General features: G+C 32.9%; 5 protein-coding genes across 6 annotated transcripts; 3 read left to right on the top strand and 2 right to left on the bottom strand.

Annotated features, from left to right (window-relative positions):
- Positions 1-3,295: 3,295 nt before the first annotated feature.
- On the bottom strand, positions 3,296-16,104 carry LOC132730166 (tetratricopeptide repeat protein 28-like; the record flags this gene model as incomplete). The annotated part of the gene is given in 2 exon segments (XM_060716021.1): positions 3,296-3,598; positions 15,662-16,104. Coding segments are annotated over 2 exon segments (345 nt in total), but the record flags the coding sequence as incomplete, so codon positions are not given.
- A 4,663-nt stretch (positions 16,105-20,767) lies between these two features.
- On the bottom strand, positions 20,768-63,186 carry LOC132730162 (dynein beta chain, ciliary-like). The gene is made up of 48 exons (XM_060716018.1): positions 62,727-63,186; positions 61,495-61,682; positions 59,733-59,922; positions 59,145-59,244; positions 58,662-58,873; positions 53,964-54,197; positions 53,639-53,806; positions 52,339-52,455; positions 51,661-51,926; positions 50,447-50,515; positions 49,780-50,162; positions 49,087-49,331; positions 48,812-48,979; positions 48,215-48,367; positions 47,664-47,809; positions 47,182-47,302; positions 46,861-47,030; positions 45,455-45,677; positions 44,915-45,118; positions 44,025-44,426; positions 43,403-43,648; positions 42,934-43,158; positions 42,013-42,231; positions 41,624-41,776; positions 40,930-41,163; positions 40,476-40,768; positions 40,146-40,302; positions 39,560-39,822; positions 38,945-39,176; positions 38,250-38,444; positions 37,002-37,489; positions 36,256-36,538; positions 35,814-35,987; positions 34,919-35,392; positions 33,988-34,227; positions 33,154-33,315; positions 32,130-32,753; positions 31,659-31,820; positions 31,122-31,355; positions 30,079-30,339; positions 28,637-28,783; positions 25,960-28,185; positions 25,302-25,529; positions 24,446-24,637; positions 24,085-24,204; positions 23,162-23,404; positions 22,561-22,749; positions 20,768-21,922 (listed from the first exon to the last, which is right to left on the bottom strand). Exons 1-48 carry the CDS (start codon positions 63,084-63,086, stop codon positions 21,305-21,307), a joined length of 13,401 nt encoding a protein of 4,466 aa, XP_060572001.1. The 5' UTR covers positions 63,087-63,186; the 3' UTR covers positions 20,768-21,304.
- A 5,284-nt stretch (positions 63,187-68,470) lies between these two features.
- Positions 68,471-109,255, top strand: LOC132730169 (dynein beta chain, ciliary-like). 2 transcript variants are annotated; one of them, XM_060716024.1, is made up of 49 exons: positions 68,471-69,055; positions 69,404-69,591; positions 69,853-70,042; positions 70,356-70,455; positions 70,690-70,901; positions 72,268-72,501; positions 72,721-72,888; positions 73,636-73,752; positions 74,192-74,457; positions 75,318-75,443; positions 77,320-77,388; positions 77,821-78,203; positions 78,577-78,821; positions 81,871-82,038; positions 82,416-82,568; positions 83,731-83,876; positions 84,233-84,353; positions 84,666-84,835; positions 86,374-86,596; positions 86,990-87,193; positions 87,442-87,843; positions 88,527-88,772; positions 89,007-89,231; positions 89,518-89,736; positions 89,982-90,134; positions 90,560-90,793; positions 90,961-91,253; positions 91,419-91,575; positions 91,867-92,129; positions 92,425-92,656; positions 94,581-94,775; positions 95,063-95,550; positions 96,990-97,272; positions 97,427-97,600; positions 97,874-98,347; positions 98,606-98,845; positions 99,813-99,974; positions 100,176-100,799; positions 101,009-101,170; positions 101,428-101,661; positions 102,176-102,436; positions 102,584-102,730; positions 102,917-105,142; positions 105,524-105,751; positions 105,981-106,172; positions 106,393-106,512; positions 106,871-107,113; positions 107,548-107,736; positions 108,050-109,255. In XM_060716024.1, the coding sequence occupies exons 1-49, from the start codon at positions 68,693-68,695 to the stop codon at positions 108,665-108,667; spliced, it is 13,530 nt and encodes a 4,509-aa protein (XP_060572007.1). In that variant the 5' UTR covers positions 68,471-68,692; the 3' UTR covers positions 108,668-109,255. The 2 variants fall into 2 exon arrangements, with proteins under 2 accessions (XP_060572007.1, XP_060572008.1); XM_060716025.1 differs by lacking the exon at positions 75,318-75,443.
- Positions 109,256-126,911: 17,656 nt separating this feature from the next.
- LOC132730167 (acanthoscurrin-2-like) lies at positions 126,912-129,719 on the top strand. The gene is made up of 7 exons (XM_060716022.1): positions 126,912-126,981; positions 127,433-127,504; positions 127,862-127,912; positions 128,131-128,187; positions 128,293-128,466; positions 128,635-129,021; positions 129,325-129,719. The coding sequence occupies exons 2-7, from the start codon at positions 127,444-127,446 to the stop codon at positions 129,336-129,338; spliced, it is 744 nt and encodes a 247-aa protein (XP_060572005.1). The 5' UTR covers positions 126,912-126,981; positions 127,433-127,443; the 3' UTR covers positions 129,339-129,719.
- A 4,728-nt stretch (positions 129,720-134,447) lies between these two features.
- Positions 134,448-135,504, top strand: LOC132730161 (procyclic form-specific polypeptide A-beta-like). Its single transcript, XM_060716017.1, has 4 exons — positions 134,448-134,508; positions 134,853-134,903; positions 135,125-135,187; positions 135,293-135,504. The coding sequence occupies exons 1-4, from the start codon at positions 134,448-134,450 to the stop codon at positions 135,502-135,504; spliced, it is 387 nt and encodes a 128-aa protein (XP_060572000.1).
- The last annotated feature ends 8,675 nt before the right edge of the window (positions 135,505-144,179 follow it).

Here is a 144,179-nt window from a genome sequence, read left to right on the forward strand (position 1 = left end):
CCTGAGAATTGAGACAGAACACAGAAAAAAGTTTTATAACCAGGGTCTAGCCCCTTTAGATTAATATAGCAAATCTTTCATGAAATGAGCTTTACTCACAAAATGACAATTAACTTTCAATTCTCAGCACCCAAGTGTTAGTATATAATTCTGACACATGGACACGACCTCAAAAGTTTTCGTTGTCGTAGAGGAATCAAGAGGTTGTTAAATAATTAGATTATGCCAAGGCAGCAATATATTTTGAAAATGACCAACAAAGCATGATAAAATTAGAAAAGTTTATAGAGCAGAAAATTTGAAGTTTTTTTTTGTCAAAGAATACAAAATATTGTGCAATTATTTTCTGTGGAGCATGATTAGTGCAATTTTAGTAAGTCATTACTATTTCAAACAGAACTGAAATTACAACTGTTCTACATTGATCAATACCTTAAAATATTTATAACGTCTTAAATATTTGCGTAATTTTATCTAATTACTGACAATCACAGGCAGATAATTACCAGTTCAGCTATAATTATGAATCAAATTTTGAAGACGACTATTTTTTTTTTTTCAAAACTGAGCCAAATAAACACAATAGGTTGTGCTGTTTCACTTCTTAAATTTGAGACATTTTCAAAAAAACACAAAAACCATATTGCTGATAACGATCAAAAGATGGTCGCATTTCGGCTGATTGTTGAGTTAGATAACGAGGTATCGACTGTGTGTTTAAGTGCCGGGCCTTTATAATCAATGAGATAAGGTATACATGAAACAATTACACAAATCTTTGCCAATATGTATCGTGTTTCAAACAAAATAACAAATGGTTATAAATTCTTAAAACACGCTAGTCCGGTCCGATACATTGTGTTACAGTAGTTATTCTAAACACATATTTGTTCGATCGACACATTTGTTTGACCGACACATTTGAAAACTGCCAAGTATACATTGTATAGAAATAAGTATAATTCACAATCTGATATTTAATTATGACATACTTCTATCAGTCTTTATTATAAGATGAGCATTGTTTTTTTTCCTATTATCTCAAGAAATATGACTATTTCTTTTTTTCCATAGACTACTTTTACAGCAATTCCAAGTCTCTTTGCAACAACTGTTAAAGATTCAAAAACAAATTTTCTTAAAAACAGGTTTCAATCAAATTTGACTTTGAAAGTTTTTTCTTAACATTTTACATTTATCAAATAAATTGATAAACAGGTTAACTGCTATCAAATTATAAAAGGAGTTAAAGCATAACTGCACTAAAGTGATGTATAATTTAGCCATCTTTACTTCAAGAGTCATTATGACAAATTTTCCTTTATTTTAACAGAAATTGTCCAGCACTTAGAATCATACATGGGTTACATTTTGTCCCATAAAAATTATTTTAAATCTCAACAGAGTTCCAATCTTCTGTGAGCTTGCTGGGTATATAGCTTCCCAACTGGCAACACAAGCATAAAACCAGCCAAATCGGTGACCCTTTAATAATCAGAGTATGAAAACAAAATGCGCGATCATTAAAAAAATATGATTTTTAATCACATTTTGTATTGGGAATTACCAAGCTGAAGTAATTATCCAGTATATCGGAATACAAATAATCACCACAGCAAGGTCTTTCCCATTTATTATAAAGTTTTTACCATCGTAAATCAAATTTATTGAACACTTAGTGATTGTATATACAGATGGGAAAATTATTGTAGATTCTATAATTTAGAGGTTAAATTCAACTTAAAAACAGTTGATAAAAACAATTAACCTCCACTTCTCATAGGAAGAACTTGAGTCTCTGGAATATTATAAAATTAAATGTTTTGAATCAAATATTAGTTGACCTTTGATCTAGCAGCCCCAATTGTTGTAAATTTATTTGAAGTATTTTTTTTTTTTTTCGGATGGATTTATTTCAGAAAGCATTATAATGAAAAAATTATATGGCAATGATGGCATTAAACAATTACTTTGCATATTATAAGCTGTCTCACTTTAAAGAAAATTAAGGGCATACCAAAGCAGAGGAACCACAGGCCACATGAAGCACAACACAAATAATTATGATTCCAACTTCCCTAGCAAAATTCTAACCAACAGAGAATCAAAGTACTCAACTGCAGATTTCTATAGTATACCCAGCATTAATTTCCTTTGAGATTGGTTTGGTTTTTTATGTGACAATATCAATGTAATGACATTTAATGTTTTATATAATTCGAGGCCAGTGACACATAATTCAGGGCCAGTATGTGACCATTATTTTATGTGTCCAAGTGAGTATATTTTCCACAAATAAATGATTTTTTGTTATAATTATGTTTGAAACATTTATATTTGTTTACAATTTCAACCAAGTTGTTATGCCGTTTTTTATAAATAAGTCGTAAAGTTAAATCGTCAGTCACATTTCATACATGCATTATTCATCTAAACATTTCCGAAACTTACAAGCCGTGACACATAAAAAACACATTTACACGCTTTCAAGACAACACACACAGTATGAAAAAACTATGCATATTAAATAACGCATATAAAATATTTCCACATCAAAACATAACTGAACAAAATTAAGTACAAGAACAATTATATCAAATAATGCTTTCTTTGATATTTCTTCGTAAGTAATGTTAATTACATATAATTCAGATGTTTCACGGAGGTCTTTGCTATAATAAGTCTCTATACATTTAAGATTTATGTAAGATTTATGAAAAAGTAAATGAAAAAAGATTGATTTTATTTTTGTGAGTAAGATTTGAAGTTATTCCAAATGACAGCGGTTTGCTTTAGTCTAAAATTTTAATCATGTTAACTGATTGATCTTTTATCATCAGCCATTTTTGTACGAGCAAGAAACAGGTTTTAGGCAACATTCACATTGCAATGAGGAGTCAAAATTTTTATTTTGAAGAATTTAAGTGCCAATGTCACAAGCATGTTATTTTCTTTAATGAGTTTAAGACCTTATACATGTATGTCTTAAATTGGGGTCTTCTACAATTCAAATTTATTTCTTGTAACTTTTAACGGACAGTATGCAATCACACTGACTGATCTGAACCAACATTTATGACATATTAAGTTCAAATCAGATCATACAAATATATTGATATATCAACTATTATAAATTATACAGTTTATTAATATTACATGCAATCTTATAAAATGATAAGGGGTGCGATATTTCATTTCATATTGCACTCACAAGTCTTCTGTTTGCAGCTTAAGTTGACTGAAACATACATTATGGGATTATATCCCATAACCTGTAAGAAGTAGAAAACCCTACCTTTGCCCATTTTGGGTTCAATTCTCGAGACTTTCTTGCATCGAGAAGACTTTTCTGAAACTGCTGTGTCTTGGCGAAGGCAGCGGCCCTGTTTGTGTATAAAATATGATTTGACGGATCAAGAGAAATAGCCTCTGTGTACGCTTGTATAGCTCCGCGGTAATCTCCACGGTTCACTGCCTCGCTACTCTCTCGTACCTTCTGTAGGAAAAGAGCCTGGCTGTGAGCAGAAACGCCAGAATGAACCTGAACCTGGTTATGACTCGCAGTCGATCCGGACGATGACTGACGAGAATAGTCCGGCTGCAATATAAAGCATGTTATAACATTACATCGTATTCAACAATCATTCATTACTAACAAATTGAATTTATGTACGGAATAAAACAGTGAACTTTCCGGCTCTCGATCACAATGTTTCTCAGAGTCTAATCAACGATCATTCTTGATGTTAGATAATAATATATAATGTGATAAAAATCATGATACTGACCGGTACAGATGAAGAAAAAGCAAAGATGGATAAAATGCAGTGTTAAGTGCGGAGCTATTAATTAAGATAATGAAAAATAGGAAAAATAGGGGGGAGGGGATGAAGTGTCTCAATCTGATTTCAGAAAAAGAAGGGCGAAGTGGCTAAGGGGTACCTGCAAAAAATGGCTTAGAAAGAAGTGTCAGACGGGTGAACTGACTGTAAATTGGTAGAAGACCCTCATCAAAAAATAATGATAATGATCTGCGTAATTAACACTTATCTTTATATGTCAACACTTTGACCTGTTTCATACAATAAATATTCATTGCTGCTTCATCACGGTTTCGCATTAACAGTTTGAAATTCGGAAATAGAAAAAATTGTTATCCTCCTAACTATCTCGGTTTTTTTTCTGCTTCAATACTTCATGACTACTTATATCGGCCATAAAAGTCATCGATAATAGTGTTTTATATCTATATTGTCCTTTTACAGGGCGCTTTTGGCTATAGTAATAAAAGCTTATTTTCATAAACAATCGGTTCATGACAAAAACACATCAATATCCTCATAAGAGTAATAACGAAAAAAATTTGGCGGTTGTTGATCCCGAGATATTTCAAAAACGTTTTTTAACGTTTTACGTCATTAGTTAAAATTTGTTAGCTGAAGTTTGAGGTATATACAATGTAAAGTGATCAAGGCTCAGCATACTTCATATTTATAACATCGGTTGAGAAGTTGATTTATAAAAAAAATCTGATTCAATCATATTTTAGACAAAAGTTTGATAGTGTCATAAATTATAGCCTACTCTGAACAATTGTTCCAAAATTGATATGCCTGTTTGACACCAACAATAACAACAACCTTTAAGGGTTTTGAATTTTCAAGTGAGGAAGTTTTCCTGTACCTTCTGAAATTACATAGGTTACTCAGTTACCCGCTTGGGCGGCTTGACAGTCTGAAACAATGCGCTGCGAGTGTCAGTGAAAGGGGCACCTGACGTCTTCCTCAACCAGTTAAGTTGGCAAGTCGCTACATCAATGACATCAATAGCTTCAGACTAGTGTGATTAAAAACATAACAACAACAAAAAACAAGTAACTATTAACATTGTGTAAGTCAAAAGCAATGATTCGATCTGCTCCAATTCAAGGGCAATAACTCTTGTATCATAAGTCTAATTTCATATATAATTTAATTAAAGCCTTAGAAATAAAGGTTTACTGTGAATAGCTTTTCCTAACAAACATTTTGTGTAAGGTTTTGTAACTTATTTTTTTCCATTTAACTTACGATGCAGCGTTTTATGTTATTAGTACAATAAGTAACATGATGCCTATTTTTTCGCTATATAAGTCAAGGGCCCTAACTCTGATAAAACAATTGTCTATTGAAGAGACTAAAAGCAGCCAAAACTGTTAACATCTAATGATCTATAAGGTTTATCCTGAAGAAAAACTATAGTAAAATTCTGTCATTAAACCACTTGAATACAGAGCAGTGTAACTTGCTGCAAAAAAGATTAAAATGGACAAAAAATATAAAACACTTTTCTGACTTTAATTTGTATTCCGATAGTGTAACTTTACCGGATTTTACCAGGTTGACATACGAGCTACCCAAAACTGTAAATCTCCATTCATTATCATGATGATATTATATCATATTCAGTGTTCTGTTAACACACTATAACAATTAAATTTTCTTAATAGATATAAAAGCATATGTCACAAAGTGTTATTTATGAATTATTTCCAGCTATATATTATAATAAGCTGGAAAATGACACTTTGAGAGAATCTGATCGGCACATGAGGTGTTAAAATACGGTACTGAATAGTTTCACACTCTGGTTTGTTTTCATTTCTTTTTGTTTGTAGTTTATATTATAAGAGTTTTTTATCATATTTTTATCCCTCGTCAGTCTGCCTAAATACAGTACCTGTTGGGCAGAATTATAATAATATATAACTTGTCAGACTGACAGAATACTTGTCAGGCTGACGGAATTCTTGTTTGGCAGAATACTTGTCAGGCAGAATATTTGTTGGGAAGAATACTTGTCTGGAATAATACTTGTTGTGAAGAGTACTTGTCAGGCAAGATTACTTTTTGGTCAAAATACTTGTCAGGCAGAATACTTGTCGGAAAGATACATGTCGTCAAGAATACTTGTTGGGAAGAATACTTGTCAGGCAGAATACTTGTCAGGCAGAATGCTTGTCAGGCTGCGGCAGAATACTTGTCAGGCTGCGGCAGAATACTTGTCAGACAGAATACTTGTCAGGAAGATACATGTTGTGATGAATACATATGTCAGGAAGAAAATTTAGAACTTTAGAAAATCATAGGTGCAATTTATGAATGTTGCAGTTGTCAATATCTTATGTAAATACCATAAGCAAGTTATTAAAATGTCATTTTAAGAATTTCATGATTTATTTTCAACTTGTATTTTGCTATCATGGATCATACTCGGCACTTCCCATCAGATTCCCGCCTAAATATAATCCACTCAAATCAAAATAAAAATCTTATAGATCAGCAATACCAATATTATTTTAAAAACTTCAATAAATCTTGTCATCTATCCTTAAGGCTATTTTTAGAAATTGTCAAGTCAGTTTGTTTCCTACAATCTGACAGTTTCAAAACTTATTTTCTATCAAGTGTCCGTAAAAGCTGTCAAAATTACAAAATATGACGATCAAAAACGAATGAACGTGCAAATACATGGCTAAATTCACTCTCTTCGTATATTATTATACAGATATATCGCTATTATGCTTTGCAAAGATATATCTTCGAACACTTCACGGAAAAAAAAAACGCGTGGAAATTAAACAAACATTCATATAGAAACAATTAAAATACTTCGCTTATCTTCAACACATTATACATTCTATGCAATCATTTATTTTTTTACCAAACGACAGTGAAACGACGATCAACTTGTGCAAGATTGTTCAAATATTGACAAAATTCCAACGTTTCCGTTGAACGTGAGCATAAATTATATTGCATTGTTGAATCACAACTTTAAATAAAGACACTGTATGAATAGAGGAAATATTCGCAACACCTTTTTTAATCATAATTTTTCGAAACTTTAAGAATAGAAAATTGAGATTTTGGGATTGATAAAACTTTGTTTTTACCTTAAGATTTTGAAACTTATTTATTTACCAACGTAGTTTTCTCATGATTTTATATATATATGATTAGTTGTGACAAAAATAAATGTTTAATGCCTGCTTGGGTTGAAATAATATACTGCTAAATGAAAATAAGTTTAGTTAGGTTGGGTTGGGTTGGTTGATTGTCTTCAAATCCCTCCCGAGGTCCAGTGCACGATGCGCCGAAAAGGTACTCGGCAGGTCATGACTAACTCGTGAGGGTGGGGCTAACAAAGACTATGAGCTGTTTTATGTTTGCTGCCGTCACAGAACAAGGTGCCTTGCCAGTATTAGCTTTCTTCCAACGAACAAAGAACAGGTTAAGGAAGATCAGCATGAAAAAAACGTCCCCAATGTGACTTCTAGAGTGGACCTGCAATTGGACGCTGAGATCTCGGAGCCGAGCTAAAATACAACTAAAATCATCATCATTGGTTGATTGGTTGGTAGGTTTGTTGTTTGGGTTGGTTGATTGGTTGGTAGGTGTGTTGGATGGTTAGTAGGTTTGTTGGATGGTTGATTGGTTAGCTGGTTGGTTTGACGTTTGGTTGGTCGGTTGGTTGGCTGGTAGGTAGGTAGGTCAGTTTGGTTGGTAAGTTGATTGATTGGTTATATCTAGTGTAATACACATATCTATGCATATATTTAATATTTTTGTTTGAGTGAAAGGAAAATATTAAGAAAATGTTAGAAACTTAAAACGAAAGGAATAAAATAAAAGATAAAAAATAAAAACGTTATATCGTATTAACTTTTACCATATGTTCAATTTCTATATCTATTTTGTTAAACATTATATAGATGATTAAAAATAATGTTTAAAATCTTGAGTTATTTGCACAATTTTGATGGTTGGGGTTTAAGAACATTTTTAGAAATTTAAGTTGCTTTTAAGCGTTTTATTACAAAATGCGAAACATTTCACTTGACATATGAATTCTATGAATAATTCATGAGCACCTAATTATAATATTATGCTAATCCATATCATTATAACTTCAGTAATTTACTGTTCAGCTTTATTTGGTATAAATAAAAAATTACTTCTTCACAATGAAATGATATAATATATTAAATTTCTAACATGTAAACAAACGAGCTCGCTACTGTTGGAATTTCATTTTTTTTTCGGTTCACACGCTTTATTTTCAACCTGGCGAATTTTCAAATATTTTTCGTTATAATCTACTTATGCGATCCCATATAGGATGGGACAAAGAGATTACAAACAAAAGGAAATTGTTTCAACTGTCAGAGAGTAAGTATAAAGTCAGAAGTAAGTTACAGCCAGGTTAGATAATAACACAAGTTTATACTTATACCTTAATAGGATTACTTTCACTTTTGAACAAAGACTTTAGATCAACAAAATAACTTGCAAATCATTTTGGAAAATCGCTTTGTTAAAAAATTTGGAAAGCATGCATTGTATATTATTGATATAAGCTAAAGAAATAAATGAAAAATATATGTAAAATTAAGGTATGTTTTAGAGTATTATAAGTATGAGAGTGCATATTGTTAAACACATGTTACATCAGCAAGATGGACAAATCCTCTAGACCTATAAATTCGGATTCCCTTCCCCCATCAATACAAAGCACCATTATTTTGGTACTGTAAAATGATCAATAAACTAAATGATACAATCATAATTCTTGAAATCAATTTTGATCAAGTATAAATACATTTTGATCAAGAATGATGAAGAATAAATACATTTTATAAACTATTCTCAGCAGCAAATTATACAACTGATTCTTTGTCATACTTACATTGGATTTTACAGTGGATATTATTTATTTAATTTTTTATTATAGTCTCATCTATATATGTCAACATGTCAAATCTCCAGCTTTACTGATGGAGGAAGGCAAATGACTGTAAAGTAAGTGCCCCTCTGTGCATTATTTTGCCTGTGTTTAAAAACCACCAACCTTCTATATTATATTAACCAACTAACACATTTGTAACATGCGGCAAGATTTGAACCCACATCTATGAAAGGCAAGTATTTAATAGCCAGCAACCTGTATACAATTTACACAAGAAAAGCATTGATGCAAAGCATCAAAGGGCGTCCAAGCAAGAAATGCAGCAAGTGAAGATGAACTAGTACACATATGATGACAAGATATTCTTATAGACTACCAGAAATGTATACCACTTATGAATGAGCGGACGAAAGACATTGTTCATTATGAACTTTGATTGGCATGCTAGAGATTAGAATATTACTTGTTATTTCTTTATGATCGTGGTTATTAATAGCAACGGATATGCAATCATTTAAAATCCATATGTGTAACGCATGATCAACACGTACCACACATTTGTCCCTTATTATGTACATGTTATCGCTATTAGCGAAGACCCCCTTAAGGTATCTGTTCACACTTTAAGTTAGTAAAAATATGACACTGGTTATATTACCATGTTGATCATGTTGAGCATAATTGTTTATTATACAATAATTGTAATATCTATTAATTTTAATTTAAAAAAAATACAAATTTTATGAATATTGTTTTCTTTTATTCTTTTTTGTGTTTATGTGCTATTTTAATACTGAGTTTTTACTACTCTTTTTTATTAAAATTGTAAAATAAATTTTAAAAATTCAATTGTCATATTGACCGACGATTATAAGTCAAAGCTTAACTGGAAAAAGTCAGTAAATTATGGTTTATCTTTCAATATATAATATTGTTTATTCTTAAACCATGTACATGTACATTGTATTTTTTCTTTATCATTTTTTAAATTATCGATCAATTGAATAATTCATAAAATCTAATTTGTAACTTTGAATAATTCCTCGGCATCTTTACTAAACACGAATAACAAATTGAATAATTAAATAAAATGTTTCAAAGTTGATAATGTCATTTTAATACCATAAAAAATGTACCTTTTTCTCAATTATTGTACATATCACGGATTTATATTACATATAAATCCGTGTACATATTTATTGTTTTTATCTCATATAGATAAAATGAAACATGCTATTGTTGTTTTTTTCTAATTGTAACGATATCAAACATCTACTCCAAAACCGGGAGAGACCGGACAATATAACGTGTGGTACTATTCGCCGGTCACTAGTAAATTCTGGTCAAAATAGACCGGGAGAGACCGGCATTTACCGATATGAGTGATAAAAAGATATATCTATAAATAGGTTTTTGGAATATTTAGGTCATCAACTGATCATTCTAGGATACATGTACAACAATAACATACCATGACATGATAACAGACTGTGTACTACAAAATGATAAATAAAAAACCCCGAAGAGCGCGATTTATTGACGGAAAAGGTTATTTCATTTGTAAATGTTTGCATTGCGAAAATTCATTGTAACATATCGCGACATTTATTTCTTATTTAATAATCAAGCACCCTCATACCGATCGGAATTTTCGGCTTTTATTATGACCGACTAAAAGGCTCGAGAAGTTGCTGTCGCCCTTTCACAAAATCTGATCTCATTCCATAAGAGCGCCGCGCTTCGGCGCGGACGCCAATAAAAATGCTGTTGGTCTTGTGTGGGTTGGTGTTTGTTGGGAACTAATACTGGGGTTGTGTTTGGCGAGTGTAGCTCTGACCTTTCATATTTTATATAACAGCTGATACAGTCACAGAGAATTCAAAGGACAAATTCATTACGAAAAAATTCAGCATGTTATTAGGGTTAAAACTGAAAGATTGAAAAATGCACTTAAGATTTCTAAAGATCCAAGATCAGATTATCCCATATGCAGATAACGCTTGTATACACCAACCAAAAAAAAAAAATCAAAAGAAAAGTTGAAACATACAGAAAAGAGAAATGCATATTCGTTTATCTTTATGGCAGATCAATAGGTGTTTTTTAAAGGGCTATCACTCAAATCAGTTACATTTATAACTTTGTTTCAATGACATTATGCGAAACAATAAATGTGTTTCATATTATGTAAAAACGTGCAATTGTGAGATGTAGACCTTAGTATACTTCAACTCATCGGCCTGTAGCCCACAAATGAAAATTTGCCCTTGCACATTTAGATGTATTTATTTCAAATTACTTTTTGTATGAGAAAATGAAAAATATTTTATTTCAAATTACTTTTGTATGAGAAAACGAAAATTCACTGCATACAACTTTATGACAAACATTGATAAATTATGTGACATTTAAGGCGTATTTCAGTCAAAATGACTTCATTTACAGACTTTTATTTCATGAAATTCATGGACAATAATTTCACCTAACCAGAATGACTGGTATTATTATACCACTGAGTACTAACTTAAGTGACTGTCTGTCATGACCAAACTTACCAAAATCAAGTGCTCCCTCTTCATTACAGTACAAAATAATAGGTTTAGCTTTTATCACTGTTGCTTTTTAGTTTTTACTCAAATCAAGCAGGAGCAAGTGATTTTGAATTCAGCGACCTTAACCATTCGGCCACAAGGAAAAGCGTTTTGAATAATAATAAATCTTTCCATAGGCACTTCTAAAACTACATCGTCACCTTAGTGTAGTAAAGGGTTTAGTCCTTCTAAATTTAATAGGAGTTAACCTGCAGTAATTGCACTAAGGTCACAATATTGTATGTTCCAAAAAAAAACAGTTTCTCTTACAGAAACAAACTTTAAAAATCTGTCTCATGGCATTTAAAATAAAATGTATATCCCACTTAAAGGAAAATTATGATCAATTCAAACAAAATAGTTGAAGATTTAAATCTAAGCCAGTGAAGAAATATTCAAATGCTTATCTAATTCCCAACCAACATTTATTGCTGTGTAATAAAAAGTATTTAAATCACTTCAGAGTGCCTGATTCGAAACTAGTCCTTATGTATGATTTAAATTGTAATTTGAAAATGTAAATTATCAGTTTCTAAAATGTTCTTACAATGTATTACATAATAATTTATTTGAATTATCAACACAGATCTTGGTGTCTTAATTTGAAATTGATGACCATGCAGTATTCATGTTAAATTTCAAAGCTTAAACGAACACCAGAAATTCTGCTGCCTAGCTCTTGTAACGGTTTATTGATTGGTAAATGCCATTGATCTAAAACTACTCATGAGTCCGTTGAACAGGGTTCAAATCCCATTGGAGATCTGATATCATTTTATGACAGGGAGCCTCCGTGCCGTGTACCACTGGTTATGGTCCAATCACGAAGGCACTTGATCTACAACAAATTGATTTAATCTTGTCGGAGACAATTATTGAATATTAAGTCCATGTGTGTAAGTTTTTAAGTTGATAAGATTTAAGGATAAAAACTAAAAAAATAATTTCTATTATGTTACAAGGCTTTTTATTTTTGTTTTTTTTAAGCAAATAAAAAAGGAATTTTTTCAGCTGATCTGAAGGTCTGATCATTTACTAGTATATACATGTATATATCTGATTAAAACCTCATTTCCCTTACATCATTTAAATCAATTATCTCATATAGTTAACGATAATTTTAAAGAGAAAAAAAATATATGAATAAATTAACTATCGTTACAATTAACTGTTATGCGATTTCGAGTTTGCCTGTGACCCTAGTTATATATAGTCATCTATTTTATGACTTAAATGATGGCAAAACACTTCATACCTTGTGATTTATGCATGCATGAATAAAATTCATCTCTCTCTCGAAATTCTTGCCGCAGCAATGTTTACCTGTATCTACTTGAAAGGCAATAAGAAGTGGTCTTACAGATAAGGTAATTTAGTAAATACACCGAAGTACGAGACTTTACCCTAAAATGGAGTGGGTAAGTAGAGCTATCGTAGATTTTATCTGCGTTCCTTGTTTGTCCGTAATAATTTGAGAGCGATGTATACACACTGGACTGATAGTCAACAATTAAAAGGATAAAACATGATTTGAGGAATTAACACCTTCTAAAACCTATTGCCGCCATAAAAGTTCAATAGGCTTTCCACATGCAAAAGATAACAGTGTTAAAATACTGGACCTCTTGTTTTTCAAATAAACTTTCGTTCTTGTGGACTTTAAAACTAATTTTAATGTCGATAATAAATATGTGAATTTCAGAATTAAGTTAATGAATATACATTTGATTATTATCCTCATTTTAGTATTAACATGTAAATTACTCTTTAGTACGACTGAAGCAAAAGAGCTTTCATCTGTCTTGTTTAATACAATAAAAATCATTTTTGTATTATATTATAATTATTTATATTTTAGTTGCCATATTACACATTGCTGGATCCAGTCCAGTGGCCATTTAACTGTACATGCAGGTGATAATTTTGACTGCCAAATTTTATGCCATCCATGCACATTATATAACAATATGGCTCTTGCATAATACTGGATTATTTACATTATGTAATATATAATTATATTAATTCTGCAATGCACTTAACATAATTTACATTTATATCATAAAATACCAACAATTGTAAAAATCATAAATTAATTTCAAATGCACTGTATTATAAAGGCCAGTGAAAAGGTGACATACCTTCAGGCAAAGAAAATTCAATATGTTATCATAATGGTACAAAACAACAAAATTATCACCGGTTAATTGAAATATATTATAACATTGCTTAAAGCAATAGCATAATGTTATAAAACAGAAGGAATATAGCGGGCATAATCTGTCTATTCAGCCTAGAAGTTACGTATATACATATAATAATAATTTCTACACTTATACAGACAGACAGACAGACAGACAGGCTCTGAGGCCAGCCACTTATCTCTTCATATTACTTCATATTCATAAAATAGATAAGATAAAGAGTATATTCCTTTATATTTAAAATTGCATGCAATGACAAGCTTTCAAAAAATAAGACAAAAGTACCGAAGACATCCTTAAGCGTGACCTGTTTTACCCATCTTTTACTGACTGGTTTCTTTTTTACTTACAGTCATATTGTTACTTCTAAAAAAAGACATTGTATATCAAATATTTTCTCAATGTTTGTCTTCAAAGTTAGACTTACAGTCAAATTCTACTAAATTACAGCAAGTGTTCCAAACGATACTGATTATGCACACCGGTTGCTGTACACACATTAAAGACAACAATTTTAATATGCTCGGTCTATAATATAAATTCACATTACAAGAGAGAGGAAAAAAAAACATCATACTTTTAGCATGTAAGAAACATGCGCCAAGTCTATCTTGAAATCAATAGCTGCGTCTTAAATGATTGATTTTTCTTGCGTTTTGTCAATAATATAGTTTTAATACCTACAATTACAGGTGTGCCAATAAAAAACAATGTTATACCTGGTTACAGTTCATTAAACAATCGGATGACAAATGTGATATAAACAATGATTAAAACTTGTGACTAATAGCAAAAAAATACATCTTATACATAGATTATCAACAAATTTTAACCCTTTTTGGTAGGATCAAATCTAGGAAGTTTTTTTCTCAAAGAAAAATTTGGAAGAAATAAAGATTTGATGGGTTTGTGGCCAGCATGGATCAAGATCAGCCTGCGCATCTGCGCAGTCTGATCAGGATCCATGCTGTTCGCTTAAAAACCCTATTACAAGTAGTGAAACTGATAGCGAACAGCATGGATCCTGATCTGACTGCGCGGAGGCGCAGACTGGTCTGGATCCATGCTGGTCGCAAACCCATTATGTTGGTTTTGTCATGATGCGGCTCATATATATTTTGTTCTGGGAAGATATTGTCCCAACATGAAATACATTGTAGCTCAATATCTCACCTGTAACAGTACAATAAGTTGGACAAGCCCAGGGCCATGTCAGGAAGGGGTAGCAAGGCAAAAATAGCAGGTTTTTGGTAAGTCCTGTACTGCCAGATCAATGCAGTGGTTTAGTTGACACCAAAATATTGAGCAGTTTCAAACCCCCTGTGCTGGGGAATTTAACAATAATATTATGACATGACTGTCCCCAGCATGATAGGAAAGTAAACAACTTAGTACCAGTTTACCGCAGGTGGGGGTTTATAATCAGAAAGTATAAGTTCCTGCTTATCCCAAAAGATGGGTGCCAGGAGTACTTTAATTGATGAATCTTTAAGAAACTGTGTGACTTGAACAAGACTTCAATTTGCATTTTTAGACACTCACTGTTGGCTAGACTTTAGAATCTGTTCGCACCTAATTTTAAAGGGACTCCAATGAAGTTTTTTGATATGGAACTGAAAAAAAAATTCCATATAAATGTACCATTTGATGTAGGTTTAGACCTCTAATCTTTGTGCAAAATTTCAGATCATTCGCGCACTTCGCTTTTCCAGAATAATTTATTAATTATTCACATTGTAAATCAATGACCCAAAATGAAAAGCATTTAAACGCTTTTCACTCAAACCTGACTAAGAAAAATATAAATACGATTTTCAATTATTTCAAAGTATATTTCTTAACTATCTTTGCATATATTTCTGTCTAAAGTGCCCCAGCTCATTTATGTAAGAAATTCAAATGTTATGTTTTAGGCTTTTAAACCTCAGTGGAGTCCCTTTAACATGTACCCATCATATTTCTTCAATATTTATATCTCTACAAAATTACTACTCAGATTACTTCTAGGGTTAAGTAAGGCTTCTAGGGGGGGAAGGGTTAGATGGATTTTGCTGCAGACATATTCTAAAAATGCTCCTCTGACTGTTAAGTAATATATTATGATTATTGTTAAAATCATACTAAACTCACGACTGCTCTTACCCTTTCAGAATGACGTTTTTTATTTGATACTTCTGTAGACATTTTCAGGAACTAGATCCGATAGCATCATTTTGACATAATCCAAAATATATACGAATGAAAACGACACGATATTCCATTTACTTCTGACAGTGAATTATGAGTCTAATCCGTTTAGAAAGTGTCGCCATTTTACAACGATTCTTATTTGACAAATTTATTTATTTTGAAACACTCGAGAATAGAGGCACAGAATAAATCGATACTTTTGAATTACACTAAAAAACTTCTTATTTCTATTTTTTCCGAAATATTATTTTGACGAAACAATGAAAATTCAAACCACTTTTAATTCCATTTCACCACTTGATTTCGTTAATCCTGCTGTGCTTTGATAAACATCGTCGCATCGTGTATACATTTGTGATTTACCTGTGTTTACAACGGCACAATTGTATGGTGACACCGCTTACCTGAGAACGCCATCACGGTCAATCAAAGGGAAGGAAATCTTATAGATTTATCACACGATCGGGTGTCGATTACATTAAAGAGTAATTGAATGGTCCGATTAATTGCCAATAGGTTGTAAAAACGCAACAAAACAGACATTGATGATTACACAATGCATGCGACGACATTTGCAGAGTGACACATATCGAGAAAAACATTATGCCGGGCTGTGTTTTGTAAAAGCCATTTTCTCGTGCTATGCTTTTGTTTAGGCGCCAAAATAGCGAAGTTCAGCGGGGGATAACAGGAATCTGATCTTACTCCGTACGATCATGGATCTTTATATCAAGTAAAACAAGTCTCTGGCTCCCCTATTGATATTTTTTAAACAGTGTCCCGAGACTATTTTGTGAAGCGGACATTTTCTCATAAAATGCTAATGAACTGCTGCCATTTTACCTTAAATTTTAATTCAAAGTGACCAATATTTTTAATGGTGTATGAGCCATCCGGTCAATCAGCCATAAAATATTGGGCCTAACAACTTTGTAATTTCTAATTGGGTTACTGATATCTTAACGAATGTCCAAAATTCCCACATGTATTTCACCGTTTTACATTCGGAAACGTTGTAAATACATGACCTGATTTTAGTGAAAATGACTTTTACAAAAGCAATAATTTCAATATATTACCATCAGATAAATAACTTACGACCTATCAATGGAAGATCAACTGACTGCATATTTCAAGAAAAATGTAAACGTTCTTTGCAATTCTTTACACGATATCATAACATTGTATCATAGTTTGGGGACCTTTCTGTTGAAAATGTTACAGAGTTAAATCGTTACGTATACATATACATGCACAGTGCGTTAACTGGAGTGCATGTATTAGTTACCCGCACTTCAGAGCATGCCAATTGATTGGCTCATTTTTGCTGGGGTTCACTTATTGTGACGGTAGAGAAAGGGCAAGCGACAGAGATGCTCGTTCATTGGTTTTTTTCCGGGGTTTCATATTGTGACAACAGGAAACGTGTTTTTGTGTTTGACTATGATACAAATGAGAAAGAACATCAAAACACTCGGCAATCTGATTAATACTCGGGGGCTACACCCCTCGTACAAATCAGTATAGCCTCGTGTTTCGATGCCCTTTCAATCACTAAATTTTATGTTTGGTTGTGCAGTTCAAACAAGAATTTATATTTGTTTCTGAGTAGAGATAGTACATAAACCACCATTAGCGGGCTTAATGTCAGACAAATTGCTCTACTGAACATTAAGGCCTCGGAGAATTTGGAGACGTCTGCAACGGAAGTTACTCGTTATAGTCCCTTAGTTCTAATTACCTCCCTTGAACTGCAACCGTGATTAGAGACCAAATTCAAGTTGTTAATAAAATTGGGTGTTTATTAAATCAATAAATTACTGAATTCATGCTCCTAATGATATTCTTGTTAAATTCATGCTATATTCATGTCCATTTTGAAAAAAGAAAAATGTACTGAAAGATATACTATGCTCATCTTTTAGTGAAAAAATTTAATCACAGAAATTTGTTGAAATCTATGAAATTCTAACTGAATATGTCTAACTTGAATAAAAGAATGAATTAACTTTGTATGGGAAGCTGCATTCCCTGTTACGCGTCAAGTACAGTTGTTCTTTTCTTTAAAAAAAACTGCCAGTTTTTTTTTTAATGACACTATATATATTCATGTTGCGACCACCATAGTTTGTAGAATTTTAAACATAATATATCTACTTTGTATGGAGTCAAAACCTTTTCATTTTATGTTTACAAAGAGACTGTTTAGCAATTATCAATATTTTCGAATATCAAAGTTGAGCATAGTATATCTTTAAATTGATACCCCTTTTTACGAAATTCATGCTCATAACTATTAAATTCACATTCTAAGGCATTGCTGAATGAATTCTTGCTGATACGAGTATTTTTGCATTCATGTTCAGATTATTAAATTCTTGCTCATAGATCAGAATATAAATTCAAGCTCAAATAATACCTTAATTATTGCTCATATATTACATGTATATTCATGTTTAACTTATTAAACTCATGCTCATAGCATATTAAAAAAATCAAACTGCCAATGTTACAGTATAGCCACTTATTAAATTTGTGCTGTTATTTATAAAAATAAATGCTCATATTATTGAATTCACTCATTAAATAAATCAAGGGAAAAGCAGCTTCTATATATGTGAATTATCACTCATGACTATAAAAAAGTGAAAAATTAGGCATTTTGTATGCATGTACATTTGATCCTTTTATATTATACACCATTTGAAAGTTAAATCTTTTATCTATTGGTAACTTTTCATGCCTTTCACTTAGAAAAACATAGCAGAACATACCCACTGAGCCACATATGAATAGTTCTGTAAGAAAAATTAATAAGTAGTTATCTTTAAAAATTGATGTATCATTTATTTAAATGGGAACTGTAAATGCTTTTACCTGCAGCCATAGACAAACAAGAGGGCCATGATGGCCCTGAGGTCGCTCACCTGTATATAGGCCCCACACCCCCGGGCCAATTTTTACCCAAGGGCATTTATTTGTTTATTTGAACAGACTTGGTAGACACCCAAGAAGATGTTTCATGCTAAACATCTAAGTTCTAGCTCATTGGCTTTTTTAAAAGAAGATTTTTAAAGTTTTTACTATACACATATAGTTAAAAACAATGACACCCCTGGGGCAGGGCCAGTTTTGACCCCCGGGCGTTTATTTTAACAAACTTTATAGATATTTACTTAAAGATGTTTCATGCTTAATATCTAAACTCTAGCTATTTGGGTTTTTCCAAAGAAGATTTTTAAGTTTTTGCTATACACATATAAGGAAAATCAATGACCCCCACCCCCCGGGCGGGGCCAGTTTTGACCCCAGGGCTTTTATTTGAACATACTTGGTAGACACCCATTAGAACATGTTTCATGCTAAATATCTTAGCTCTAGCTCTTTGAGTTCTTTAAAAGAAGATTTTTTAAGTTTTTACTATATGCATATAGGGAAAATCAATGACCCCCTGAGGCGGGGCCAATTTTGACCCCAGGGCTTTTATTTGAACAAACTTGGTAGACACTCATTAGAAGATGTTTCATGCTAAATATCTTAGCTCTAGCTCTTTGGGTTCTTTAAAAGAAGATTTTTTAAGTTTTTACTATATGCATATAGGGAAAATCTGTGACCCCCTGGGGCGGGGTCAATTTTGACCCCAGGGCTTTTATTTGAACAAACTTGGTAGAAATTCACTAGAAGATGTTTCATGCCAAATATCTAAGCTCTAGCTCTTATGGTTCTTTAAAAGAAGATTTTTTAAGTTTTTACAATACGCATATAGGGAAAATCAATGACCCCCGGGGCGGGGCCAATTTTGACCCCAGGGCTTTTATTTGAACAAACTTGGTAGAAATTCACTAGAAGATGTTTCATGCCAAATATCTAAGCTCTAGCTCTTACGGTTCTTTAAAAGAAGATTTTTTAAGTTTTTACTATATGCATATAGGGAAAATCAATGACCCCCAGGGGCGGGGCCAATTTTGACCCCAGGGCTTTTATTTGAACAAACTTGGTAGACACCCATTAGAACATGTTTCATGCTAAATATCTTAGCTCTAGCTCTTATGGTTTTTTAAAAGAAGATATTTAAAGTTTTTTCTTTTGGTTGCCATGGCAACCAGAGTTCTGCATGGAATTAAATTCTTTGAACAATTTTTAAAGGTGACCACCAAAGGAACATTCCTGTGAAGTTTGGATGAAATTGGCTCAGTGGTTTATGAGGAGATGTCATTTAAAGCAAAAGTTTACGGACGGACGGACGGACGGACGGACGACAGACGGACGACGGACGGACGGACGCCGGACGAAAAGCGATCACAAAAGCTCACCCTGTCACTTTGTGACAGGTGAGCTAAAAATGTAGTATTTTACTGATTTTGTTATCTGGTTAATAAGTTTTACTTGCTACAAGTTTTAAGTTTAGCAAGCATGTGTGATATCTTTACTGGCTAGGAAGTTGCCCATCTCCGTTATGCATGTCTATGAATAAATTCATCTGCATGCATGTAATCCTCCAAATTCATGATTAAATTCATACTCAAATAACCAAGTAATGTGTCAGAAATAATTGTTTGACTGAATATACTATAAATATCACACTGAAGTGAGAAGATTGCAATATTTTGCCACTTTGATGTGACAATGTAATACATAGAGCAAGTATTAGCAAAAAGCAAGCAAGTTTTCATTTAATTTCTAATATATAAAGAAAACCGCAATTTTCGACTATTTCTATTGAATAAAGTGATCAAGACGCACATAAAGCAGACGACACCTAATGGCTACCAGAATGCTGCGGCTAACAAAGATTGTGAATGATATACTGTAAGTGATGTGGATTTTATTTCACTGATAAAGTCCAGTACTTCACAGGTTAAGCATATACATGTAATATAAAATGCATTACACGTATTTGTATTAAGCGCCAGTTCAAGATGAACAATAAATACAACAACAGTATACGTTTTATTTACTTTTATTCAACCAACAAACGTCAAACTTGTTTAATAAATTAAACTTGTATAATAAATCAAGTGTAACATGTATATAAATAACATTTTAAATATAATAAATTTAGTTCTAAATAAATGATGAAAAAGTTATAAATTACCCTCTGGACGGAATGAATGTAAATAAATATATTTAAATAAATAAATAAATAAGTTACATTTATCATTAAATAACATCAATCGATATCTCATATTTTATTAGCACATAATACATGTGTTTTATCGTTAAAGATCAATTATCGATATTTCATTTTTTATCAAACAATAAACATTATATTTCCAAATTTCTACAAGTTAAAAAACTGTTTTCATCTTTTGAATAAATTATTGATATGACAAGATTGCACACGACATTGCACATATAATGTTTTTGAACATTAAATATACAGTTGTGTGCTGTTTCAAGATCGAAGGCCACAGATTCTGTTTATAAATGTTACCAAATGTCCATTTTCAAAATTTAAAAAAAACACAAACAATTCAAGTCTTTTGTAAACACTGTATGTATGAACAATATGCAGCCAAATTTCAAAAACGAATTTGTGAATAAAGTGTTTCTTCAAATAATTTAAAGAGTTCGTTAAAGTACTAAATAAGTACTTTAGACTTGAAGAAGGAGAGCAACACCTCCCAGAATCCATTTACTTGGTTTCTCCTTTGTCTTCAGGTTGAAAGTCCATACGTAAGTTGGACCTCTGGTCTTTGTCTTGTAAACAGGGCACTCATATACATTCCTCATATCTAGTCTATCTACTGGAATAGCCTTCAGGAAGATTACAGGCATCGCAGGGGCAAGTTCCTTCAGTCGAGCCTCATTAATCATACCTGTCTGCATGTCCCATCGTGCGCCTTCCATAAATAAACCATGTACGTAAGCGCCTTCACGCGGAGGTCCCGCCATGTCTTCACGCGCCTTCTTTGTGACGTCACACTGCAGACACATACGGTCGAGTGGCCATTCATTCTTTCTTGCCATCTGCTGCATAATAGCTGTAAGGAAGGACTGGGGATTAAAGAATCCACCGAGCCAGACAGCAGCTGGAAGTTGGAAGTCAGAGGTCCAAGTTTCCAATTCTTTGATACGCTGTAACAGGTCCGGATACCATGGTCCAAGGTTGTGCAATGACGGGTATGCTTTCTTTGTCCAAGATCCTGGTACATTATCCAAGAAAAGAGCGTTTCCAAGTTCTTCCATATCGGCTGTGATAGTCAACTCACCCTGTAATAAAATATGATCTCCTGTTAAAAATGTTCACAATCTTAAAAAAACTTTTTATCTGAATATCATAGTTTCCTAGTTCTGAAGAATATTTCTCTAAATTAAAACGCATAAACAATTAATCATCACATAACTCTTTACACTATTTGCAGATCTTTCCAATATGATGTTTTTATTATCAAAAAGACACTCTATCAACTTTCAAACATAAGACACTCAAAGAAATATATGTATTTTGTAAAACTATATTATCATGAAGATGTAGTTTTACTTCATAAAAGACATTTAGAATAAAAAATATAGCTAAAACAGTCAAGACATATTTCTTTACTCGCAAAAAAAAAATTGCATAAAAAATCTGTGGTATGATACATGAATATTCCTTTCGACTTAAAATGATTGATATAATATATTTCATTGCCAAAGATCAAAGACTTTTGTTATTCTGAAAATATGAATTATTGACAATAATAGGTAACAACAAACAAAGCAATAAACTTGGCAATCATTCAGTGTGTATCTTAGCCTACTGTCATTGTTGCATTATGGGTGGTAGAATAGCAAGGCATCAGGTAAATCAGATTTTTCCCATAATACTTTTTCCATCAGGAATTACTCTGTATTTTAAATAGACATACCTTAAGACCAAGATCCAGTTCCTTTAGAGATCTTCTTATTTCAGATGTTAATCCATTCATTCTTTCACATTCTTGGAAGGCTACCACAACGTACGGTGTCCTTTCCTCTGGCGGAACTTTACCCATGATCTCAAACATGTTGAACTCTTCAGGCAGTTTCTCAACAATTTCATCTAATATTGTCTTGATCTGAAAGAAACATTTCAATATTAAAGTAAAAACTGACTGGTAAAAAAATGGATGATGTGCCACTTACAGAGTACATGTGTAAACACACTAAAATCATAGTTAATGCATGGTATTTGTTGGTTGGGTTTCAAGTTGCACCAACATAGTATATGTTCTACAGAGATTTTCCAGCTTTAGACACATTAAAATACTCATGACACCCATATTTTCTTCAGATTTGTGAATGGTACGATAAGCAAAGAATAAATAAATGAAGGTAACATATTTGAATTACCAAAGTGAAATACAAAATGTACATGTATTTTTCCTCATTCAAGATTATAATTAAAGGTCATAATATTATTTAGGTGCTTGATCTTCAGAAATTACATCTTGGTCATTGAATGCTTAATAGTATCTTAATTAAACTTACCTTTTCTTCTCGACTGACCCCACCAGCAGCGCCGGCACCTGAATCACGCGGCTGCATTTCAAAGACAATACGGAACAAGTTTTCTGAAGTATTTGTCAAGAACTCAATTTCAGCATTTGGATGCAAGCCATACAGGTATGGTGTCTCTGGTGGTAGGACTTCGTCAATGTATGTGTGGTAGCCCTTGTAATCAGAGTTTGGTGGGACGGGGAAACCTGGTGCTAGGTATAGCTCGCCCTCTAACTGTAATAACAAGTATCAATACAGGTTACCTAATCTTCAAAACAAAATTTTGTTACCAATAAAAGTATAGTCATTAATAAAACATTCCTTTTAGAAATCACACATTTATTTAGCATTCATAAATTTATCTTATAAAGAGTTCAGCCATTTTTTTTTTTTTACAAGAGCTTGCATATAACAGTTACTGAAAGTTGACTGTTTTGACTACTTAATTTTATTCAAAAATATATTTGTTCATTACAATACCTTTATAGTAATTTACTGTGTGTGTTCTAATTAAAACAGAATAAACTTACATAATCCAATGCCATCAAGACTCAAAATCAAACATAACACAGAAAAATACCATACTGACATAAACATAACCATCTATCACAGAACATTTTATTTTATTTTTTTTTTTTTGGTTGGGTCTTGGGTCGCACCAACAGTATAAACTATATGGCAACTTTCAGCTTTACTGGTTGAGGAAGACCTCGGGTATTCTTCTGTGCATTATTTCAGGCACGAATGGGCACCTGGGTGTCCTTACATGAAAGAATCCACAGTTCCTTTCAGGATTTGAACCCACAGCAGTGAGGGGCAAGTGGTTTTAAGTCAATAACCTTAACCAATCAGCCACAGACGCTGCCTTACTTTAGGTTTCAGTAAAATAAAGATCAAATAAGATGACAACCTACCATATCTGGGTACATGTATACTTGAAGATAGGTTCGGCAGAGATTTCTGTCCCAGTCATCAGTAATATGACCACCGTACATAATCTCTCCAAACAGGTAACGCAAATCTTCCCAAGGTACCTGAAATCACGATAAAAATAGAATAAGATCCTTTTATACATATTAGAAATTACATTATGTAGGAAAAGTCAATGTGTTTAAACTATATAATTATCTGCTATTTGCTGTTTTGGTAACTTAACACAATGGTGATTGTGTGTGAATTGTCATTCTCGACAAACTTCTTTAAATTAAAAATTAATCAGGAATATCACCATGTATCCCAAAACATCTAGATATTTATAGAATCAAGAATGTTTACCTTTGGATTAGCCTCTAAGTAGTTGTAGAGTACATTGACAGAGATAGTCAGATCTCCTGTGTTGAATGGGTACACTCTGTTCCAACCTTGGGCACCAAACTTCCTTCTTTCACAAACAACGGCATGGAAGTAACAGAGTGAAAATAAGATAGCCTTAAACTCTGTCTCTCTTGCACACATCTCCAGAGTTTCCTGTAACATAGCATTATGTATATGGAAATTGTTACTATTAGATTTCACAAAAAAATTACTAATTTCATGCACATATGGGCAGTCTGCTTAAAGGGACTCCTGAGGTCCAAAAGCCTAAAACCATAACATTTGAATTTCTTACATAAATCAGTTGGGACAGATTAAACAGAAATATATGCAAAAATAATTATACCCCAAAACAAATTGATTATCAAATCTCTATGTATTCTTAGTCTGATTTGAGTGAACAGTGCAATTTTAGTCATTTTTTCACAGTAAGAATGATATATCTGGAAAAAACAGAGTGAGCAAATGATCTGAAATTTTGCACACAAACTATTGGTCTAGACATACAACAAATGGAACATTTATCTCATGTCAAAAATCCTCAGTGGAGTCCCTTTAAACCAGTTAATATGCCAGAAAGCTTCTTGATATGGTGAAATAATACTCAGGTTGAGTGAAAGAAGAAATTGGAGTTTAACACCCTAATTCATATAGGGACCAATATTACAAAATAATCTTAAACATACAAAACAGAAAATGAAAAAATGTTCTTTGCATATGTGTATGCATTCAATGTTCTCCTCTCAGTAAAAGAATGTTGATAATGTTAAAAATTTAAATAACATGCAGAAAGTGTCATTACAACGAAAGAGCTTACCTGGGTGAAGTTATCAAGAGCTTTGTGCAAGTTGGCCTGCATACCGGATGGCGGCTCATTGGTGATTTTAATGGAAGCCTGTAGAATACCTTGCGGCATTATATGTGACTCTGGCGTGCCAGACGGCTCAGCACTGATGTATAATCTGTATGCTTCATGACTGCCCGTTGAGTACTCCTCAACTTTCTTCTCTAGCTTGGCTAGCCACTTTGCTACCAGATGGACATTCTGAAAATAAGAGAGGAGGACAATGACTTTAAGAAAATCATAATACTGTGAATTCACTTAATTTTGTGAGCATCAAATTTCATGGTTTTGTCATAAAGGACATTTTCAAAGGCTTTTAAATTTATGAATCGTCTTTTTTTGCAAAAGAGCTACATACAATTAATGTAATGCAAAATAATCTTACATCTGACAAAATGAAATTTCAATGTACCGGTATCTTAAATTCATAGACTGACCTATCTATGAAAACCACAAAACTTATTTTGCAATATGTACAGATTAATTTCAAAATCTACTTTGCATATTTTTAAGGTGCATGATTCTCTACAATAAACTAAAAATTTGGTTTTTATTGAATCATCTCCACCTTATTATTTTGGGAAGTCTATAAGTTTTGTCAAAATCACCTTGAAAAAGCGTAATTGTTTACCTGCAGAACAACCCAATGACCTTCTTTTGAGCCGAGTTCCATCTTTTGTTCAGCAACAATTTCCTGACCTTGACCAAGCGAGACATTGTGGAAATTTCCGTTGTCCATTGTGAATCCAAGCTTTTGTCCAAGTTTCTCTACGTCCTTTAATGGATCTACACCAGGAGAGAGAATAAAGAAGATTGGTGTTCCAATACCAGACTCTTCGTAAGATTTCGCAAATTCAACAGCACGACCTTCTACATACTTTGTGCCCATCTTTTCTTCAATAAATAATTGTAGTGCATATGTCATTCTGTCAGGACGTAGCGCACGCATCATGCATAGTTTCTGAAGGGAAGTTTTGTTCTTCCATTCCTGAGGGAACTTTTCTTTCTCCGGACATTCACTCTCAACAAACTTCTTCCATCTCTTTGCTGAACCTTCAATGTCACGATCAAGATTCCTGAAATCATCCATGTTGGCAAGTGTCTTTATGCCTCCCCAACCATTATTACTGAGAAAATCTACCGGTGTTGTTACATTCTGGGTAGCTGGGAAACGAAGAAGGAAATCTAACTCAACAGGATTGAGCTCTTTAGCCAACAGAAGAATTTGGAAGCACATCTGAGTTGTAAAGATTAGTTTGTCTTTCTCAAACAGACCTCTTGCTGTGTATGTGTACACAGAAAATGTGATGCAGTCAATGAGATTGATAACACGATATTTAACTTCTTCAGCTGGTTCAGCTTTGTCAATAGCTTTCTCAAATACAACACTGAATGCTTTAAGAGAGAACTGGTACATAGGATTGATCTTGTTCAAATCGTTTAAGATGAAATATAGAAGTGATGCACGAGCTGCAGCTGGTCTGTAATGTTCACGGGCTGTATTGATTTCAACTTCAGTTTTCTTTGCCTCTTCAGCCTTAACTTCAATTTCAGCAGCTGTTCTCTTTGTGGTTTCAAGGTTTTCCACTAGGGCATAGTCTCCGAGGAAATTACCCTCAGCAGCGGATAGACGTGCAAGCAAGTTATCTTCAAGTTCCTTCAAGGTAATGGTGAACTGATTCTGTTGTTGTGTCAGATCTGATTTCAGCTTTTCAAGATCAGGTCTTTCCTTGCTGACAACAGCAGCCAATAGCTGGTCTTCAAGACCGTCTCTTGTAACTGTAAAATTGATAAGAGTTGTCTGTGCTTGCATCTCAGGCTTGTAATGTGGGTTAGCCAATTTAGTGTGAAGAATAAGACGGAAATCAGGGTGGTACTCTACTTCTTTATCTCCCATCTTTATAGCTCGTCCCTTTTTGATTGTGTTTCTTCCAACAAGAGCATCTAATACAGGGTCGATTGATTCACCCATATTTTCAATCAAGACTACATCACCATTGGAAACAGCCCGTTCAATAGAATCAAGATATCCTTTCTGTCCAAGCTGGATTATTTTTAAGTCCTCACCGTAGCGTGTTTTAATCCATTTGGCTCCCTGAAGCTGTGGATCAATCATCAAAGGCCATCGTTCACAACTTGTGAGAATAGTAGCATTTTCTGTTGACATTCTATCACTTGGCAAACCTTCGTTGTTCCAGGATGCAATTTGGGCATTGTCTGTAAGCAAGGTTAGGGGATCAAGACCTTCTGATATAGGAATAGGGCTTTTAAGTGTCTTCAAGAAAGGCAGCCAACATTCTTCTTGCAGATCCATTCTGTACTGTTTGGTGAAACAACCCACATACGACACAAAGGCTGTGATAAGCAAAACATCACCAGGAAGTGTTTTATCTTGTTCTTTATAGTTCTTAACAGACTCCGCCCATCTGACATTTTCTGAAGCCAATCCTCCAACAAGACGGTTAGCCAATTCAATTGTCTTTGCAGTTGTCTCAGCTTCTTGTTGACAACGTAGCTTCTCATTTGTAGCTTTCTCAAATTCAGCTGTCAATGTTGCCAAATCTGATTCAAGCTGTTGAATCTTGTTTGTAATGACTCGCAATTTGTCTCTGGCAGCTGACAATTCGGCGTTGGCCTGATTAAGAGCAATTCTTTTGGGCTCAACTTCACAGAATACAGTGTAATACATCATAATGTTGATAACCCATGAGCATAGACCGGAAGCAGCTAACGATTTTGCACGAATGAATTCAGGGTCAAATTCAGGATCGTTCAAGTATGGTTGAACAGCTTTCTGACAGTTCTCATGAATGTTGTCTTTATCGTAGTTAATCAAATTATCCAAGAAAACGTCAATCTGTTGGTAAAGAAATAGACATGTTTATCATTAAAAAAATGAATATTTTGACAATATTTATAACAATTTTTTTACATACAGTCTAACTTGCCCATGCGACCACATGTGTTAAGCAACTTGTCATTAGGGACCACTTTTAATTGAAATGAACTTGTAAAACTCCCCTAAAGCAAAGGAAAGATATCATGAATAGATTTTGACTTTTTCTCATGCATTTCCTGAAGAGACTATTGTATTAAGGGACCATTTTTAGTGTTTCCCTTGTGTTGTTGCTTAAAACAAGTTTGTCTAGTTGTTTAAATGCTTTAATGAACATGTCAAATTGAAATATACAACTTTCTATAACATAATATTTCTTATTCACTATTTTTTTAAAAGAAAACCAGAATGAGATCATATATTTTAATAAAACTCAATGTTTACAACATGAAATTAACAGTAAGAAACCTACCTTTGACATAATGGAGCTCTTGGCAGCTTTCCAGCTCTTGTCCTTGGGAATTTTACCTCCAGGAGCCAACAGACACATGACAGCTGCTGCTACGTTTATTACAGCTGGTGGTGGGGAACCGAAAGACTTCAATTCTGTCAAGTTATTCTGAAGTAAGCAAAACATAGAGAAACATAAATGTAAGCTATGGAAGCTTATTACATTGTTGTAGAGGTGCAACGATACCTTTCGATGCATCGAAAACCGGTTTTATGAGCGCCGATTCGATTCCCGATACCAACTGTAACATTTTCGATTCGATTCCCCACCCACAAATAAACATGGAAAAAAGTGAGAGTTTTAGTCTTTCCCTTCGCGCTTCATCACGTTACATACGATTGGCCAGTTAAAACTCGGTCATCCAATCAGTGGGAGCGTAATGTTTTATTTTCGGCAAACAAGTCAAAATGGCTACCAACATCAATGTTGATAAAATAAAATTAAAAAATCCTCCAAAAAATTAAAATCAAAAGTTTGGGAACATTTTGGGTTTCGGGAAGGCCAGGACACGGATAAAGCTACTTGCAAAATATGTTTTACGGACGTGTCATATCCAAAGTCCTGCAGTACGTCATATGAAACGAAAACACGATCATGGATGTGGACTTGTTTTGTAAGCTCAATACGTGTCCTGGCCTTCCCGAAATAAGTTTGATTTGTACTACAGTAAGTAGGCATATTTGGAATTGATGATTATTTCTTTAGTCAAGTGTGAAAAAAGTAATAATTTCATGAATTTCATTTTTTCTGTATTGTTTACTAGACTAAGAAGTATTGTGTGACAACACTGGCATTAGGATTGATTATTCATTTTACATATTATGGGAATTAATTTATAGACAGAATATCTGAATATTCATTTTACATATTATGGGAATTATAAACAGAATATCTCAATATCAGTTCTGACAACCTTGTGAAACTTTGTTCATTATTATTTACTTTACAATTTACATACTTTGTTAAATTTCCAGTCAGTAGTCAGCAGAAGGTATCTGTGATAGTCATGTTACTGAGATTAATGATTATTTGCCTGATTAAAATTATTTTCCAAATAGACAAAAGCTTTTTATTCTCATAAACACAATTATTAAGTCAAATAAGTTTATATAATAGTTATATTACAACAGAAAAGCAAAGCACTAGGTTGAAGGCCACTCACTTTTGGAACAGACAAGCAGAATTATATACCAAAGATAAATTAGTAATCAAAAAAGTATCGAATCGAAAAAAATCGAATCGAAGTGTCTAAAATCGAAATCGAATCGAATCGAACATTTGGTGTATCGTTGCAGCCCTACATTGTTGGTTATATTGTTCCAGTCATTTGTCTCTTCTTAAAACTTTTACATGACAATTTCGTATAATGCGTGTATTGATGAATCATAAACCAAAATATTAACCTTGTTCAATGTGTTCAGAGCTTCTTTAGCAGCAAGCAGAGCAGGTTCTGCTTTAGCCAAGTCATCACTACAATCTTTTGCCTTTTTAGATACTTCTTCATTAATCTTTGACACCTTCTTCTCTTCTTCATCAGCAATAGCTTTCTCTTTTGATACTTTTTCAGTTTCTGCACCGACTACTGTAATAAGTTTGTTGGCATCTTCGTTCTTTTGGGCAAGTTCCACCTCTTGGGACGCAAGCTTGGCTTTCAAATCATCTACCTATTGTAAGAGATAATGCGAGCATGCTTAATTTTTCAACTTCAACAATACAATAAAGCTTACCTTTGAATATTTAGACAATGATGTCTTGTAGTGCTACCATAGACCAGTTCATCACTGAATGACAAAATCATTTAAGGAACCAAAAAATAAAAAGGGCCCTATTCTTTACATTTTATCTTTTTGAGTGGCCTTCATCATTGAGCTACTGTTTTATGTAATGTAAAGGACACACTTTCTCACGATGGTGAATATTTCTATTAAGTTCAAATTTTAAAATCACAAGTTTTGATAAAATTTCTGACCACTGTCATCCAAGAACTTTACCTTGGAGCTTCAAAGTAGGATTTTGTAGATATACATATAATAAGTATCAAACTTACTTGAATTATGTTAATTTATACTTGCCTCAATGAAGTTTTTCATAAAATATTTTGCGGAAATGACTTATTTACAGACAAAAAAAAAATCATCATAGTATTACCATAATGTGTGAAAGAGTCACTTAAGACCTAAAGTACCCTTCTTTCAGGCATAAACGGGCACCTGAGTAGAACCATCGATGTTCCATAAGCTAGCTGGATAGCTTCCTCTCATGAAAGAATCCAAAGTCCCTGTAGGGATTCGAACTCACAGAGGTGAGATGCAAGTGGTTTGAAGTCAACAATACTTTGACTACATATCAATTCAAATTGTGAACATTGCTGAAGATTCATAACTAAAATAAGTACAACAGTACTGTAGCGTATCTAGAGAAGAATGTATAAGCACGACTATCATACCTGTTGAGCAGTGCTCTTTAACTTTTCTAGACCATTCTCAAGACGGACAATCTTTGCCTGTAATTCGGTGTTCTTTTTGCCCAACAGATTCTGATACAGGGTAATTTGTTCTAGGAAACTTTTAGGTGTGGTATAGTTGTAACGTTTTTCATTAGTGAAGTACTGCTGACTCTTCTCATTGACAGACTTGTGCACGTATGCCATAAATTGTGCAATAGAACCGCATAACTCAGGCTGCAAAATATCAACAACAATTAAAATAAACAATAAGAAATTAATACCAACCTGAATATTTTTATTTTCATCTTTTCTCTTTATATTAGATAAAATAGAATACAGTTCTTTTCTTAAATAATTCCATCAGTAAAGCAAATAAATTTGTGTAATCCTCGGTCAAGGCCTTATGTGCTTCCAACTAAGTAAGTAAATTCATGTAAATTTGTCACAATTCTTATATTCCTATATGGACCATTGCTTAATTAATGATCTTCTGATTAAAGAAAAAAAATTGATTACTGTCATGTTAATAACACTTACTTGTAAGTCTGTTCCCTCAGACAAGAATCTACCAGATACAGACATCAACGCCTCCTCAGGCCATTCGTGGAACCAGTCAATACTAGTACAGTTTGTTAAAGCTGGGAATTTACGGCTACGTACACGCAATGTGGCACCAACAGGTGAGAAACAAAGTACAACCTGGAATTGGTAAAATTTAACTTTTTTTACTTTTCTTCATTGCTGTGTATATTTTCACATATTTCATGATCGAGTTTCAACTTGTATTGAAATAATATTTAGCATTTAGGATACATCATGACAAAAATAAAAAATATCATAGAAGTTTACTCACTGTAAATTGTGTTGGCATGTGTTGGCATATTACAATTAGTAAGGTTAGCATTGAACTTAATTAATCAGGTTATAAAATATTGGACAGGAAATTTCTATTTGAAAAATTATACTCATTTTTAAAATGGTTGTTACTTATTAATGCATAACACTAACCTTTAGAGTTCTTCGGACTTTTTCAATGAAGAAAGTCCAGCAATTTTCTCGGCTATCTTCAATTCCCATTCCTTTGACCTCATTTCTAACACCACCAATAATCTGCTCATATTCATCATCAGCAAAGAGGTCAGGGATTTCACCAGAAGCCAACAAATCATTGATCAACACCAAGAATTTCTCGTCAGCCACTTGCGCGTCAGTCATCAGGAAAACAATTCCCATGTTCTTCAGACCTGCTTTCATGTAAAGTGTTGCAAGCTCTGTTTTTAAGTCACCAACAGAATAACCTTTCCTCAATGTAATTTGGTATACATCCAAGCTGCTTATAAAAGCTGAAAGTCTTGACAAGCTCTGTTTACCACTGCCACCGACTCCGATAAGCAGTGCGTTACCACGAGGGGATTCCAGAATACGATTGATTCTGCAAATATGTGACATAGCATCTTCAAACAGCACAAGATTCATTGCAGCATTCAGTTCATTGTAATTGTCCAGAGCTTCTACGAGAATCTTATTCAGCTCCGTCCACCCTTCCACCGGAAGATATTTGGGATCTCCAATACCTGAAGCGAAGTGGCAGAATATCACTGGTTGTTTGTATAGCACCGCTTCATCAATGTCCTAAAATGAAATAAAGAGGTAAATCACCAACCTGAAAACTTAAAGACTTCATTTGTAAAGATTTTACTTAGTTATGAAAGTCTTAGCTTTCAACTGTATTTAGAAAATAATTATCTGTATGTCATAAACCTTTTCATCACATTTTATCTATCCATTTTTCAACAAAAAAAAATCAAGATTTTAAGGGAAATTTTCAAAATATGTATTGACTTAATAGCATTCAAGGCAAACCATGAACAGATAGATATGCCAGCTGATCTTGGTGTGCAATGGTTGTAAGGGTTGCAAGCAAGCCAAGGTTAAATTAGATAAAATTGGGCTGAGACAGCTTCCATTAAAGCATATAATCAATCCCAGACAGAAAGAAAATCAATTAAATGCTGATTTTCAATTTACAAACCTCAAATGATTTCTTGATGATGTCCTGTTTGACTTTGTCAAATAATTCCAAATCAGCAATATCTATGAGTTTGTCACGGTAGACACGATCACACTCATGCATCCACAATCTAACTAGATCCACTGGAGTCTTAGCGCAATCAGACAATGCAAAAAGTACACCCTGTCAAAAACAATGACACATATTAATTTAACAAAATATCAAAAGCATTTCACCAGTTTCCTGTCAATTATTTAAAGGAAGTAAAAACATAGATTCATATCACAGACAAAAACTTTGTTCTTCACAATGTTCTAAAAATTGTTTAAGAATTATACTTGTACCAGTTTTTGCACTTTTGATGGAACAATAATTGATTTTATTTCTTCAATTGCTGATTTACCAACATTTTCAACATAATTATGTACTTTTCTTCATAGAGTAAAGCTGATCCTTAAAGGGGTATAAAGCTATTTCGAGATTGTGTGTTTTATCAGCAGAATAATACATGTAGTCCGCATAGTGATCATAATCATACCAAAGAATTTAATTGAAAGATTTATGTCAAAATGTAGTATATGTGGTACATGCCTGGAACCATAATGCTAACTCTCATATAAACAGTTAAGGAATCTTTTGTTACAGTAACATTTTATTCTATAAAATCATAATATTCAGGTGTGTCAAATACAAGACACAATCTTTTTTTAAACTTTTTTTGGGAAAATGACCATAAGGACAGGACAACAATGTGGTAGCCAATTTTTTTTCTAGGTATATATTGACAGTGAGAACTGAAAAACAACCAACTGGGGGATAATTCTATAGACCTGTAATAAATAGAATAAGCATTACCTGGAAAATGTTAGACAAATCTCTCAAGTTGAAGACGTAGTGAAATTTGATGGCTGTTGGAAGGAAAGTGGATGTTACTTTGTTGTGTAAAGCCAATGCACCATTGATTAGTGTTGTAGAATATTTCTGTACATTTCCAGCAAAGCTGTTGATAGCAAGATGCTGTGATAAGATGCTACTGTAGATAGTCTGCAAGGCCTCCTGATTCGGGAAGTTCACGGAGAATACACAGAAATGTCTCTGAAAAATAAAATCATCAGTTCTGTTGAAAAACAAGCAATGAACATATAAAACCAAAAATTTGAACAAACTTTTAAGATCCAATCAAATGCTATTTAAAAATCATATTTGTGACACTTTATATGGTAAGACAGGGTAAGAAATGTTCATAATTTTATTGTTAAGATGCTTAAGAAATTTTTCACAAATTTATATATGCTATGATCTAGAATCAAATCTATCAATATACAATGAACAGTGGCCTAGTCATACAACCATATATGAGCCATGTCATGACAAAACCAACATAATGCCTTTGCGACCAGCATGGATCCAACCCGCTTACCAACCCTATAACAAGTAGAGAAACTGATAGCAAACAGCATGGATCCTGATCAGACTGCGCGGATGCGCAGGCTGGTCTGGATCCATGCTGGTCGCAAACGCATTATGTTGGTTTTGTCATGACGCGGCTCATATTATAACAGTACTGCTTTTTTCCTAAGGATGCAAACTTGAAACAGACCAGCCTGCATTTACATGTGATTTCAGCAGACCATGTACTGTTGACCTCTCACTTTCAGTATTTGAAACAAACGTAAAATCCAAATGAATTAACAATGGACAATTTCATGTTTTAGTTCCGACAAGAATATTTCATGGTGTGTTAAATGTGTAAATGTTAATCTACACAAAATATGATAATAATTACCTGAAGACGTGAGTCAATGGTGAAACTACCAGCTGTTGGGTTCATGCAAGCAACATACTGAGTGTTGTGAATATCCTTCAGGGTAAGCTTGGCGCGGTCATACCAATGGGAGTGGTCAACATGTTGTCTCATCATCGTGTGTGGCTGTACTGTGAAATAAGCATCAACCTCTGGCATGTTCAAATCATCAACAAAGTAGATAAGACGACGTGTACCAGGTGGACCGAAATTACGTCCAGCTTTCTTTTCTAGTGGTTTTTCAAGAACGCTTTGTAACATAAATGATGTTGTGTAGAAATTGAATGGTACATTCGCAACCATGTAATCGTCACCAAGTGAACGCAGTTTGTCATTCATAAGTACAGTTTTACCTGTTCCTGCGTTGCCTACCAACATCACTGGACGTCGTTTTTCAATCAGCATGTCTAAGAACCATTTAACCCTTGTTGTTTCAGAGGTGTGTACCATTGCTGCCTGCAATGTAAGCAACCAATTTTATTCAATATTAAAAAACACAAATAACATGGTCATTACCAGTCAAAAGCTATTTCTTCATTTCTAGTTATCATCTGAAAATCAATAATGTACAATTGAAAACTGGCTACTGATATTTTAAATCACATCTGTTGACAAATTGAAAGTAATATGAATTGTGGATCCATTCAGATTATCATTTAAACAGAATCTGATATGACTGTAAAAACACAAAGTTGATGCTAACATATTAAGTATACTAGTTTCTTAAAGGCACCTAATTTTACTGACTTCCTTAAGAATTCCAATACACAGAAAACTAGAGGAGAAATTTTCCAAATGAGACTAGCCAATATTATAGGCAGCAACTATCTAATGCAGTTTTGAAGATATGATAATTCTCATAACTTATGATACTTACTTGAAGGGGTTGATCTGGATCCAGTTCAAACTTGGGCACCATCTTTGTCCAAGGCTCAAACTTGTGTGTTTCATTGTCAATGTAGTAATCAAACACTGTACCTTGAGCTGGGAACTTAATTGTCTTGAACTCAGTGGTCCACCATTTTGTGAACTCCACACGGTAATCTACCAACTAATGAATAAATAAATATGTAAATGAGTATTTAAAGATGAATTTTAATGGCAACATTAAAGATAAATCAGATTCACTGAAGAAGGAAGACCTCTTTTATGCCCTAGTTCAAGCATAAATATCTTCAATAAACATAATGCTTGATGGTTCACCTCCTCATGCAAAATTTATTGTACAATGATTGAAAGCTAGCATGAAGTTAAACATTTAATCACAATCAGAAATTCCTGGAAACAATAAAGGAAAATAAAGTAAATGTCATACTAACCTGATCTTGGAATGTGCAGCCACCAAAAGCCCAGACAGATGCAAACACAAAGTAGAGCTCATACAATTCTTTTTGACAATCTGGCGGCGTGTTTTCTGGTATCAGAAGACACTCAAGAAGATGACACAGCATCTGAACGTGACTGATCTCGGCAATTGGGGTGATTTTCTTGAACCGATGTTTCATGGTCTCCAGTAAGACTGGTACGTATTTCTCAAACAAGATCAGCAAGTTAGCTCTCTCAGACTGTACTTCACGTGTATCTATCCAACTCTGTACATACCTAAATACAAGCAAGTTACAATGATTTTAAATTTGACATAAGAATCATTGAAATATGTCTTGGAAAAGAAGGTGAGCCAGTAGGTTTTCCAAGGCTTCATTCTTACAGTATATGCACTTGCAGAAGTTTCATAAACTTTTTTGGCATAAGATTTGATCCTAAACATAAATGCCCTTTATAAGAATAAAAATGTTATGACTGAAGTTAAAGCTGTCCACAGAATTAAAATTGAGACAGAAAAACTCCAACAATATATACCCTGGATGTATGAATCAATATAAGAGGCCTTTTAATAAAACCAAAATGTAGATATGTTATATTATTATATTATAAAGTTTATTTTGTCAAATTTTACTAAAATCAAAGTCTAGATGCCTTTTATGATATCAACTTTGTCAATCTTTGCTTTGCTTAATAATAAATAAATAAATAATAATTAGTAAAATGGTTATTGCACACTTACGGGTTCCAGCCAAGATCTGTAGTGTTGATAAAAAGAATACCAGCCCTGGATACAGTAGCTGGGGTAGCTGTCTTCAAATGACTGATTTCAAACAACAGTCTCATAGAAGGTGTCAGTGGAATTCTCTCATTACTAGCCAATGTAAGGACCTTGTTGTCATCCATGACAGTGTTAAGAGATTCAATCCACATAGGATCTATGTCACCATCAAGGACAATCCACTTGGGACCGTCAGTTGTCAGATTGGCCAAATCTCTCATAATCACAGAAAACAGACCATCTTTCCATTCACGAGTTGCTGGGTTGATGATACCAAACAGTTCGTTGTTTGTGACAGCTTTGGGATCAAGATCAATGGCCTGAGGTTTGCGTCCCTGGTTTCTGTAGGTACGGATCAAAGTATTCCATACCTTACTCTTGCCAGCGCCAGCCCCTCCAAGTAAGAACACAGAGTGACGTACTTCAAACAACTCTTGCAACTGTACAACCTACAACATAAGCGTTAAAAACTATAACACATACTCAGAATATGATCTTTTGTTAAGGTGACTTATAGGTCCTATGGGCCGGATGTTCATCTTTGTGAATTTATGTGTATGTATATACGTATAACACATGTCACTATAATAAAGAATTTACTTACTTACATACTTACTTAAGCAAGGAAAAACATTATCTTGTTGTTTTTCCTCTATATTCAATATTCAGTTTTCTTTTAACTATTGATGATAAGACCAGATAACTCTCATACATAAAATCATAAATGTTTAGAAATGAATATGTATTGATGTTTCATGATCATTTTTCCTACAGAACTATTTTAAACAATTAGGTTTGCGATACTGATAATTGTTTGCTGAAAATATAGTGCAGATGCAATATAATAGCAAAAGTAAAAATCCGTATTTCACATTAGAACAGCACAGTAAGAAAGATTTGAATAGTTTATCTAACTATAGTCAATTTAAATGTGTAAATATAATATATTTTTGTATAAAAATTTTTTTTGTTGTCTTATACTCATTAATGATTTCTGAAGATGTGACCATGAAAATCTAGATCATTTAACTAAGGCCATATTTCTGTATGTCAAAATGAACCTTTGCTAAAGGCATACTGTGTATGATATAAAAGAATATCTTATATTATAAAAGTAAATATAAAATCATAACTAAATTCTCGAAAAATTTTGTATATACTAGTATAGATGTTGCAATTCAATCAATTAAATATGAACTTATATTTTACCTTGAGAATAAAGTTATCTTCAGGTTGGAGTTTCTGATCAAGTGTTGCCTGTCTGATCAGCTTCTCAAAGTCCATGTCACGCTTTCTTGGTACATCTAGAGCCGGGAACAAATCACCAATGAGACCCATAATAATTGGTACATCATCAGTAACGATCTTGGGCAGATTGAAATCTCTCAACGCTCTCATAAGTACCTGGTAAAATCATACAGAAAAAAAAAATACGATTACATTCCTTAGAAGATTTCAGTGAGTTTGCATATATCACATAAATCTTTTATCAACTAGAGAACATAAATTAACATAAATATTACATAGAGATGGAGCCTTTGTAGCAAATATGTCATTCCATAACCTTCAATAAAGAGCCATATATTCCAACACATTCATTCAATCTTGTGATATAGCTAATGTTGGCTATTCAATTAATCCATTTTGCTACTGTTGGCTATTTAATCAAGTCATTTTGCTACCATTTGCTATTCAATCAAGTCATTTTGCTAATGTTGGCTATTCAATCAAGTCATTTTGCTACTGTTGGCTATCTAATCAAAGTCATTTTGCTACCATTTGCTATTCAATCAAGTCATTTTGCTACTGTTGGCTATTCAATCAAATCATTTTGATCCCGATACCTTTCATACAACTCAAACTTTAAAATATGATAATGCATTAACCAAGTCCGGTCAATTTACCTGATCTTCAGGCCTGTCTGGGTCACTTCTCTTCAGGGAACCAGCCACCACCAGCACTGACTTGATAGCACGTAGACCCCAATCATAATGGTCCTGTTTGGATAGCAATTCTTTGCACAAGCTGTACAAGGTCAAGAACTTTCTGGCTAGCAGTCTGGCTTCCAAGAAACCTTCAGCCACCAACATGATTTCAGCAATCAGCTCAAAATCTGGTACAACCATAGCACATGGTCTGTGTTAAACATAAAATTTTCACATGATAAAAAAACAATAGCACAGAGTCTATTTAAAATATAAGATCGCATGTAAATGCCATTATTATATCTAACATATGGTCCATCTAAGAATCAAGATTTGTACATGTAGCAGCACTTTTTCAATTTAACCTTTTGCCCATAACATTGTATCTTTTAAAGAGCAAGAATCATAGCACATAAATTTGCTTAAATTAAAGCTGCTTTTGTGTAGTATTAAGTATCTTTATTGTAACTGTACAGCCTGCATTTTGTTGTAATTTATATTTTCTTTAAAATAGTTTTCTTTAAAATAGATGGCTAATTTCTATAGCGTAAAAAGCAACACCTTTTGAAAGTCATAGACTGTTAACATACAAACCTGAAAAGGGCTTTCAGATTTTCTGGCAGTTCTGTACGTCCAGCATATCCTGGGTTCATGGTAATGAAAAGACCTACAGTTGGTGTAAGTGCAATATTTTCTCCAAGGAAGTCAAATCGTTGTTTCTTGTATTTGATGGCGTCCTGGATACACTTCACCTGTACGGCCACCACAGACAACACTTCAACAGCAATACGGTTGAACTCGTCAAAACATCCCCAGGCTCCAGACTGGGCTAGACCTTTGTAGATATTACCAATGGACTGAAAATAAAGTTGAATCATAATATTAAAACAGAGTTTAATACTGATATTAACTTAATAAATAATTCACATCCAAATAAATTGTACCTTACAAATCAAATTTTTCAACCAGAAGCGTAAAAATTGCTAGAATGTAGAGTAATAGTTGTTTTAATATGTTGAAGCATGTAAAAATATACACTTAACATTTTTTTTTCAATAAACGTTTTTAACTTTGATTAATTTTTCTCCTATTTAAATGATATATAGAATGAACTCAATGTATGTTATAAGACTACTCATCGACAATAATGCTTTCTATAACACAGGGTAAGTTTTCACACCTTGTAGTCCATCTGTTCAGAACAGTTGAACACGTATACCATGATACCAAGGGCACGACCCAGATCCTTGGTGGTCTCTGTCTTTCCTGTACCGGCAGGCCCGGCTGGGGCTCCACTCATGATCAAATGGAGGGACTGTGTCAAGGTGATGTAGCATCTACAATAATAACAGAAATAATGTTAAATAATATGCAAAACTTACTTCTCATCACCTAATCAACTAATTTCAAGAATAAATTACAATCAAGTTTGTTTGGTAAAAAAAATGCTACTCTGATTTATCAAGATAACATGTTTTTCCCACCAGACAAATTTGTATTAAACGGTTACCTGTCAGTCAATGGGGTGATGACAAGACGTGGCGTATTTCCCAGGTACTCATGGGAATATCTGAACTGAGCATCACAAATGTTAGCGAAACAATCACGTTCATTATCATCCCATCTGTGTCGAAGCTGTGACAACCAAGCGAAGGCCTGGGAACTGTCAACCTTTGAGGTAATCAGTTTTGCAATGACGTCACGAGCGTGTACATCAATGGTACACACGGTCATGATCTTTTGACGATCTCCAGAGGACAACTTGCCGATCAACATGGTAATCAAAGCATTCAATTGAGTGATCTGTAAATAAAACATTGTGATGCATTACAATTATTCATCTTTATGTATATCAAATTTTACTTTAAGGAAATATTACAGTACATGAAGCACAAGAACAGAGTATCATATACTGATTCATATTGTCATTTTGAAAATAAAAAAATCTCCAGATATAATTTTACCTGTTTCTTGTTGTAATCTTTGAGAGCATTTTCGTAACCTTCCTCAAGACGGCTGAAGGCAATGTTGACTTCTGTGGTCCACCAAATCTGTGTACCACACAAGGCAACCTGAGCGGGGAAATCAAAAAGCCACTGGTCACGTGGTTTCTCTTCATATGAAGATACAGCTTCTGTCATCTCATAGCGAACTGTTGCACAATGGCGCTCCAACAGTCTCATTAACCATACTTCAACCTACAAATGTTAATAAAACAAGAAAATGGAAAATTATTCAAATTTAAAGCAACTGTAAGCTTAAAGCATTCTAACTTTTACATAAATTTACTATATCTAGGTTGCCTGAAAAAGTCATGCATTACACACTGAGCTTTACTATTTGCAGCACTTGACATCAAAATGAGAGCCATGCAGAAATTTAAAATGTTAAAAAAATCAAAAACAAAAAATGGAAAAAACATTCAACCCATACATATTGGTCCTGTTCACTGACCAACAATAAGCACTTATAGCAATATCCATACTGTTATGAAAGCAAAGTGACATTCACTGGCTTTCTACCATCCCTGTCAAAAAATGGAAGTTGCTTGCCAGATTCCTCTCTATTAATATTTAATTTTTTTATGCAAAATTTGTCACTATGGTAGAGTTATTAACGATACAACTACATGTATGCTGATACTTCAATGTGACATACCTGCCCACCAAGGTCACACTCTGCATCAAAGGTCACATATTCCCCATCCTTACTGTACATTCCTTGTGAGATCTTTGTATCATTACCCTTGTCATCTTGTTTAAACTTCAGTTTAGCCATACTGTCAAACAACTTGGTCAAGTGACGAGCAACCTATAAATAAATACAATATGTATATCTAAACATCACTGACATTTCTTTCACAATTTTACATTTAATTGTAGAATTTGGAACTACATGGAATTTGTAAGTTTTTCTAATTACAGAATCTAATTGCTGTGCTTATATATTTTTTTTTTCCAATTATCTTGAAATGTGAATAAGATAAGATCATAACATGTACCATTATTTAGGTAAATTAAAAACAAACATCTGAGTTTAACACTTACCACACTTGGATTGTTGCCGTTAGACAGAATGTCCAGCAAATCAGCAGATGAAACAAAGTAGAAACGTGGGAACGCCAATCTCTTAGTCTCAAGGTATTCGGCAAGAGCCTTCTCACAAAGGACAAGGTTATCTTGGATTTTCTCTAGTTTTTCATACAAGTGTGGAATGTTTGTTGCATCAACACAATTCTTAGTCTTCTCAACGTCTTTCACCAATTCCTACAAATAACAATATCCTAAAATATGAACTTCTTTTCATCATGATTAAAGCTATGTTTCAACAACTTTTAATCAATTCCTTTTTTGTTGGGAATTAAGAAATATATCAACCCTATAAAGGCCTCATGACAACTTTTCAGCTTTACTGGTTGAAAAAGACCTCTGTGGAATACTTCCACAGACATAAGTGGGCGCACACCAATAGCCTAAATAATAATAATTAAGCAACTTTAAAATCTCGGCTATTTCAGGAGGCATCTTTGAATTGTTCTCTTAAATTTCATTTTCAATTAACAGGTATGGTCAAGTAAAGATTTTCCAGCATTGTTTTTTAACAGCAGGCTCTTTGTATTATTTTCTTGCACAATTTACACTATAGTGTATGATGTTCTACCTGACAAAAATAGAAGCCCTGGGTTTGGTATTTAAACAAAAATGTAAGGGGCAAGTGAAAAAAAAGCCCAAAATCTAGTCCTACAGCTGATTCTATAACTTTATTTAAAGAGGCAACATATTTAGGCAAGCCCAGTCTTTCCTGAGCCTCATGCTCATATGCATTACTATCGTAAATCCAGTTTTACAGTATTTTGGTATATGATCTAAAAAACTGAGGCCAATTATTTGCAAATTTTAGTTTACAAATGTCATTTTCAAGAATTATACAGCATAATTCATACATATTTCATAAAAGTAAAACTGAACCTTGAAGTCTGTGTCAATGCCATCAAATCGTTTAGAATCTTCTGGCAGTTGGTTTCTGATATCTTCAGAGCCAATAAAGATACTCTCAAGATGGGACCATGTTCTCTGTACTTCCATCCAGATTCCGATAACCTGGTCAGCTGTCGACAACTTCTTCTGCCAAGCAGACACTTCTTGCAGGAAGTGGGCAATGTACTTGGAGGTAAGCATGTTTTGAAGTTGTACCTGGTTTGAGAAAATTTATCTTGTAAGAATATAGGTTTTTAATATGTCCACTGAAAATGCTCTGTGTTCAGTGAACAAATATTTCATAAAGCTTTGTCAATGAAGTTTTTTTTTAGCTGATCCTTTGTAAATGCTTAATAATAAAGAAATGAAAATTATAAGAAAAAACTTTACATTGATAGAAGACCATGACAAATGTCACTTAGAAATGCATAGATGTTTTATACTTGTGAAAAAAAGGTACCTGGTTGTCTTCAAGAGTTTCAATAAGCTCCTCACTTGTCTTCAACATTGTAATCTTTGTACGTGGATGAGGTTCATGCTCAAACTCCATCTGTGCCCATGTGACATCAAGTTCCTTCAATACCTTCTCCATGCTCATTTCTTTCACGGCCTTGTCTACAATGTTTCTCACATCATCCTCAAAGTTATGAAGGTTGAGGGACAACAAATCTGCCAATGTTGTGCTCTCGTCCATGACAAAGCGTACCTACAAAAATACAATTTGTATTATTATCAAACAGATTTGTCAGGAAATCAGAAAAATTATTTATAAATTTAACGGTTAAAAGGTCTATATTGACATTCTAAACAAAATGTGAGTGGTCGTTCCGCCTTTTTATATGGCCTTGCAATAAGAGATTTTTCATAAAAACTGTTTGAATTTCTCAAGTTGTCTTTATTGAAAAGAAATTTTTGGCAAATTCGATAGTCATAATGCTGTTTACGGGTAAGTCCAACCTTAAAAACTTAATCTTTAACTTCATTTATGATTCTTTTCATGTAAGTGAACATATTTGCGCATAAAATAAAATGTTTTTCAAATATGTGTATAGAAATGAAAATAATGTCATTTAAATACGAACCTTTGTGGCCTGCATAAGTTGCTGCCAATGTCTCTCTCTGATAGCTGGATTCTGCAGCTCACTAACAGCACGGAGTGATGTCAACATGTTCTTCACTACATTCTCTACACCACTGTAAGTGTCCCATGCCCTCATTTCCTTGTCCAGTGAACGGATGTCTTTAGAGAACTTCTTACAATCCATGTCCATCTGTTCTACATTGATTTCCTTCCATGGTGTTGTCTTCCAGTCATCAATACTGCTCCTCACCATTATCACATAATCCCAAAGTGTCTTCAACATCTTAATCTCCTTGCGACATTGCTTCAGTTGCTTGAAGTCTGGCACATTCACTTCAAACAGGCCAGCTGAGTCTAGAAGACCTTTCATCTCCTTCTCCATTCCAGCAATTTCTTCATGGTACTGTAATAAATTGATTGTATAGTTTGTAAGTTTTAAAAACCTGAGCATCTGTACCACCAATGGATGCATCATGATTATGCACAACTTGGCCTTAATACTGTTAGCAAATAGGAAAGTTTATTTTTAGCATCAGTGACCTTGACCGAATCAACATTAAACTCACCCGAAGGTTTGAAGATCATGGAAGATATTGACACAGCAAATATTTAAGAAATCAGTCAATCATCAGGAGTTTTATGCAACAAAAGGAGTAACAAATTCACATTCTAAAAACAGTTAACCTTATAATAAAAATTAAGGCTATTTCTTATCATAAATGTTTACACTACCTTTAATTTCATTGACAAAAGAACAAAGTATAGTTGGTAGAATTTTTTCCCCTTTTTTTCAGTAGATTTTCAAATTTCATTCCAATATTCAGCAGATTTCATTCAATTATTTGTATGTATCTTGAATAGTTGAACAGTTTTAATAATATGTCTATGTACCTTGTCAAGTGACTGATATGGTCTGTCACAGTCATATTTGAATGCTGGAATCTGTCGGAACTTTTCTCTGAATTTGTGCTGGTTAACATCAAATGTTGCACTCTTTCTTCTGATATTGGCCACCTCTGTTGCCTGTAGTGGCGCCACCTGTTGTTTACTGGTGATAGCAATCTTCTTGGTGTTGTTCCATTGTTCGGGCAATTCCTAAATGAATAGCAGATAAACAATATGAGTGTAATGTACTATAGATGGAAAAAGAGTCAAGGGCTATCCCAAGTATTTGATCTATTCTTTTAAATGAATGCAATATTAGAACAGTATGTTCAAACTTCATTTCACTCATTTTAATTTGTTAAATTTGAAAATGAAAAAAAATCTGAGCTTGTTCAAATGACAGAAGCGTTCCTGAATTAGTTGTTACCAATTGAAATGTGGTTATGTAAGAATTGCTTGTGTAGCACTAAGACTTCTTCAGAGCATAACAGAAGCTCTGTCATGGAAGGTAAACCACAGAAAGTCAAAGGCTTCAAATGCAAATACCTGTAGCTGCAGATGAACCTCCTCTGGCATCTCCTGGTCATAGGTTTTCAGCAACTCTATTGTCTGTTTCAGAGGATCAAACATGTCATCAGTGGTTGCCTGGCGGTCTTTAACAGCAAACAAGTGACCCATGCACTCAACTAGTTCCTCGTACTGTCCCTCCTCCACTGGTTTTGTCAATCCCTTATCTGTCACCTTGATGAACTCACCAAGCTCCTTCAAGCTGGAATAATCAGAAGTCAGAATGTTTAATCTTCTGTTCTCAATTTTGTTCAAATTTTGCCAGACCTACAACACTAAATCTAAAATTTGATATGTTCCACATTCAGACATTACAGTAAAAACCCACTTTACGACCACCCCGTTTTCGAGACCAACCCGCTAATACGAACGATTTTTTAAAGTCCCGAATTTTTTATTCTTTATTTTAATGGTCGCTAACCCCGATTTTGAGACCACCCCGTTATTCCGTAATGCGACCAGTAAATTCAGTCCTATTCAGTAAATTCTGTACGTTTGGAAACCCATAAATACGACCGCGGGCACTTTCTCACCTTGATATTGACATGCGTGTAAATTGCTGAAATCTTTTTGACACGTGATGTAAACAACAGTTGTCCTAGTTTTACGACATATTACGACATCCAGTTTACGGCAGAGGTCAAGGTTACTTGGTATCAAACCCGGAAATGATCAATAATATTGCCGATAATTTCTTAATTTCACACCTTTAATGTCAAATCTGGGGGATTAAAACAACAAAGTATTGAATAGAAAACTTTCAATAAGTTTTTTAGAGGTGTTGCTGCTATCATTATCTCTTTCGTTCCATAATTTTAAACAAAAACGATTAGGTTTTTGAAGTTATCGGCGATGAAAACTGTGAAAATAATTAAAGGTTAATTGTTCGGTGTGCTTTGTAGTAAAATGGTGATTTAATAGAGTAAGTCGTGTCATTCTTTTAACAATAATGTAAAAATATGTTTGTGTTTAAAGACATTCATAATACGTATTGTACCTCTAAAGAAGTTTAAAAATTTTATAATGTTAAAAAGTAAAAGAAAATAAATGAAAATAAAAAAATAATAGTGTATGCTTTATATCTTCTCATTTGAAATAGGTTAGCCCAGAATTAAACATGTGTACAGTACATGATATCCCTTAATATATTGCCTAGTTTTCTGTTTGGCCAAACTCATTAATGAGACCAACCCGCTATTAAGACCAGATTTGTAAAGTCCCGTCATTGGTCTCATTAGTGAGTTTTTACTGTATATTCATTTCAGCAATTTCTGCAAAACAGACTCTAAATAATAGCTCCTTTTACCAAAACTGTCAAAGAATACAGTAGAGAAATTGAATTTGTGAACAGAGCAGGGTCTATATGGTAAAACTTTATATCATACCTGTTGGTCACATGATCAATGAGATGTTGCTTGAACATGAAGCTCCATCTTTTGATGATGTTTAGGAGAGCCTGTTTGAAAGGTTTCCCGTCAATCCTGAACCAACTGTCAAACACTTTCACCGGATTGATCTGCTCACATTCCTCATAGATCTTCTCATATGTGTCAATCTTAAAACAAAGAAAAAATTGTTTGATAAAGAAAAATTAAAAAAACAGACAAATTAAAAAAAAAAAAATTATTTCTCAAATAAAAGTAATGAAAAAGATTTTTATAACAAAGAAGCACCTTCTATTAATTTAACACCAGTATCACACTTACCTGTTCCTTGAACTGTTTCAGGGTTGGTGGATTCTCAGGCACACCCTCTTCAGCATGAGCTTCAATCTCCTCAGTGGTGAGCACATGACCATACAGTAAGAACTGACGCATAAACTCATTCCTGAAATAAAGATTTAACACTTCATATACCAACACACAACTTTTGTTTTTCAAGATCTTTTTTTAAAGATAATTAGAAGCTTTCAGATAAAACCTTTACCTGCTGAATTTCTTAAATAACCTTGTCAAGCTTTCATTTTTAGAACTATTACAAATTTTTGGGATACCAAGATGAAAATTTGAAGTTGGTCAGCCCACAGTATAGAGCCTATTCCAACTACATAGATGTGCAGGCTGGCCTGACTCTATACTGGTGACAATAGCTAATCATGTTTGGTTCCAGGAGGTTCAAAGATGAAAATCAAAACAAAATCATCCTCTTTTTAAAGATGGTAAAAATAAAGTAATTTAAGACAATATACCTGTCATCAACCCAGAGGTAGGCGTAGTTGTCGAAGGAGTTACGGTACTCCATGCTCTTGTTCATGATGTTCTGTATACGATCCATCAGTTCTTGTCTCATGTCAGATAACTCTTCCATGTCTTCAAGATCAGGCTGGTAGTGCTCCTAAATCAACAAACAATTCTCAGTTCATTATCTTAACAAGAAACAAATTTCTGTTATTTTTTAATGACAAAGTTTGATTAAACAGCACCATAGCACCATATAAATGTAATATCAATATAACTTTTAAAAACAAGTTAATGTTTAAGACTAAGAAACTGATTCTGAACCTTATTTAGGACATGCAATTTAATGATTCAAGTGGACCTTACTTGGGACATGCAGTTTAATGATTCCTTGACTACTTTTATGGTAAATGTATTGTTTGTACTGTTGGGTGTTATGATGATGTTTCTTCATGAATAAAGAGGGACCAACAATTAAGTGACTCAATCAAAATGTCTGTCTGTAACTCTTAAGTTCACCCAAATCAAAGTGAGAAATTAAAACCATGTAATTATTTCTAACCTGGCCGCTGTGAGCAGCAAGACGCCCAACGAGGGACGACTGTTTGTAGATGTCTCCTACCAGTCCATCAACCAGATCATAGAATCCATCCGGTACACCAAACTCAAGGGATGGTACAAACACCATCTCTGGGGCCTGAAGCTCAAGGATTGCCTGTAAGATAGGAAACTTATAAAATAACTTGGAAAATGATTGATAACAAAAGTATATTCTCTAGTGAACTTTTCTTTTTAATTTAAAATGCAAAGTGCTATCTAAGTTTTAACAATTATGACAATTCATTTAAAGAACCAAATCATTATGCAATTGAATTCTATATTAAAATAAAATATTGCTAGTAATTTTATTATACAAAAGAACTCTCTTTCATTTCCAAGTCTATGATTGTAAATATATAATACATTTTCAGACACTTATCTGAAAGATTCAACATTATACCATTTTTTATCTCAAAAGATACCATTTTTTATCTCAAAAGACTGACACATGTTTTGTCTAATAAAAGAAATCATCACAACAGTAAACTTCCTTAAAAAGCCATGAAATTCTTGAAAACCCTCAGTTCATGCATTTACTTCTCTACAAATTACTTCTTACCTTGAACAAGTCATCGGGATTGTTCTTCGTGTCAGTGTTATCCAGGAGGAACTTCAAGCTGCAGTGAATTGTGTTGAAGAAACCGTCAACAACCATCTCGTCAAGATAGTCAACGTATGCCTTCCAGATGTCAGATGTCTTGTCTCCCTTGAACAACTCCAGATTTTTCTGAGAGAAAAAAAGCAAATTATTTAAAATATAAACAAAATTATTTAGCCTTGATTAACTTACTATTAATATGCAACAAAATTTTTAGATAAAGTAAAATAACTAACCTGAACAAGACCATGAATTTGTTCCCCAATGTTCTTGATCTCTTCATACCGTTTCCTGAGACGGTCCTCACGATCGGTCAAGTTGAGCAGACAGTCGTTCTTCTCTTCCTTCCTTGTGAAGAGCGGGTTCTTGCTCCATGTGCCCATCAGTTTCTGTACCTCCTCCACATTGTTCTTCGTGTGTTGTACACGTGACTGAAGATCCTGCACCTGATCACGGGTACTCTGGATGTACTCCCAGATACCTTGTAGAAAATACAGAATACAGAAAAACTTAAAACTAATAACATGTTCAGATTTCATCAATATAATCCGCAAAGAAAAAGGAGTTCAAATGTATATTAAAAAAATGATTTTTTTTGTCAAATGGTTGTCACATTGATCATGCAACATATATCCTATTATGATACAAGCTTAATATAAAGATTGTTGACAGGTTATATGGCCAAAGGAGATGCAAGCTTCTTTGTCTAAAGCCATAACACCATGGACATTAGCAAAACTGTGAAGTCTTTGAGACAAGTTATTAATACAGCACATGGTTTCTTTGATCAAAATATAAAAATGAATCATAAATTTCAAGAAGCTGTATATATGAATGATATAACACAACAACTGTCCGATCAAAATCAATGTTTCTAACTTGCAGTATTACATATCCCTCATTTTTTTCTTATCATTAAATGTAAATACCGTCAGTGTTCCAATTCAGGGAAGTCTCAGCTTGCTGGAGTTTCTGGTCAATCTCGGCAACCTGGCCCTCGATGAGCGGGAACTCAACCTCTAGGACTTCAGTTCGAACCTTGTTGTACAGGCTCACAGTGAGGTCAAGGTTGGTCACATACTTCCAGAGGGTGTCGTAACGAGTGTAGATGGCAGACGCACTCTCTGGAACCTGTTCCTCGGCACGAACCTCTAGGTACTTCACTTCACGCAGTACAGCAACAAGTTGTGGGTCAAAGTTGACCGTGATCAACTTGGTCTCCTCATTGCGGGTGATCAAAGGTTGGTTCAGGTTGAACGAGCAAGCCTCATCAACACCGGCGATCCATTCCTTGTAGATCTCCTGGTCCCATCTACAGATAAAAAACAAGCACTCAGATAACATGGAAGAATGTTCATAAGAAAACATGACCAAATTTACCTGCCTTTGTACAATACAAATATTCAAATCTACCAAACTTAAAGTAACTTTCTATTAGAGAAGATTTTCATAGGTAAATTTATTTAACATTTACTGTTAAAACTGTACTAATAGTTATTATTTCAATGTCTAAAAGCATATCACTACATGTCAATGTTTGGAAATAATAACATTTTTTAATTTTTAAAGTTGAGTTGTTTAAAACACAGTACTTACTTGCTAAGAAGTTGTAACATCTCCTCATACTTGGTGAACACCAATTTTGCCTCTTCACTCTCAATCACTCTGTTATGATAAACAAACAAAATTGACTATGATTAAGTTAACATATTCTTAAGAAATTATTTTTTAATGTAGAAAATGTTTGTAACAATTCATTTGTTTTTATTTATTATTCAGGTGAATGGCAAGACTTTAAAGATTATATTTAGTGTAATCTCCGCTATACAGAAATAGGAACCATTTTTTTCCACATGTTTTTGTCAAAAGTTATACAAATTGGAAATTTAAGCCTATTCATAGGCAGTTATCGCAAAAATACCTGCTAGTTAGAAAACCCTAAATATCATTAATTAATTAATTCAATATTGAAGCATCCTAAATACAACATTTAAACATTGCAAAATTATAGTTATGTATATATAACATCAATAATATCTAAAGAACATACAAGAACATAGAACTGACAAATATACATGTAAACACACTGTGAGTTAAACACAAACATCAGCCTATCAATTCAGTATTAAAATAAAACCATACATGCCAAATGTTTTGATATCATACATATGATTTTGGAGTTAATAAATCAACAAATCATGAAAATGAATGAAATCTACAATGAATTTTAACCCTTCTTTCTACTGAATTTCTAAAAATGAACTAATTCATATTCCATTTTTGGAACAATTCATTATATCAAGAAAACATTAAAACTTTGTAAGCCAACAGTATAGAGCCTAATCAGACTGCACACAAGTGCATGGTGGCCTGGCTCTTTACTGGTTCCAGCAGGTTAAAGGTTTAAGTTCTGTAAAAATCTATGAAAACAAAATGAGAACATGTTCCAGAAAACATCAAAGGCAAAATAACAGAAACTCTTAACTATTATACTCACATACTGTACACATCAAAGTAAAAAAAAAAAGAATTGAAAAATACATTTGAATTTTACTTATTACAACATTTTACAACATTTTACAATACAAAATATGAGGTTTGAACATAATTTTCAAAGGGTTTAAAATTTGTTTCATTCTGAAGATCTTGCCAAAGAAAAAAGATATTTCAATTGTAGAAATGACATGACAAATCAAAGTCAACTTTCATAGTTTGGCATTTTCTTTCTTTAATCATTCACATCAATTTTGACATAAAATATAACATCAACAACAGCTCCCTAAACCAAAACTTTAATATAGAATACATACGGGTGTTCAAGATGCTTGAAGTTGGCCATCGGGATGCTGATTCTCTCCCTTAGTTCCTGAGCCCACTTGAGCCCCCCAGTGACAGTCGGCATGTTCTTGTGGATCGGGATCTTGCCATTGTCTTGTTTGACACTCATCTGTTGGTCGTAGATCTCCTTGGCAATGTCCATATCTCTGTTCATCATCTCCACAAGTATTGGATACTTCTCCTCAAAGTCCTTCTTGATCAATGGTCGTTCCAATAGATTACCCAAAATGTCCAAAAGCTATTCAAATAGATATCAATCAACTCCATGACTTGACTGCTAACATGTGGCAAGTACAACATTTGATATGTCATTCAAAAGGAAAACTATGTCCTCCTCTTAGGCCTTCTCTCAAAAAAACTTTTGAGCCAACTTGTCACAAATTCTAACTGTATAGTGTTATACTCTGATTTAGGTATTGAACAGCATATTTTATTAGATTTGACAGTACATAGTAAGTGCTGAAAAAAAAAGTAATCTTAAGGTCACAGGTTCGATACCCAGAAAGGTTTAGCGATCATGAGACTTTATGTAGCACTATCAAAACTAAATAAGGACCATACATAGACTTTATGTAATATAAACAGTTTATTTTCTACTTACATATTATCTAATTTCTAATAGAATGACACATAATGTTCATTAAACAAACCTTGTAAGCATTCTCAAGTCCACATGCATCATCAAAGGCCTGGCATATGATGGTAGCCAGTCTGCGGTCAAAATCTTCCATGACCTGCTCAAACTGTTTGTATTGATTTATAAAACTCTGAAATGAGAAAGAGTAACACATTCCATAAAGGGAATATCACTATACATTCAAATCTCAAAAATTTCTTTTATGTCTTAACTCATCTCCATAAGTTAAGGAGATCCACAATCAACAGATCTTTACTGATAGGTATCATATATACAATGATACATTTCAGACCATCAACATAAGGATAAAAAGACCCCTTTTGTTCCGGGTAATTAAGAAACTTTCAGCTTAACTTATATAATATCCACCTATACTGTATTCTTCTGAGCACCATTTCAAGGACAAATTGGCTACCAAGAAGAATTTCCTTAACTTACTTATCAATAATATGTTTCATAAAATAAAAATAAACAAGAGCTGTCCGTAAGACAGCGCGCTCGACTTTTTTATTGCTTGCCAATAAAAAAAGTTTTTGCAGTAAAAGGCAATACAAGAATCTCTGTATTTTTAAAGTGAACAATGGCCATGAGCATTAAGATATTTAGTGAAGAATTATTTTACTGAATTAATATCTCAAACAGTTCAGTCAAAAAGTGGACTGGTACTAAAAACTTAACCAAGATTCTAAGTCGATAAAAGGCCTTAATTTTTAAAACAAATCCTTGACAGAGTTACCTTCTCTTGCGTACAGATGGGGGTAATGATGTGAAATAGCATTAAAAGTTTCAAAGCAATATCTCAAAGGGTTAAGGCAATAAGTGGATTTTACCCATATTCAATGTATTTTCTAAGTCAAAAAGGGGCATAATTCTGTCAAAAACCTTGACAGAGTTATGTCCTCTTGTCTGTTGATGAAGGTCGTGATGGTAAACAAGTATGGTCAGTTTCAAAGCAATACCTCCAATGGTTTTGAAATAAAGTGAGGTGGTACAAAAAACTTAACCAAGCTCAATACACTTTCTAAGTCAAAAAAGGGCCATAATTCTGTCAAAAACCTTGACAGAGTTATGTACTCTTGTCTGTAGATGGAGGTTATGATGGTGAACAAGTATGGTAAGTTTCAAAGCCATACTTGTAATACTTCTGAAATAAAGTGGGGTGGTACGAAAAACTTAACCAAGGTGTGACGCCAACGCCGACGCCGGGGCGAGTAGGATAGCTCCCCTTTTCATAGAAAAGTCGAGCTAAAAATGGCATGTGACTTTATCCATTCAGCCCTAAGAGAAATACATTTTTCAGATGATAAACTTACGGGATCATTGGGATCCAGGCAGTTGTAGGTTGCATCAGTGAAGACCTTGTATTGAACCTGGAACTCCTCAAAGATGTTGACCACTTGTTGACTGAGAACTTTACCCTTGATACCTCCAATCTCAATCTTCTCAAGTTTCATAAACTCAAGGGCTGTCTCCATCAGAGTCTAAAAGTGAAAGGATAATGTATTTAGTTGATACAAAATAGGAGAAAAAAAGAGGAAATACATGCTAAACAATCAATAAATCAATTTTACCAAATGCTGTTGGACAATCCAAAATCATCTTATTCTTTATTTTATGTAATTACTCTTGAAATCTCACCTTAACAGTCTCTACACGTTCACAGAACTTGTCGTAACGGGCAAACACAAGTTTTGGAGCAAATTCCCATTCTCTTGGTTCTTTACCATCCTTGAAGTACGTAGAGAGTTTCTGACGATGAATCTCGTACTCTTCCTTGAAGCCCTTGAGGACGTCACAGGCCTTGCGGACTTTGTCAATGGTCTCTTCAACCTCACCCTTGAACAGCTCATGTGGCTCCAAGAATGTACTGGCCTGAAATTTTTGAATGAGTCACATTTAAAACAACATATGAATTTTTTTGCAATTGAATAACCAGCAAATAATATAATATTTTGGTAATATTTATCTTGCTATAAAAACTGCACATATGTATAATGTTATATCTATTTGATGTTTGACAATGTGTCTTTATGCAAAATATAGTGAAATATATGGTGCTGGTACTTAATTTCTTCCAAAATAAAAGTACTGGTACTGCAGTACTGAACCAAAATCTAGTACTGGTACTGAAGTAATATATAGTAGTAAGCAGTATGCAAGTACTGGTACTTAAGTACTAAAGACATGTCCTGTTAATCAAGTAACTTCTTTCTAAATTTTACAGCTCAATAAATAAGTACTACATGTATATACCTTGAAAGTAAATAAGGCCAAATATCTGCAAATATTAACTGTAAATGGAATGTTAGATGTGCCGGAAACATCAATAATTCAGTTTGACTTTGGTTCTACTTTTTAGAAGTTTACTCTAGATATATGCTTATTTAACAACTCGAAGCTGTTAGGTATTTAGTTCAAATAAACTTATTGTATTCTCTGATAATTGATGGAAATTTAATCTTTTGCCTAGAGATGTCATTCTAAGTGGAAATCATAATGTGGATTTCAAGATCAAACATCCGGATAAATCCTAATGTTTAGATTGTTGATTTTTTTGTTAGTCTTAACCATTTTTCAGGACGACTTCATTATTTGTCAATTTTTTTTGTACAAAAGAACATCACAACTGGTCTTGAACTGAATTTGAATTTATATTTGTTTGATGTTCAACACAGATATAATAACTTAGAAATCTAAGTTGCCCCCTCACAGTTTTTATAATTCTTCCAATAAATAATTATTAAAGAATTCTTTTACAATTTATGTTCATGTACTTGTACATTATAATCATTAAGAATTATACATCATACAATAAAACTGACATATGTTTATAAGTTTGTAACAACTGAACAAACTGATACTACTAACTTATACAATTAATTTCAATAAACTAAAGAATTTTGTGTCATCATAACATGTCTCAACACATGACGTACTTGTCAATGTAAATTAAATTAAATAAACGTGTTTCAGCTCAATATTTTAATGTTTTAATGATAACATAAATATACCAATTTGAAAATTTTATCCAACAAAACTAAAATATAGAGAGTAAATTTGAGGGGGATTTGCCTTTATTTCCCAAATATATAAGGTAAAATACAAATTACATGGTTACAAAATGCAGATTCAGCAAATGATATAGAACAGATCATTGTAGTTTGTTTTGCCTTTTTATTGAAGGAATAGATTCAGTCAAGGGGGGCCTGAATCCCTTCTATATCATTCTTCACATATAACTTGAGATTGGCTCATATAAGACTATATTTGTTAAGTTTGGGGCCAAGTAATGTCCATATTCTGTACAATATGGCTCATATGGGATTGTGAATAAAAGACTTTATTTATTTCTTATTGGCCTTAATTTGTCCAACTTTTTGTGAAGTTGGCTCATATGGGCCAGGTCATTAGTTATTTTGGCTTGTAGGCATACTTAAGGGCCTTAATGTGTCCAACCTCATGTTATCTGTTAGCCTCCTCTTTCTTAATTTAACTGTTAAAGTTCTATTACATAAAAACAAAAAAAACTTAAGAGTTAAACACACTACAATTCTTTCTATACATGTATGTATATTTAATGATATAAGATTTGAATTGTCTCCCTTTAATCTAAAATATCAATGACATTGACTATGTCATAATGTGTATAGATAAATTCAGGCTTCGCGAAAGTTGCCGGACCGTCGGACATGTCCGACAAAAATCAGGCCGGTCCGATATTTTTTTCCGAGTTCCGGACCTTATGTCCGGTATGAATACCGGGATATATTCAAGACCGATCAAGACCGAGTTTTCTCCCTTGAATAAAAAAATGTAAAACGAGTTTTGATTCGCCGTTTCATTTTTAGTATCCAATCAATCTAAAAAAAAAAACATACAACTTTCGATGATCTGTGTACTCAGAAGTAAATGTCGGTGTTACTGCATTATTAAATTATTACGTTGGCGCTACGCCAGGCGTAAAAAAAAAAAAAAAAAAAAAAAAAAAAAAAAAAAAAAAAAAAAAAAAAAAAAAAAAAAAAAAAAAAACGTAAAATTATCTACTGAAGAAAAAAAAAGCGAAACAAAAGAAATACGAGTCCAGGCGCCTGCCGAGAAAAATTTGTGGGTAAATGGAAAAAATGGCCGCTTGTGGTTGGTTTTTAACGAGGAAGAAAATGAGATGAAATGTACATTGTGTCATAAAATTTTATAAGATCATATGATGGATGATTTTGATCATGAATGTTTAAATTTCCAGACAGAGTCCATCAATCTGTAAACTGATGTTTTATTTAAGAGAATAAAATTGTGTTGCAAATCTTTAAAAGTTCCTATGTCTTTAAAAAAACACAAAGGTATTACCATATACATATATTTGGGAAAAAAATTCGGTCAGACAAAAGTTCTTTCGGTCAGACAAGAATTGAAAGTTTGTCTGACCGAATGTCAGGCAAATGTTTCAGCAGTTTCGCAAAGCCTGATAAATTAGGCTCAAAATTACAAAATAACATTTTTACTGTAAGAATTATTTCAAATATCAAACTATATTAACAATTTGCTTCAAGGCATTTAAGAGGGTGTTAAAAGTAGTATCTAAAAGTGAATTAGTAAATTTATATGTCAAATTTTTGTGAACTTAAATTAAAAAAAAAATGTTTATCTGTCTAAATTCATGCATTTTGGTGCAGAAATTTGGCACTATTCTATTAAATAAAAAAATCCTCCTCCTGAAGTCCTTCCAAACAGAGAGAGAGATAATAAACTAGTTACTGCATAACCACCACAGCAATTAAAGTTCATACTAGATCCAATAACCCATAAAATGTCTACATGTAAAAAGCCAATTGATTTATATAAACTTATAATCATGCAGCCAGCTGGTCTAAAATCATTTTTATTACACGTACGTAATCATGATTTGAACAAAAATCAGCTGACATTTTTTTTTGTTAACTTGGGGTTATATAGATCTATCATGACAGATATACATGTCATTATATAGAGCACTAGGCTACTGGGTTTTCTTTTGTATAGTTTTTATATAACAAGTTCATTTGTATATTTCTATGAAAATATGGATTAGATAGTATCATTCAAATATGGTGACATGGTGACACACATTCTCTCACTATGGGCTGTTACAGGCATGATATTCTGCATTTTTTTTTATTTTGCATTGATCAGCAATCTTTATGCCTGGTTGCCAAGACATATAAACTGCATGATATAACACAGACGTCACAGATATAAATCCCAACCTTGTCTGACCTCAGGATATAACTAAAACATTTTTCTTATTTTCTTATCTAAAAAATCTTGATCCTTTATGAAAGACTAAATTTTTATTACAATAATTGGATTATAAAATTCAATCTCGTATGAACATGTAGACCCCACAACTTAAACCGCTCCCTTAAATCAATCATTCTTATATCCAAAGCATGAGAATTAAGTTTGTATGCACCTAATACATTTCTTTTCAGGACGCTTTTTTAAATTCTATAATCAGTATTAATTATTTTATAGATTGCACAATATATTACAAAAGACTTGCAGACTTGGCTAAACAGATTTATCTGCTGTATAGCTAGTGACATACCTTAATCCAGATTAAAAGAATTTTTTTTTAAATGTTTCTTTTGAATCAAAGTAGCTTAAAGGGATTAAGGATTTTCATATCCAATTATGATGTAAATGTAAAGTCTTACTTGATTTATACACGATTTTACATATTTAATAAAATATTCTTTCAGGGAAATTAAAATACTTTATCTGAATCATTCCAAGTAACACATATTGTTACCATTCAAATAAAAAAAGTCTTTATTTGAGGGTTTTATAACCTACCATTATAAGCAATGTAATACACAAAATACAAAAAATATGAAAAAAGAAAATCACATTAATAAAGCTCTTTAAGCATATAGATAAAGTATCTTAAAAGTTAAAAACCCAATGATTTTTATTTTCCACATACTCAAAAAGTTGATTGAGTCAGATGGCTAGATAAAAATTACATATATATCATAAAAATTTTATCAAATAATAAATTAGTTAAAAAAAACAACAACAAAGCATCACCTAGACAAGGTATTTAAACAACTTTCAGAGAGACTTCTGCGGCTCAAATACCCAAATGCCTTTTTTTCCTTCTATAGCAAGAACTGTGAAAAGGCATCTCACATCTAGAATAATTCTTTAAAAACATGCTGTTTTTCCCTTAAAATTCAATTTACATCAAGTTTTCAATGGCCCCTTCCACTTCTTGAGGGGGAAAAAACAGGCTTTAAACTACCCATAAATTTGCTTATGCTGTATACTTGAACTTATATTGGTTGTAAAAAAAGTACAAACCGTTTGCATGATCATGTTACACATTTCTTGTAGAAGTACAATGATTCTAGCAGGCGTGTTGTAGTACTCAGAGTGGGACCACACTAGACAGAGGGCGTTCATCATTGGTCCAAACAGTTTCTTGCTTTCATCAAACTCGGCCTGTTCGTAATCTTCAAAATGATGTCTCATTGGTTTTAGGTACATGTTAATGTCCTGAGCTTCAGTCAATGCTGAAATATAGATTTCGATTTCATATTATCATATTTCATATATCTAATTACATTTTATTGTTAAGGTAAACAAGCACTGTTGAGAACATATAATAATTTGATATTCATATTTATTACATAACATTAGTATTCCATGGAAAATTTCAAGAACCTAACCAGCAGAACTATTATAATACTTACACTATACTATAAGCAGATAATTTACACTTGTGTGAATAACATTTCTAAGTTTCTTTTACCAAGAAAGTTTGAAAAAGATGAATTAACTTACATGCTACACAGTCCCTGAAGATTTCTTTGAAGGAGAGAAAGTAACTGCTCCCCATCTTCTCAAGTAATTCGGCCATCTTGCGTACCTTTGCATCCCTCAACTATAACAAAAGATAATTCTCTAGTTAGAATATACTCATTATAATAAATGTCTGTGTCAAGTAACACAATGTGCAATTGTATGGTTTTTGGTTGTTTAATTTTTAATTTTTTTTTTTTTTTGGTGGGGGGTTATATAATTATTTTAATACTCATAATATTGGTATATTTCAAAATATTGGTCATTACTTGTATAAAACTAAAGAAACATGATCAATTGATATGTGATAAAGGTGATGTCAGACAAGGTTAAACTGCTAAGAAGTGAATCCCTGATGTGATGAATGAATTGAATACATTAAAGAATACTTGGTTAAAAAAAATCATATTTACTAAAATTCCTTGACCAAAGGGGTAAAAAAGATAAAAATATAAAATATAAATGCAAGAGTTAAAACTTATCACATATATGATGTGGTAGAGGTTGAGAAACAAGGGGAGAAAAACTACATTGTATATATGATATAACTTCTAACAAATTTGTACATACCTGGTCATAGATACATTCAAGGTTGGCAGCCTTGTTCTTCCAAAACTCAAGCTCTACAAAGGGTGTTGGGTTCAAACCTTCTAGAAGAGGCTGAGCAGAGTCTCTCTTCAACACATCCTGTATCTGATGAGTCCATTCTATCACCATGGACTCAATGGTGTGAACCAAAGCACGGTCAAATGAATCAGCTCTGTAAAATAGTATAAGATATAAATAATTTGTCCCCTTAATTATGTGTTGTAATATCATAATACTTAAGTGAACAAATTTGCTTTAGGAGCACATGTTATAAATCTAAAACAACCCCCCATCCCTCCTCCCCCAATTTTAAGTTTATTTTTTTGAAAAAGATCAGGACAATGAATCCTGCTTACATTATAACCAAACAAAGGACAGTAATCATTGTTTTATTCACAAACAAATTTCAATACTGTACATTGTCCCTTGAAAAGTAAAACTTTTTGAAAGCACAACTCTTGAAAAACAAAATAGGATGTGGGCATGCATGCATAACTGGTGCAGTTTTTGTGAAAAATTTTTTCCTCATTTAATTGATTGCCTTCTTTGCTAGCAAAAATGATTTCATTTAGGTTGAGACTAAAACAGGTGCATAATAATGCTGGACCATAATTGATAGTATCCATAATTATGTGGTGAGTTACCGGTGCTGAATTAGGTCCCCTTACAGGTCCAGGGCAGAGCCTTGCTTTGGGGTCAAGGGTATTAAAGCCTGATTTTCACATTCATGCATTCTTAAATTATGTGTTTTCACATTAACATTATAAGGTCACATATTTAATTTCTATCAATGACTGGGGAGGTTTTGCAACTCTTATTAAAGTTATTATTTAATCAAACTTGAAGAATACAAATTGTTCATTAATGTATCCTAGATATCAACAGGCTTTTTTTGAAAGCATAATTTTCAAATAATATAATACATGTAGATCCATTATAGATATGCTATTCCTCAGTATCATTATTCAGTATTAAGCAAATTTCTATAATTGATGACAAACATATTACAATACTTCCCTCTGAGGTAAAACTGTTTAAACAGCTTTGTATTCTTATTGATTTTTAATTTGAGTTATTCTAAATTATTAAACATTTGTACAATTCCATGTCAATAGCCTTTGATAGTCTACCTGAAAAACCATGTTTTTACAGTTGGTAGGGGTGTTTTTTTTAGAATAAACACAATTTAATTATGAAAGGGATGTGATCAATATATTTCACAAACTATTATTTCCTTTTCAAAAGCTGTTTAAAATTAATCTATCTGCAACTTTTGATAAAGGTAACGAAACACCTGTAAAGATCTATTCAATCATGGTGCTAAATAAAAATATAAAAAGTTATGTACACTTTCTTTCTTTGTATTATTTTATTATACAACAGAAAGAAAGGTGTCAGTTAGCTGATCTTACATAATTAATCAATAGAATGTTTAGAAAATCATGAATGAACTTGAATACATAATTTATGTAATACAAATTATAAATGCATACATGTTCTCTTTTAAAATTTAACTATCTATATTGTGCAATGTGCAATGGACTTGTCCAGATTTGAATTTGGTACTGCCATGAGACCCTGATCAATTGCATATTTCCGTTTCATATTAAAATCAAAATGCTAGCCTAAAATTAAGTAAAATCTTCATGAATATGAAATTGGCCAGGATCTACACTTAGGGCATAGAGAACTTAGTAAGGAAGCCTTAAATGTGTTTTGAGATTTAATAATCATATAAATTTACCCATCAAGTTCAATCTCATGAACTCGCTCAGCTCCAACTGGTAATGGCAATAAAGTTTTTCCTTTAGCTTGACCTGACACTACGAAAACATTTCCTTTCAAGTTATGAACATGTTTTGTGACATCCTTGGACACTACATTTGGCCAATGATCATGGTTCCTTTCATTAGATAGCAGAGGCACCAAAATCTGAAAAAGACAAAATGAATCAAAATTATGTTATCTAAATGAAAAAAAAACAAAAAAAACTCAAATAATATAAAAGTACTGGGGAAAATAAGCACAGAAAAAAATGCTAGATATACCTTTTTGAGGTATGAATGAGTGCTCATAGATTGATTTGAGATTCATAATATCATTCTTAGCATTTTTAAGACATAAAGTCCAATTTCAAAAAAGTTCCTCTTTTTTCATGTTGTTACTACCTTTTTTATTTTTCTAAAATGAAATGTCAAAGTCGAAATATAAATACTTAGGATAATACAATACTTCAGGGTAATTCATGTCGTAGTGTTGAAATCAAGATAGATTAATTCTATAACAAACTTAAGTACAGTTATATATTATACATACATGTATAAAAATCAATTTTTATATTTTTTGAATAGCTTGTTAATATTTTTCCCAAATCTATTTTTTTTATCAATATGAAAATGTGGTGTTGGTAGTTTACCCTCTGGATCATGGCAGTAAGCCACTTTGAATTCACCAGAGCACAATAGCTTCTGCATGGTTCCCGTCAAGATACCTTCACTTTCCTAAGGAACCGATATTCCTTCTGTACATGCCAGAGCAGAGGTACAGTGCATTTGACCATAGAAATGATTTCATGATCAATCAGAACAGAAGTGACCTAAACAATTTGGGGAACAAACCCGGGCCACCCTATTCTTGGTTAAATGCTTTACCTATTAAGCTAACCAGGTGGTATTATTTAAAAATTACTTTAAGTTTTATTCAATATTTCTTGCATAGTTATGAGTTTATGAATCGTTTTACTATGAATTTAGATATTCAATCGATTATGTAACCATTTATTACTCTATGTACAGAGAAGGATTTTTTATAATATTTATAAATCTATTTCACTTGTCAAACAATTGATAAAGACTAAAACTATCAAGTAACATTTTAGAACAAAATATCACTGAATATTTTTACAAATAAACATCACAAATGTGACTTTTAATTGCATAAGATAACATTGTAACTGTAAAAAGAAAATTTACATACCTCATCAACAAATGCTGACAGCTGATCAAGAGGAGAATATGAAAGATCTCCATACAAAACTGCCTGTCTGAATGGAATGTCCTTTGGAATAGCATCTTTGGACTTTTTCACAAAGTAAACAGCTTTTTGCTTCGGATTAGCCGGCCATTCGTACTGAGCCGTCAAAGATCCACCTGCATTGCTTATAATTATCAAAGCAGGGTTGTCTGCTTTGTCAAACCATTCCAAGATCATCATCTTCGTTTCTTCAACATTGTACATTTTCATAAATTTATCCGGTTTACATTTCGTTGTTTTAATCACATAGTCCGCGATAAATTGCACGCGGCTGTCGGTAATATCCAAATCCGCAGCCGACATTTTTAACGTTTTGTTCTTACTTCATTTATTAAAAAAAAATCCCTTCCTTCTCAAAGAGAAGAACGTTTCCGAGTGCGTTCGCTAGTTGTTGTTGTAGTCGATGCGGTTGCCAACGGTGTCAGGTGCCCTCTCGCTCTGGGATGATTTTACTGATCACGTGATGTGGTGCGAACAACAATGCGACCAATTAAATCGATGCACCAAGTTTCACTGCCGCTCTAAACTTCAAAATGATTAACGCGTTTAACAAAATAATATTAAAGGGCATTTACCGTTAAACTATATGCATTATGACTAGACGTTATGCGAAATTGAAAAGGATTGGAGATTACAGAACTTGCATCGATAATCTATATTATTACATAAATTATATAGATTTAAATAATATATAATAAATGAAGGTTATATTTTTTAAGGCAAACGCTGCCTGAATTTCGATCACCATTAAGACAACGAAGAACTATATTGAACTTGTATTTTTTTATATTATTTTATATAATGTCAGAGCTCTTTGTTATATATTCTAAGACCATTAATTTTTTTTTTTAGTGATGGTAATGGTGGTGATGATGATGATGATGACGATGATCATGATAATGATGACGATGATGGTGTTGGTGATGGTGGGGATGATGATGATGATGATGATTCTACAACAAGAAGAAGAGGAAGATGATTCAAGAAGGAGAAGACGATGATTCAAGGAGAAGAAGAAGAGGAAGAAGAAGAGGATGTTGTTGATGATAATGGTAATGATGATGTTGTTGCTGCTGCTGCTGCTGCTGCTGATGATGATGATGATGATAATGATGATGATGATGATGATGACGACGACGGCGACGACGACGACGATGATGATGATGATAATGATGATGATGATGAAATGATGATGATGATAAAGATGATGTTGACAGTGTTGCTGATGTTGTTTTGATCATGATTTTGATGATGGTTGTTATTATTAACTTATTTAGTTATTAAGTTTATATCTGGAAGAAGAAAACATACAACTTATCAAAATAGATATGAGTGTAAAAATTAACTGTATCCCACTGTAACCTTGTGTAAACCTTGTATCCCTGTATCCCTTGTCATGAGGGGGTGAAAAATAATTGTGGTTTTGTGCCATATATGTATCAAAAGCAACCTAGATATTTTAATCAATTTTGAAATTTTCAGTACTAATTAATTGAATTAAAAAAATAACAGAGGTCTAAATCAAATTAAAATGCTTCAAAATCAACTTTAAGTACTAACGTATCAACGGAATTAATGAAAACGGCAAACAAACTCTTTAATCAACTCTTTATCTATTCACTGATTAGCTGTGATGAAACCAGATACCTTTATTATAGCTCTGTGACGAAACTAGTCACCCCGGGATCCGGATCATTTACTTTGTTAATGCTTATAATAACATATAAAATACACACCATCTTTCTGGTAGTGTCCTCAGATATATACACTGCCGTGGAAGCAAACTTGGTGCTGCCATAATTATATTATTACGCAACCAAACAACAGTTCACTGGGTATTACGTAATAAACGATTAGAATCCGAGGAGGTCCGAACTTTACCAGTTTACTGTTTTAAGCCTTTAGGGTTCATGCCTCATGAATAAAAGACGAATCAAAAGATTGACTTTAATATCTGTTTATAGCGCTATTAATTATTACATTGAACAATATACGGCGTAATACTTATAAGCACTGAATTGATTGAAAAAAGAACGAATTACTTAGTAAGAAAGTATAGTATAATGCTGTCACATACAGTATATGTATGCATGCATCAATGCAGGATTTATGGTTAGAAAACCCAACTAAATTAAAGTAACATAAAGAACTTTCTCTTTTATGTTTGTGTGTGCGCGCGTATGCGTGCGCGCATACGTACTTGTATTTGTGGAGTACAGAGGCGGTAAGTGGTGGGTAAAAAATGTAAAAAACACTAATTTGTCTGTACATAAAGTGTCGACAGTTTTGAAATCGGGGTACAAATACCAGACAAGCTGTTAACGTTTCTATAATAAGATGGAAAATCTATAAGATTAAGTTCAGTGCTGAAAGAAAGCAGCTTAATTTACTATGATTGATTTGCTTTGAGATGATTGATTTTTGCCTCTGAAATAACTCCATACGGTAATTGAGAAGTTACAAGTGCAATAAACGACTTGACAAATCAAATGCTTTAAATGGCAACATTGCTCTTGACTAGCTGAGTTAAAATAATGGTCGAATACTTTATTCCTTGAATGGATACGCTGTTTTGGTACTTAAGTCTTAAATTTGAGTAACAAACGATTGTATGTCGCTCTTTGAATAAGAATACAGTCCAATATGGTGGCTGAGTTATGCCATGGCGTATTTTCACTCTGCGGGGCGCCAGACGAAAAAACGAAACACAATGCACAAATCAAACACACAACATTATTGTATCTTTCTCTTTGAGTAGTAATGATTTTGTAACACCTTGTTCTTTAAGCATCATCAATATCGTTTACCTTGCTCTTTGATAATAAGACAGTGCATTGCTTTTTGAGTATCAACACTGTCGTACCCCCTTATTCTTTGAGTAACGACAAGATCATGCCTTATTCTTTGAGTATTTGTCATACCTGGCCCATATTGATCAAAGCTATCGTAACTTACTTTCTAATCATATATTACTCTTTGATAATTTTAACTCTATCATACCTTACTTTTTGAGTATCTACAATGCAATACTTTGCTCTTTAAGTATCAACAATGTTCTAGTTTAATAACTCTCTGATTATCAACAGTGTCGTACCTTAATTGTTAACACTATCGTGCCTTTCTCTCTGAGTATTATAACACTATTGTACATCACTCAGAGTATTAACAATATCGTACCTTACTCTGAGTATAACACTATCGTACTTCACTCTTTGAGTATTAATAAGATCGTACCTTATTCCGATTATAACACTATCGTTCTTCACTCTTTGAGTATTAACAATATCGAACCTTATTGGGTATAAACAATATTTTTCCTTACTCTATTATAACTAATTAACACTACAACACTATCGTACCTTATTGTTTGATTACCAACAGTGTCATAGCTTGCCCGGAAAAAGACTCTACTGCCGTACGTAACTTTCTTTTATGTATTTGTGCCTGCGTGTCTTTGTAGTTTATTTCACAACACAATTTTGAAATGAACATGCCAGGCATGAGAGATATTATGCCGTGTTGCATCTTTCTCTTTTATTATCAACCGTGTCGTTTCATACTCAATAAATATGAATTCACACGGCCATATCGTGCGTTTTCAAAACCATTCAACCGATTAATACCGATCAAGACCGTCGTACCTAACACTTCGGTTATCAACGCTGCCAAACCTTACTCTTTGAGTTTCAACACTGTAAATGTATTTATTGTGCCTTACACTTGGTGATCTTACTGAAACAACACTGTCGAGCTGTCGTACTTTGCTTTTTGTGTAGCAACTTTTCTGAAACTTGTTCTCTGAGTGTCAGCATCGTTGTTCGATTCTCTCTGAGTGACAAAAATTTCATAAATTGAAATGTCAGTATAAACACTTTTGTACTGCAATAATTGTGAAAATTTTTTACTGGTCTTGTATGTTGCAAAATTTATGTTATGAGTATCTTAAGATCAAAATAACATATTGATACCGATAGTAGTAAAATATGATGATGATGATGATAATACATGCAATGCTGATGATGATGATGATGATGATGATGATAATACATGCAATGCTGCTGATGATGATGATAATAATATATGCAATGATGATGATGGTGATGATGATGATGACGATGATGATAATACATGCAATGATGATAATGATGATAATAATACATGCAATGCTGATGATGATGATGATAATATATGCAATGATGATGATGGTGATGATGATGATGACGATGATGATAATACATGCAATGATGATGATGATGATGATGATGATAATAATGATGATAATGGTGGTGGTGATGATGATGATGATGATAACGTTACAATTAAGGTTTTAACTGTTGTCCCGTTTCTCGATTGTGCCGTGTAACATAATCATCATCAGTTTTTGAAGTTTAGTTTAGTTTATTTCTAGTAATATAGGCCTCAGGCCCAAAATACAAAGTACAACAATACACCAAACAGCAGAGTGATAAATTGCAAATACATTTGTTACTAGATGTAATGAATTGAATTTTTAAATAATTATACAGTATTTAGCTCTTCCTTTCTTACATTCATTGCATAATATATATATTTAGCAATAGATATTACTTCATTTATTATTGTTGATGACATGAGAGAATAAAATAAATGGTGGGAATGATGATGTAACCATGTATCTTTAAAATAGACAGCTTGAAGTGGGCACATTGTGTGACTCATTAAAAAATAATAATAATGCAAATGGACAGGCCATAAATGAATGCATATATCTCTAATACATCTTTTCCATAAGAAATAAATAAATTATAAATAAAATGAATTAATCAAATAGAGGTAATTTAAATGAATAGATTTAGATTAATTTATATAAAACAACAAAAAAATCAATCAATCTACATGAATATTTATAAATTTTCTTTAATATTCAAGCCAGTATTACGTGCATATTTAATAATGAATAGACCCGTACAACAAGTATGAATTCAATTTTTGAGCATATATATATTATACAGTATAGATATGGGGCTTTATATAACCTTAAGTATATCTGTAATATACATTGTATATACACACGAATATAAAAGGCAAAATCACCCGTACTGTTCCGTATTGTTCCGTGCGAATTAACGTAGTTCGTGAATATAAAGTTGAAACAATTAGATCTTATTTCAATTAGGAATCATTTTTGAATGAACTTTGTCTTAAAGTTTAAAAAATGGATGACTTCTATATTTTATGCAACATGTTAGTAACCTTAATTTCAGATATAAGTTATAAATGCATGCGTAATTAATCCGCTGTTCAAAAGTACATGTACTAATAATCTCATTCTCCATTCAATAGAAAATAAAGCTTAAGGCTTTAGAGATTAACGTATCATCATAATCCATAATACTAACTAATGTCAGTGAATGATAACTTAATGTCAAAAATTGTGACTGGGTGATTTTGACAGAGACTTTTAATATATATACATTGTAATTAATATTTTTTTTAATTTGATATTTCCTCGGAAGCAGTTTGAATGTTCCGGCGAAATGAAAAAAACTAAGACAAACAATATAAAAATGCTAGCCCTTTTGTTTTCATATTAATCTGTAAACAGATTTTTTTAGTCTATGAACGTCCCCGGATTCCGGATACTGGTACTGGTTTTTAGATACTCACACCGGAAATGACAACGCGAGACGAGCACCTGTCATTATTGTTTACATTGTAGCTTTAGCGACCGTCTCGACAACACAACGTGCAAGGGCAACATTCCTGTCGTCGTCCTTTCCATCTAACCGACGCATCCGTGAAAAACTCGTGAACATATTGTGATTTAAATATTACATGTGTGAAAGGAGTTCCAATATATTGTTATGAGCGTGTCATAGGAAAGGGACACACTGACACAGACGTGATTAAGCTCAGCCAAAAGAACAGAAATGTCGTTGGCTGCGGACTTAGAGATCGGCGATAGCCGAGTGGAATTTATCGCAGACTATGTGATAAAGACCACAAAATGTAAACCAGATAAATTCATGAAGATGTACAATGTGGACGAGACCAAGCAGATGATCTTAGAATGGTTTGATAAAGCTGACAATCCATCGTTGATTATTGTTAGCAATCCAGGCGGTTCATTGACTGCCCAATATGAATGGCCGTCTAATCCAAAGCAAAAAGCTTGTTACTTCGTTAAGAAGGGTAAAGAAGCGATTCCAAAGGACATTCCCTTCCGGCAAGCAGTTTTGTATGGTGATCTTTCGTACTCTCCACTCGATCAGCTGTCATCATTTGTCGATGAGGTACGAAATTGTAAATGTAATTGTCTGATAACTAATGAGAATATTTCATACATGTACCAGTTCATCAAATTGAATTTGAAGATTGATTGCTGATTTGTCCAGTAATTATTATGATAGTCATTAATTTACATGCGTGAAACTTTGTTACAATGATTGATTGACAACCTACAAATGTATTCATGCTTATTAAGTATGAACTGGTATATATGTGCAAAAAAATCTTTACCCCATTATAACATTTAATTAAAGAGTTCATAAGAAGAGATATCATTAGAAAACTCAATGGTTATTCATTTTTAAGTGTCTGTATGTATTATAATGATACATTATGTTATGTTTTTTCTTTAGGTTTTAGTGCCACTGTTGTCAAATGAGAAGAACCACGATCACTGGCCAAATGTAGTGTCCAAGGATGTCACAAAACATGTACACAACTTGAAAGGAAATGTGTTTGTTGTGTCAGGTCAAGCTAAAGGAAAAACCTTATTGCCATTACCAGTTGGAGCTGAGCGAGTTCATGAGATTGAACTTGATGGGTAAAACTCCTTAGTTATTAAGTTCATTTGTTTTATTAACTTGATCTGTTATGAATATCATGATCTCAGCTATGTACTTTTAATTTTTAGGGGTTTTCAAGGTCACATATTAAATGAAATTCTCTTAATCATAACCATAAAACAAAAAGATTAACAATGCTATCATAGTATAATGAGAATGATTGCATTAGAGAAAAGGTTAAAGAACATGAATATTAATTTTTTCTTTAAATATATTGAAAAGAGCTCTTTTTTTTACAGAACTGATGATTTTGACCGTGCTTTGATTCACACCATTGAGTCCATGGTAATAGAATGGACTCATCAGATACAGGATGTGTTGAAAAAAGACTCTGCTCAGCCTCTTCTCGAAGGATTGAACCCAACGCCCTTTGTTGAGCTTGAGTTTTGGAAGAACAAGGCTTCCAATCTTGAATGTATCTATGAGCAGGTAATATTGGAGAGATATTTTTCCTTTCTTATTATATATGATGTATGTGAACATCACACTTTTAATAAAAATGATATGTTGAATCAAGGCACTTTAGACAATTCTTGTAAATCATAGTTAAAAACAAGGTTTTGTGTGAAATGACTAACATTTGATATATATTCAACATGTCAATTACTCAGATTTATGAAATTATTTTTAGCACTCCAACAGGTCTATGACCTCAGTCAATGCACAATCTTTGATGTTTTCTGTTACAACAAACTGATTTGTTTAATAATTTTAATGACAGTAACTTGCGTTTTTATTGCAGCTGAGAGATCCAAAAGTTCGTAAAATGGCTGAGTTGCTAGAGAAGACTGGTAGTAGCTATTTCATTTCCTTCAAAGAAATCTTCAGGGACTGTGTAGCAGGTAGGTTGAGTCAAAATGAGCTTTACACTAAATTTGCCCTGAGCAGTTGCTAGCGTTTTTTATTAGAAATCTTCAAACAAAACATTTTGAAATCAGTTTTTGTGACATAGTTTGAATGATAAAAAAAAAAAGCGTTTTTTTTCAGTTTTGTTAATTTGAGAGGTCATTAGCCTGTTGTGTAATATGCAGTATGAAACTAGTCTTTTTCATCATGAATCTGTTTATATATTTCAGCATTGACTGAAGCTCAGGACATTAACATGTACCTGAAACCAATGAGACATCACTTTGAAGATTATGAACAGGCAGAGTTTGATGAAAGCAAGAAACTGTTTGGACCAATGATGAATGCCCTCTGTCTAGTGTGGTCCCACTCGGAGTACTACAACACCCCTGCTAGAATCATTGTACTTCTACAGGAAATGTGTAACATGATCATGCAAACGGTTTGTACTTTTAATGCATCCTTTACATTAAGTTCATGTCATTGAAAAGGTCTACAGCTTTCATGAATATAAGGAAATGTAAATATTTCTTATCAGGACCTGAGAACAAGCTGATTTTGGATATTTATCCATACTATACTCTCATGCTATGTTTCATGCCAGGAATTTTCCGCCGTGTTTTGTTAAAGAACAATACTGATATGTATATGTATTAGTTTAATCATTTATGACTCCTTTCCAAATTTAGATGTATATAGATTATAAAAGCCCCAATACATACAGTTGGTCTTAAACTTTTGGCAAGCTTCCAAAATGTTTTATTCTGAGGGTTAAATATTAAGGACTAAGTACTGATTATAGATCTAAATGCACTGAATAACTGATAACAGGTAGTATGTGTATTTTAATGTTAGATTAAATCTCCAATGTGTTGATTTGCTTTGGCAACTTGTGTGATAACATGATTAAAAAATTCCTGATGTTTTCAAGTCATTGTTATATATATTCACAAATGAATTTCACCATAGATTTATATTCATGATAAACTATGTGATTATTAACATGAAAATAAAAATGAAAAAACTTATTTTGATAAGTTGACTAAGCATTAACGAAATTTTAAACCGTTTTTTTTTATCAATAGAATAAATCTAATTACATATACTAATGCTGTCTAGCTGCAGGTGTCTTAAATATGGTCAGATGCCAGGATTTTTGCATTTTGATTAAATATGTCTACACTTAGAATAAATATTGTCTACACTTTGATTAAGTGTGTCTTAAAGTTGAAACAGTTTACCCTCAACTGCTACATGTATGAGTAATAAAGTATTTTTTCCTATGATCCAAGTACAAAGGCAGGTTAGCCTGCACATTAGACAGTACATGTACATGTATTTAGAACAAGATTTTTAAATCTCTTCTGCTAAGTTATACCATTTTAATAATGACACATAGGTAATAATCAGCTCAGAATTGAAAACTAGATAAATATATAATTCAAATTTTGCAAGGTTAACTGATAAAATATTTCAAATCTATATCCAGAAGCTTATTGTTACAAAGGAAGCGCCATACATTTGAAATAAAAGCTGTTTCACTAAGCAAATCTCATTTTTGGATTTGGTATGACTGAAAATGTTTTCAGGCCAGTATATTAATGGAACCACACAAGTTGAGATATAATCAGTTTAGCACATGGCAGGCATACACTTTTGAATGTGACATACCGTGATGCCTATCCTCAAAAAATTTAATGCACTCTTTGAGCCACATAGGTAAGGCAAGAGACTACTTTGCATAGTTTTTATGGTCATCTCATCACTTAACAGAACTTATTTAAGTGTGACATCATCGAATATTTCAGGCCAGTACATTCTTGGAGCCACATGAGTTGTTCAAGGGTGAGGCTGAAGAGACCATTGACAAAGTCCGCAAGGCCAGTGACGTCCTCAAGGGGTTCAGGGAAGAGTACGAGATTCATCGTCAGAAACTATCCACCTACTTCAAGGATGGTAAAGAACCAAGAGAATGGGAATTTGCTCCAAAACTTGTGTTTGCTCGCTACGACAAGTTTGTTGAACGTGTAGAGACTGTTAAGGTAAGATTTCAAGTGTAACTGTATAAAATAATTAATTTATCTTGGATTGTCAAACAGCATTTGACAAAAGAGTGCTTAATTTCACTTATGAAAATTTAATACATCTGAATCTTAGATCTTGCTAATATGGATAAAAAGTGATGATATTTTCTGTATAATTCTTCTAATTATAGATGTTTAAAGACATATTTTCTTATTGTTTCCCCTTATTTCTTTCAGATTTTGATGGAGACAGCCCTTGAGTTTATGAAACTTGAGAAGATCGAGATTGGAGGTATCAAGGGTAAAGTTCTCAGTCAACAAGTGATCAACATCTTTGAGGAGTTCCAGGTTCAATACAAGGTCTTCACTGATGCCACCTACAACTGCCTGGATCCAAATGATCCCGTAAGTTTTAGTTATTAACACTATAAATAATTGATCCCATCCCTCATAAATGTCAGCAGTCCTGTGGATAAACGAAATCACTGTACCATAATGGCATATTTTACAATCCTATACAAGTCAATGTTTATTGGCATGTCATGCAATTACAAGCACCTGCTACTTCCTGTTGGGAGTCTGTATATTTTAATTTGTAGTGTTCTTGCGAAAACAGGAATCGACTCGTTTATGAACTGTGAGTTATGAGATGACATTTTCAAAACAAGCAAGTTTCAGGGTTTGTACCAGTATCAATGTAAACAAAGAACAGGTTTTTTATCATAAAGGCATTGATAAACATTTTAAATGGCTAAGAGATACAATGAGAACATATTAACTTACTAGACTAAACATACTTGATTAATCTTCTGCAGAAATTACAAATGTAATTAAAAATGATATTTATTATCTTCCTTTGATTAGTATAATTTAGTTTCAAATTTTATCATTGAAAATAGTTTGGCATTGGTACAAACATATCTAAGTATTTTTACATTAACATATCAGTCTGCTTCATAAATTAATCACGAACAGAAATCTTCCAAGTTTATAACCAACAAAAGCTTCCCTTGTGACTGGACACCTGAAACTATGTTCAGAGTCTTTTGCTAAAGGCACTCGAAAGTTATCATACAATAAAAGAGTGCAAGGTGCTTTCACCTATTAACTTCATATGAAATATAAATCATTTTTTATTATTTTTTGTCTCAGAGTTTCATCAACGAGTACCATCACTTCGAGGAGATTGTGGAGGATTATGACCGAAGACTGGCTACCATCATATGCCAGGCATTTGATGATGCATGTGGCCTTGAGAATGCTTACAAGGTAAATTCTTATTTCACCTTTAACCTGCTATGTAATGGTCTTGCCCTGCTTTGAATCCAAGAATCTCTGTTGAATCAATTGTTACAAGTTGATGGTATATCAATGTCAAAGTTTTCAGTTACACCCCTAGGATAGAGCCTTGTCAAACTGCACTTGATTGGAGGCTGGCTTGGCAAATTGTGCACATTTGTGGCAAAAGCTCAAATCTGTATTTGTTCCAGTAGGTTAAGTGTAAATTAACAAATCTGATAATAAATTATAATTTCCTTCATACATATATATATATATACATAAGGCTTGTGCAAGGGCTGTCAAATATTGATACAACTCTCAGTTATAGTCACTGCATCAGTTTTATAACTGGTTTGACCTTCTTTTCTCTGTTAATATTTTTTATTCAGCATCTAGAACTAATTAAGGTTTCACATTTGTTTAACAGCTTTTGGATATCATGGGATCTCTGTTGGACCGCCCATTGATCAAGAAGGACTTTGAGGAGAAGTATCCAATACTTGTGGAGATGATGAACAGAGAGATGGACGTTGCCAAGGAGATCTATGACAACCAAATGAGTGTCAAACAAACCCATGGCAAGATCCCGATCCACAAGAACATGCCGACTGTCACTGGGGGGCTCAAGTGGGCTCAGGAACTAAGGGAGAGAATCAGCATCCCGATGGCCAACTTCAAGCATCTTGAACACCCGTATGTATTTCATACAAACATTAATATGGATAAACATAATTAACTTGTGTGCAAATTTTAGATCATTTGCTCACTCTGATTTTCTAGAGTAATTATTCTATATTATATATTATGATTGAGAAAAATAACCAAAATTGAAAGGGGTTGCCAATGCATTTCACTCAAACTGGGCTAAAAATAGCACAAAAATATGATTTTCAATTTTTTTTTGAGTATATTTCTTAATTTTCATTTAAAAGTGCCACAGCTGATCTATGTAAGAAATTCAAATTTTATGTTTTTTAGTCTTTTTTTACCGTAGTGGAGTTCCTTGAAAAAGCTATTCAGGTGTAAGAAATGTCTTCAAATTTCAATTGACTAAAATGAAATATAATTTACAAAACTTGTATCTCTTTGTTTCATATAGAATGTAAGTATAGAAGCTGAATATTTGTTTGCATTTTAAGTCTATTTTGTCCAGAGTTTTATTTTGTTTGTTTGAGTTAGCTTGTTTTGTTTATGATGTTAGTGATAGTAATTGTTGAAAGGACAACAAAGATCATAGAGTATGATGATGCATGTACATTAAATTTTGGTTTAAGCAAGCTTTTCGATAAAAAGTTCCCATTTACTGAGACATTAATTAATTGGACAAGCAACTGCAGGTCTAAGCTTCTTTCCATCCAATCAGCAGCATGTGCTACCCTTTTGTCATGTTTATTGATGGTTTTGATTTTTTTTTCCCATTTGAATAAAAGTTGAGTTGTGAATAAAGATTATATTTTGATTGATACCCCACCCTCCCCACCAAAATCCAGTATTTCATAGTAAATCTAAATATGCAAACAATTTAAATGAAAAATAAAATTGTTGTACTGAAGGAAGGACATTAAGGACATTATTGAGCGAATGCCGCAGGCTGAAAAGGCCAAGACTTGCACAGCAGCTGCTGCAAGAGGCTTCTACGTTGCCACTCCACCAGAGTTTAAACATCTCTGGAGGGGAAGGTAGAAATGTGCACAGTTTGACTGTATTAAATGCAATACCATATTAGAATAATCATGCATGGATCCAGATGTGGGTTTCAGATAAGGGGATCATGACCTTTTTGGGATTTGCTAGTATTTAAAAAAAAGTCTCTGAGAATAGGATACATGTATGAACTTGACATTTTATTGGTAAAATTTTTTCAAAAAGTATTGAAAATCATGCCCATATTTGATACCTGACCCCTCTGGAAAACAAGTAAATTGCCAAACCCCATCTGGAATATGCATTAGAGCTACCATAGACCGAAATTTTGCAACTCCTGTGGTAAAAATTTCTGGATCTTTGCCTGAGAATGGATAGTAATGCACATTAAAGGCCTTGGGAATTACATTTTTTTAAATTTTTTAAAATTTTTTTTTCCTTTCTTCTAAAGTTGTACAGCACTGTTAGTGAAACTGGTAACCAATGGCAATTGAGTATAATAATGATTGAAAATTAATTCTTTCATCCCTGTTTTAAAGGTTAAAGGTTAATTTGTCTTTGATTGTAAACTTTGACATCTAATTTGAATCTTTTCTTTAAAACTAAATTAATTTAAATTTTTTTCTATGACATAAATTAATATTTTTTACTTCTGAAGTCAGTTAGACTTTCATTATTTACACAGCATTTGTATATGCAATAAGGTTGTAAGTCTTTAAATTCAACTAACTATTCTTTGAATAAAATGCTGCAATTGGATAGATTCAAATTAATCTCTTACCCAAAATGTTTCTTTTTTATCTGTTCTCTTTTCTTTGTATGGAAAGAATATAGAATTTTGTGTGCTGCTTACACACTGAGCTTGAAGTGAAATTTTCACATTTTTTTTTATTCTTGCTGAATGCTGTGTTTTTGTTTTAGTGTAAGAAATGAGAAAAAAATTATTGCAGAAGTGCCAATTTCCTTAAATAAGTGAAATGTATTTACATCTTATGGTCATGAAAAGATCAGTTTTTTTCTTTGCATTCATTTATAATTAGCTTACTGATTTGTTTTTTTGTTTATACACTCAGAATTTATTTTAGTTCAATTGTGTAGGAAGCTATAAGCTTATAGACACACTTTCAATTGTTTTTTATAATGAAACCCACAGTTGTTGTCAGATGTAGGATTTACATTTTAAAATTCATTTCACAAATAAATTATGCTTTTATGCTATGCTGGTCTTGATTTTTTGTCTTGATACATTGATATCTGTTATGTCGTTAGTTGTCGTTTCTTTGTCACTTTAGCATTAGCCTGCTATTGGCGACTTAATCAACCAATGAAAGTCAATCAGTGCTGATCAAGATCAATTGGCACATCCATGCTGTCTGAATTTGGTCTGCACTGGTTGCTGATCAGTTGTTACTTATTTTTATGATAAAAATAAACGTTCTTGTTCAGATTGTTCATTTAAGATATTTAGCATGAATGTTAATTGATAAAGTGTCACTTGAATAAGAGTTGACTTAAACTAATTTACTAGCATATATGGCAATACTTGTATATTTTTCTCTGTTAACATACTGGCTGATGGCATGTTTATGCAAAAATTTTGAAACCTTGGCAGTTCAATTTTCTAAATAAACTGTTTAATAATAATATTTTCACAAAACATTAAAGCATTTTTCCCCACTCAAATACAAAATTTATAATTAAACATTTATTGTAGAATACTTAACCGTCATTGTGTGTCAAGACCAAATTTGATGACATCGAATTATAATTTTTTTTTTTTTGCAAGGTTTGAATTATGATGTACTGGTAATCAGAAATTTCTTCATTATGAAAACTGAGGAAATGTTCAAAAATTTAACTGCCGTGATGATATTGTAATGTTTTGTAAATATGAAATGTTTATTTTTACAGAGTGATGGAGAGTGAAGAAGCAAAACTGGTGTTCACCAAGTATGAGGAGATGTTACAACTTCTCAGCAAGTAAGTATAAAAATATTTTTTTTATTATTTCCTAAAATTGACATGCATTTAGACAGTGAAATTAAAGTATTTTGTGTAGAAAAGATATTGCTTCAATTTTTATATGGAAATAGAACCTTAAATAAAATTATGTTTTGATAAGTAGAATTGATAGTGAGTAAACTAGTGAACCTATTTTCATGCATTCTCCAGATTAAAAAACTTTTCTTGTATATGTTGTATACAAGGAGTAGTTTTTAATTCAATCTATCACACACCTGTGCCGATTTTTCGACTCCGTAAAAATGGTATTGCACGGCCGTGCATATATTTTTATATAATTTTATTCAACTTGTGCAATAAATTCAGTATTGAACTTAAACTCATTCAATACCCTCTATTTATTGACTTCTTGTGGTTTAATTAATATTGATTTATTTATTTCCTCTTTAGATGGGACCAGGAGATCTACAAGGAATGGATCGCCGGTGTTGATGAGGCTTGCTCGTTCAACCTGAACCAACCTTTGATCACCCGCAATGAGGAGACCAAGTTGATCACTGTCAACTTTGACCCACAACTTGTGGCTGTACTGCGTGAAGTGAAGTACCTAGAGGTTCGTGCCGAGGAACAGGTTCCAGAGAGTGCGTCTGCCATCTACACTCGTTATGACACCCTCTGGAAGTATGTGACCAACCTTGACCTCACTGTGAGCCTGTACAACAAGGTTCGAACCACAGTTCTGGAGGTTGAGTTCCCGCTCATAGAGGGCCAGGTTGCCGAGATCGACCAGAAACTCCAGCAAGCTGAGACTTCCCTGAACTGGAACACTGACGGTACTTTCATAAATTCATAGTTGAACATGCTTAGTAATGATTTTTATGCTTAATATTTTCTTAAACTATATTTATGACTCTTTATAAAAGACATGGAATTTTTTTTGATGCTTTGGCAATCTCCTTGATAAGACTCTTCTGTATAATTCAGGAGTAAAACTTGTACAAAAATGGAATGAATGTTATATTATGATCATTTGTCAGTGCAGGATCAGATTAACTCCTATTAAAATATGATAAAAGTTAATCTGTTACTGCACTTAATTGATGATATATACTCCTAGTTTAGACCCCAGGTCTATTTCTGGATACAGCAAATGTTTTTTCTTTATAAAATTCTTTAAGTCCATTATATGTGTCTGACATTTTCTAGGAATATGGGAGTACATTCAGAGTACTCGGGACCAAGTCGTTGATCTGGAGTCACGTGTGCAGCACACGAAGAGCAACGTTGAGGAGGTACAGAAACTGATGAGCACATGGAGCAAGAACCCACTCTTCACCAGGAAGGAGGAGAAGAACGACACGCTGCTCAACTTGACCGATCGTGAGGACCGTCTCAGAAAACGGTATGAAGAGATCAGGAACATTGGTGAACAAATTCATGGTCTTGTCCAGGTTAGTTACTTGATCTAAAATAATTCTAAAATATCAATAATCAGTTTTTAGCTCGACTATACGAAGTATATGGAGAGCTGTCCTACTCGCCCCGGCGTCGGCGTCCGCGTCCAGATTTTAGATTAAAGTTTTGGTGCAGTAAAATATTTTTCACTATAACTTTGTCATTTCTTAAGGTATCAACTTCAAACTTCAAATATATGTTCCTTATTATCAACCACATCTTATGTGACAAGGTTCATAACTCTAGCACCAATATTTTCAGATTTATCTCCCCTTGAACTTAGAATTTTCCTTAAAAAATACTATTTTTTACTGTTACTTCTTTATTTCTTAAGGGATCAACCTCATACTTCAAATATATTTACGTTATCATCATCCCCATCTTATGTGACAAGGTTCATAACTCTAGCACCAATATTTTCAGATTTATCTCCCCTTGAACTTGAATTTTCCTCATAAAAGTACAATTTCTTACTGTTTCTTCTTTATTTCTTAAGGGATCAACCTCATACTTCAAATATATTTACGTTATCATCATCCCCATCTTATGTGACAAGGTTCATAACTCTAGCACCAATATTTTCAGATTTATCTCCACTTAAACTTAGAATTTTCCTTAAAAAATACTATTTTTTACTGTTACTTCTTTATTTCTTAAGGGATCAACCTCATACTTCAAATATATGTACCTTATCATCATCCCCATCTTATGTGACAAGGTTCATAACTCTAGCACCAATATTTTCAGATTTATCTCCCCTTGAACTTGAGTTTTCCTCATAAAAGTACTATTTCTTACTGTTTCTTCTTTATTTCTTAAGGGATCAACCTCATACTTCAAATATATTTACGTTATCATCATCCCCATCTTATGTGACAAGGTTCATAACTCTAGCACCAATATTTTCAGATTTATCTCCCTTTGAACTTAGAATTTTCCATAAAAAATATTATTTTTTACTGTTACTTATTTATTTCTAAAGGGATCAACTTCATACTTCAAATATATTTATGTTATCATCATCCACATCTTATATGACAAGGTTCATAACTCTAGCACCAATATTGCAAGAATTATCTCCTCATAAACTTAGATTTTTTTACCAGAAAAATGTTATTTTTTATTATAACTTTTTTATTTTTAAAGGTATCTACCTCAAACTTCAAATACTTATTCCTTATCATAAACTACATTTTATGTGACAATGTTCATAACTCTTGAAGCAATATGTACACATTTATCTCTCTTTGAACTTAGGATTTTCTTTAAGAAATATAATAACTTCTTTACTTTTTAGCTCGACTTTTCTATGAAAAGGGGAGCTATCCTACTCGCCCCGGCGTCGGCGTCGGCGTTGGCGTCACACCTTGGTTAAGTTTTTCGTACCACCCCACTTTATTTCAGAAGTATTACAAGTATGGCTTTGAAACTTACCATACTTGTTCACCATCATAACCTCCATCTACAGACAAGAGTACATAACTCTGTCAAGGTTTTTGACAGAATTATGGCCCTTTTTTGACTTAGAAAGTGTATTGAGCTTGGTTAAGTTTTTTGTACCACCTCACTTTATTTCAAAACCATTGGAGGTATTGCTTTGAAACTGACCATACTTGTTTACCATCACGACCTTCATCAACAGACAAGAGGACATAACTCTGTCAAGGTTTTTGACAGAATTATGCCCCTTTTTGACTTAGAAAATACATTGAATATGGGTAAAATCCACTTATTGCCTTAACCCTTTGAGATATTGCTTTGAAACTTTTAATGCTATTTCACATCATTACCCCCATCTGTACGCAAGAGAAGGTAACTCTGTCAAGGATTTGTTTTAAAAATTAAGGCCTTTTATCGACTTAGAATCTTGGTTAAGTTTTTAGTACCAGTCCACTTTTTGACTGAACTGTTTGAGATATTAATTTGAAAGTTGGAATACTTGTTTACAATCATGATTCCCAAACATGTCCAGGAGAAGGTAATTCTGTCAAAGATTTTATTTGAATTATGGCCCTTAACTGTCAATGTTTTGTATTATAGGCAAGCACTAAAAAACTTAAAAAATCTAAAAAAATTCATTCCTATCCACTTGTTCACTTTACCATAAATTATGTCATATAAACATTGCTGTAATATTCAAGGGTATCAAACAACTAGTTCACTTTAAAAATACAGAGATTCTTGTATTGCCTTTTACTGCAAAAACTTTTTTTATTGGCAAGCAATAAAAAAGTCGAGCGCGCTGTCTTACGGACAGCTCTTGTTAAGGTATCTACTTCAAACTTCAAATATATATTTCTTATCATTACACAAATGTTGTGTGGCAAGGTCCATAACTCTAGCATGACTATTTCTAGAATTATTCCCCTTGATCTTGGACTTTATGTTAAAAATATTATTTTTTTACTATAACTTAATACATAATTATACATAATTGATTTTTCTTTCATAGTTTTGTCCTCCTTACTGCATCCAGTATTTTATTAGTCGAGCTTCGCTGTCTCCTGTGACAGCTCTTGTTGATAGATATAATCAAGGCTAAATATCATAAGTTTATGTTCATTCTTACCTGAATAATACAGGGTATATCTGAAGTGCAGCCCCCCTGGGAAGCAATAACCTGTAATCAATATCATTGTTATTTTTTTCCCTTAAGTAGAATTTATAGTAAATTTAACCTATTGGGAGCAAGATTTGTCACTAGAAGCCAAAATTGTGTTTCCTAAAGGGTGTTGCTCTGTAAAAGTACTATATTTACTGATATTTAACTTGAATGTCATATTTATAAGAGGTATTCTATTTTCGTCTGCATCATGCTTTCTGTTAAAATTTTCTTCCCTCCCAAATTTCTTTTTCAAAAATTGTTAAAGCTTTGATATTTAGACCATCATCCCTACTTCTAGACAAGAGGACAGCTCCTTTTTTTTGATATTGTTCTTTCCATAAAGTGCTGAGGGGATGATCATTTGATTACAAATTTAAAAGTGTACATACTAAAGATTGTTTAACATGTTTATATTTTAAATAATACTTTTTTTTGCTCAGAAAAATCTGGAGTTGTTCAAGGCAGACAAGACATCTGACATCTGGAAGGCATACGTTGACTATGTTGACGAGATGGTTGTTGATGGTTTCTTCAACACAATTCACTGCAGCTTGAAGTTCCTCCTGGACAACACTGATGCCAAGAACCATCCCGATGACTTGTTCAAGGTAAGAAGAAATATTAACAAGAGTAAAATTCATGAGGTGTAATGTTTCAAGATTTTCTTGGTGTGCGAGAAGAGATTTAACGAGACTAAAGAAATGAAATGCTTCGATTGGTCAATTTCAAAATTTGTTTCTTAAAATTAGCCAGTGAGAGGCTAAGGAATTGTACTAACCAATGAACATTGGATCCAGAAATTGATACATTTAATGAAACCTGTAAGTACATTGGTTTCAAATTTAAAGGAAGAGTAACTTCCAATATGTATGGTATTTTGCATTTCCTCAACCTTTCATCTGCTAGAATGTAAACAAATTTACTTCTGTCCATTTGTATTCTACAATTTTTTGGTAGATAATTATATAACTTTCCTATCTTACAGGCAATTCTTGAGCTTCAGGCCCAAGAGATGGTGTTTGTACCATCCCTTGAGTTTGGTGTACCAGATGGATTCTACGATCTGGTTGATGGACTGGTAGGAGACATCTACAAACAGGCGTCCCTTATCAAGCGTCTTGCTGATCACAGTGGCCAGGTTAGAAACATTTCTTTGCTTTTCTATTAGTTACATATATATGATTATAATTATATTGAAGATATGTGGCTATCTGTCTTTGCCATGAGTCACTTGGTTGCCTGTCAGTCCCTCTATTTCGCTGGAGAAACTGTCAAGGACCACTAAACAGTAAAAAAAAACATTCACATCACTGAATTAAAGAGATAGTAGACTTGTTGTGATTTATCTTTATGATTCATTGTCTTTAACATGGTACATTCCATCCATTTCTTTATGATTCATGCTTTTAATATGGTACATTCCACCCATTTCCTTATGATTTAGGTCTTTAATATGGTACATTCCATCCATTTCTTTATGATTCATGTCTTTAACATGGTACATTCCATCCATTTCTTTATGATTCATGCTTTTAATATGGTACATTCCACCCATTTCCTTATGATTTAGGTCTTTAATATGGTACATTCCATCCATTTCTTTATGATTCATGTCTTTAACATGTTACATTCCATCCATTTCTTTATGATTAATGCCTTTAATATGGTACATTCCACCCATTTCCTTATGATTCATGTCTTTAACATGGTACATTCCATCCATTTCTTTAAGATTAATGTCTTTAATATGGTACATTCCACCCATTTCCTTATGATTCCTGTCTTTAATATGGTACATTCCAGGCACTTCCTTATGATTTATGTCTTTAATATGGTACATTCCATCCATTTCTTTATGATTAATGCCTTTAATATGGTACATTCTACCCATTTCCTTATGATTCATGTCTTTAACATGGTACATTCCATCAATTTCTTTAAGATTAATGTCTTTAATATGGTACATTCCACCCATTTCCTTATGATTCCTGTCTTTAATATGGTACATTCCAGGCACTTCCTTATGATTTATGTCTTTAATATGGTACATTCCACCCATTTCTTTGTGATTTATGTCTTTAATATGGTACATTTCACCCATTTCTTAATGATTTATGTCTTTAATATGGTACACTCCACCCATTTTTAAATTACAATTTTAATTATAATAATAATCATCATCTACATATTTACATGCCATTAAGAAAATTAAGCTGATATTATTTTGTTGCTATTTTAGAAATTAAACCTAAATATTTTTCTTGTTAAGAAATTAAACTGAGATAATTTTGTTTATTTAGGAGCACTACCAGCCTGATCTTGAAGACATGGAAGAGTTATCTGACATGAGACAAGAACTGATGGATCGTATACAGAACATCATGAACAAGAGCATGGAGTACCGTAACTCCTTCGACAACTACGCCTACCTCTGGGTTGATGACAGGTATATTGTCTTAAATGACTTATTTTTTACCATCTTTAAAAAAGGATGATTTTGATTTGATTTTTATACTTGAACCTGCTGGAACCAAACATGATTAGCTATTGCCACCAGTATAGTCAGTCCAGCCTGCACATCTATGCAGTCTGAACAGGCACTATATTGTATGTTGACCAACTTCAAATTTTCATCTTGGTATCCCCAAAATTTGTAATTGACAGTTCCAATGATGGAAGCTGGACTAGTCCATTTAAGAAATTTTACAAGTTTAGAGTTACTGATTAAGCTTACTTTTTAAACACTTATGAAAAACTATGTTCTGCTGCACTGGTATATGAAGTGTTAAATCTTTATTTCAGGAATGAGTTTATGCGTCAGTTCTTACTGTACGGTCATGTACTCACCACTGAAGAGATTGAAGCTCACGCTGAAGATGGTGTGCCAGAGAATCCTCCAACCCTGAAACAGTTCAAGGAACAGGTAAATGTGATACTGGTGTTAAATTTAAAGTAGGTGCTTCTTTGTTATAGAAATCTTTTTCATTTAATTTATTTGCAATATGAACTGATCTTAAAACACTTTATGTATTAAAACCTTACCTTTTCAAAATTAGTGTTTTTCCCAAATTTCAACAATATCTGGATTTGAAATCAGTTATAAATGTCTTAGTTGTATTTTTAATGTTGTTAATACTCATAATTATTTAATCTTGTATCAGTATGTAAACATTAAAAGGTAGACAGCTTTTAAAATAGTTTCAAATCAAACAATTTTCATTTTCTTTGTTTTAAGATTGACACATATGAGAAGATCTATGAGGAATGTGAGCAGATCAACCCATTGAAAGTGTTTGACAGTTGGTTCAGGATTGACGGGAAACCTTTCAAACAGGCTCTCCTGAACATCATCAAGAGATGGAGCTTCATGTTCAAACAACATCTCATTGATCATGTGACCAACAGGTATTGTATAAAGTTTTCCCATATCCCATAGACCAAATGCGTTATTTGTGAATAAAGATTGTTTTTATCGCATAGATGATTTGACCAGATTCATGCAGGTATATACAATTTGTTAAACACCATGGACCAGGCTACCAACGGTTATATACAGTGAAAGTTGAGAAAACCGGACGCTGAGAAAATCGGAACACTCTAAATACCGGACGAATATTTCAGTCCCAAAATTTCCCTTTGTTAAACTTTTGCATTAAACATTGACAATAACGGAATCTGTTAAAACCGATTATCGGACGGTTGATAGTGGACCATGAAGTCAATTATATAGATAATAACCCTGACAATACCGGACGGCGAAGGTGTGAATAACCTTGTGTACTGGTCAATTGGTTTTGTCTAAAATGCTAACTGAGCGGTAATGGGACACTGATTGTCTCATTTGTTTATTATGTCCGTTTTCACAGTTTGAGTTATTGAAAGGCATAGATGTTACCCTTGTATATTAATGCCAAAATGTACCAGGAATTTTTAAGTTAAAATCAGTATAAATAAAAAATGAGTAGTTTTATACTGCGTTCCTTTTGTATATTCATTTCCCAAAATATCTATGCATTTATCGGCGCCAAGTTCTATTCCATCACCAAAAAGAATTCGACGATAGCTTTCTATAATTGACCAAGTTGAATTAATGAAAGACAGTGAAACTTTGCCAAACCTTTAAATAAGGCATCGACAATATTTACAGTGGAAGGGGGGCATTATTAAAAATAAACAAAGTAAACTATGTTCGTTAAATCATTATCCTGTACCCAAATGTAAACAAGTGCGGATATAATAGAACTGTATCGTTATGAGGTAACTGCTCTTTGTTTTAAATGAAAATTTTATTGTATTTAGATGCAATAAAGTGACAAAAATAGATAAAAAATGTTACTTTGTAACTTATCATTTCTTTAACAATTTCGTACATATGATCATGAAAATGTAAATATACAGCACCCGTTGTAAGTCAGTGCTCGGTACATAGGATTCTAAAGGGGACATTGAGAAAACCGGACCGCTGAGAAAACCGGACAAAACCCACATCCCGAAAGCCGTCCAGTTTTCTCAACTTTCACTGTATCTCGCCTACCATGTGACCTTTATGAAAATAAAATTTACTTTCACTCATTGAACATATTACCAGCTAGGTATTTATACAATGTTTTTTTATATATCTCTCTTTTTTTATGTGACTGACAGTTCTTTTCAGTTTGTTATATCTCATAGGCAATGTGACCTACAGATGTATAAAGTTTGGTGTATCTAATAAACAATGTGATCTTCATATAGTATTTGAATTTTCTTTACATGTAAACACATAGACCTTGTGATATATGTGTGTATTAAGTTTCTTTATCTTACAGTCCAGGCAATGTGAGCTTACTTATTTTTGCTGTACGTCATTTACCATTATGATAAGGAGGATATGTTCTTTGTATATGGAAAATAAACATTTGAATTCATCCTTTAACCGAAAAATATCTTTTTGACTTTTTCAGCTTGAAGGAGCTTGGTGAATTCATCAAGGTGACAGATAAGGGTTTGACAAAGCCAGTGGAGGAAGGACAGTTCGAGGAACTAGTTGAGTGCATGGGTCACTTGATTGCAGTGAAGGACCGACAGGCAAACACTGATGACATGTTTGATCCTCTGAAACAGACAATAGAGTTACTGAAAACCTATGACCAGGAGATGCCAGAGGAGGTTCATCTGCAGCTACAGGTATGTATTATATAATCTAGAAATACTTTTAGATTGATGAAGAAATTTATTGAAGCCTTAATGTAGCAAAATATTTCACTGACGTCCATCTCTAAAATGTCTTATATATTTGACAGTGTTGTATTTGTATAGCTCTGATATTAATTATTATTATTGATCTATTATATACCCAATAAAAGTGGAACATGAATTTTAACTGAAGTTGCAAAAATGTTTTGAAATTTTAGAACAGAAATTGTTTAAGTGATTGAATAGCTCAGTTAATTGGAAGGAACTAGCAAACTTTAAGTTTTAAAATATCATCACAGTTGGTGCATATTGGACAAAACATTGAATTTTAACCTAAATTTGTCTTGAAATTATTAATTTTTTTTCTTCACATTACTTACTAAGGAATTGCCCGAACAATGGAACAACACCAAGAAGATTGCGATTACCAGTAAACAACAGGTGGCACCACTACAGGCAACAGAGGTGGCCAATATCAGAAGGAAGAGTGCAACATTTGACGTGAACCAGCACAAATTCAGAGAAAAGTTCCGACAGATTTCGGCATTCAAATATGACTGTGAAAGACCATATGAGTCCCTTGACAAGGTTTGTAGATTGAATTGCTGCTTTTGATTGCCTTTTTTCATAGAGCAAATTAATTATAATGAGGTTTTAATAGTGGATTTTATAATAGAATAGAACAATAGTCTATAAATTTACCTTAGCCAAATTTATAGTCAACATATACATCACAATTGACAGTTGAAAATTGGAGTTACAAATGTGAAATATGATTATTATATGAAATGAAATTTTTTAAACATTTTGCAAACATCAATGTTTCTTATCTACAGTACCATGAAGAAATTGCTGGTATGGAGAAGGAGATGAGAGTTCTTCTAGACTCTGCTGCACTCTTTGAAGTGAATGTGCCAGACTTCAAGCAGCTGAAGCAATGTCGCAAGGAGATCAAGATGTTGAAGACACTCTGGGATTATGTGATAATGGTGAGGAGCAGTATTGATGACTGGAAGACAACACCATGGAAGGAAATCAATGTGGAACAGATGGACATGGATTGTAAGAAATTTGCCAAAGACATCCGTGCACTGGACAAGGAAATGAGGGCATGGGACACTTACAGTGGTGTAGAGAATGTAGTGAAGAACATGCTGACATCACTCCGTGCCGTAAGTGAGCTGCAGAATCCAGCTATCAGAGAGAGACATTGGCAGCAACTTATGGCTGCTACCAAGGTAATATTTACCAGCTGATCACTTATTTTATGAAAAGCTTCTGTAGTTCTTTGGAAATTTCATTTTCAACTATAGGTGCTTCTTAATTTAGCCAAGCGTTTGTTGATAGTGTTTTGATCAAGGTTGTTTTAGACAAGACAGTATGGCTTGTAACTGGTGGCAAAGACCATTTATATTCTTTGGTTAGGATCTTTACGTTATGATGAAAGCCTAGTCCTTCCTTCTTATCAAATAATTAATTTAATTTTTATTCAAATTCTACGGCCTCCATGGTCGAGGGGTTAGAGTCGATGACTTCTAATCAAGTTACCTCTCTGGCGTGGGTTCGATCCCCGGGAGATGCTTTGCTAGTTTAGCACGGATGAATGTAGTCTAGTACTGGTGTAACTCTCCAGGAACGATGGTTAGGAAACTACCCGCCTATCCTAACAAACAAACAAACATATTCAAAATCTCATCACTGTTTAATCTTGAGTCACAATTTCTTAGTTTTAAAATAGTGGAAAGCAGAATCCCTAAAAAAAGCGCAACACGGCAAAATTAAGTCTTAATTGAATTGTAAATATCATAGAAGCAACTTTTTGACACAGTCTAAATATTCAGTATGATATAAATTTTATCCATCTTGTACTAGAAAATGTGTCTGTATCAATATAATGAAAAAATAAATTGTGTTTTTGTAGGTACGCTTTGTCATGGACGAGAGCACAACATTGGCAGATTTGTTGTCCCTCAACCTTCATAACTTTGAGGATGATGTGAGAAACATTGTAGACAAGGCCGTGAAAGAAATGAGCATGGAAAAGGTATTGAAGGAACTTGATGTCACATGGGCTCAGATGGAGTTTGAGCATGATCCTCATCCACGTACAAAGATCACAATGTTGAAGACAAGTGAAGAGCTTATTGAAACTCTTGAAGACAACCAGGTACTTTTTTTCCCAAGTATCGCAAATGTTAGTGGTATTTGTAATGGTCGTATTTTTAAGCTTTTGTCATTATAATTTACATTCTATGGTGAGGCAAATACAAAGGTTCAGCTAAAATGTTCTATGACAATTAAATGTTAAATATTTGTATATGAAAACAGTTCAAAGACCATACACACAGTGCACACAATGTATAAAAACTGCATGCTTACAACATAATTTTTTTCAAACCAGGTACAACTTCAAAACATGCTTACCTCCAAGTACATTGCCCACTTCCTGCAAGAAGTGTCCACATGGCAGAAGAAGTTGTCTACGGCTGACCAGGTTATTGGAATCTGGATGGAAGTACAGAGAACATGGTCCCATCTTGAGAGTATCTTTATTGGCTCTGAGGATATCAGAAACCAACTGCCAGAAGATTCTAAACGATTTGATGGCATTGACACAGACTTCAAAGTTAGTTTTTGTTTCATTCTACAATGTTAGACAGCTTGAGAACAAAAATGGTTTTATTTAGATTTGCATGTCACGTGACAATGTGGGGCTAGGTATTATTTATTTGTTATCCGTCCCTGATGTAATGATAAAAACTGTTTTTTATTTATGCTTTTGATTTGATATGGGATTTTGATATGGAGGATAAAGATTATGAAGCAGTAACTGTAAAAATCGATTTAGTTAGAGTAATTTAAAAAAGACCAAGAAAGATGATAATACCTTTTATTCCATGGATTAATTGTAGGAACTTGTGAAAGAAGTTGAAAAAACCAAGAACGTGGTTGAAGCCACAAATATTCCAAACCTCTTTGAAAGACTAGAAACCCTTCAAGGTCAGCTGACCCTTTGCGAGAAGGCTTTGGCAGAATACCTCGAGACCAAGAGATTGGCGTTTCCACGTTTCTACTTTGTCTCTTCTGCTGATTTGCTGGACATTCTGTCCAACGGCAACAACCCAAGTGTGGTAAGTGTTGAACAGTAGGAAGTTTTATCAGATGTTTTTAATTAACCCAATTTAATGGTACATGTTATAGTCTTATCTTATTCATAGTTCAATATAATTGAAAACAACAGATATAAGCACAGCATTTGGATTCTGTAATTAGAAAAACTTACATATTCCATATAGTTCCCTATCCCACAATTAGATGTAAAATTGTAAAAGAAATTTCAGTGATGTTTAGATATACATATTGTATTTATTTATAGGTTGCTCGTCACTTGACCAAGTTATTTGACAGTATGGCTAAACTGAAGTTTAAGCAAGATGACAAGGGTAATGATACCAAGGTGGCACTTGGAATGTTCAGTAAGGACGGGGAATATGTTGATCTTGACGCCGAGTGTGATCTTGGTGGGCAGGTATGTAGGATATGACATCTTAGATATATAGCAATTTTGTCTTAGCTATGTCATCAGTAGTGTGTTGCACAGACTGCACATCTCTGCACATATCAGTGTGCTTTTTCTTTTAAGTTAATTGATTGAAGCTAGTTTAATTCTATTAATCTGATAAGCAGGCAGGAAAATTCTAAAATGGCACTGTGCTATTTAAAATTGAAAGCTACGAAATTATTTTTACAATCTTGTAAGAAATTGTTTGCTTTAAGGGATTTGAGCGTGGTTTAAAGTTATAATTATGTTTATAAATGTCCATTATTTTATTTGACAGATTCAGTATATAATTGAATACACTTCTCTTTCTTGCAGTAAGGTTTTACTTGGCATGATTATGTTCCATGTGCTAATGTTGATTAAATTTACGTAAATATGTCTAATGTTTAAAGGTTGAAGTATGGTTGATGAGATTATTGGAACGCCATTGTGCAACGGTCCGATACCAGATGACAGAAGCTGTACAGTCATATGATGAGAAACCACGTGACCAGTGGCTTTTTGATTTCCCTGCTCAGGTTGCATTGTGTGGTACACAGATTTGGTGGACCACAGAAGTCAACATTGCCTTCAGCCGTCTTGAGGAAGGTTACGAAAATGCTCTCAAAGATTACAACAAGAAACAGGTAAAATCATATCTGGAGATTTTCTTAATTTTGAAATGACAATATGAATCAGCATAGGGTACTCAGTTTTTGTGCTTCATGTACTGTAATATTTCCTTAAAGTAAAATTTGATATACAATAAGAGATATACTAGTAATTTTAATGCATCAGAATGTTTTATTTACAGATCACTCAATTGAACTCTTTGATTACCATGTTGATCGGCAAGTTGTCCTCTGGAGATCGTCAAAAGATCATGACAGTGTGTACTATTGATGTACACGCTCGAGACGTCATTGGAAAACTGATCGCCACAAAGGTTGACAGTTCCCAGGCTTTCGCTTGGTTGTCACAGCTGCGACACAGATGGGACGACAATGAACGTGATTGTTTCGCTAACATTTGTGATGCTCAGTTCAGATATTCCCATGAGTACCTAGGAAATACGCCACGTCTTGTCATCACCCCATTGACTGACAGGTAACCGTATAATACAAATTTGTCTTGTAGGAAATGCATGTTATCTTGATAAATCAGAGTTGCAATTTTTTTTACCTATGAACCTTGATTATAATTTATTCCTGAAAATAGTTAACAATATGTAAGTTTGCATATGATAAAACATTATTTCTGTTGTTATTGTAGATGCTACATCACTTTGACACAGTCCCTCCATTTGATTATGAGTGGAGCCCCAGCGGGGCCTGCCGGTACAGGAAAGACAGAGACCACCAAGGATCTGGGTCGTGCCCTTGGTATCATGGTATACGTGTTCAACTGTTCTGAACAGATGGACTACAAGGTCAGTGAAAATTGTCTCCCTTTAAAAATATTTTTCATAGTTTAATTTAATTACAGTCCATTTGATTTTTTTCTTTTGAAAGTGACACAACATTAAAGATGTATTGATATGAGTATGTAGCAAGTTAGAAAAAATGTTTTGGTTTTAAGAAGGTAAATCTGAGACAGAAAAAGACAATTTTACCAGATTTTGTTAACTAAAATACCGTTTTATTTTTTTTTCATTTGTTTTACTGGACTTCACTTTCTCATATTTTTAATGTTAATGTGAATTCTTGAACTTTGTTTTCAGTCCATTGGTAACATCTACAAAGGTTTAGCCCAGTCAGGAGCCTGGGGATGTTTTGACGAGTTCAACCGTATTGCTGTTGAAGTGTTGTCTGTGGTAGCCGTACAGGTGAAATGTATCCAAGACGCCATCAAATACAAGAAACAACGATTTGACTTCCTTGGAGAAAATATTGTGTTGAAAGCAACTGTAGGTCTTTTCATTACCATGAATCCAGGATATGCTGGACGTACAGAACTGCCAGAAAATCTGAAAGCCCTCTTCAGGTTTGTTTTGTCTAATTTTGTTTGTTCATATCATGTATGTGTAAGATAAAACGTGAGACTTTTTTCTATTTTTCTAAAATTTATGTCTTTGTTTCATATGTATATTTTGACATTTCTATGATTTAAACAGGTCATATGTTATGTGAATCTTAAACCAATGATGTGAAATTTCTATTATTTAAATTATCCATGTGCTTTGGTAAAAGCGCCAATATCATGATCTTTTTTATGTATTGAACAGATCATGTTCTGGATTTTTTTATATTAATAATGTAAAATTTTTCATTTGAAACAGACCTTGTGCTATGGTTGTACCGGACTTTGAGCTGATTGCTGAAATCATGTTGGTGGCTGAAGGTTTCTTGGATGCCAGACTGCTAGCCAGAAAGTTCTTGACACTGTACAGCTTGTGTAGGGAGCTGTTGTCTAAACAGGACCATTATGATTGGGGTCTACGTGCTATCAAATCAGTGTTGGTGGTGGCTGGTTCCCTGAAAAGAAATGATCCAGACAGGCCTGAAGACCAGGTATAGAATATAATTGTTTCCTTACATGCAATAACAGCAATTATTTCTATTTGGGTGTTTTAACACATTATATATAAACAATACTACATTAACTAAAATTGACACACCATGGACTGTACATGACAATGTCTTTAATAAAACAGATTGCAAAAGTAAGAAAATAGTACATTTAAATAGATACCTTGTCTTATTTTCAAGCAAGATATAACGCTTGTAATGTTAAACCCTGCTATGTGTAAGAATTCCATGATATTGGATATTTTTATTTATGATATTGGTACTCGCAAATAAAAAATAATGTTATAATAACTTCTTAATTTATTTTGGTTTTAAAAAGTACATTGTAAAATGTTAATTCTTGAAGGAATCATTTTTTACTACTGATTTTTGTAGCATCTTAAAGAATATCCAATTTTACCATGTCATGTACTATACAAATATAAAATGCGTACAATAGTTTGTAATGCTATATATCAACTTACATATATATATAATATTTTGTGTTTTCTCAATCCTGCGACAACATCTTTCTGCGATGAAGAAAGGTTCATTCATCAATCTTAATGTCACATTTTTTTAACACATCTATGTTTTTTTTCATATCTCTCTAACCTTACCTTTCATAGAATAATGTCATTGATTTAATTATTTTTTCTTTGCAAGTTTAGTCATTATATTGTCTTTAATTCAGCCATTATGTCTATATGAGCACACTGTACACACAAAAATGATGTTTATAATGATATGTGATGTACATTTTTTCTGTTAGCAAGATCTAGATTTGTTCAATCAAATCATTCATGACGACGAGAATGAATCTGCCCCTCAGGAAGTGCAAATTTCATTTCTTTGCCCACATGCAGCTAAGGTTTGTTCACGCAGAGGTCTTCGATGCTTTCCTCGTCATTTGTCGTGAACACGTTAACGTTTATATTTCAGATTCACTTGAGTGAATTTGATGATCCTATTGCACCCAGACGTTCCATCCATCCTGCTGTATTTCTTCATCAGGAGAACGTTAGAACCCTCACCTATTGTTGTTTACATTTCATCATAATGTTGTACAAATGTTTTTTCAGTATTTGGTCGACACTTTGTGGTGACACCTTGTATCAACATGACATGTAGCATGAATTAAGCACAGTTTTATCTTATTTCAGAAATCTTGACTGGAAACCGTTTAGTTTCTTTCAGTTAACGGCACTAAAACATCCAGTAATCACAAAATAAATGAAAAAAAAGCTTTGTTATTTTCTCAGGTGTTTTAACTGATCATATCAAGGATACTTAAATTTTGTAAGAAAAAATTGTAAAAGAGATTACAATCGTTTTGCATGCTATGATTTCTGGCATTTTTATTTATTGACCCGTTATCAGTTTAAACAATTGAACATTGTTACTTTGTTACCGTTTTTGTTTCAACAATTGAACATTGTAACTTTGTTTCCATTTTTGAACATATTGCATTGTTTTGTATCATTTAAAAGATGGTGCAATGTTGCATGTGACATTGTGCAGTATTTTATTTGTCAGTCAAAATGTTGTAAAATTACTTTTTTGGTTCCATTTTGTTGTCAGTTGAACCTACGTTAATGTATTAAAATACATTTTTTACATAAAGTTTAAAATCGAAGCATTACCGAACATTATCTTTTGAAATTCTTTAAGTTTAAGTGTCAGTCTGAGTAGTGATATAGTTAATTGTAGAAACAAACATTCACTTGTATAATGTATATATATGTTAGAAATAATTCACCATGATATCAACGTTGAAAACTACCAACACTTTAATTAGGAAATCATACATTTATCATTCTGACCTTAATTAGAGTTTCCATTTTTTCAGCTTAAACCTCATGTTGTAAAATTTTGAAAATTACGTCATATATTGCAAGTGTTTAATATATTTATCTAATTTTACCAGGTACTTATGAGAGCATTGAGAGACTTCAATCTTCCCAAGATCGTTACTGATGACGTACCAATTATTATGGGTCTCATTGGTGATTTGTTCCCGGCTCTAGATGTACCAAGAAAGCGTGACATGGACTTTGAGAAGCTGATCAGACAGGCAACACTTGATCAGAAACTCCAGCCAGAGGATAACTTTATTCTTAAGGTAAAATTTTTTCTTTGTATTGCACAACCACATACTAAAAAAAGGGAACAAGGTATAGTGTAATAAAAGACATAAATACGTTACTTAGTCTCTCAAGATATTTAGTGGTAATTTTAACAGCTGTCCTATAGCCTTTGATTGAGCATTATTTATTAAAAGTAAAACCAGTTAAAGTATATGACCTTGACATTAACAATTTCTTTGAAAAATATATCAGAGATAGAGCATAGTCAAGCATTTGCTTTCCTTTAGAATACTTATGATGAATTTACCAAATATTGTAACAGGTAGTACAACTACAAGAGTTGTTTGAAGTACGTCACTCAGTATTCTTGCTCGGTAGTGCTGGAGCAGGCAAGAGTAAGGTATGGAATACTTTAATCCGCACCTACAAGAACCAGGGACGCAAACCCCAGGCCATTGATCTTGACCCCAAAGCTGTCACAAACAATGAACTGTTTGGAATCATCAACCCAGCAACTCGTGAATGGAAAGATGGATTGTTTTCTGTGATCATGAGAGATTTGGCCAATCTGACAACTGACGGCCCCAAGTGGATTGTCCTTGATGGTGACATAGATCCTATGTGGATTGAATCTCTTAACACTGTCATGGATGACAACAAGGTCCTTACATTGGCTAGTAATGAGAGAATTCCACTGACACCTTCAATGAGACTGTTGTTTGAGATCAGTCACTTGAGAACTGCTACCCCAGCTACCGTATCCAGGGCTGGTATTCTCTTTATCAACACTACAGATCTTGGCTGGAACCCGTAAGTCTTTCTTTCATTCATTGAATATCATTGCTTTTATTTATAAGGATCTTTCTTTTGATTGTTTCTATTAAGTCTACATTTCATAAACGATCATGAAAGATAACGCTTTTAGATAAATGTTGATACAGAAGTTATTCTAGTTAGATTGTGTAAGAAGCATTTAGCTTATAGATACTTTTTATGCCCCCACTGAGTCGGAGCATATAGCGTTGCACTTGTCCGTCCGTACGTCCGCCAGTCCGTACGCCGGTCCGCACGTCCCGAAATCTTGTGAACGCAACTCCTATTAAACCGGATGGCAGATTTTGCTTAAACTTCCAGGGATGAACAACCTTAATGTGTAGATGGAAGTAAAGGAAGGAATTTTCGCTGGGACCAAATTTAACAGAATTATGGCCCTTTGTTATTTTTTCACTATTTACTGTAGAAATTTTGTGAACGCAACTCCTCTTATACAGGATGGCAGATTTTGCTTAAACTTTCAGGGATGAACAACCTTAATGTGTAGATGGTTGTAAAGGAAGAACTTTTTTGCTGCGACCAAATTTAACAGAATTATGGCCCTTTGTTGATTTTTTCACTATATACCATATATAAATTTTGTGAACGCAACTCCTCTTAAACCGGATGGCAGATTTTGCTTAAACTTCTGTGGATGAACAACCTGAATGTGTTGATGGCAGTACAGGAAGGAATTTTTGCTGCGACCAAATTTAACAGGATTATGGCCCTTTGTTGATTTTTTTCACTATATACCATATATATGTTGTCAGTGGGGGCATCCGTGTCATTTGGACACAGTTATAGTTTCTAATGCGTTCCTGAAACCACTTATTACAAAGCAATAAATGTAAATTTTCTACGGCTTGCCTTAAATGGCTTTTAACCCGTGCCGCTAGCAATACTAAGATTACTTGTCTGACACGTTAGCCATGCTGCCACATCTATTATATATTGTATTATGTCCGCATTTATGTCGTTTTCATATTTCATAGACTGAACATTTCTATTATTGTTAAAGCTTAAAGATCCTGTATGTTTTGTGATTGATATTGTTACTGTATGTATCACACACTTGCAAAATATTATATATGTATATAATTATGCAAATAAAACAATTTTCAAACATCCAAGAATATGTAAAATGTGTACTGCAAATATTTGTGCACATTATATTTAATCAATAAGTTACATGCATTCATTTCTTATTGGAAAATTTGAATTGGAATTTATAGAAAATAAATTTCTAATTACCTCCCTTTATTTACGCAAAATGTTAAATTGGGTAATATCTTTATAGATAATGCTTATTTGAACTTACAAGATTGACAAATCTTAATTTGAGCGTCATATTTATGAAATAAAGCCATGATAAAAATGTGTTACAGGATCTTTAATGAAGTGTTTTTATTTTACTTTTTTATTTGTTTTATCAGATTTGTACAGAGTTGGATAGACACACGTGAAGTACAGTCTGAGAGAGCTAACTTGCTGATCTTGTTTGAGAAATACGTACCAGTCTTACTGGACACCATGAAACATCGATTTAAGAAAATCACCCCAATTGTCGAGATCAGTCACGTTCAGATGTTGTGTCATCTTCTCGAGTGTCTTCTGGTACCAGAAAACACGCCGCCAGATTGTCCAAAAGAATTATACGAGCTCTACTTTGTGTTTGCATCTGTCTGGGCTTTTGGTGGCTGCACATTCCAAGATCAGGTATGATTTCCTCAAAATAACTTGCCATATTTACATTTTTTTAGTACATTTGTATATCACTTTTTCATTGTGGAAAACGACTTTCAATATTGCTATTTTAAAATGTTTTAACTTTATTTTTGCACTTAACCGACGTATTTCTTTACTTTCAAAGCTGATTGACTACAGAGTAGAATTCACAAAATGGTGGATAACTGAGTTCAAGACAATTAAGTTCCCTGCTCAAGGTACAGTGTTTGATTACTACATTGACAATGAAACACACAAGTTTGAGCCATGGACAAAGATGGTGTCTAAGTTTGAGCTGGACCCAGATCTTCCTCTCCAAGTAAGTTCCTAACTTATATTTTTTTACCGAAGTACCAGGACACATTATGCTTTCTTAAAAAAATATTGAAAAATTGTGAGAAAAAGATATATTATTATTATTATTGTGCAACATAAAGACATTTTCATCTGAGTTAAAAAAATAGTGTTTAGAGTTTATAATTATGATCAATTTTAAAATAAGCAGCAGATTTTTTTCTAAATTTTGATAAAACACTTTTGGTGACGGGAAAATTTCTTAAGAAACATATAAATCTTGAATTTAACCTTACAGGCAGCATTGGTACACACCTCTGAGACAACAAGAGTTAAATGGTTCTTGGACATGCTGATTGAAAAACGACGCCCAGTGATGTTGGTAGGCAACGCAGGAACAGGTAAAACTGTACTTATGAATGACAAACTGCGTTCACTTGGTGAAGACTACATGGTTGCAAATGTACCATTCAATTTCTACACAACATCACACATGTTGCAAAGTATTCTTGAGAAACCGCTAGAAAAGAAAGCTGGACGTAATTTCGGTCCACCTGGTACACGTCGTCTTATCTACTTTGTTGATGATTTGAACATGCCAGAAGTTGACAAATACTTCACAGTGCAACCCCACACCATGATGAGACAGCATGTTGACCACTCCCATTGGTATGACCGCGCCAAGCTTACCCTGAAGGAAATTCATAACACTCAGTATGTTGCTTGTATGAACCCAACAGCTGGTAGTTTCACCATTGACTCTCGTCTTCAGGTAAATATAAGTTTTTGTCTCGATTGTTAACTATACTGTTTCTGCATGGAGTTTCATTTCTTAATATTTACTGGAATGAATTTATTGATAAATGATTACATGTATTTAACTAGTACACGTTTTTTATAATCTAAGTAGGGGTAATAAAAGATTTTGTTTGTAACAGTTTAAACAGTTGAAAATTACATCATTATTTTCAATAATCCTATTAAAGAGAGTGCTTGTTTTTCAACACAAACTGATGATTTTATTTTTCAGAGACATTTCTGTGTGTTCTCCGTGAACTTCCCGAATCAGGAGGCCTTGCAGACTATCTATACTAGCATCTTATCACAGCATCTTGCCATCAACAGCTTCTCTGGAAATGTACAGAAATACGCTACAACATTGATCAATGGTGCTTTGGCTTTACACAACAAAGTAACATCCACTTTCCTTCCAACAGCCATCAAATTTCACTACGTCTTCAACTTGAGAGATTTGTCTAACATATTCCAGGTATAGTTATACGGTATTCTTGATTGTTTTTCTATTCTTATGCCAATGCTAACACATTTTTATGCCCCCACAATGTGGGTGCATATAACGTTGCACTTATCCGTCTGTCCGTCCCGAAATCTTGTGAACGCAACTCCTCTTAAACCTGATGGCAGATTTTGCTTAAACTTACAGGGATGAACAACCTTAATGTTTAGATGGTAGTAAAGGAAGGAATTTTTGCTGCGACCAAATTTAACAGAATTATGGCCCTTTGTTGATTTTTTCACTATATACTATGTAGAAATTTTGTGAACGCAACTCCTCTTAAACCGGATGGCAGATTTTGCTTAAATTTCCAGAGATTCACAACCTTAATGTGTAGATGGTAGTAAAGGAAGGAATTTTTGCTGCGACCAAATTTAACAGAATTATGGCCCTTTGTTGATTTTTATTTTTCAACTTGTGGCACATGTTGTCCAAAAAATATTTGACCTAGAGGCATAAGATTGACAGAACAGTGGCGTGTGGGGGAATCAGTGTCCTATGGACACATTTCTAGTTTTGTCATATCTCGGCTGTCGATCCAACTTATCTGTTTTCCTGTATAACTAAGCATCTATTACTAATTTATCTGCAAGTGACTAACCACTATTCCCACAGAATTTCTGAATCAGTTGTTATTCGATTTAATTTCCGAGATCAAGATCAGTTGTAATGGGAAATGAAGTCTCGTCTGAGGATTAACGTACCAGAGATCTGTGAAATACTTATTTGTTGTTCTCCTTATTGAGCTTGGCAAACATACATGCCATGTTCTTAATGTGTTTTAGTACTTCTTGCTGTAGATACAATCAATTATATACATAAAATTTTACACTATATTCAGTCATTTTAATTGTTGGAAAATCAAGTCTTAGAATTCAAACATTGACATTTTTCACTCATTTTATTAGACAATATAAATTCTATAAACAATTCTTTACAGGGCGTTATGTTTGCCATGGCCGAATGTGCAAAGACCCCAGTGGATCTTGTTCGTTTATGGATGCATGAAGCTGATCGTGTTTACCGTGACAAGCTTGTTGATGTTCCTGATATGGAAACCTTCGATAAGCTGAGACAAGATATTGTCAAGAAATCGTTTGAGGTATAACTTTATTTGTTTCCTTTTTTTGTCATAACAATCTTTTAAATTTGAGTTTTCACTGGTTAGACTGGGTTATTATTGAAACACTATTTGAAATTCGGTATATTTTGATAAGTTTACATTGTATCAAAATATCTGTAAATAAACCTTTGGAATCAATTTGTATATTTTTTGTATTGTAACCTGTATATTTTATTTTAGGACATTGATGAAGCTGTATTGTACAAACAACCAGTGATATTCTGCCACTTTGCTAGTGGTATTGGAGATCCCAAATATCTTCCGGTGGAAGGGTGGACGGAGCTGAATAAGATTCTTGTAGAAGCTCTGGACAATTACAATGAACTGAATGCTGCAATGAATCTTGTGCTCTTTGAAGATGCCATGTCACATATTTGCAGAATCAATCGTATTCTGGAATCCCCTCGTGGTAACGCACTGCTTATTGGAGTCGGTGGCAGTGGTAAACAGAGCTTGTCAAGACTTTCAGCTTTTATAAGCAGCTTGGATGTATACCAAATAACATTAAAGAAAGGTTATGCTGTAGGTGATTTGAAAGCAGAGCTTGCAACGCTTTACTTGAAAGCAGGTCTGAAGAACATGGGTATTGTTTTCCTTATGACTGACGCTCAAGTGGCAGATGAGAAATTCCTGGTGTTGATCAACGATTTGTTAGCTTCCGGTGAAATTCCTGACCTCTTTGCAGATGATGAATATGAAAATATTATTAATGGTGTACGAAATGAGGTGAAAGGAATGGGGCTTGAGGACAGTCGAGAAAATTGCTGGTCCTTTTTCATAGACAAAGTCCGTAGGACTCTAAAGGTTAGCTGTTCTTTGCATAAATAAAATCTAGAAGTCGTAGTATACTTATTATTTAGACAATGTAAACCTTTACATTTGTCTTGATATTATTTAACATATCATTTTAGTATTAGATTAGACTTCATTACTTAGTCTAGAGCCTTACATATGAATTTTGTACTATTTGAAAGTTAAAAATTTGTCATTGTAATTGAAGTTATGTTTTTTAGGTTGTCCTTTGTTTCTCACCTGTGGGTGCAACATTGCGTGTGCGTAGCCGTAAATTCCCAGCCTTGACAAACTGTACTAGTATTGACTGGTTCCATGAATGGCCCGAGGAGGCGTTGATGTCTGTCTCTGAACGCTTTTTGTCTGAAGGAACTGAATTAACTGTAAGTGGCATTTCCATGTGCTTTTCTAAGTTCTTTGTTAGAATGAAGCAGTTTTTGATGGATAAAAATAATAAAGAGTTTATCTTTCTCTATGAATGAAATGGAAGCTTAAAGTCTGTACAAATGAAATGGATAAAACTGTAAAAAATACATTATTTGCACAGTGTCCTGTTAACAATAAGCAAGTCTGTTTTTAAAAATTAAGCGTGGAAGTATATCCCCTTAGTGTGAGTGTATGTATTGTTATATTCTTTCAGCCTGAGTTATGTGGTTCTATTTCACAATTCATGGCATATGTGCACAAATCTGTCAATGAGAAGAGTCACCAGTACTTCACTAATGAAAGACGTTACAACTACACCACACCTAAAAGTTTCCTGGAACAAATTGCATTGTACCAGAATCTGCTAAGCAAAAAGAATACAGAGTTACAGGCAAAGATTATCCGTCTTGAGAATGGTCTAGAAAAATTGAAGAGCACTGCACAACAGGTATAATACGATAATAAATGACAATAGAATTTATTTCATTAAACTAAGAGATGAATATGATAAATTTCTAATTATCACATATTCGTCCCTACAATTTTTTTTTATGTTAAAAATGGTTAGGCCTTAAGGGGCTGTTCCTATTACCTCCATATGAAATAAATTATATCATAAGATATAGTGGATTATCATGTTTTCTGCATTAGAATGCTGCATTAATTTTTTTTTCATTTTGTCAAAGATCACATTTCTAGTGTCTTTTGTCCTCATTTTGTGATTTAGAAAATTTCTGTAAGAGGTAATGAAATATTGGCATCACAACATTTACTTTTGTTCAAGCATTCAAATATTTCTATTAACTCTCTAAAACGATACAATTGGTTATCAAAGCGGAGAAAGTACAATGTTTAAGTTCAAAAATATTTTGCAACTACTAGGAGTAGTATAACCACAGGAAATTAGTGTATTATTGACTGAATTATTGAGGTACAATTGTTTCCTTTATTTGCATCAATAGGTAGATGATTTGAAAGCCAAGCTTGCCTCCCAAGAGGTTGAACTTGCCCAAAAGAACGAAGATGCCAACAAACTTATTACAGTAGTCGGTGCAGAAACTGAAAAAGTATCAAAAGAGAAAGCTATTGCTGATGAAGAAGAGAAGAAGGTGTCAAAGATAAATGAAGAAGTATCTAAAAAGGCAAAAGATTGTAGTGATGACTTGGCTAAAGCAGAACCTGCTCTGCTTGCTGCTAAAGAAGCTCTGAACACATTGAACAAGGTTAATATTTTGGTTTATGATTCATCAATACACGCATTATACGAAATTGTCATGTAAAAGTTTTAAGAAGAGACAAATGACTGGAACAATATAACCAACAATGTAATAAGCTTCCATAGCTTACATTTATGTTTTGCTTTACTTCAGAATAACTTGACAGAATTGAAGTCTTTCGGTTCCCCACCACCAGCTGTAATAAACGTAGCAGCAGCTGTCATGTGTCTGTTGGCTCCTGGAGGTAAAATTCCCAAGGACAAGAGCTGGAAAGCTGCCAAGAGCTCCATTATGTCAAAGGTAGGTTTCACATTGAAAATCGTTATGGTTCAGTGCTTTTTCTTCGGGGAGTTAAATAAAAAATTGTTTAATTAACGTTTCATTTTTCGTTTTGAGATTTGTTTAAAGGTACTCGGATAACACAGTTTTGAATTATATTATAACGGAATTTTGATATAACTGAATTATTTCTGTTTATTCTTACAGATTGATGTTTTCTTGGATAATTTGATAAACTATGATAAAGACAACATTCATGAGAACTGTCAGAAAGCTGTTCAACCATACTTGAACGATCCTGAATTTGACCCTGAATTCATTCGTGCAAAATCGTTAGCTGCTTCCGGTCTATGCTCATGGGTTATTAACATTATGATGTATTACACCGTATTCTGTGAAGTTGAGCCCAAGAGAATTGCTCTTAATCAGGCCAACGCCGAATTGTCAGCTGCCAGAGACAAATTGCGAGTCATTACAAACAAGATTCAACAGCTTGAATCAGATTTAGCAACATTGACAGCTGAATTTGAGAAAGCTACAAATGAGAAGCTACGTTGTCAACAAGAAGCTGAGACAACTGCAAAGACAATTGAATTGGCTAACCGTCTTGTAGGAGGATTGGCTTCAGAAAATGTCAGATGGGCGGAGTCTGTGAAGAACTTTAAAGAACAAGATAAAACTCTTCCTGGAGATGTCTTAATGATTACAGCATTTGTGTCATATGTAGGGTGTTTCACTAAACAGTACAGAACGGATCTTCAAGAAGACTGTTGGATACCGTTCCTGAAGACTCTGAAAAATCCCATTCCTGTCTCAGAAGGCCTTGACCCTCTTTCCTTGCTTACAGACGATGCACAGATTGCTTCTTGGAACAACGAAGGTTTGCCAAGCGATAGAATGTCAACAGAAAATGCCACTATCCTAACAAACTGTGAAAGATGGCCTTTGATGATTGATCCTCAGCTGCAAGGATCCAAATGGATTAAGACACGCTATGGTGAGGACTTGAAATTAATTCAGCTTGGTCAGAAAGGATATCTTGATGCTATTGAACGGGCTGTTTCCAATGGTGATGTAGTCTTGATAGAAAATATGGGTGAATCAATTGACCCTGTATTAGATGCTCTTGTTGGAAGAAACACAATCAAAAAGGGACGAGCTATCAAGATGGGAGATAAAGAGGTAGAATACCACCCTGATTTTCGTCTTATTCTTCACACTAAATTGGCTAACCCACATTACAAGCCTGAGATGCAAGCACAGACAACTCTTATCAATTTTACAGTTACAAGAGACGGTCTTGAAGACCAGCTATTGGCTGCTGTTGTCAGCAAGGAAAGACCTGATCTTGAAAAGTTGAAATCAGATCTGACACAACAACAGAATCAGTTCACCATTACCTTGAAGGAACTTGAAGATAACTTGCTTGCACGTCTATCAGCTGCTGAGGGTAATTTCCTTGGAGACTATGCCCTAGTAGAAAACCTTGAAACCACAAAGAGAACAGCTGCTGAAATTGAAGTTAAGGCTGAAGAGGCAAAGAAAACTGAAGTTGAAATCAACACAGCCCGTGAACATTATAGACCAGCTGCAGCTCGTGCATCTCTTCTATATTTCATCTTAAACGATTTGAACAAGATCAATCCTATGTACCAGTTCTCTCTTAAAGCATTCAGTGTTGTATTTGAGAAAGCTATTGACAGAGCTGAACCAGCTGAAGAAGTTAAATTTCGTGTTGTCAATCTCATTGACTGCATCACATTTTCTGTGTACACATACACAGCAAGAGGTCTGTTTGAGAAAGACAAACTTATCTTTACAACTCAGATGTGCTTCCAAATTCTTCTGTTGGCTAAAGACCTCAATCCTGTTGAGTTAGATTTTCTTCTTCGTTTCCCAGCTACACCGAATTTAACAACACCTGTAGATTTCCTCAGTAATTTTGGTTGGGGAGGAATCAAAGCGCTTTCTAACATGGATGATTTCAGGAATCTTGATCGTGACATTGAAGGTTCAGCCAAACGATGGAAGAAGTTTGTTGAGAGTGAATGTCCGGAGAAAGAAAAGTTCCCTCAGGAATGGAAAAACAAAACTTCCCTTCAGAAACTATGCATGATGCGTGCGCTACGCCCTGACAGAATGACGTATGCACTACGATTATTTATTGAAGAAAAGATGGGCACAAAATATATTGAAGGTCGTGCTGTTGAATTTGCTAAATCTTATGAAGAGTCTGGTATTGCAACTCCCATCTTCTTTATTCTCTCCCCTGGTGTAGATCCATTAAAGGATGTAGAGAAGCTTGGACAAAAACTTGGATTCACAATGGACAACGGAAATTTCCACAATGTATCACTTGGTCAAGGTCAGGAAATTGTTGCTGAACAAAAGATGGAACTCGGCTCCAAAGAAGGACATTGGGTTGTCTTGCAGGTAAGCCCCAATGCATGTATATTTGTGCTTATTAAGTTTTATTACACGAAGTGGAATGTAGGGGAATGATCCGAGTTGGCGAAATTTTCATGTAAATTTTACTGACCTAATGTAATTTACTGTCATTGTCATTAAAACAGTGTTGATATCAAAATGTCAGGGATATTTATAGCACAATTTGTACGAGCTAAAGTCAAGTTGTTTTAGTCGAAGTCAATTTGTTTTTGTCATGCTTTACACATTTAAACAAGAGTTTTGGTAATCAAGAATCAAGGCGTTTCCTGGTTTTAATTAGACTAGTATTATACAATCGGCGGTCTTTTCTACTTAGTTATATCATGTAGCGACCCCCTTACAAATTGCGTTATTTTTTTTCAACAGAATGTCCATCTTGTGGCAAAATGGTTATCTAAACTAGAGAAGAAAGTTGAAGAATACTCAACTGGCAGTCATGAAGCATACAGATTATACATCAGTGCTGAGCCATCCCCCACTGCAGATTCGCATATTATCCCACAAGGAGTTCTTCAAGCATCCATTAAGATAACCAACGAGCCCCCGTCTGGAATGATGGCCAATTTACACAAAGCACTCGATAATTTCACACAGGTAAAAATATCTTATTATATGGATTCTCTTATTAACTTTTTTTTTACTATAGTTATTTATATTTTTGCAGTTTCTCATTCAAGCAACTCGACTTCTTTACGGTTGGTTAAATTCGTTAAAATGCAAATTAAAACATCGTACATTGTGTGAAAAAGTGCACGATATTACCAGTACATGTAAATAACAAATTTATCTATTGTCAAAGCAACTATAATTAATTTAATTACAGGAAACACTGGAGATGTGTGCAAGAGAGACAGAGTTTAAGGCTATCTTATTTTCACTCTGTTACTTCCATGCCGTTGTTTGTGAAAGAAGGAAGTTTGGTGCCCAGGGTTGGAACAGAGTGTACCCATTCAACACAGGAGATCTGACTATCTCTGTCAATGTACTCTACAACTATTTGGAGGCTAATCCAAAGGTGATATTTTAATAATTTCACTTAATTAAAATATATAATGTAACATCACATTGTTGCTTCATGTATTGTGTACATTTAAATATACATGTATGTATTAGTTATAATTGAGAAACAGCTAATGTTAACGTTTCAATGATACTATTGAAAACTGCGACATTTTATTGCAAAAAGTATAAGAACAAGACGTTTATAAATAAAAATCTGTACATAAATATTTCAGGTACCTTGGGAAGATTTGCGTTACCTGTTTGGAGAGATTATGTACGGTGGTCATATTACTGATGACTGGGACAGAAATCTCTGCCGAACCTATCTTCAAGTATACATGCACCCAGACATGGTATGGTTTGCTTTTAATCATATACATTACAATATTTGATGTTAATTTTATGTATGTCTGCCAGAAATGAATTGCACAATGATATCTGTGAATCTAAATTAAAATTCTCCGCATTTGTGTATTTTATTTGTTTTAGGCATCATTTATTATAGACTTGAAGAGAAAATCTAGCATTGACAATGTTATATATTTTGTTCTAATTATCACGATTTCGTTACCTAGTTAAAGTTTGTTTTTTATTACGTATTAATCATTTTCTTTTCATCTTAATTGATCTCCAGAATATGTTTTTTTGTTGTTTATTTAATTTCTTAACGAATATCTCTATAAATTAACAATTGGTGCTCATTTTTTATAGTTAGAGGGTGAGCTGTATCTAGCGCCTGGTTTCCCAATTCCACCAAACACGGACTACAAAGGTTATCACACTTTTATAGACGAGTGCTTGCCACCGGAGACACCATACTTATATGGTCTGCATCCAAATGCTGAAATTGAGTTCTTGACCAACACTTCAGAGAACTTGTTCCGTATTGTCTTTGAAATGCAGCCTCGTGATTCAGGTGCCGGCGCTGCTGGTGGGGTCAGTCGAGAAGAAAAGGTAAGCTTTAGCTCTCAGCGAAATGTGTTTTCCCCATTTTTCTATATTTATTTATACCGCAAAGGACTATAAGTTTGGTTGCTGTCTTTTCACCATTAAGATTGATAGAACTTTGGTATGCCAAAATATAATAATATTGAGATTAAGCATATTTTTCATCTTGTCTTCTTGTCAAAATTCTGGTTGCTATTTTAAAATGAAATGTTGGTTCTTAAATATCTCAAAAAGACCTCAAATATTACGCTTATTAACCTTGTTTTTTTTAATTATGCAACTTATTTTTTCCTCTAGTTAGACGTTAAGTTTATATTTCTAACTAGTATAGAAAACACTGTATACTTTCATATCTGTTTTAATAGCAATCCCGGAAAAATGTTAGCCTTGTCTAAATCAATATCGAAATACAAAGTGTAATTTAATTGCTTCATCTCTAGATCAAGACAATATTAGATGAAATTGTTGAGAAACTCCCGGAAGAGTTCAACATGTTTGAGATCATGGGTAAAGTTCCACCAGAGGAAAGGACACCGTACGTTGTGGTAGCCTTCCAAGAATGTGAAAGAATGAATGGATTGACATCTGAGATAAGAAGATCTCTAAAGGAACTTGATCTTGGTCTTAAGGTATACATTTATATTTTTTTAGTAGACACGTAAAGTTCGTTCATTAAACATGTAAAATAGTGATGTAACGTTGAATGCAAGATTAAAGTTATAGTATATTAATAGTTAGTGTATTTATTGAAATCATTCATTATATTTTTTCACATAACATACAACGTTATGGTATACAGAAAAAGAACTTATAAAATAGTTTCATAAACGAGCCGGTGACATGTTAAATGCTGTCGTTTTGAACGTTTTTTTCCAGGTTTTCATTTTATTGATTTATTAAAGCAGATAGTTTGATAACACTCTTTCGTTCTTCTTTAAACAGGGTGAGTTGACTATCACAGCTGATATGGAAGATCTTGGAAATGCTCTTTTCTTGGATAACGTACCAGCATCATGGTCAAAGAAAGCATACCCGTCATTGTACAACCTTGGACCTTGGTATCCGGATCTGTTACAGCGTATCAAAGAATTGGAAACGTGGACCTCCGACTTCCAACTTCCGGCCGCTGTCTGGCTCGGTGGATTCTTTAATCCTCAGTCCTTCCTTACAGCTATTATGCAGCAGATGGCCAGAAAGAATGAATGGCCACTGGATCGTATGTGTCTACAGTGTGACGTCACAAAGAAGTCGCGTGAAGACATGGCGGGACCTCCACGTGAAGGCGCTTACGTACATGGTTTATTTATGGAAGGCGCACGATGGGACATGCAGACAGGTATGATTAATGAGGCTCGACTGAAGGAACTTGCCCCTGCCATGCCTGTAATATTCCTGAAGGCTATTCCAGTAGACAGGCAGGATACTAGGAATATTTACGAGTGTCCAGTATACAAGACAAAGACCAGAGGTCCAACATTTGTCTGGACTTTCAACCTGAAGACAAAGGAGAAACCAAGTAAATGGATTCTGGGAGGTGTTGCTCTCCTTCTTCAAGTCTAAGACATTTTATTGATACGATACAATACTAGAGACATTTAATATATATGATACAATACTAGTTAAACATATACATTTAATTATTTTAACAGTGTTTACTTTATTATTGCAAAGAACAATGATTTCAAAATTGAAAAATGATTATGTGTTGGGACATATTTAGAAGAAAATAGATCTGTGTTTAGACTTTTTTTCAGAGATGGACACATAATGAAAAATAAACGTTTTGTTTTGTTGTGATGTCGTGCTTTTCCATACATTTGTGCTTAACTATTAAGATTTGCATATTTTAAGCAAAAGGTTATAATTCATTACTTTGTGATTTAAGTAACCATGTCTTAATAAAACGAAATTGTTTTTAAAATTTTATTATAGGATTTATTGACTATTTTTTCATATTATTGAATTATTTTATATTAAATATACGATTTAATTATACATTAACTTATACATATTTTAATATTAACATAGGGTTTAAAATGTCTTATTTAATTAATTGTATACCAGCATGAATATGTGATATTTTAATTTTAAGATTTTTTATGAAGTTTTGCTTTTTTTTGAAGTGTGAATAAAACTAATGATGAATATGTATTGACTTTCGTTTGTCTCCCAAATAAAACAAAACACGAAACTCGATTAATGTATGTAGTCTATGCTTAATGAGTGTCCATCCGCCCACAAGGGCACAAATGCAGCTTTCGCTGTCGAGTACGGACCCTCGGACATGTCACCAGTTATGCCCTTAAAAGTTAATTTTGAAGCACAAAGTGATGATAATTTACCTCCATGCAATTTCCACGGAGTATTATGAATGATATGAATTTTGAGCCAAAAATAGGTCACTGAACGGCGGTCAATGAGAACCTAAATGTATAGTAACCTGTGACAATATGAAAGGGTAGCCCTGAAAAAGGCTGTTGGTGCCAGCAAATGGCCTGCCGTTTAAGCCGTCTAACCGTGCAAGGGCCTCACGCACCCTAGCACACCATCCTCGTCGATCAAAGGCCTACTTTGTAGGGACACTCCCCTCGGCTTTAGTCAGGACACCGGCAGCTAGCTTCATACAAGCTTAAGTCGTGCCGCCTTAAACGTAGCCCCGAGCTGTAGAAAACATGCGAACTTGCCGCCTTAAACGTAGCATTGGTCCTTCAATCATCTGCGGATGCCCTGTGTCTTCTCAACGACGTACACATACTGAGGGAAGAGAGAAGGGAACTCAATCTAGTAATCTAAAGATCTCGAGCCGCGGAGGTTCAAACCCCGTCAGAGACAAACCATTGTTTCCTTGAGAAAGACTTTTTACAGTCTTTGATCAGTATTGGTTGGGGCCAGGTATGTACTCGCGAGTGTATCTATAAGCCTGCAGCTTTATTCATAACCAAACTAAAATATATTCTATATAATTAAAGCAAAATCGGATTTTTTTAGAAAAATTGATTTCCTTGTAACACACTTTTCCTTATTTTCCAATATTACATAAAAATCTGAAGTTAGTTGTAAACATTGGTCAAATGTAGCCCTTTTTTTATCGTTTAAACATCAATTTTGATACTTTTGCACGAAACACAGGTTTAACTGGTAATTTGGCCGCTTTTCAAAAAAAAAAAAAAAAAAAAAAAAAAAAGGAAAAGTAAAAAGACAAAAACATCTCATTCAACTTCGTATATTGCTATGCTTTCTATCTTTTCCATCTAAATGTCCTGAACGAAAAGAGAATTAAAAGTTTTACACCTGACATAACGTGAAAATATCAACAGTAAAGATTTCAGATGTTAAATTGCAAACATGTAAGAAAAGGCCATTGTCTCATGTATATTAGAATTAAGTCTAGTTGTTATACTGTGTTATCAAATCATACTGACGTAAAGATGTTGAATTAAATGAAAAAAGCATATTCGAATATCAAACTTCTTTTTTTCTTACATGCTTTTAGATAATTTTGTAAGATATGAGCCGCGTCATGACAAAACCAACATAGTGCGTTTGCGACCAGCATGCATCCAGACCAGCCTGATCAGGATCCATGCTGTTCGCTTACAAACCCTATTACAAGTAGAGAAACTAATAGCGAACAACATGGATCATGATCAGACTGCGCGGATGCGCAGGCTGGTCTGGATCCATGCTGGTCGCAAACGCACTATGTTGGTTTTGTCATGACGCGGCTCATATTACTTTGTTATATTTTAATTGAGGATGCAATGTATTTTTTGTATTTCGGTTGGGTTTTAAGTCAAATCGACACTGTAATATTCATATGGCGACAGTCCAGCTTTGGTGGTTGATACGGCGACGAAGTCCTCTGGTTCCCATTTGTGCATTATTTCTAGGAACGCACATACACCTGAATAAAACAACTGAAGTTCCTTAAACTAGCTAGATATAACTTCCTCACAAAAAGAATCCGAAGACCATGGTGGGATTCGAACCCACAGCGCGGTTGGGGATGATGGCTTGGAGTCATTTAAATCGACCACTTGGCCACGGACGCCCCTTTGTGGGTACTGTACTTAACTTTAGAAAAAGGTGAATAATTATGTAACGTATTACTGTCGAATGAGGAGCCATGATTATGGTATATTTGGAGCATCAGCCTACGATCAAAGAACACAGACACCTTGAGGACCAAGCCACTTATTTATTTGTTTTATTTTATTTGTTGTTGTTCGAAATAGTGAAAAAGACGTATTTCGACCTATCAAATAAACATTTTTGTCCGATTAGAAAAACAAAGTCCAGAAATATATGAAAATACAAAGGTGTCCAAATATCTAGACGTACGTCGCGCAGTTTAGTTCTTTTTATGGTAAAAACAGTATTTAAAACATAACCCGAAACACGCGCATTTTTATGTAAAACAAACATCACAGAGAAAATCGAGGGATTCAATGTAATTAAATTTAGACAAACGCATGCTTAACCTTTTACATATCACTCGACATAATTGGAGCTAAATCTGCGACACGTAACAAGGCATTGTACAAGTTTTCACCGTGTTCAGCGGGGAGATTTATTCACGTTTCACACGTCCTATCTTTTGATCATGCTTTGCTAGCTGACAATTTATCGTAGCTCAACATTGTAATTAGCCCTGTTATTTCGCCGTAAATTGTGTAAACGATTTGTTGAATAACTTTCAAAAACAAGGGTCGATCGTAACTTTCTCGAAACAAATTCTTTTTATTATTTATCTAGAAATTGTATCTTTGATTTCAAATTTAAGCATGTACTCATATACCATCAATATTTGGTCTAAATGTTGCTCTTTTAATGAAATAATTGCCATCGGTTTCTTTCGCAGATAATTAAGTTGTGAGATAGGAATTAATTAATGAACACGCAAAAAGTAAATATAATTACTTACTAAAGCCATATTGTTTACCATTGGATAAATGTTTTAATGAGATCAATATCTGAAAAATGAACTTCATCATTTAATGCTCAATATACAAATATTGTCATTTTAAGAAAAGAAAGCTCAACTATTTCTTTTTGAGTCTAATTCCATTCACCTTTCCAATTTGCGTAGGGTTTGGGAACCAACATTCATAATTGTGAATGTAGTAAGCAAACCTTTCAGAATTTGAAGTTTGATTAGGAAATATTCTTTTTACATTTTGTAACGCTAGTCTTTATTATTGATTAGTCCTGGATGTGATTGTAACCAAAACAACCCTGGAAATTCATTGAGTTTTCTAAAAATTTATTATCCCAAAAATGGAAACATAATAATATTTACGTACTTTCTGAAAAACCCTCGATACTCTTCAGTTTTGAAATCGCCAGCATCTGTTATCTTTTAAGTAACACGTGACATGAGATTTTTGTTGGCTCGGGTATAAAAGCAACAGAAAACTTATGACCGAACAGGCCTCCTGGATTTTCGGACCTCATCACGTTTTCCCAACGTCTTTCAAAGTAAGTGACTTTTTTATATTCAATATATTTACAACTCAAACTTATATTATCAGTTCAATAAAAACAAACGTTTTTCTTAAGTTTTTGACATACTGTCTTCTTCAGAAAAAAGACGTTTATTAAACTTATGAAATAATTGTGTAAAAATCTTGGAACATACAAAGTCATTTTTTTTTAAAAACTAATCTTGTGTACACAATATACATTAGAAGAAACAAAAGATATATCGGTCATTTAATTAATTTGTTTAGAACTTTAATGTATTCGTTTTCATAAAGTTATGATATTGAGGTCGTAAAATTAGTATAGAAATTATTAATATTTTAATGAAATTAAAATATGCTAATCATAAATCTTTATAGAAATTGGCAATTTTAATAAGTGACAATAGAATATAAGTATTAAAATTGCAACTGCCTCAAAAAGCGATATTATAGACTCTATTTGATTATTTTGAAAATTTTCATCAATGATTAAACTATTGTAAATATTGATAATGTTATAAATGACAAAACAAAACAAAATACAAAAAAATACATTTTTAAATTGAAACTGGAGTTGCTTTCTGTATTCAAACTTGCAAAACAAAACATACAATTTATGTAATTATCTTCTTTCATTAAACTTACTAAAAAGATATTGATTTCACGCAAGTTTAAGAAAGAATATCTATATCATCCGCAAATTTCACTTTTGATAATTTATTAAAACATATTGACAATACTTTCTTGAAACGAATGTAATCATGTTCTTTAAAAACATATATACAAATACATCATGGTATAATAAAACCCACAGATCCTTGGCATTGTTAATTAATGTTCATAACTATTTATATATTGGTACAGTTTTTTTCCAAAATATTTTTTAAGATACACTAATGATCATGCAACGCTGGCTGTTCATGTTTTCTTACACGCTTCTTAAAGCTTATTTCTGTGTGTTGTTTTGAGCTCGAAATATCTCATTTTTTAAATGATTTGAGAGGGTATACTCGTATTACATATTAAGCAAACTGCTGTTGCAGCCAGTTTTTTTTAAATGTCAGTTAAGGAGCTTAAAGGTCGACTAATGAAATATTGTATATTCAAATTTTTATAACTATTATTTAGTATTGTATATTCAAATTTTTATAACTTTTACTGAGTATTTCAATTTTTTTATAACTATTATTGAGTATTGTATATTCATTTTTTTTAACTATTATTGGGTATTGTTTATTAAATTTTTTATAACAATTATTCAGTATTGTATTTTCAAGTTTTTATAACTATTTTTGAGTATTGTATAATCACATTTTTACAACTATAATTTAGTACTGTAAATTCATAAGGTATTGTATATTCATATTTTATGACTATTATTGAGTATTGTATAATCAAATTTTCATAACTATTATTGGGTATTGTTTATAAAAAAAATTATAAGTATTTTTGAGTATTGTATAATCTCATTTTTACAACTATTATTTAGTATTGTATATTCAAATTTTTACAACTATTATTTAGTATTGTATATTCAAATTTTTATAACTATTAGTGAGTATTGTATATTCATATTTTTATAACTATTATTGAGATAATAAATTATTTGTTTGTTTGTCTAGAAGTTTACATCCTTTATACATATATTGAGTCAATAAGGAGTCTGCAATTTAATCTTATTACTTTTTGATATCCATTTTTAAAATTTGATTGAAACTAATAGCTAATGATGTGTCAATTAAACTTACATTCAAATAGATTATATTAGTGTGTTACAATTAGAAATGTGGCAAAATTCAAATATATAACGCATTTATGTTAAGAAGATCTTTACTGTAAATTGCAAATGTGAAACATCAAATTTGTCTTATTAACAAGAAAAAATTAAGTTGTTAATTGATTCTCTATGTTCGACACAAATATCAATACATTTTTTGTTATTTTCATTATCAGATTAAATTTCATAAACTGTTTTAAAAACTATTTTATTTCCATTTAGAACACGTCAACAATGAATGCAATTCAAATCACCTTGATCTCTGCCTTGCTGGCACTATGCACCGCATACAGAGGTAATATATTTTCACATAGTTTTATACGCGTTATAGAAATTTAAAACAATTGAATAAGAGAATGTTTGTTTATCTTGTTATGATATATGAAATTATATGGTGTGATATGATATAAGATATATTACCGAAATTTTTTTTTATCATTTGAAAAATGAAAAATACTTAAAATATTTCATACAGCTTTCAATACTTTGTTTAATGGTCATAAAACTTCTTTATTTTAAAAATTAAATAAAAAAAAATCGTGAATGTTGTTATTCTCTTTGTTATAGAGCGATAAATGAATTTTAGATTTTAACATAAAAATAATGTCTATATGCAGGTGGCGGTGGCGGCGGCATGATGATGCCAATGATGCCAATGGGTGGTGGAATGGGTAAATGTTATTCATTATTTATAAAAGATGAAATACACCTTTTTTAATCATATCAAAATGATTTTATAATTGCATGTTTATTATATGAAACATATCTATATATCAGTTAGTATATATTTTATCTAAAAATATGGACAGTAAGAATAATTGATATATAAGATATATGCATTTACGGTGTTACAGGGTTATATTTTAGTATGATTCACATTTAAATGTCTTATAAATGACTTTCGTTCAGGCATGCCAATGGGTGGCGGTATGATGATGCCCATGGGCGGCAAGATGGGCGGTGGAATGATGATGCCAATGGGTGGTGGAATGATGCCAATGGGCGGTGGTATGATGCCAATGGGAGGCGGTATGCCGATGGGCAAAATGGGAGGTGATTAACCTCGACTCATTTGCATGAAAATAAAACAAAACAAAATATTGTGCAGTTTTTAATCTTAATTTTATTCATAATACATGAAGATTTTGAGATTTTCAAGATTACATGTAAAGCAATAATAATATATATCACTTGTTCTTGCTTGATTTACTTTGTTTCCTCTCATTTTAGGTATGCCAATGCCTATGCCAATGCCAATGATGCCAATGCCTATGCCTAAACCCATGCCGATGCCAATGCCTATGCCAAAACCGATGCCTATGCCTATGCCCATGCCAATGCCTATGCCAAAACCGATGCCTATGCCAATGCCAATGCCTATGCCAATGATGCCGATGCCAAAACCCATGCCAATGATGCCAAAACCCATGCCAATGATGCCAATGGGTGGCGGTATGATGCCAGGTGGCATGGGTAATCATTTACAAAATCACAACATATTTATTTCACATGTTTAAAGATAAATGATTAATGTCAATATTGACTAAGGATACTGCTTAAAAAATAAGAACTTTTTTATCTGAAATAATCCCCTCCCCTAAAAAACCCCAGCAAATTATACACTTTTTTGTTTTAAACAAATACATATTGTATTGCCCCTTTAAAGTGAAATCTGTCGTTTTTTTGTTCATTAAAAGCAGGAAAGCCATTGCTCAGTTGAGTAATAACACTTTTATAGCCTGTACAAGCCTGAAAACAAACATATATATTAGAATTTGCAGCAATGACAATTAAGCCAATTTCTTTGAAACTGAATTTTATTTTTAAAGACAGAAACTACAGTAACTTAACAAATATGCATCATTTATTTTAATCATATTCTCTTATATTTCAGGAGGAAAACGTAAGTATACCTGCGTAATACGTATTATTACATTTATTTTAAATTCTTAATAATATTATGTTACAATTTGAATAAATTTAGTATATTCAATTCTTAGTAATATAATGTTACAATTTTAATTTATTTAGTAAATTCAATTCTTAGTAATATAATGTTACAATTTCAATTTATTTAATACATTCAATTCTTAGTAATATAATGTTACAATTTTAATTTATTTAGTAAATTCAATTCTTAGTAATATAATGTTACAATTTCAATTTATTTAATACATTCAATTCTTAGTAATTTAATGTTTCTGTGTTAATATGTAATTGGTCTTTAATTCTTTGTAATTGATTGTAACAATATAAATTAGCTTAATATATTCAATTCTGAGTAATAGATATTACAATTATTATATATAAATAATATAGATTTATATTAAATCTATTTATAAATATAAATTTATATATATATAAAAATATTTACTAATTTTTATAGTAAATAAAAAATTACTAGTATTACTAGTAAATACTAGTAATTACTAGTATTAGTAATTACTATTCAATTAGTAATATAATGCTACAATTTTTATGTATAAATATGTTCAATTCATTGTAATATAATGTTTCTGTGTTAAGATATTTGGGTTCTTCAATATCTCTTTAATATATTGTAACAATGTTATTTAGCTTATTCAATTGTTAGTAATAAAATGTTACAAAAACGATACATAAAGCATATTCAATTCTTAATAATATAATGTTACAGTGTTAATACATTTCTTAAATTTCGAGAGTGATTGCAACATATAACATGCAATGCAAAGAATTAAGGTTATTAAATTCTTAGTTACATATTATAACAATATTATTTTATTTATCCTATTCTATTTTTAGAAACTAAGTGTTACAATAATGATATTTTTAGCCTATTCATTTCTTAGTATTATAATGTTACAATGTAAATATATTAAGCGTATACAATTCTGTGTGTTTCCAGAAAAGGTCAAGTAAAAATAATTGTACAAAAAGGGAACTGTAAGAATTACTGAAATAATATATAAATAACATTTTTATCATTATTTTTTAAATACACATATATCAAACAAATAGTACGTTCCTTCTCATCGTATGGTACGTCGTGTACACATAAGCAACTTTCAATTACAGTAAATTGTTCAATATGTTATTTTAAAATGTTTGAAATCAAAATTGCAGGCTACAAGCGTTACGCTGGAGGACGAGGTTTGTTCTACTTCTTTCTAGTACTTGAATAAAATAAAGAGAAAACGTTCTTTTTCTTTCTTGTACTTAAATAAATTCACTTAAATAAAGAAAAAAAGCCGATATTTAACCAGAAATTATATTTCCAAGAAATCAAATACAATACAAATTCAAGTTGATATTAATTTTATCCAAATGACTTTAAAATACCTTGGCAACACCAATTAGGATTTTGCCACAATAAGTTAATAAAGTTAATTTATCAAACCTCCTTTATAACATTTTGCGAATAAAATTCGTCTAAGTCTGTCTAAATTCAGTTGAAAAAGTACAAATTTTAAAATACTTTTCTGTTAGAAAAGAAAGATGTTTTATAAGGTATAAGAGACATTGTTTTCAAATCAAGACACGACTACTATCATGAGTGTTAAAATATATATTTCAGGCGGTATGGGTGGCGGCATGCCAATGGGTGGTGGCATGATGCCAATGGGAGGTGGTATGATGCCAATGGGAGGTGGTATGATGCCAATGGGAGGTGGTATGATGCCAATGGGAGGCGGTATGGGTAAAATGATGATGCAAATGATGATGCCTGGAGGAATGGGAGGTATGCCAATGGGTGGTGGAAAAATGGGAGGTGGTATGATGCCAATGCCGATGCCAATGCCAATGATGGGAGGTATGGGAGGTGGAAAAATGGGTGGTGGTATGATGCCAATGCCTATGCCAATGCCAATGCCTATGCCTATGCCTATGCCAATGCCAATGCCTATGCCAATGCCTATGGGAAAAGGAGGTATATTCATTAGTACAATAAGTTCTTCTGATTATGATATGACAGCAACAAAGTAAATAAAGCAATAAGTAGGAACCGTACCGTCATGCAAATGATTTATTGATTTCTGAAGAACTGATCACAGTTTCTTTGTTTTTCCAGCATTAAAACTGACTTATAATCCTATCATGAATACTTACAAAGATACAAAAAAATAATCAGATAAATATAAAAAAAGTAAAAAAGAAACAATGCATGTAACAGTTAGTGGCTCTACAAGATTGAAATTCAAGTCTTTTATCTAAAATACATGTATTTTACGATATACACTATTATAACGACAAAAAATTGCTTTCCTATATAACAATACCAATAAAGGAATGGGCGGAGGTATGCCAATGATGCCAATGGGAGGCAAAGGAGGAATGGGCGGCGGTGGAATGATGATGCCAATGGGCGGAGGTATGCCAATGGGTGGCGGCAAAGGAGGAATGGGTGGTGGAATGATGCCAATGGGCGGAGGAATGAAACGTAATTTAATTTAATCTTTTTTTTACGTTTCAGAATATGTACTTTTGAAAAACAAAAACAAATCTTTTTAAGGATAAATGCTAAAATTCTAGTTAAAACAAAGTAATATTTGCATGTCCCATTTAAGGGAAGATTGGATTTACAGTTATATATTCCTTGGATTAATTCGTTAGGCTATTTAGATTGCGATTTCTGAGTATTTTCCACTAATAATTTCTCGAGTTCTGAAACATGCCAAAAAGAGGCATTTTTTGTTAATTTATACCTAATTTTAGGTCATTTTGTCTTCGTAAATTATTAACAGTAATATTGTCAATATTGCAACATGTTTAAAAGAGAGGACGAGATGCATGTTGAATGTAGGAATTAAGTAGCATGTCATAGAAGTCAACAAAATGAAACAATAACCTCTTGCACTTACTAAATCTTTAATGTTTCCTTGCAATTTATTATAACGATCTGTTAATTATTAGCAAATTGATATGTTTCATTCATATAAGGTGACGATTTGGTTTTAAAAGATTTATAATCTTCATCACCACCCTTAATGCATCTACATATATTGTCACAGGTAAGCCAATGGAGTGAAAGAAAGTCTATGACAGATTTTCTTTGGCTTACGGAATAAGAGTCTTCAAGCTTTCTTTTTATGTCAGAAAATGGACAAAATCAGCTTTTGCTTGTACTAAAACAGAAAACGTTAATTATAAATTCTATTTCAGGATAATTACTTTATAGAGCCGCATTTTCTCTGCGAACAAAAATCATAGAAAGAACTGTTATTTAATGCACCGTTAAAAACGATTTTTGTAAGATGCGATATATCCAATTCATATGCAAGCTGCATTTTGTGTAAATATAAAAGCATGATGTTAAAAAGGCGGCAGCGAGCGCAGCTTATAAGCACTTTCAGTTACTCAACGCGTGTGACACAATGCTGCAAAGACACAGGCAAAGAAACTGAAATGGTGTTCTGAAAGTCAGTCTTCTGAAATTTAACCAGTACAAGGAGCATAATGTTTGCTAAAACTTTTCGACTAAGCTGGGGGTTACATGTTCGTTACAAAAATCATTATATTCGATGCACTGTTCGACAATTTTACTATACTAGTTTGCATGTTTTATCTTCATTCCACGATTTTTTTCCTTTTCAAAAGCATTATTTAATCTTAATACAGTTTGTAACGAACAAATAGTTATATAACCAATCAGTGTTGGGTAAATATAATGATGCGCAGGGATACCGAGTTAAAAATCCTAAATAGTGAAGACTAATTTGAAATTATTGTTGAGTTGATACATGAAGATTGTCCACTTTTTTTAAACATAATCGGCTGCTTTTTTAAATCAACGCATTCATGATTTACGAATCATTATAAATTTTTAAAAGCGATGATGCCAATGGGTGGTGGAGCAGGAGGCGCAGCAGGCGGAGCGGGGGGCGGAGCGGGAGGCGGAGCCAGCGGCGCAGGTGGCGCCGGCGGTGGGGATTAATGCATGTATGTTCGTTAGCTTTTTGTGTTGATAAAAAAGAATGTCTATAGTACTTTTTCAAAGAGCGTGCGTTTATGATGAAAAGAGCTATTAATATGTTAAGCAGTAGTTATAAATATTATGGACACTATACATATTAAAATTCGTCCGTTTGAACAGAGGTTCCATCTATTTTCATACAAAGAAATTAACAAACGTTTTAGGTTTTATTTATCCGACATTATGAAAAACTTAACTCTTTAAATAAATTTCAGAATATTAAGTTTGTATTCGGTTTGAGCCGAAACGTTGCAATATCTTGTTATCACAGAAAAGTAGGAGTGTCTAATCATACTTGACCTAGGATAGATTTCAGGAGATTGTTTTTTAATTTTTACTGTTATTGACACTGATAGTGATGTTATTTAATATTTATGTACAATCTTACACTGTATGCAACAATAAGATAATGTAGAAACTGAAAAGTAGAACTCTTTTGATGTTTTTTAAAGTCACCCCGACATTGTGAAGGTCATAAAGCTTTACTGGCTGAGGAAGACCACCTCAGGTGCCCATTCTAGCATTATTTCAGGCACAAAGGGTGCACTTGAATAGTACCATCGACTTTCTGCAAGCTGATCTGGATAGCTTCTTGAAATGAAAGAATTTAAAATCTCTGACGGGATTTGAAATTTGGCGGCATTAACCACTTGGCCACATGAATCTTTTATCATATAAATAATGCATTCGTTACTGTAATAAAATAACCTCATGTGATGACGTTAGTTGGTATTTTAATTACATGCAATGTTTTTGGTAGCAGTTATAACTATCTATTTCAGAACGTTTATCAACTTCAAAGGAGGTTAACCTTTGTGAAATATATAGTTATTCATTAATAGATAGTTATTTATCAATAGATGGTTATGTAATAATTGTTTCCTGAGTGGTTTCTAACAAAGTTGTTTTAAGCCATCTATAAAGTGTCTCAGAACATGATTCTCAAACATAATGTATAAATGTCTTTAACAATTTTTCTTCTTGCACATTTCAGCAAAAAAGTATTAATCTAGAAGGATCGTCTGACGGATTTTCCCAGGGATATTGGCGATGATTTGTATACAATCAGGAATCCACCCGCTTTTCCTCATAGACATGCACATCGGCGTATCATCCATAAACAGCTATTACGAGTTTTATATTTATTCTTCGCATGTACTTTAAATAAACATTATCATTACACACGTCACCATGGATCGTGAGGATTCTGCAAAGAACGACAAGTTAAAATCATGAAATATTGACGACGTTCATGATAAAGACGAGGCCATAACTTTGATGGTTTAAAGAAATACGTCAAACCTTTGAAGCAGGTGTTACAACTGGGCAGCATTGAAGTTATTTTGTATCCATTTATAATACGTGGTAATGACAAATTGACAAATACTCTCATGCGTTGATGTAATATAAAGCTTGGCTTATACGCCTATGTTCATCTCTGTTATTTTCTAGCTGTTTATGTTTTGTTTGTGTAAAATTATATCGGAGTAATGCCAATAAAATTAGATGCATTTTGAAGAATTGTGTTGTTTTAATATTTCAAATTAATGAAAGCAAGTTACGTGATAGTAAGTAATCATTTCGAAGTTTGTTATATCATCATTTGTTTCCCTTTGCATTAAAATACATTGTAGTCCCCTTTTACATATCCGAAAAGATTGTTACAGACAAACGTGGCAATTTTATTACATAGTTTAATATGTTTTAGAAATAACTCTGAGTTTGTAACTCTAATCAGAGGTCTAGAAATATACTCAAACAATTTGTAATACCATCTGCGATAAACAATCACCAAATATTCCTGAAATATGCACTCTTATTGGAATCTAAACAGAATTTATGTGAGATATACAAATCTCCAAATTGGGTAATCATATTTTGGACTTCCTGTAAAATGTACATGGAAGAACTGAATATAAATATGATTTTCATTGGTCATTTTAAAATTACAAACTGAAATCAGGGAATCTCATTTGACATTCCGAAACTTACTCCAAACCAATATTGATGAACATCCAAAATTCACATGTGGTCATAAAACACTTTATTTTCGTTGATCATGTTTTGCCCACTAACTATAGATATTGTTTAGTAATACAATACCATATCATCCGGTCAGGACTTGGAATAAGAGGTTGTATTGACAGAGAAGATAATAAACTGTTTACTGAAGTGCAAACTTTTATTAAAATTTCAAAACATTTTAACAAAATTACAATCTAAACTATATATGTTCCCTGTGTAAAACAAATCGCTGGTGCGTTGGTCGGGTATTGGTAGTCTTACAATCTACCTAAATCATGTGAATTATGTAACTTTAATTTTGCAAGGACTTTGCAGTATTTAAGAACATCTATAATAAAATGGTATCAATGTTTTATTTCGTCTATAGAAAAATTACAAAATATATGTTGTTTGTCAGTTAAACATAGAAATATTCATAATGCAATGATGTAGCACTTGGAACAGCAATTACATCATTTTGGTTAACCTTAACCATACAATATAAAATTGCAAGGTATCACTCTTTAACAATTTGACAAAGCTTATCAAGATAAAAGTGAAATAATAATAACATTAAAATAAAAAATACTTTTTTATTCAAATTCGTATCAAAAATACAATAGTATCGAGGAAATGTTTAATTAAACAAATTATTTGATAATAATACTCTTAAACTCTGTAAATAGTATATAAGTTCTAAAATGGTAAAGGTACTTCTTAAACCTATATTAATAAGCATTTAAACTGGTTTCTTGAACGTATAATAATTATACTAAACTGCAAACATAAACAATCATATTCAATGCCATTCAAGTTGCATGTAAAAAGCGGAATAGTAAAAGGAAGAGATTTAACAACAAAAACTAACAGTCGAACACCGCTGGCAGATTTTTATTGAGTTTTACTATGAAAGATCGTGAAAGTGCAACATCTCTCACGCCCATGGCTTAGACGGGGCGGTTTTCAGTCCTGCAAACTAACAAAGGTATTGGAATCTATAAAGACACAAGTCCAGAAAATATGAACACCAAGAAAAGTACGGAATCATTAATAATTGCCACCCAGCTTTGATCACTTACAGTTGTGAAAATGAAAAGTCTGGAAAGTGAAAGTCTAAATATTACATCAAAACAACATTTATCACAAAACATATTTTATTATTTTTACTTTTTTATCGTCGAGTACAAAACAGAACAGAACTATTCATAATTAAGAATTAAAATAATATCCATTTACATGCAATTGAACAAAAGCCAAAATATAGACATAAAGTTAAAATAGAGTTAAAATAAAATGCAAGTTTCAAATGCTCAGTTATACGAGTGTCAATACGTACAGATTAACAAATATGTATTATATAATACAATAAAAAGATGATCCATATATCTTTTAAACTTTACATTTATTTGATCGTTGCAAAGTTTTAATAAATGAAAATAAATATCTTTCAAAAAAATATCTCGTGATTGTAAAGAAACTCAATTCAGGTCAAAGATACTGTAAAGTTGTAAACATAAAATTTTCATTTTTTACATACTCACTTAAAACGAGGAAAGATGCAAGTTAATGATAATATACTCAAAATTAAATTAAAAATCGTACTTTTGTGCTTTTCTTGGTCCAATTTGAATTAAAAGCTCTTAAGCGCTTTTCATTGTTTGCGATGTTTTAGAATTCTGGAAAACAGAGTGAGCGAACTGAAATTTTGCACGCCAAATTATTGGTCCAGTCAAATGGCAAATGGTCAACAAATCACAAAAAAGTATTTCCCGTCAAGTTATGTCACCAAAACACCGCACTGAAGTCCTTGTAAATTCGAAGCGTTTAAGTTTCAAAAGCTCATTTTATAATGACCTCGTTTCTTTTCCAGTTCAGCCCTTGTATACATTTCTTTCTAGATCATTATAAACGATGCCATCGTGTTCGACAGAGATATGAATTTTTGCAAGTACATAAATTCTCATACATGTTTCTTAAATTGTAGGAAACAAACGGTGCGATCGTGTCCGAGAATGATGTTAATTTCTAAAAAATATGCGCACTGACATATGTATCTGGCTATTTTAACAGCCGAAAAATAAAACAATAGTAAGAAGCAACAAATATAACTTTACTAAATCTGTTCTATCAAAAGATAAAATATATTAATATAGTAACTAAACAGGGACACACGTATCAAGTAACCATTATGGAAGGACGTTTAATTGTGTTTTGGATTTTTTCTGATTGACTTAAAGGCGACTCAAAAAGATTTCTTGAATATTTTGTTGTATTTTTCCCTTTTCAAATTAAAATGAAACTTTTCTTTAAACATCTATATGTATATATTATATATATTTTTTATTATTTGAAATTTATATTTTTTTACATATTTTTTTTGTACAACTTTTTTTCATAAATTTGAAATCCAATATATTTTTTCCCTGCCATATGCTACATTTTTGCACCAAGTGACCCGTATGTGTGAACGTATTGCCATAATAAATGTTCGATATAATTACTCATTAAGTGGCGATATTTGATTTGCAACCATAGTGTGTAAATGTACTTTTTAAAACCTTTCAATGTTTGATAATTTTTCAGAACCTAGTTTATATTCAGGGAAAACAACTAGAAAGTAAGATACAAATGGATGTTGATGTTATCTGCAAAATAACAGAAACATGGAAAAAAACACCAAAGTATATTTTTTGTGAAAATCATTATTATACTAATTGACATGCCATTAAAAATAAGATAAAATAAAATAAATAAATAAATAAATAATGATTGAAAAGGGAGAACCCTAGAGAACAATGAAATCATAAACAAATAATTAATAATTGCATATTAGATTTTATCTAGCATGTTCACAGGAGATGATGGAGCATCTCTCATCGTTTAGTTGGTCACTAAAAAAACAATGATCCCAAAGGATGAAAAGATATAACAACACAATTTTAGAAATATTTAATGTTTAGTCCTTGCATGATTAAACTGAATTAAAATATAACAACAATCGTTTTGAATATTGAGTGAAACGGGCGATTTCATAATTAAACTGAATAAAAAAGATAACAACAATAAAATGAAAAAAAAATAGCATTGATTGTTAAGTCCATGCAATTTTGTATGCATGCATAATTATTTACAAAGCTCATTTTGAATCAATGTTTTAAACATATCCTTACATTGAACGTTGTCTAACTTTATTAATAGTTTATAGGCCTTACAAAACATTGACGAACATAATTATTGCCGGCATCTACAAACAAATGTTATTTCAAAAAGTTAAAAAACCAAACCATATATATGCTTCAGTGTCTACACCTATTTGACGATAGCTCCATCAAGAATGACCATACGTCAGTGCAGATGAAAAAACAATGTCTGAAATGAAATATACAAACAATTATTTAAAGAATATCATACACATTCATGTATCATTAATGATAACTATAATTGGTTAGTAAAAAAATGATAGTTTTGTTTAATTAATAGATGATTAAAATAAAACATTGTTATATGAATTAAATGTTGTTGTTTCTTTGCTCGACAAATGTCAATTATTTCCACTAAGGCTTTAATCTTTCACCTGTTGCCGTCATTGAAATCATAAAAACAATTAAACATCAATGACTTAGCTTCACTTATGATCTTATTAGTATAGGTTAATACAGGTCATGCTATTTTACATTTTAATAGCTTGTATCTAAGATTATAAATACATACTTTACATATCCCTTTCTTTGATCACACCTTTAATATTTTGCCATAAAGCGACACGAAAATGTAGTTAATATGTAAGTTAAATGTTTTATGTGTAACTTTATGTGTAATTTTGTATTGTTGGTTAATTGCTTAATATGGTGTAAAATAAGGGGTCATCCAAAAGAGAAAAAAAATTGACAAAATAAAAACAACAAAATTTTAATTTGTAGTTCCTTTCATTTTGTTTTTTGTTTTATTGTAGCATATTTTCTTTAAATAAGATACATGGCTATAATTTCTACAGTAATGCTGAACGAAACTGGACTAAGACTTGATTAACATTTTCAACTATGTTTGCTCTCGTCTATAATAAGCAATGAACATAATTGCCCGAATAAGTACACACAGACAAACACATAATACAAGCGCAACTGAAAAGAGTTCTAGTATGTAGTTATGTTTGTAATATTCGTTGTTTAAAGACATCAAAGCAAGAATTCATATCTACACCGATATTGTTTACCCTCATGTTACCCAAACTGCGATTTCAAGTCAGGTCAATTGCATTTTTTAGATCAGAAACAAAAACAAATAATTGAAAATATCCTACTCGGTTTTATTGAGTCTATTCATGAGAGGCTATGAAAAGAGGAATATCTCTTACACTCTCATAAACAATTATCTTCACACGAATGTTAATAATTATTGTTGTATGTGTTTAAAAGTCCATTCTTATAATAAGCAAAACAATATGAGTAAAGAAAAAATGCTAAAATGTTCAAGCCTTACATTTAGGTTTTAGATCATGATGTGGATAAAAAATATAATGCACGGTTTCACAACATTTTTACCAGCCCTTTGAAAGTAATTATGGGTCACATGACCAATATTTCCTGAACTTATGACTATATAAGAGACTAAAACACTGAGACGGAGCAGAACCACTGAAACCCTAAGACCTCGCATCACTTCCACAAGTCTTTCGAATGTAAGTAATACATTTTTTCTTGCTTTGATTTCGTGACTTAAGTAAAAATAATTCAAATTATTTCAGCTTAGAGTAAAATGTTTTGTAGTTCAAATGATGATCATAATTTATTTTCGTGTTCTTAGGTCTTTGATAATTTGTAGTTTTCAATATATTTACATTTTTATTTATATGAATCTATTGATGCACATGCAAGCTATGAAAATTGTACAGACGACGCTTATATTCAGTAAAAAATATGAATGCCTAATTCATGGATCATGCAGGATAGAGTCCCCTTTGCCATAGTTTCTAGCGATAATTGAAAGATAGACATTGAATTTTAGTAATAAATGTAAATAAAAAACATTCAAGTTTAATTTAATAAATACGTTAATTGTCAGAAATATACTTTATAAACTAACATTTCTTGTAATACTGACAAATATTCATTTGCTTTCTCCTTTTGCAGAACTGATCAAAATGAACGCAGTTAAAGTCATGATGATCTCCGCCTTGCTGGCATTGACCAATGCATACAGAGGTAAGAACAATATTGAAATAAAATAACACGATCTTAAGCATAAAGCCAAAATTTAAAAATAAGTATTAAACATTTATCAAAACGAAAATATATCTAAATAAAAAACAATATTGATTTAAGTTATGTAACGAAATGCGTAAAACACCATTTTAATAGCCTGCACGTTTAATGTACATATTGCATACTTTTTTGACAAGGAATCTAACCTACAATGATCTTTACTCCTTTTGTTGAATATAATTATTTTAGTACAAAAACTGATATTATATGCCCCATTATTTGGACTGTAAAATAATTATCAAGAAGAACACTTGATTAAGTGATATGAACAATTTAATAATGCAAAGTATAATACAGGTGGTGGCGGTCGCGGCGGCATGATGATGCCTATGGGCGGCGGTGGAATGGGTGAGTACGATTTTGTTTTACTCTCAAATGAAGAATATTAAATATGAAGACTTGAACATTAAATGAATGAACAAAAATTAAATATTATTATGTAATCTATTTTTATTTCAAAAGTGAATGACCCGCTAAATATAAGTACAATAAACTAATATTATAGAATTTGATTGAATAAAATTTAAATTATAAAAATGAATAAAATTTGAATTTAATTATTCCAGGTGGTATGGGTGGAGGTATGCCGATGGGCGGTGGTAAAAATGGAGGCGGCATGGGAGGTATGTAGTCATGTTTCTCAAAACTTAAAATTTGATAAAAAGTGTGAAATATCTAATGAACACCTGTGTTGAGTGAAAATTGAATGATGTATCTTATATGAATAGGAATGCAGATGCCGATGCCGATGCCAATGCCTATGCCAATGCCAATGCCAATGCCAATGCCGATGCCAAGACCAATGCCCAAAGCTATGCCAAGACCTATGCCAATGCCAATGCCGATGCCCATGCCTATGCCAATGCCCATGCCGATGCCGATGCCAATGGGCGGAAAAGGAGGCAAGTCATATTTGTTAATCAAGATAATACAGATAATATGTTTTAAGCCTAGAAAAGTATATTTTATTTTCATTCAATATAGTTAATAGCATTCGTAATTATAGATATTAAGCAAAACTATAATCATTACTGATGAATAATAATAGATTTATGCAATGTTCATCCCAGGTATGGGTGGTGGTATGCCAATGATGCCAATGAACGGTGGTATGGGAGGTGGTATGCCAATGGGTGGTGGAATGAACGGTGGTATGCCAATGGGAGGCGGTAAAGGAGGAATGGGCGGTGGAATGATGATGCCAATGGGAGGTGGAATGGGAGGTGGTATGCCAATGGGAGGTGGAATGGGCGGTGGTATGCCAATGGGAGGCGGCAAAGGAGGAATGGGCGGTGGAATGGGTGCTGGTATGCCAATGGGCGGTGGAATGGGCGGCGGTATGCCAATGGGTGGTGGAATGGGCGGTGGTATGCCAATGGGAGGCGGCAAAGGAGGAATGGGCGGTGGAATGATGATGCCAATGGGAGGTGGAATGGGAGGCGGTATGCCAATGGGAGGTAATATATTTTATATAACATATTATATCTCTTTGTTCAATAAAAACGAAAGATCTTGAATATTAAAACATAATTTCGTTATGATGGTTCAGAACAAGAATCTCCTTTTACGTTTTGAAAATATGATTATTATTTTTTAAGATTTTTGCGAAGATCTTCTATGACATTCATTTTAAAATTGTTTATTTCATGCCTGGAATAAGTTAAAATTAAAAAAAAATACATCAACTTAAAATGTTTTATCACATTATGAAACCTTGGTAAAGTAATGCCTATTTATTTCAACCTTGTTTACTCTAACAGGTAGAAAGTATTAAAAAATTCCGACTGGATGACAATACCTGACTTTGCCATGGATTTTGACGATGCTACAATCAGAAATATAACGTGTCAATCGTGATGTGTATTCACACCGGCGAGTTCTCGGATAACAGCACCAGTATATCAAATTAATGAACACTTTTATCTACACGTATAAGAAGAAGTAAACTTGAAAATCAGACTGTAAATGGTGTACATTGATTACTATGTAGTCAAGAGACATTGTGCATCTATAGCTAACTGATATTAACTAAAAACCAAAATAGATCTGCTTATTCGTTTCATATACTGAGATTAATGTGTCATGCATTTTCACCTATGTTCTCGTCTTTTTGTGTTGTACATATTGGAGTTATGATAATAAAATGCATTTTGAAAAACAACGTTGTTTATCGTTTTTAGTTACCAATGCAAGTTAAGTAATTATATATATAGTATGGTATGAATTATTCGATATGTACAGAAAAAAGATATACCAGAATGACATCAGAAACATCAAATTCTATTCCTAATTAGCATTTTGAATAAGCTTAAAAGATATTTGACTTTGTAGTTAGAAGAGTATATGTTTATATACCTGCTTATAGACCTGCATATGGATGGTATGCTGTTCGTTATATTAGTTTATGTAAGAAATATAAACAATGCCATATGATATAAACTCTTTACCAGACCTTTTAATAGAAAAAATGGATTGCTGTAAAGGAATGTATTTTCACCTTTACTTTTTCAATGTCGCAACGATGCATTCCGAATAAAGTATCAGTGTACACATTACACTGTTTCCGTTGTTTACAGATATATTACTTTACTTGTTTGCCAGCTTCATCTTTGGTCAATTGAAGATACGCTTCTTTTATTGCAGAAAATTATCGAAATATAGGAAATATTCTTTCTGAATATGTCTAACTGCACAAGCTATGCTTGGAAACCTGCTTTCCCACTTTCCCTATAACTGGCCGAGTCAATTTTGTCCTTCCTTAGAAAAAACCCTGAAAGTTTGTTTTTATAATGACAAGATGTATTTGTACCATGTTTACTAAAAGTGTTTATAAAACATAGCATATCTTTTCTCTGTGTACTCAAAATATGTTCATTTTACATTTAATAAACGAATGTGTAGAAAGCAATATTTTCAAATATGAAATTTAAGCATAGTTTTTCTAAAGTTTACTTATTTCATATTATTGAGAGGCATTATGAATTTGGAATATTAATGTATATTTAATAGAGTGTCTATAAAGAGTTTATAAGAATTAATTTCCGAAATGCATTTGATTAGGAGTGGAGATTTCACCGAATGTCCTTTAAGTTATGAAATGCTGTTGTTACCAAATTGCATGATATTTGAAACATTATTAAAACTTTCGTTGTTTTTTTTTGTTTTGTTTCTATTTTCAAAATTATTAAACTTGTCAAGATAAAAGTAAGTATGCACAATAAACATTTCTTTAGAGCAAGTATACACATATCCATTTTATATGACAAATACGCTAAAATTCCATAACATAAAAGATAGCATCCATTACAAAAATCTGGAGAAAGTGTGATCCCTCCGAAGCATTAATCGCAACAAAATTACATAAAAAATGCAGACTCGGTTTGATTGAGTCTGTACATAAGGGATCATGAAAAGGTGTTACATCCCTGATGCCCTCTAGCACCGGCTTGAGCGGTTCTCATTTTTCAAGAGCGGTACTCACTTATCAACACATAAAAGTCCTGGAATCAATGATCCCGAAGGACCAGAAAAATATAATAACACTAAAGTAAAGCACGGGGCAACTTTTTACAGCTGCCACACAACACTTGACACCTGCTGTTATGAAGTAAAAAAATCTGGACGACCATGATTAAAGCATATGTTCACGACTTATTTTCATCCCGAACAGATGGGATTACATTGTATCTCCATTGAAAAGAGAAGTGCAAGGGACGAAATACTTTTTCATTTCTCACATAAAGCCACGGTCTCAGATAAGTTATCATAACGTATCACTAAATTGTAAGCTTAAATGATTGATAGACGGATAACATCTTACTTGATACGGATCTTCTTCCAAAAGTCGATAGCAATAAACAAATCAATACTTTGAAAAGAGAATCTATCTTGAAGTATGCGGAATATTTTAAAGAATTTCCTTTCGAACATTATCTTCAAACAAATAATACTTGACGATTGAGTTAACAGATGGAGAGGTAGAAATAATGACATTTTGATAAGTTGATATGACATAAAATCTATCTTATAAATAACATTTTCAACTTTAAAAAATATTTTTTAAAAGTAAAAATTTACAGAAATCAAAAAACTTTTTCCCTGTAGCTTTAGTTTTTAAATGATGATACATTTGGACGGTAATTTAAAAAGTGTGAAAAAATTGACTGAGTACTGCTTTGTGCAATTGGCACACTTAAGCCTCTTTGAATGGGGAGACTAGTGTTACTCTTTTTTATTGCCCATCACAAATTTTCACTTACTTATATTTTCTAATTCTTTTAAATGGAATTCTTAAGGTTTATTGAACAATGATTGCCCTTTTAAAGTTTGTGTTCGTTTGACGCAATTAGACCTAATTTTGGACCTTATTTTCCAGTATGAAAGTGGTTTACAAGAAGAAAAATGTCTCTAACACTGCTTTTAGCTGTCAAATTTAAATGAAGATAGTCTCTTGAATTGTCAGTTTTAGTGATGATAATTTATTTAAAATGATATTATTTCAGATCCATAATTTTCGATAGGCGTAATTCAGGTTTCATTTATCCTTTATGCTCAGTTCTTCTGCAAAGACAACAACAAGAAAAGGCTGTCCTTGTTATGAACAATTGGCTATATATCCTCTATTTTCGAGAACATGCTGTTAGGGTGAATAAACAAGAACATAAAGACTTAAAACATCTTTTATTATTGAAAGTAAACTACAAAATGTCGTTCAAAATATTGTTTCAATTCGTAATACAAAACTGACAATTTTAAACAAGTCTCCGTTTTGTTCATTTTGAGTGAAAAATAACTATATGAAAAGAAAAAAGTATAAATTGAAACAAAAATAAATAAAAGCCAATTAAAAGTTGATTCATAATCAATAACGTTAATTGATTTTGTATATGAAAAGCTTAATTGCCATACGCGAATTTGTAATAACCTCCATAAAACTCATACCAAATTATTTTTTTTGAAGGATATATTCTTATTTCATCAACAAATTAAGAAATAAGACGAAAATCTAATCAGGATTTGTACAATATTTGGTGATTATACGTCAAAATACTATGATCCTAATTGTAACATTCCGAAAACATCAATAAAATTTATGAAAAAAAATTAAAAAACCAGCATCTCACCTATTCACATATATCCATTTGTGTGGTGATAATGAATGCAATGAATTGTTTCTTCAACAATTTTGCTGACACGGTTACCGTTTGCGATGTGCGATGTACTATGTGCGATCATTAAATGTAAATTTTACATATCCCATTCTTTGATCACTGCTCACAGAGTGTTTAATGTTACTGACACTTTATTGTAACAAGTATGTAAGTTAAATGTTGTATGTATCAAAACATGCAAAGTTACCATAACTTTTTTAACCAGGCCTTGTTTCGTTAAACAAATATTTCCTGCATAAAAATATATTTCGGCTATATAAAGGAGAAAATCGCGACACTTAACAGTACTCCTCGTCCACCCAGACCACACAGCACATCCACAAATATTTCAAATGTAAGTACAATGATTTTGATTCTTTTGGTCTTTAATTATCGCGTTTGTTTATTCTAGAGTTACTTAATTTTGCATAGAAAGCAAATTTATTCCTCACATGACAATTGGCCTGAACTTATGGCTATATAAGGGGTACAATATTGTGACGAAGCATTACCCTTGGAACAAATTTCAGACTTCGCATCATTTCTTAAAGTCTTCCGAATGTAAGAAAAAACAGTTTGTCTTGATTTATTTTCGTGACTTAAGTATGAATATTTCAAATTATTGCAGCAGTTTATAGTGATAAGTTTTGCAGTTTAACTGCTTGTCATGTTTTATTTTTTTGATCTTATTACCGATAATAATCAAAGCACAGAAGGCGCTGAATTTGTTTGGGTCTCAGAATGTCAGAAAGGTGAAAGTTGTGAGATTATAAACCAATTTGTTTTTGTATAGTGCCACCAATGCTTTCCAGTGTTTTAACTGTAGTTAATTGGCTATAAGACTAATTGCAACACTGATAGTTAATTTAATGTTTATTTCACTAAAAAAATGTATAAAAAAATGAGTTGCCTCAACTGGGATTTGAACTCCAGAATTCTCTATTAATAAGCGAGCGTGCAAACCCCTCGGCCACGGTGAAGTTATATATAATAACTATCTGAAGAAAACCATATTATTCTAAATTAGGGTTTGTACCTCTTATTATTTCGACGCTAAACCAGTTGTTTAACACAGATGTAAATAATCATGGAGCTTACTGTAAGCATGTATATCTACAAAGAATGAAACAATATTAGAAATCTTTGACCATTCGGGAACTACTTTGCTTGAAAATTAATGCGCCTGTCATTTGACAATCTTTACGCATTGATCTCCCCTGAATATTTCGGCGTTAGTGTACATATAAAGGGAAGTAACCACTTCAAAAAAGTGGACTACTTTAGGCATTTGCAATTAACAGCATTTGGCTCTGAAATTTCGCTACCATTATTTGTTTGGTCTGACGACCCAAACAAATAAAAATAATTGTAGGAAAATATCAGCACTTTACATATACATGTATGTAATTTGTAGTTTTCAGTAAATTTATATAAACTTATTAATGCACATGCAAGCAATTAAAAAAATTACAGACGATGCTTACATTCTGTAAATATGAATGCTTAATTCGTAGCTCATGCGTAAAAAGGTAACAGGATAGAGCCCTCTTTTGGTAAAAGTTCTGGCGATAATTGATAGATAGCCATTGAATTCTATTAATAAAACAAATTAAAAACATTCAAGTTTAATTGAGTAAATACGTTAATTGTCAGACATATACTTTATAAACTAACATTTCTTGTAATACTGCAAATAAACAACTGTTTTCCTTTTGTTTGCAGAACTGATCAAAATGAACCCACTTCAAGTCATGCTGATCTCCGCCTTGCTGGCATTAACCAATGCATATAGAGGTAAGAACAAATTATGAAATTAAATTACACCATCTTAAATCTAAATATAAATATTGAAATTTATCAAAACCAATATATCATATCTGAAAAAAAAACAACACGATATTGGTTTTAGTTCCGTAACGAATGTGTAAAACAATATTTTAATTGTTTGCATGTTACATACTTTTTCAACTAGGAATCTAATATACAACTATTTTTACTCCCTTTGTTAGATATAATTCTTTTAGTACAAAAACTGATATTGTATGCCCCGTTATTTTGGATTGTAAAAAAATATCAAAAAGAACACTTGATTAAGTGATATAAACAATTTAATAATGCAATGTACCTTTGTAATACAGGTGGCGGCGGTGGCGGCGGCATGATGATGCCTATGGGCGGCGGTGGAATGGGTGAGTACGATTTTGTTTTACTCTCAAACGAAGAATATTAAATATGAAGACTTGAACATTAAATGAATGAACAAAAATTAAATATGTTAAAAATGTAATCTATTTTTATTTCAAAAGTGAATGACCCGCTAAATATAAGTACAATAAACTACTATTATAGAATTTGATTAAATAAAATTTAAATTATAAAAATTAATACAATTTTAATTTAATTATTCCAGGTGGTATGGGTATTGGTGGAGGTATGCCGATGGGCGGTGGTAAAAATGGAGGCGGCATGGGAGGTATGTAGTCATGTTTCTCAAAACTTAAAATTTGATAAAAAATGTGAAATATCTAATGAATACCAGTGGTGATTGAAAATTGAATGATGTATTTTATATGAATAGGAATGCAGATGCCAATGCCAATGCCAATGCCTATGCCAATGCCAATGCCGATGCCAAGACCAATGCCCAAAGCTATGCCAAGACCTATGCCAATGCCAATGCCCATGCCTATGCCAATGCCGATGCCGATGCCAATGGGCGGAAAAGGAGGCAAGTCATATTTGTTAATCAAGATAATACAGATAATATGTTTTAAGCCTAGAAAAGTATAAAATTATTTTCATTCAATAAAGTTAATAACATTCGTAATTATAGATATAAAGCAAAAGTATAATCATTACTTGAATAATAATAATAGATTTATGCAATGTTAATCCCAGGTATGGGTGGTGGTATGCCAATGATGCCAATGAACGGTGGTATGGGAGGTGGTATGCCAATGGGTGGTGGAATGAACGGTGGTATGCCAATGGGAGGCGGTAACGGAGGAATGGGCGGTGGAATGATGATGCCAATGGGAGGTGGAATGGGAGGTGGTATGCCAATAGGAGGTGGAATGGGCGGTGGTATGCCAATGGGAGGCGGCAAAGGAGGAATGGGCGGTGGAATGGGCGGTGGTATGCCAATGGGCGGTGGAATGGGCGGTGGTATGCCAATGGGTGGGTGGAATGGGCGGTGGTATGCCAATGGGTGGTGGAATGGGCGTGGTATGCCAATGGAGGCGGCAAAGGAGGAATGGGCGGTGGAATGATGATGATGCCAATGGGAGGTGGAATGGGAGGCGGTATGCCAATGGGAGGTAATATATTTTATATAACATATTATATCTCTTTGTTCAATAAAAACGAAATAACTTAAATATTAAAACATAATTTCGTTATGATGGTTCAGAACAATAATCTCCTTTTACGTTTTGAAAATATGATTATTATTTTTTAAGATTTTTGCGAAGATCTTCTATAACATTCATTTTAAAATTGTTTATTTCATGCCTGGAATAAGTTCAAATTAAAAAAAATACATCAACTTAAAATGTTTTATCACATTATGAAACCTTTGTAAAATAATGCCTATTTATTTCAACCTTGTTTACTCTAACAGGTAGAAAGTATTAAACAATTCCGACGGGATGACAAGACTTGACTTTGCCATGGATTTTGACGATGCTACAATCAGAAATATAACGTGTCAATCATGATGTGTATTCACACCGGCGAGTTCTCGGATGACAGCACCAGTATATCAATTTAATGAACAATTTTATCGAAGTTAATTTGAAAATCAGACACTAAATGGTGTACATTGATTACTATGTAGTCAAGAGACATTGTGCATCTATAGCTAATTGATATTAACTAAAAACCAAAATAGATCTGATTATTCGTTTAATGTACTGAGATTAATGTGTCATGCATTTTAACCTATGTTCTCGTCTTTTTGTGTTGTACATATTGGAGTTATGATAATAAAATGCATTTTGAAAAACAATGAAGTTTATCGTTTTTAGGTACCAATGAAAGTTAAGTAATTATATATATAAAGTATGGTGTGAATTATTCGATATGTAGAAAAATAAGGATAGAGTGACATCAGAAACATCAAATTCTATTCCGTAACTTGTATTTTGAATAGGCTTAAAAGATATTTTACTTTGTAGTTAGAATAGTATATGTTTATATCAAAGGCTTATAGACCTGCATATGGATGTTATGCTGTTCGTTATATTAGTTGATGTAAGTAAAATAAACAATCCCATATGATATAAACTCTTTACCAGACCTTTTAATAGAAAAAAAATGGATTGCTGTAAAGGAATGTATTTTCACCTTTACTTTTTCAATGTCGCAACGATGCATTCCGAATAAAGTATCAGTGTACACATTACACTGTTTCCGATATATTACTTTACTTGTTTGCCGGCTTCATCTTTGGTCAATTGAAGATACGCTTCTTTTATTGCAGAAATTTATCGAAATATAGGAAATATTCTTTCTGAATATGTCTAACTGCACAAGCTATGCTTGGAAAGCTGCTTTCCCACTTTCCCTATAACTGGCCGAGTCAATTTTGTCCTTCCTTAGAAAAAACCCTGCAAGTTTGTTTTTATAATGACAAAATGTATTTGTACCATGTTTACTAAAAGTGTTTTTAAAACATAACATATCTTTTCTCTGTGTACTCAAAATATGTTCATTTTACATTTAATAAACGAATTTGTAGAAAGCAATATTTTCAAATATGAAATTTAAGCATAGTTTTTCTAAAGTTTACTTATTTCATATTATTGAGAGGCATTATGAATTTGGAATATTAATGTATATTTAATAGAGTGTCTATAAAGAGTGCATATCAGATAATTGATTGAAATTAAAGTTTATAAGAATTAATTTCCGAAATGCATTGGATTAGGAGTGGAGATTTCACCGAATGTCCTTTAAGTCGTGAAATGCTGTTTTTACCAAATTGCATGATATTTGAAACATTATTAAAACTTTCGTTTTTGTTTTTTTTTTGTTTTGTTTCTATTTTCAAAATTAGTAAACTTGTCAAGATAAAAGTAAGTATGCGCAATAAACATTTCTTTAGAGCAATTATACACATATCCATTTTACATGACAAATACTCTAAAATGCCATAAAATAAAAAGATAGCCTCCATTAAAAAAACTGGAGAAAGTGTGATACCTCAGAAGCATTAATCACAACAAATTTCATGAAAAATGCAGTTTGATTGAGTCTGTACATGAGGGATAATGGAAAGGTGCAACATCTCTGATGCCCTCCAGTACCGGCTTAAGCGGTACTCATTTTTTAAGAGCAGTACTCACTTTTCAACACTTAAAAGGGCTGGAATCAATGATCCCGAAGGACAAAGAAAATAAAGCAACACTAAAGTAAAGTACAGGGCAACTTTTTATAGTTGACACCTGCTGTTATGAAGTAAAAAAATCTGGACGACCATGATTAAAGCATATGGTCACGACTTATTTTTATCCCGAACAGATGGGATTACATTGTATCTCCATGGAAAAGAGAAGAGCAAGGGACGAAATACTTTTTCATTTCTCACATAAAGCCACGGTCTCGGATGGGTTATCATAACGTATCACTAAATTGTAAGCTTAAATGATTGATAGACGGATAACATCTTACTTGATACGGATCTTCTTCCAAAAGTCGATAGCAATAAACAAATCAATACTTTGAAAAGAGAATCTATCTTGAAGTATGCGGAATATTTTAAAGAATTTCCTTTCGAACATTATCTTCGAACAAATAATACTTGACGATTGAGTTAACAGAAGTAGAGGTAGAAATAATGACATTTTGAAAGTTGATATGACATAAAATCCATCTATAAATAACATTTTCAACTTTAAAAGTATTTTGTAAATGTAAAATGTCACAGTAATCAAAACACTTTCCGTGTAGCTTTAGTTATAAATGATTGATACATTGGACGGATAATTTTAATATTGTGAATAAATTGAACAGTGAGTACTGCTTATGTGCAATTGGTACAACTTAAGCCTCTTTGAATGGGTATGACTATGTGTTACTCTTTTGATTGCCGAGTCAGCAATTTTCACTTACTTACTATTATTGCTAATTGCTTTCAAAGGACTAACGCATAAGGATAATGAATTTTCTTAAGGATATATTGAACAATGATTGCCCTTTTAAAGTTTGTGTTCGTTTGACGCAATTAGACCTAATTTTGGACCTTATTTTCCAGTATGAAAGTGGTTTACAAGAAGAAAAATGTCTCTAACACTGCTTTTACACTGCTTTTAGATATTACGTCAGATCCATAATTTTCGATAGGCGTAATTCAGGTTTCATTTATCCTTTATGCTCAGTTCTTCTGCAAAGACAACAACAAAAAAGCTGTCCTTGTTATGAACAACTGGCTATATATCCTCTATTATCGAGGACATGCTGTTAGGGTGAATAAACAAGAACATAAAGACTTAAAACATTTTTTATTATTGAAAGTAAACTACAAAATGTCGTTCAAAAGATGTTTAAAATATTGTTTCAATTCGTAATACTTAACTGACTATTTTCAACAAGTCTCCGTTTTGTTCATTTCGAGTGAAAAAAAACTATCTGAAAAGAAAAAAGTATAAATTGAAACAAAAATAAATAAAAGCCAATTAAAAGTTGATTCATAATCAATAACGTTAATTGATTTTGTATATAAAAAGACATATTAATTGCCATACGCGAATTTGTAATAACCTTCATAAAACTCATACCAAATTATTTTTTTTGAAGGATATATTCTTATTTCATCAACAAATTAAGAAATAAGACGAAAATCTAATCAGGATTTGTACAATATTTGGTGATTATACGTCAAAATACTATGATCCTAATTGTAACAAATCGAAAACATCAATAAAATTCATTTAACAATTTCGAAAACCAGCATCTCACCTATTCACATATATCCATTTGTGTGGTGATAATGAATGCAATGAAATGTTTCTTCAACAATTTTGCTGACACGGTTACCGTTTAAAAGGAAATTACTGCCGTACTATGTGCGATCATTAAATGTAAATTTTACACATCCCATTCTTTGATCACTGCTCACAGACTGTTTAATGTTACTGACACTTTATTGTAACAAGTATGTTAGTTAAATGTTGTATGTATCAAAACATGCAAAGTTACCATAACTTTTTTAACCAGGCCTTGTTTCGTTAAACAAATATTTCCTGCATATAAAATATATTTCGGCTATATAAAGGAGAAAATCGCGACACTTAACAGTACTCCTCGTCCACCCAGACCACACAGCACATCCACAAATATTTCAAATGTAAGTACAATGATTTTGATTCTTTTGGTCTTTATTTATTGCGTTTGTTTATTCTAGAGTTACTTAATTTTGCATAGAAAGGAAATTTATACCTCACATGACCGTGGTTCTGAACTTATGACTATAATAGAGAGAATTATTAAACTATTGAGACTGAACATTACCACTGGAACATTCAGACCTCGCATCTTTCGAATGTAAGTAATACAATTTTGCTTCTTTTATTTTTATGATTTAAGCATAAATAATTCCATACAAATTGTTGCAAGTTTAGGAAAAAACCCATAGTGCTTTACATACAAACATAAGTAATTTGTAGTTAAGTTGGCAAATTTGAATGTAATAATGCAATCGTTACAGAAGATGCTTTTACTTTGAAAATATAGATGGCTCATGTGCATGTTTTCAAAACTAAAAAATCGAAGGATAAACCTTTTTTGGGCAAAGTTTATACCGATAATTGAAAGATAGACAATTTATGTTTTTGATGATATAAAACAAGCCCATTCAAGTTTAATTGAATAAATACGTAATTGTTAGACAAGGACTCTATAAACTAACATTTCGTGTAATACTGACAAATAAACAACTGTTTTCTTATTTTGCAGAACTGATCAAAATGAACTCAGTTCAAGTCATTCTGATCTCCACCTTGCTGGCATTGACCAATGCATACAGAGGTAAGGACAATTATGAAATTACATAAAACAATCTTAAACATAAAGCCAAAATTAAAAAAAATAAATATTAAACATTTATCAAAAAGTAAATATCATATCTGAATACAAAAACTATATTGATTTAAGTTATGTAACGAAAGGCTATTTCAATAGCCTGCATGCATAATGTACATGTTGCATATTGTTGAATCTAACATACATTTATTTTTTACTCCTTTTGATTAATATTATACTTATAGTACAAACTGATATTGTATGCCCCGTTATTTGGATTATATAATAATCATCAAGAAGAACACTTGATTAAGTGATATGAACAATTTAATAATGCAATTTTCCTTGTAATACAGGTGGCGGTGGTGGCGGCGGCATGATGATGCCTATGAACGGCGGTGGAATGGGTGAGTACAATTTTGTTTTAATGTCAACAAAAGAACATTTAATATGAAGACTACAACATAAATAAATAAATAAGTAAAATTTTTATTTCAAAAGTGAAAGACCCACTAAATATAAGTAAAATAAACTAATATTATAGAATTTGATTAAATAAAATTTAAATTATAATAATGAACAAAATTTGAATTTAATTATTCCAGGTGGTATGGGTAGTATGGGTGGAGGTATGCCAATGGGCGGTGGTAAAAATGGAGGCGGCATGGGAGGTGTGTAGTCATGTTTCTTAAGTGTTAAAATTTGATAAAAATGTGAAGTATGCAATGAACACCTGTAGTGAGTGAAAATTGAATGATGTATTTTATATGAATAGGAATGCCGATGCCGATGCCAATGCCTATGCAAATGCCGATGCCGATGCCAAGACCAATGCCTAAAGCTATGCCAAGACCTATGCCAATGCCAATGCCGATGCCCATGCCTATGCCAATGCCGATGCCCATGCCGATGCCAATGGGCGGAAAAGGAGGCAAGTCATATTTGTTAATCAAGATAATACAGATAATATGTTTTAAGCCTAGAAAAGTATAAAATTATTTTCATTCAATATAGTTAATAACATTCGTAATTATAGATATTAAGCAAAACTATAATCATTACTGAAGAATAATAATAGATTTATGCAATGTTAATCCCAGGTATGGGTGGTGGTATGCCAATGATGCCAATGAACGGTGGTATGGGAGGTGGTATGCCAATGGGTGGTGGAATGAACGGTGGTATGCCAATGGGAGGCGGTAAAGGAGGAATGGGCGGTGGAATGATGATGCCAATGGGAGGTGGAATGGGAGGTGGTATGCCAATGGGAGGTGGAATGGGCGGTGGTATGCCAATGGGAGGCGGCAAAGGAGGAATGGGCGGTGGAATGATGATGCCAATGAACGGTGGTATGGGAGGTGGTATGCCAATGGGTGGTGGAATGGGCGGTGGTATGCCAATGGGAGGCGGCAAAGGAGGAATGGGCGGTGGAATGATGATGCAAATGGGAGGTGGAATGGTAGGCGGTATGCGAATGGGCGGTAATACATTTTATATAACAAATTATATCTCTTTGTTCAATAAAAACGAAATATCTTGAATATTAAAACATAATTTCGTTATGATGTTTCAAAACAAGAATCTCCTTTTACGTTTTGAAAATTTGATTATTATTTTTCAAGATTTTTGCGAAGATCTTCTATGACAGAAAGACGACAATATTCAATTTAAAATTGTTTATTTCATGCCTGGAATAAATTAAAATTAAGAAAAAAAACCCCAAAAACATCAACTTCAAAATCTTTATCAGGTTATGAAACCTTGGTTAAATAATGCCTTTTTATTTCAACCTTGTTTACTCTTACAGGTAGAAAGTATTAAACAATTCCGACTGGATGACAAGACTTGACTTTGCCATGGATTTTGACGATGCTACAATCAGAAATATAACGTGTCAATCGTGATGTGTATTCACACCGGCGAGTTCTCGGATAACAGCACCAATATATCAATTTAATGAACACTTTTATCCACACGTATAAGAAGAAGTAAATTTGAAAATCAGACACTAAATGGTGTACATTGATTACTATGTAGTCAAGAGACATTGTGCATCTATAGCTAACTGATATTAACTAAAACCAAAATATATCTGATTTTTCGTTTCATATACTGAGATTAATGTGTCATGCATTTTCACCTATGTTCTCGTCTTTTTGTGTTGTACATGAATGTGTATATTGGAGTTATGATATTAAAATGCATTTTGAAAAACAATGAAGTTTATCGTTTTTAGGTACCAATGAAAGTTTAGTAATTATATATATATAGTATGGTGTGAATTATTCGATATGTAGATAACTAATGATAGAATGACATCAGAAACATCAAATTCCATTCCTTTATAAGTATTTTGAATAAGCTTAAAAGACATTTGACTTTGTACTTAGAATAGTATATGTTAGTATCAAAGGCTTAAAGACCTGCATATGGATGTTATGCTGTTCGTTATATTATATAATAGTTTATGTAAGAAAATTAAACAATGCCATTGCATATAAACTCTTTTCCAGACATTTTAAAAGAAAAAATGGATTGCTATAAAGGAATATATTTTCAATGTCGCAACGATGCATTCCGAATAAAGTATCAGTGTACACATTACACTGTTTCCGTTGTTTACACTTGTTTGCCGGCTTCATCTTTGGACAATTGAAGATGCGCTACTTTTATTGCAGAAATTTATCGAAATATAGGAAATATTCTTTCTGAATATGTCTAACTGCACAAGCTATGCTGGGAAAGCTGCATTCCCACTTTTCCTACAACTGGCCGAGTCAATTTGGTCCTTTCTTTAAAAAACCTGCCAGTTTGTTTTTATAATGACAGTATGTATTTATACTGTGTTTACCAAAGGAGTGTATACAACTCGAATCCTTTCTCTGTGTACTCAAAATATCTTTATTTTACATAAAATATAAGTATTTTCAAATTTCAAATTTAAACATAATTTATCTAAGTTGACTTATTTCATATTAATGCAATTAGGTGTGGAGATTTCACTGAAGTTATGAAAAGCTGTTTTTTACCAAAATTGCATGATATTTCAAACATAATTAAACCTTTCGGGTTATAATTCTTTTCAAAATTAGTATAAATTAGATAAAAGTGAGCATGCTCAATAAGTATTTCTATATAGCAATTATACACATATCCATTTTATATGACAAATACGCTAAAATGCCATAAAATAAAAGATAGCATCCATTACAAAAATCTGGAGAAAGTGTGATCCCTCGGAAGCATTAAGCACAACAAAAGTACATGAAAATTGCAGACTCGGTTTGATTGAGTCTGTACATGAAGGATAATGAAAAGATGCAATATCCCGCACGCCCCCTAGCATCGGCTTGAGCGATACTCATTTTCGAAGAGCGGTACTCAATTTTCAACACTAACGGACAACAAGAAAAATATAACAACACTGAAGTAAAGTACGAGGTTAC

This window comes from Ruditapes philippinarum, unplaced genomic scaffold (genome assembly GCF_026571515.1).
Source record: "Ruditapes philippinarum isolate M1 unplaced genomic scaffold, ASM2657151v2 ctg1114_1_1_1_1, whole genome shotgun sequence".
Lineage (NCBI taxonomy): Eukaryota > Metazoa > Mollusca > Bivalvia > Venerida > Veneridae > Ruditapes > Ruditapes philippinarum.

What these genes read in the sequence shown, in the direction of transcription:
- LOC132730162 (XM_060716018.1), bottom strand. Translation starts at nt 63,086, where the DNA reads ATGTCGGCTGCGGATTTGGATATTACCGACAGCCGCGTGCAATTTATC. An exon ending in GTAACATGATCATGCAAACG is followed by an intron (nt 54,198 to 58,661) that starts GTTTGTACTTTT and finishes CAAAAATTTCAG; the next exon opens with GCCAGTACATTCTTGGAGCC. An exon ending in AACTTATGCAGGCCACAAAG is followed by an intron (nt 43,649 to 44,024) that starts GTTCGTATTTAA and finishes GTATTTTTGTAG; the next exon opens with GTACGCTTTGTCATGGACGA.
- LOC132730169 (XM_060716024.1), top strand. Translation starts at nt 68,693, where the DNA reads ATGTCGTTGGCTGCGGACTTAGAGATCGGCGATAGCCGAGTGGAATTT. An exon ending in AATCTGAAAGCCCTCTTCAG is followed by an intron (nt 92,130 to 92,424) that starts GTTTGTTTTGTC and finishes CATTTGAAACAG; the next exon opens with ACCTTGTGCTATGGTTGTAC. An exon ending in GACATTGGGTTGTCTTGCAG is followed by an intron (nt 105,143 to 105,523) that starts GTAAGCCCCAAT and finishes TTTTTTCAACAG; the next exon opens with AATGTCCATCTTGTGGCAAA.
- LOC132730167 (XM_060716022.1), top strand. Translation starts at nt 127,444, where the DNA reads ATGAACGCAGTTAAAGTCATGATGATCTCCGCCTTGCTGGCATTGACC. An exon ending in ATTGACCAATGCATACAGAG is followed by an intron (nt 127,505 to 127,861) that starts GTAAGAACAATA and finishes AGTATAATACAG; the next exon opens with GTGGTGGCGGTCGCGGCGGC. An exon ending in TATGGGCGGCGGTGGAATGG is followed by an intron (nt 127,913 to 128,130) that starts GTGAGTACGATT and finishes TAATTATTCCAG; the next exon opens with GTGGTATGGGTGGAGGTATG.
- LOC132730161 (XM_060716017.1), top strand. Translation starts at nt 134,448, where the DNA reads ATGAACCCACTTCAAGTCATGCTGATCTCCGCCTTGCTGGCATTAACC. An exon ending in ATTAACCAATGCATATAGAG is followed by an intron (nt 134,509 to 134,852) that starts GTAAGAACAAAT and finishes TTTGTAATACAG; the next exon opens with GTGGCGGCGGTGGCGGCGGC. An exon ending in AAATGGAGGCGGCATGGGAG is followed by an intron (nt 135,188 to 135,292) that starts GTATGTAGTCAT and finishes TTATATGAATAG; the next exon opens with GAATGCAGATGCCAATGCCA.